General features: G+C 40.3%; 1 protein-coding gene and 1 long non-coding RNA gene across 2 annotated transcripts; one reads left to right on the top strand and one right to left on the bottom strand.

Moving 5' to 3' along the window:
• Nucleotides 1-6456: 6456 nt before the first annotated feature.
• TMEM232 (transmembrane protein 232) lies at nucleotides 6457-116352 on the top strand. The gene is made up of 13 exons (XM_067568937.1): nucleotides 6457-6939; nucleotides 15865-15976; nucleotides 25319-25424; nucleotides 29162-29319; nucleotides 34667-34766; nucleotides 36460-36611; nucleotides 42552-42730; nucleotides 51495-51618; nucleotides 52022-52247; nucleotides 65090-65268; nucleotides 79080-79327; nucleotides 108784-108877; nucleotides 114348-116352. Exons 1-13 carry the CDS (start codon nucleotides 6806-6808, stop codon nucleotides 114534-114536), a joined length of 2001 nt encoding a protein of 666 aa, XP_067425038.1. The 5' UTR covers nucleotides 6457-6805; the 3' UTR covers nucleotides 114537-116352.
• On the bottom strand, nucleotides 93394-101791 carry LOC137166999 (uncharacterized). The gene is made up of 3 exons (XR_010923916.1): nucleotides 101733-101791; nucleotides 98190-98327; nucleotides 93394-95003 (listed from the first exon to the last, which is right to left on the bottom strand). It is a non-coding gene; the product is annotated as an uncharacterized lncRNA (long non-coding RNA).
• Nucleotides 116353-144179: the final 27827 nt, after the last annotated feature.

Raw genomic sequence — 144179 nt, forward strand, 5'->3', positions numbered from 1 at the left:
GATTGGATGAGTTCTAATTTACCATTTTTGGTACTTTGTGCTCTAGTGATAGGTGGTATAGAAAAACTTAAGGTAGACACCATTCAATTATCCATCTTACCTTTGATATATCCTGGATAGTTATACTGGGCCTGGTTTTCTCCTTGGAATTTAAGAGATGGACCTCTACTTGCCTGCTGTCCAGGATCTTCAGAGGAGGGTCCAAGCCCCCATCAAAAAACCAAGGTCTTCAGCAGAGGGCTTCTGGAAGCAGCATATTCACAGGGAGCTTTCTAGTGGCAGAATCTTCATGGGAAGTCTCTAGTAGATCTCACTTTCCAGCAGAAAGATCTTGTTCGGGAACTGTTCAATGGGTATATTTTCTAGTATATCATAAAAATACATTAAAGTTACTGTTAAAAGTGATGCCATGAGCTGCATATTTCAAAAAGTAGTTCCATTTTCATCCCAAAGGTTTAAATTTTCCTTTCTTTCAGTACCTGGCGCTATGCCATTATGGTTTTATAACCCAAAATGCAAACTCTACTTCTGTACACACATCATTGAAAATAAATTACTTCTATTGAACAGAAACCTTTCTAAGAGCTTGGTCCCTTGGCTATAACAAGCACTTAATTATTGGTATGGTATGTGACTGAACGGCATAAACACATTGCTCTGTGGGAGTGGGATTTTAATTACAGCCTGCAGGATAGAGCAGGAAAAAATTGTGGCAGCAGAAATGCTTTTTCATCTAACCTGGTGAGAGAGGTTCAAGTTAAAATAGCAATGAGAACAAATTTGAAATATAAACTCATACATTACATGGTGCTAGATAACTTCCCTCTGTAACATTTCTTTACATGTAGTGAGGCTGTTTCCGTTTCCAGTCTTTCTGAATGCTGATATAGAAGTCTGTTAAAAAGATCACAGATTTGTAAATGCCACTACAGTCTAAGACTATCCTCGATGGAAAATATATTAAAAGAAAAAAAATCACGAAAATCTGAGAATACAAGGAATCATGGACAGTAAACAGCATGGGATTAGACAGAATTAAAGAATGCATTTTGCAACCCAAACTTGATTTTTTTAAACAGGATGACAACAAATTAATAGACGGGAGGAAAGTGGTAAACATGGATTTTAATAAAACATTTCCCACTCTGTCTATTCCCCAAAATACTGTACATAGATTATTATCACAACTTCTGCAGCCAAAGGATCCTTTAAAAATACTTAGCAATTCTACAGCACCTTCTAGCCAAGGATCTCAAAATGCTTAACACATATTAATGAAATTAGCTCACAACGCCCTGTGTTAGATAAGGTAAGTTGGCTTGTAGGAAGAAACATGGTGCCTTGTTATTAGAAGGGAAATACTACCATTGAAGCAGAAGTATGGTATATCATGGCTGTGAACAGGATTTGAAAAATGTACTCTATGCTTACTAGTCTAGGGACTAAAGGCTCAATCCAATACCCATTGAAGTCAATGAGAGTCTTTCCATTCATTTCTAGGAACACACGATCAGGCCTTGGGCTTCCTAGCCAGGCTGAATAATAACTATGCTTCTCTGACCCCAGCACCTGCAATTTAAACAAACAAAACAGTTGTGTGCCATTTATTGTACACTGTGTTTAATTGCAATATATTATCAGTCAACTTTCTATTTAATAAGTTTATAATATGTAAATTACTACAAGGATTGGTTGAACAGCTGAAACAAATATTCACTGAACATATTTAGTTAATTTCACTGGTTTTCATCTAATATTTTCACCAAATACTATTTGACCAGTTATAAATCAGGTTGAAAACAGCAAATAAAGTATTTTATATTATTCGATCAATACTGATAAAATTCATTCAATAATGTATTCATTGAGAACCATTAGACCATTACTACATCTCTCTTGCTTTTTTTTAAAAAAATATTTCTTTTCATAACTGGCTTCACTACATTTTATGTTGCCTACCCTAAATCATAGTGTTTTTCCCCTGAGTTATATTAGTGCCCATTTCTTATCCTTTTTCTCTTCCTCCATCCCCATATTTCTTTCCCTACCTTGTGTTCTCTGTCTTTTCCTGTATATTTTGTCTTTTTTCTCTTCACCAGTTTCTCTTCTCAAAATTACTCTTAATGTTGTTGTACTTAATTATATTTATACACCCACTTTACGGCTTCTATACACAGCATAAAGTTGCTTTAGAGTTATGAGAATCAGGTCTGAATTATTTATTTAATTCAAGCTGGTTGGATTCTGGACCTGATCCAATGCCCATTGTAGTAATATATTTATAGATTTTAAGGCCATAAGGGACAATTAAATAATTTAGTCTGACTTCCTGGATAACATAGGCCATAGAATTTCACCCAGTTACCTCTGCATTGACCCAGTTTTGACTAAAGCATATCTATTTTATATCAGCATTTTATTTGATTGGACCCAGCTCACCAGGCGATTCAGTATTGCTCTGTATGACTGCCATGTCCTCATCATTATTCACCAATCTGCCAATCTTTTTCTTGTCCACAAATTTTATCACCAGTGACTTTTATGTTGACTTCCAGATCATTGATAAAAGTGCTGAGTAATGCTGGACCTAGTACTGATCCCAATGGAACGTCAGTAAAAACTTGCTCAATTCAAAGATGATTTCCCATTGACAATGGATTTTTGAGATCTGTCAATTAGCCAGTTCTTAATCCACTGAACATTGATATTGCATAAAGCTAATTTTTTAATCTAAATATCATGCAAACACTTTACAAAAGTCTAAGTATATTACATCTATGTAGTTACCTTTATCACCCAAACTTATCTCATCCAAAAATATTAAATCAGGTGTGCTCGACAAGACCTCTCTTTCATAAAACCATGTTGATTGACATTATTTATATTCCAACCCTTTAATTCTTTATTGATTGAATCCTGTATCAGCTTTTCCAGAGTTCAGCCTGGGATTGAAATCAGGCTAACCAGCCTATAATTATCCAAAGAATCCAGCTTGTCCTTTTTGAATATTAGCATGACATTAGAACTCTTCTAGTCTTCTGGAATGTCTCCAATATTTCAAGATTTATTAAAAATTAACAGTGACAGAAATCTCTTCTAGGATTATTTGGTGCAAGCTATCCTGGCCTGCTGATTTAAAAATGTTCCCTCAGCCATAGAAATTAGTCCTTTTGAAGTACCAAATATATGTGTCACTGGTTGGGACAGTCCTCTGTTTGCCCATCCTGAATATAATCAGGTAATGATCACTGTTCTCTATGCAACCATCAAATTGCAGTGGAGTGATCAATTCATTTTTATTCTTCATAATGAGGTTCAATATAGATATATCTCATGTGGGTGCAATACCTTATGCTAGAAAATTATCACCTATAATTTTTAGAAACTTTCTATTGACCGCAGTGGGTGTTCAACTGGGCCTTCTTTTTATCCTGTGCTAGAGGACCTGGGATCAAGTCTTCTCTCAGCTGGCGCAATAGTCAGAAGAAAAACGGCCTGTGCATCCTTTGCCCTAGAAATCCTGTTGGTGTAAGACAGGATTCCAGAAGAAAAGCTGGTGCTGCCCACTGTGGGGTGCACTTTGATGCATCTCTGAGGTAGATTATACATGCATGCCCGCCATCTGCTAGCTAACCTTCACTGGGATGACTAAAGACACCTCTGCAAACCACAGATCTATTCCTGCTTGGGACATGATGAAGATGCGGGCTCTTCCTCCCAGGACTCTCCTAAAGATGTAGCTTGCCTGACAGCTTGTGCAAGGACAAAAGGCTCTCTACTACACTCTTTTTCCCACAGCTAGTCACCACTGCAATAGCAAGCAGGCTTTAGCCCCATATAGTTCATGTTGTAGCCTCTTAACAAAATGGAGAAAAGCTGGGGTGCTGTAGTAAACTTAACATTTCTGGGACATTTTTTTGAGTTTTTTTAAACTCTTCATGACTAGTTAGTTTGTAGGAGATCTTTGAAGAGCAAAATCCCTGTATGATTGAGAAAGATTATTTATTTTACGTGCTATTTTTGTTTCATTCTCTCCCTTTTAAAAAATGTTGATGTTAGTACATCTTGCACTGACAGCATTTTGATATTGTAATGAGTTGCCTTGACATTGTTTGCCATTATAATTTGCCATAATAAGTGGTCTCAGCAGACTTGAATTGAGAAATGCTCCATGTTCTTGGCATTGTAATGCAGTATCAGACAAGTACTTTAAGAATATTTCATGAGGTAAAGGCTGTTAAGTCCTTGGAGGGGGAGGAGGAAAGGTGGAGGCTGTGCAGTTGCAAAATGTGTCTCTAAACTTAAAACTCTAAGTCATTGTCAAAAAGAAGGTTCATACCAAAGTTCTTTCTAAATAATTGGTATTTAAGTTACTTTTTTTAAAAGCTCTAGATTAAAAAAAAAGGTTTGAAATTTAATCCAAAATGCCTTTTTTGTATTGAAAAAGCATAGCTTTTCAAGGAGAAATCTGCATTCTAGTTGAAGGTTCTGTGCCAAGTTTCTGCTCAATGCCATACAATTAGGCAGATGACTATTATCAAGAGTTTATCATTTTAATACAATCTCAGTTAAATTCTTCTGAATAAGTGAGGAGATGATGGATGAAAGATAAATTACATAATTTATTTTAATTTGTAATTTTCTTTTTAGCCAATGGCTTTTTTATGGCAAAACATTCTAAAATTTGTGTGTATGTTATAAACATTTTCTGTACTTTAGAATTTTGTATATTGAATATGTTATGTTGATTAAGCACTGCTATTAAACAATATTGTTGTTGTTTTAACAAATACAAAAAAACCCAAACCAAAACAAAAAAAACCCCAAAAAACCCCAACCAACATATAGCTGGCAGTCTTCAAATCAGCAGTCTTTAGTTAAAAATCATGATTTTTTTCTTTATTTCTTGATACTTATAAACAGGAGAAGTTGTTAGTTAGAGGTGAGTACATCTTAAATGGAAATTCAGTAGCTGGCCAACCAAACTAAAAACCAAATACTATCTATGTAAATACCCTTGCACTTATGAGAAAGTTTCAGCAGCAACTCAAGCAGTGGAATTTACATTATACTGCTTCCTGTCCAAAGAGAGAGGAATCTGTGTTTGCAGATCCGGCTGTGAATAAGTATTTTTACATCTGTGTTTCTTTCAAACATGAACAGGGCATTCTTTGTCAATATATAATATCACTGCAAAAGACATGGGCCAGAAGAGGGCTGTATTTCTCCTTGTTTTACTCCAAAATTTCACCATGCTTGATCATCACAAGATTTTAGGGTTTCTGTTTTTAGCTGCTGTCTTAATTCCCACCTCCACTTATCACTTGTGAATCATTTTCTGGCTTGTCCTTCTCCAGAGACACAGTCCCAGCTCTGAGCTGTAATCTGTTACCAGCTATGGATGGTATCTAGCTCCTGGCTACAGAATGTATCTCTTCTGCTTCCAAGCACAACTTGTAACTCATTAGTTGCCTGCTCTTCCTGATTGTGTTAAGGTGTCTTTCTGAAATTTGGGCTAGGTTGTTTGTGGCTATTCATTGCATACATATCTTTAAAATGAACAAAACAAAATTCATTGAGACAAAAAACTGTATTAGAATTAATTGTCTGACTTAAAGTGACAAAGCCATACAAAAATTCAGTGTTAAATGTATGGATAGATTGCAGGTGGTTCTCCGTCATAGGGATGACCTGGCTAGTCGATGCTATTTTATAGCATGGACATGATTTGGTAAAAAGTGTGCTTCCAAAGTCTTGCATTTTACAGAAGTCAGAAATCACATTTTTGCTGAATCAGGCCCCCAATTGATCTGAGTACTTCAGATACAGCAGAGATCTGACTGAACACATTTTTATGTCAGAGTTTCATACTTAATTCTTGAAATTTCTGTCTTCCATTGATTCAGTACAGATCCATTGATTGAATAGTTTAGTAGGATTAGCAAATGACACTTCTATATTATCTTTATTAGTCTTTATGATGTGTACCCACACATTACTATGGCTGTAATCCAATAGGTAGCTGTGTTCTATGCGTATGGATAGATCTCTATGGCCACAATTTCAAAAACAGCCTCTTCGCTTGCATCTTTGTTTGTCTAGGTATAATAATTTGCAGTCACAAAGTATAGAAGTTATGTATGCAAATGACATTTGCCAGATTTGCATGCACACATTTTGTCTCTTTGAGTCCAAATGATTCTGTGTACTAAATTTTGGGTACAAGTTTAGAGATCAGAACAAGGCTCATTTGCAAATTTGGTCTTTAAAGTCATATTAACCTACAATAAAGTTCCTTTGTTTGTACAAATAGATGTAAGTAGATGTTATTATCTAGCTACCTCCAGGATCCTATTTTGATTCCTCTCCCCATTTATAGCATCATACTTTGTACTTACTCTGGATAGCACTTTCCATCCAAGAGTCTCAAATAATTAATTATTATAGCTAACAGTTCCCTCCTTTGAATGACCCCCTTCCCCATCTGTGAAGGAGGCAAATGCTGTTAATCTCATTTTACAGATGAGGAAGCTATGGGACTAAAACAACTTGCCCAAAGTCATACATGACCATCTTGTTATGGTATCTCTTAGAAAGTGTAACTATCAGCTTCTATGAGCATGTTGATATTCTGCTGAGAAGAGACAGTGGCAGCAATATGACAGAACACATGTATCTTCACATATAGATTGTGAATAGCAGTTTCTCTCACTAGTGGGGAAACAATCAGAAATCCCAATTCAGTGGATTGTAACATATTCTGTATTTGTTTTGTCTGATTTTAGATTGATTATAGCATGAGAAGATGCCAGTTATTAAAGTGCCAGTGATACACAGATTTGGAATATTATCCAATACACAACATAAAGAACTTCAAAAGAAACTTTTGAGAAAATGTTTGCCAAATCATTCATACAAAATCAACAGTGAAAAGCCCGTGTAAGTGCAATTTAACTATAAACCCTAAGATCACTTTACAGTAGAATAGCATGTGGTCAAAGGTTTCTAAGTTTCAGTTTCTATGGATCATTAACTTCCTGTATAGAGTTCTTGAGTTGACTAACACCTTATCTATATAGCCATTCAACTTTGGAAGTCCATATGACTTGAAAAAAAATGTTCATTTCCAGTTAGAACAGCAAAATAAGGATATCTGTCAGGTATGCCATAGAGGGATATCATGGAAAGCTTGTTCCCAGTCATCCCTTCCTCCTCATCCAAATGCTTGGGGAATTTGAATATCAGTTAGATAGCTAACTGGTATCTAACTCAGAGTCAACACATTTTATTATTCATTTGAAGACACCAGATCTGATTTGCATATGTGTCTGTAATGCCAGTGACGGACTGGGACTAAAAATCGGCTCTGGCATTTAAAGCACACCGCTGGGCCCACATGGTGGGAGGAGGGCAGGAGAAAGGGGCGGGGCTAGGAGGGGGAGCGGCTGCTGCACTCTGGTCAAGGCGCCACTGGGCCCATAAAGTGGAAGAGGGGCGGGGCCAGGAGGAGAGCGGAGCGGAGCGGCTGCCACACTCCAGTCAGGGTGCTGCTGGGCCAATGTGGTGGGAGAGGCACGGAGGAAGGGGTGGGGCCAGGAAGGGGGAGTGGCTGCTGCGCTCGACCAGGCCTAGCTGGAGGGCCTGACGAAAGACTTCCGCAGCGGGCCAACTGGCCCACCAGCCCTTGAGTGCACTGGAGTGCATTTGCCAGAACTGCCAGTGGCCAGTCCGCCCATGTGTAATGCAGATGGCTTGCTTCCACATGAAGCACCTTCAGTAGATTGAAGTCTAAGGTCCAGATCCCCAGCTATTGTGACTCACTGTAGCTCTATGGAAAATTGGTCACATGAATGCAGTTTGATAAGTTCTAACTGGTTTGAGATCACGTAAGACCAGATCTTTAGCTGATAATAATTGGCATAGCACCCTTGAAAATTATCCAAGGTTTTACCAATCTCAGAAGATCTGCAATCAAACATTCATAGATTCCAAGGCCAGAATCATTATGATTATCTAATCTGATCTCCTGTATAACACAGGCCATAGAATTTCCCCAAAACAATTCAGTGTGAACTCAAACATATCTTTTAAAAACATCCAGTCTTGATTTGAAAATTGCCAGTGATGGAGAAACCACCATGACCCCTTGATAAATTGTTCCAGTAGTTGATTACCTTCACTGTTAAAAATGTATGCCTTATTTTCAGTCTGACTTTGTTTAGCTTCAACTTCCAGCCATTGGATCCTATTATACTTATATCTGCTAGACTGAAGACCCCATTATCAAATATTTGATCCCCAAGAGGTACTTCTATACTGTGACTGTCACCCCTTAACCTTTCCTTTGTTAGACTCAAGGAGTTCAATCTATTTAGTTTATCACTATAAGGGGTGTATGCTAATCCTTGAATCATTCTCATGGCTCTTCTCTGAACTCTCTCCAACTTATTAACATCTTATTGAATTGTGGACACCAAAACTGGACACAGTATTCATGGTAGGCCCTTGCTTATGGAGACAGTTTTTTGTTTTCTTCTGCTGGATATGGCCACAGCACAACACCTAAAATTTCAAAAAATACCTAAGTTGGTCACACAGAACTATACTCTTCTCCATTTTGATGTGGACTTTCTTACAGTTTCTCTTTATTCTAGTGAAATTTTCAGAAAATTAGGATCTCAGATGAGATATGTAAATTCAGTTTACAATAAAAACGGAAACCTCTTAAAAAGGGCATAATTCTAAATCAGAGATCTACAATACAATAGAAAGTTGAACAACTAGATATATTCACGTGTACCCTTAAAAAAAACTAATTGAAACCTTTTACATCTGTCAGGTCCATTGATCTGCAACTTGTACTTTTTGTGAATATGTGTATAATTTCTGTAATACAGTGGGTGAATGATAGTGATCAAAAGCAAATTTGCTTTACAAAAAATTGATATTTGTGTCAGATGTTTTTGCTTTTCCAAGAAGCAGATTTGTAACCACAGTAAGGGTCTCCATGGTGATACTCTATCAGGAATGAACAAATCAGTAACTTATCTGCTTGGGAACATATTGACCAGACAGCAGGCTACTGCCTGTAGTTCCCTTACTGCCAGTAGGACAACTGGTTCTGGCAGTTAACTCAGAAATGAAATAATACAACATGTCTGCAGAAAAATGCTATGCCTGGGGTGATATCAATTTCACTCTTCAGCTGGATCTGTGTGCAAAGTATTTTGTGCAGAGATAAGACACTAAAGCCCATCTCCTAGGTAAACGACCCACTGCAATATCCTAATCAGGAAATGGTCACCCTGGCTCCCCACAACTGATGTTGAAAATGTTATAGCTGCAGCATTCAGCATGGGACAAAAAGTTTATAACATCTTTTCAGAAAGAATGACTGAAGCCTTCTGGAACTTGCCTTAATATTATTCCATAATGGATGGTATTCATCCAGGAGTTTTGAAGAAACTTATGAATGAATTGGCTGAATTTTAAAAAAAACTAAGTAATCTTTCAGAAAAATTAGAAGAAAGGTACCAGAAGACTAGAGAGTAGCAAATATTGTACCTATCATTTTAAAAACTTCTAAGAGTGAGATCTGGGAATTTTAGACCAGTAAGCCATGCCTTCAGTACCAGGTAAACTGGCTGAAACAATAATTAAAGAAAATTGTGAAATATCTAAATGAATATGAATTATAGAAACAAATCAGTCCTTTCACTTTAAAGGATAGTTGTACCACTCTAGTCTAATAGAATTGGAGTAGATCACCAAAATAGTACATAAAACAGAATCAGCACATGTAATTTATTTGTACTTTCAAAAAGTTTTTCACAAAAGTCTCTCATAATAGGCTGTTATGGAAATCAAATATTTATGTAGTGAGAGATAACGTATTTTCATGGGTCAGAAACTGACTAAGTTACAAAAAATAAAGAGTAATGGTCAAGGTCATATTGAGTTACACTAGGATTGGTAATGTTTAATATATTCATTAATCATTGGGAGAAGATCAATGAACAGTGAGGTGGCAACATTTGCTGATAATACAAAATACTGCAGGATAGCCAAGACAAGAGAAAAACCATCAGGTGCTCCAGAAAGACCTAGTAAAGTTAGGAGAATGGAAAGCACTATGACAGATGAAGCTCATTGTTGGCAAATGTAAATTAATAATGTTGGAAGGAATAATTTGAAGTACACATTAGAGCTTTAAAAAAACTGGTAAATAAATTTGCAACATTTTTGTCAGATACATTTTAGACATTTATGTGAACATCCACAGTTTCATCATTTGGAATCAAATATATACATAAGGCATGCAAACTGGCATGCCTCAGAGCTGTGATGTTCCCCTGGTGCAATCTGGACTGGTGTGTTGTTGCGTCTCCCCAATCCCCCACTCCTGGAGCCCATCTTACTCTGCCCTCCTGTGAGAACCTCCACTCCTGGGCTGTTCATGCACAACTTCCAGTATGTAAGCTGCTTCCAATTTAGTGAGTGAGTGTTTTTACCCAGCCATTCTTTGGATTATGCAACAGAATGACCCCAGCTAGTACCCCGAGTCCCAGATGCAACCCTAGGTACCTGCATTTTACAGTGTTCAGTTATGCCCACTGAACAATGTAAGATCATATAAATTTGTCAATTTAACAAAGAAATTGATATGCATCAGCCTTGTTATCCAAGTGGAGTCTCCAATACACTTCAAACCAAATGCACTGCTTTAGGTAAAAGAAACAAACAAATTTATTAACTACAGAAGGATTTTAAGTGATTATAAATCAAAGCATAACAAGTCAGATTTGGTCGAGAGAAACAAAACCAAAAAGTATTCTAAACTAAGCTTACCACTTTCAGCAACCTTACAAATTTAGGTGATTCTCACCACAGGCTGGCTGGTTTCCCTCAGCCAGGCTCTCCCCTTTGGTCAGCACTTCGGTTGCTTGGTAGTGTTTGCAGCTGGAGGTGGAAGAGAAAGAGCATGGCAAATGTCTCCCTTTTTTATAATATTCGTTCTCCTCTCTGGTGCTTCCCCTCCCACCCCTCAGGGTCAGGTGACAAACAATGTCCATGTATAGATTCATACATGTCCTGAGTCAGTGAGCATTACCTCATCATGGTTCCAAGCTGGCCAAGGGAAGGGAGGTTACTCACTGGAGAGTCCAACTGATCTTCTGTTGATGTCCAGGCCAGTCCTTTGTTTCTGGAAGGCTGAGCTGGGTTTGTCCTATACACACCTTGATGAGGTATGAACTGCCCCTCTGCTCCTGGAGAGTTTTGCCTGGATATGTTTCAAGCCATGAGGGCACAGTCTCATAACTATATACACGAACTTGCAACCAACATACTACTATAACAGTAATGACCAGTACATCATGAGCATTCCAAAGACATCTAACGTGACATGCTTTGCAATAGATAATACACAGTTGCACTATAAGGGTGAACATGGGGGTGCAGGGTGCCACAAGGGCATAAACCTATCACTAACTGGTTGGGATTAGAAAAAATATCCCTTATGGGTGGGTTATTTCCTAATTGTCAGCTTTGGGATTCTTGCACTTTCTTCTGAAGCATGTTGTGCAGGTTGCTATTGGAGACAGGATACTGGAGCAGATGTACTGATGATCTGGTGTAGCAATTCCTATGTTCAAAAAGGATTTGTCACATTTTCGCTAGCTGTTAAACCATTTTTAACACTAGCTGAGGTGAGTGGCAGGGAATTTGTGGCTGACAACCATTTTTTAGCCACTGGTTGTTTTCTCAATATAGATGGACCGGTGTTTTATTCATGTTGCTGATACTACTACTACTAGCTTGATCTTAGAAAAAGAGAGGAAAAGAACATAACAGAGAGCTAAATAATGCCTGTGTTACTCACTTGAACTGTTCTATTGACTTCAGTGGGACTGCGCAAGTGCGTGAGGGGACCAAGATTTGACCCAGGAATGAAGAAGGTGGAGTGTGAGGAAAAAGAGAGAGTAACAAATGCAGATAAAGATGAATAGCAAAGAGCAGTAGATATACTGGATAGAAAAAACACAGACACAAAGAAGGAAGGAAGGAACAAAACACAGAGAAAGAGGGATGGGGAGAGACAATACTGGTTATCCTAACTTTGGTAACTGTATACTTTTTCCTTTAAGAATTATGTGGACAAACAATATGTAGATATTTGGTAAACCACAGGAGCAGCAGGAAATAAATATATATTTTTTCATCACCAATGTTTCTCAATCTAAGCACTGCTATTTATGTAGCGTTTTGGTAGCATTATATTCTTCTAGTTGGCCCTTACACTGATTGAAGAACAGAAGTGATTAGTAATGTTTTGGAGCTGACAGTTTTTGCTTGCTAGTTTTTTTTTCTTTGTAATGCTCTGTCACTAGATCCTAATGCCTATATTTATAAAGACTAGCACCAGTCAGCTATTGGTTAAAAATAGCTACATTACTTTGCCATTAAATATTCATTAAGATGAGCTGCGGCAGACTGTAAGAAGGATCTAATTAAGCAGTTCAACTTCTACACATAAGGCTACAAATGAGCAGTCTTCTTTCTTTTCAGTAATAAATCACAGACTGCAGTTATCTTTAAAATAATTGATAAGGCATAACTTATTTGTAAAATACATACTAGAAATAGAATAGTAGATCAGAAAGGATGATTTTGCCTTGGGACCTTCCTGTGACTTGGGTAAAATGTAATATACTTTGATTCCATTTTTCCACTGCCTGAGGAAAGCTGAAATGCCATATCTAATCTTACCATATTTTCTATTTCTGATGTGTATTCTGTATAACAGAATCATATAAATCAGAGATGGAAAAACATGTTACAGTAGAACCTTAAAGTTATGAACACCTCGGGAATGGAGGCTGTTCATAACTCTGAAACATGGGTAGCATATGAACCCTCCGTCCAGGGAGGCTAGCCCATAGGCATGCTCCTTCCACCTGAGGCCATGCCTCGTCCATCCCCTCTCTCACCGAAGCCCAAAGTCCCCTACCGTGGCTGGAGGAGCCCCACTCCAGCCAGCTGGCTTGCCAAAGGCAGCCTGAGTCTAGGCCCGCCAGCCAACCTGAGCCACTGGTCCCAGCCCACCCCAGACCCTAGCCATCAGCTCTGGCCCGCCCCAGCCCTGGGCCAGCCAGCTCACCCATTCCAGCCCCAGGAGGCTGAAATCCTGGCCCACCAACTGGCCTGAGCTGCCAGCCTCAGCCAGTCCCACCAGCCTTGGCCTGCCCTAGCCCTGGGGAACCTGAGTGCAGGGCAGCCCCAGCCCCGGAGTCTCAGCCAGGAGGCCCCAGCACTGGGCAGCCCAAGTGCCGGCCCCAGCTGCCCCAAGTCCCAGACCACTGGCTGGCCCACCCTAGCCCCAACCCCCAACCGCTTTGGAGGAGAGACTGACTGAGCAAGGGCGGAAAGAACGAGCAGTGCTGCGCCAGCCTGGGCTGGGCCCATGGAGAAAGAGCAGGACGCAGCTGGAGGGGGTGTGGCCTTGGAGTGGTGCATGGGCGGGCCATGCCTGGCTGTTTGGGGAGGCTTAGCCTCCCCTGGCCTATGATACCTGCTGACCATGCTCTGAAATGTTCGTAACTGAACAAAAATGTTATAGTTGTTCTTTCAAAAGTTTACAACTGAATATTAACTTAATACAGCTTTGAAACTTTACTATGCAGAAGAAAAATGCTGCTTTCCCTTTTTTTTAGTAGTTTATGTTTCACACAGTATTGTACAGTATTTGCCTTTTTTTTTCTTTTTTTGTCTCCGGTGCTGCCTGATTGCTCACTTCCAGTTCTAAATGAGGTCTGTGGTTGACCAGGTAGATCTGAACTCTGATATTTGTAACTCTGAGGTTCTACTGTAGTTTTTATTCATCCCCCCAACCTATGTAAGACTGTAACTATGGGCTTGATCCAATGGAAAGACTCCATGGGCTTTAGGTCAGCTCTATATCTTTTTTTGTAGCCAACACACTGATCCAGCCTGAGTTTGTTTCTATATTATAAATTAGCTTGTATAACACTAAATCACCAGAAGTAAAAAAAAAAAACCTGATGGATCCCATTTCTCTGGTTTGGCCAAGCTGAACTCAGCACAGGACAAGAAATATGGAGTGAGGCGGGGAAGGTGATTTTGTGCCACCACTGTGTTCCCTACATCCTGGGGATGACTAATCTGGGCCATCATGTAAATTACTGTAATCTGAAGGCATGTGATATGCTTCTTTCTAGTAGATTAGTATTGAAATTACTGTTTTATATATGTCTCACCCTTCTGCCATCCACGGATTAATTATTGCCTGCCTTAACTTTACGATAGATGCAGAGTTATAGTAGCCATGAAGAAGAACTCTTTGTAATCATGAAACTGGTCTCTTTTGCCAACAGAAGTTGGTCCAGTAAAAGATATTACCTTGTCTCTGTTGATGTTCATTTTAATTCTCCATTTTGCTTAATTGCTCATGCCAACTCACTATTTCTAAGCATACCTACTGCTGATTGCCAGGCCCTGTGTACTCTGCACATGCTGAACCTAAATTCTGCGGCACACTGAAAATTGTACAGCAGTTTCATTTAAATTAAAAATGGATGCTGTAATTGACTTAAACTTTTTAAAAAAGAATACCGTACTGGATGTAGTATTCCTTGTGTTATTTCATGGGAGATTAAATTTCAATTTCTTTTTCTGTCCCTACATTTAAAATATTTATTGTCATACAGAATTGTGTGTTGATGATGTATAGCTGTATTGTAGAAGTTGTCAGGGGACAAAACTTTGGGTTGTGGCAGCTGGGCAGAGGACAACTGTGTCTTCTGAAACATCACAATGCATAGGAGACAGTCGGAGATTATGGAAGGGGTCTGTCAGCGGATGCTTGGTAAACTGATCAGCAAAGAAGAAGTTTATAATGCTGTCATTTAAATTGTCATTGGTACGTTGCAATATCAAAACCCTAGCGAAATGAAAGGGACAGTTCACATCTCTCTCAGAGCTATTGTTTTGGACTGTCTGCAGTCTGGAGAAGATGGCACTTTGCACTACACTGCTAGTGTAACATGACCATCAATCAATTTAACCAGCCCAAAAGGAATTATCCCAGTATAAGGGTATGTCTACACTGGAACCGGGAGATATAATTCCCAGCCTGTGTAGAAGAACACGGACTAGCTCTGCTCAAGTTAGCTCACCAAAAATAAGTGTGGCCATAGTGGCATGGGCAACAGTTTGGGCTAGCCATCTAAGTGCAATCTTGTCCAAGGTCTTATGTATGCACTCAGGTGGCTAGCCCACGCTGCTCCCCATGTCACTGTAGCCATACTGCTATTCTTAGTGTGCTACCCCAAGCAGAGTTAGTCCTTGTATGTCTTCCTGAGCTGGGAATTACACCTCTCAGCTGCAGTGTAGATACATATTAAGGGTGATCCTGCACTAGTGAATAGCCAGTGTAGAGGCTCTCATGCCACTGACCTCCCTACTCCCAGCATAATAGTGGAAAAAGGGTGAATGCAATCCTAGCCATACTGAAGTCAATAGCAAAACTCCCGTTATAGGGCCAGTGTGACTACCAAAGTGAGTGCCTGGCTGGGACAACCTTGTACAATGCTGATCCTTAGCTGGATTTTCAGCACCCCCTGTGCCTGTAAAATCCAGCATAAATTAGAGCAGCCTCCAGGCAAACTATACAGTAACTATTTTATTATAAAAACAATTTACCATGCCACCTTTACTTTTTTTTAATCTGTCTTTTTTTAAAAAGTAACACAAAAGTAATTCTTTCTTTGGACACTTTTATAGCACTTTGAACCTTATTATTTAGGAAGTGAAACAACTGCTACATTTTTTTGGATATTTCTTTAGAAACCCCTTGGAAATCACAGACAAATTCATTCAGAAGTTCAATGAGGCAACAAATCCACAAGATAAAGAAGATTTACTAGAACTAGCTAAGAAAATGCTTGCCAGATGCAAGGTTTGTGTACACAATAAGGGACAATTTGTATTATTATTTTGGCACTTGCATGCTCCCTTTCCTTTATAAAAAACCAATGCTATTACTTTTGTTGGGAGAAAGCACTGTGAGGGATGAGAGGAACAACTAGAAAGTATAAGTGAAATGTAATAGTTAATATGCTGTCAGAGTGTATTGTAATATATATAAAGTTAACCAATATAAGGACTTGTATATAGTATCTCTCTTGACCAGGTATCCTATGTCTCAATCTTGGTGCTTAATATTTGAAAAAAAAAATATCAGGATAATTTTATACAGATTTTTCACTAGGTTATAGCTGAATGGACCTTTTTAAGTTTCTTCAAGAGAAATTTTAGCAATATGTAGTGATTAACTGTTTAGCTGGAAAGCTGTTCTGATGTGATTTCATGTTTCATTTTATTTTGTCCATTAAAATGTATGCAACTGTTTTGAAAAGTAAAAACAGTAAACAGAACACTTTAAGACCCCAAATGATTCCTTATGGGTTTACTAAGCCAAAAATAGATAATATGCAGAAACAGAGTGGCTATTCAAATTTGAAAGATATTAAAAAAGCAATCTAATTGGCATTTAATAAGCCTTAAAGAGAAGGCTGTGGTGCTAATATAATATCTGCTACCATCCAAATTAAAATTTTATACGTTATGAAGCACACTTAGGCCCTATTTGCAAGTCATGGACTTTCAGTATGATTATTTTTTTGTAAATGAACCTTCTATTTGGCAGGAAAGGTGTATTGACTAACAGTGTTCCAAAAAAACCGTTGTTTAACTGGCACCCTCGTAAAGGCATGTTAGTGAGATTTGGCTGATTTTGTGCTGGAGTGCAGATTTCCATTTTGATCAGATTAATTCAGGATTTTTCTCAATGCTGGAAGAATACTTACCCTGACATTCAGTGATAAAGATGCATTCTCCTTTAGCACTAGTGAGCAGGAAGGTAGTGTTGGAAAACTGCCTCAGCTTAGTGGATTTACAAATGGTGTTAATTCTGTCACCTCCAGTGCTCAAAAGCTCTTGCCTTCCCATTTTTACTGTTATGCCAGTGAACAATTTGGGTGAGATGAGAAGCCAATTTTAATGGCCAAAATAATGGAATTACTCATACAGAAAGCCAATACTTTCCAGAATACAATTACCAGAATACTGCCAGTTGCAATCAGTTGCTAGAATGTAGAAGGGAATCTAAGGGAAAGAATGTTCAAATAAAAATGGGTTTCTTCTTCGAGTAGTGTCCCTGTGGGTGCTCCAAGGTAGGTGTGTCTGTATCCCTGAGCTGCTAATTGGAGAACTTTGGTAGCAGTATCTGTTGGGACCACACATGTGCTCTCTGTCTTCGTGCTGTGCCACAAGGCTAGCTAGTGTGCATGGGCTAACCATCCACAGTTCCTTCTCAACTGCCCCTGGCTAAAGACAGAGCCTTTAGCTATCTGATAGTGAGTCGTTAATTCTCCTTTTCATCTGTTAATCTTTAGCTTTAGAAACATTTTAGTTTTCTTCTAACTCTTTATTTGGCTGTGCCTAAAAAAGAAATGAAATCAAAAAGAAGAAAGAAAAGACATTTCTTGTGTCGACCCCAGGACCAGGAGATACCTGGCTCTCTGGGCTTCAAGAAGCATCATGCTTACAGTGAGGTGATCCAGGTTACGACAAGCACAGTGTGCATTCATTGCCTCGGGAAGGGCCACATCCAACAAAAGTGTTCCCTCTGCTACCAGCTCCGACTGAGATCCTTCAAGGACAGAGCTCCGCCAGAAAATCATTTTCATGGAGGCAGCTCTCCAACCTCAACTCTCTGGCAGGCATGAGTCTTCCCCTCAACCTTTGACTTCAAAGGACTATGGGTTGAAGAAACGGTCCAGGGACTCCACTCAAAGGTGAAAAAGAGAGCAGGAAGTCCCCTAAGTGAGCTCAGGGATAACCAAAAGCAACTGAAACTTGCTCCATGTCCTTGGCACCGCCGGCACCAAGATCATCTGGCATCCACACCTCACAGCAACTGGCGGTGTCCAATACCATTGATAGGCCCGCAGACCCTTTGGGCATGGGCACCAAATCTTCAGTACAGAGAGATAAGGGCAAATGCCCTAAGAAGCCCTTGGTATATGAGATGATGTCGGTACCGTCAGCAGTAATGGCCCATCCAGCACCGGAGAGATTGGTATGGGCGAGGTCTCCAACCCCGCCCCGGCACCGCCACTGATGCCAGGGCACTCAGTACTGGCTGAATTCCATCAGGCTGGGGACCCGGCTGTGCTGGAAGCACCTGACTCTCCACCCCTCGGTACTGAAATCACCATATCAAGCCATGGCCGATGAAGGAGTATTTCCCTGCAATCATGCCATGCCCTTCTTATGTCAAGTGAAGGATCAGACAGAGATCCAAAAGGAGTTTCTCAGTACTCTTCCCATGCTCCAAATGGGATCCAATATCAACAGAGTTTGGGAATGTACCATCAGTGTGCCCTGGTTGGCAAGAAGGCCAATGGCATATTGGGCTGCATTAGGAGGGGCATTGCTAGCAGGTCACGGGAAGTGATTATTCCCCTCTATTCGGCATTGGTGAGGCCGCATTTAGAATATTGTGTCCAGTTTTGGGCCCCCCAATACAAAAAGGATGTGGACAAGTTGGAGAGAGTCCAGCGGAGGGCAACAAAAATGATTAGGGGGCTGGAGCACAGGACTTATGAGGAGAGGCTGAGGGAACTGGGCTTGTTTAGTCTGCAAAAGAGAAGAGTGAGGGGGGATTTGATAGCGGCCTTTAACTACCTGAAAGGGGGTTCTAGGGAGGATGGGGCTAGGCTGTTCTCGGTGGTGGCAGATGACAGAACAAGGAGCAACGGTCTCAAGTTGCAGGGAGGGAGGTCTAGGTTGGACATTAGGAAAAAGTTTTTTACTAGGAGGGTGGTGAAGCACTGGAATGGGTTACCTAGGGAGGTGGTGGAATCTCCATCCTTAGAGGTTTTTAAGCTGAGGCTTGACAAAGCCCTGGTTGGGATGATATAGCTGAGGTTAGTCCTGCTTTGAGCAGGGGGTTGGACTAGATGACCTCCTGAGGTCCCTTCCAACTCTAATATTCTATGATTCTAAGATGGCACTGCCACCATCTTGGTACAGCCATCTGTGGGCACCTCCATCAGGCCCTATTCATTGCAGTGTCCATACTGGGACCCCTGGGAAATGCACAAACAGCCTGTCTCAGGGGCACCAAGCATTGCCTGGGAACCTTCCAGGCATGCTCCCTTGGCCACAGCATTGTGGGCCTCAGAACCTCACAAAATAGAGGAACAGCAGGTAGATACAGAGAAGGAGGCAACACCCAAACCCATGTCCTCTTCTTCGCCGGATGAAGCGGTCATGCCGTCATCTCCTTCCATGGTGGATGACTTCCACTTGTTCCAAAAGCTGGCAAAAAGAGTGGCTGACACTCTCCACATACCATTGGAGGAGGTTAAAGATACATACCACTAGCTCATCGATATCTGTGCTTCATCTGCTTCCAATATCACCTTCCTGATTAATGAGGCCCTCCTAGACCCAGCTAAGATAGTGTGGCAAACCTTGGCTTTGGTGGCCTTGACATGCAAGCAGGCAGACAAAAATATTATGTCCCCATGAAGGAATCAGAGGTCCTGTTCACTCACCTGCCATGCTATTCCATCATGATGGATGCTGTGAACTCTCGTGGCCAATACCACCGCTCTAAGACCACATTTTATGACAGAAAGTGGAAGCGCCTTGATCTCTTTGGTAGGAGAGTGTACTCCTTGGCCACCTTACAGTTTCGAATTGCCAACTACCAGGCGCTCACGGCAAAGTACAACTACATGAATTACAATGAATTACATAACTTTACTGATAAACTGCCAGAGAGCTCTAGGGACTCTTCAAGGCAATCATCCAAAAAGGGCAGCTGGTAGCAAAAATATCTTTGCAATTGGCCCTTGATGTCATTGATATAGCTGCCAGGACCATCTCAATACCTGTAGTGATGAGATGGGTGTCATGGCTTCACCTCTCGGGATTCCTGAAAGAGGTGCAGACCACAGTGCTTTGAAGGTGTCAAGCTCTTCACTGAGAATACTGATGCCTCCCTTCACTCCTTAAAGGATTCCAAGGCCACTCAGGTCACTGGGAATCTACACACTGGGACAAAAGAGACGTTTTTGCCCTCAGTACCAACAGAGAACTTATTTGTCCCAATTCCCATCACAATGGCACAATGAGCCCCAAAGGAATAAAGAGAAGTTCCCAAAATGGAGGCCTTTTGGCTCCAAGTCCTCAACTGCCTTGCCCCTAAGCACAACTTTTGACGGGCAGGTCGAGGTGCCACAAGACCTCTCCCTACTACTACCTGTGCCCATGCACCCATTTGGCCACCATTTGTCAGCATTCTGCAGTGCCTGGGAGTGCATAACGTTGGACAGATGGGTCCTAGAGATCATCATATCTGGTTATTCCATCCACTTCACCTCCCTACCCCCTCCACAACACCCTTCCTGTCCCTCTTCAGGAATCATTCTCACGAGAGTCTACTACAGCAGGCGATAGATCGCCTCCTTCAGTTAGGAGCCATAGATCCAGTACCACAACATCTACAAGGTAAGGGGTTCTACTCTTGTTACTTCCTAAAACCCAAAAGAAAGGGAGGTTGGAGACCCATCCTGGACCTCAGAGCTCTCAAGTTCATCAAAGCTCAGATGCTCAAGATAGTCCCCTTATCATCAATGATCTTTCCATCATTAAAACAGGGAGACTGGTTTTTGGCCCTTGACCTACATGATGCCTACTTTCACATTTTAATACTGCCAGCTCACAGATGTTTTCTCAGGTTCACTCTGGGACACGACCACTATCAAGACAGAGTTCTTCTCTTCAGACTTTCATTGGCCCCAAGACAAGTTAAATAAGTATGGGTTGGATGAATGGACTATAAAATGGATAGAGAATTGGCTAGAGCATAGGGCTTAATGAGTAGTGATCAATGGCTCCATGTCTAGCTGGCAACCGGTCACAAGCGGAGTGCCCCAGGGGTCAGTCCTGGGGCCGGTTTTGTTCAACATCTTCATTAATGATCTGGAAGATGGGGTAGATTGCACCCTCAGCAAGTTTGCGGATGACACTAAGCTGGGGGGAGTGGTAGATATCCTGGAAGGTAGGGATAGGATACAGAAGGACCTAAACAAACTGGAGGATTGGGCCAAAAGAAATCTAATGAGGTTCAACAAAGAAAAGTGCAGAGTCCTCCACTTAGGAAGGAAGAATCCCATACACAGCTATAGACTGGGGACTGACGAGCTAGGCAGCAGTTCTGCAGAAAAGGACCTGGGGGTAACAGTGGATAAAAATCTGGATATGAGTCACCAGTGTGCCCTGGTCAAGAAGGCTAATAGCATATTGGGCTGCATTAGGAGGAGCATTGCCAGCAGGTCACGGGAAGTGATTATTCCCCTCTATTCGACATTGGTAAGGCCGCATTTGGAGTATTGTGTCCAGTTTTGGGCCCTCCACTACAAAAAGGATGTGGACAAGTTGGAGAGAGTCCAGTGGAGGGCAACAAAAATGATTAGGGGGCTGGAGCACAAGATTTATGAGGAGAGGCTAAGGGAACTGGGCTTGTTTAGTCTGCAAAAGAGAAGAATGAGGGGGGATTTGATAGCAGCCTTTAACTACCTGAAAGGGGGTTCCAGGGAGGATGGGGCTAGGCTGTTCTCAGTGGTGGCAGATGACAGAACAAGGAGCAACGGTCTCAAGTTGCAGTTGGGGAGGTCTAGGTTGGACATTAGGAAAAAGTTTTTTACTAGGAGGGTGGTGAAGAACTGGAATGGGTTACCTAGGGAGGTGGTGGAATCTCCATCTTTCGAGGTTTTTATGCTGAGGCTTGACAAAGCCCTGGCTGGGATGATATAGCTGAGGTTAGTCCTGCTTTGAGCAGGGGGTTGGACTAGATGACCTCTGAGGTCCCTTCCAACTCTAATATTCTATGATTCTACTTTCCGAAGTACTCTCAGTGGTCGCTGCCCATTTGCTATTACAAGGGATAATGATCTACCCTTACCTGGACGATTGTCTCTTCTGAGCCTGGTCACTTCAGGAGGCTTATCGAGCCACCACGGACATGATACGCTTGTTCACTGAACTAGGCCTACAGATCAATTCCCAGAAGTCAACCAGTGTAACATTTAGAATTCATAGGGGCTGATCTAGATATGTTATAGGCCAAAGTCTTCCTACATCAAGACACAACTCAATGCAGCCCTCAAGTGTCAGCCAGAATCTGCCTCCAGCTCCTGGGGCAATGGCGGCAAGTACAGTGGTGATTCTGCATGCCAGACTTCACATATGAAGCCTGCAGCTGTGATTCAGTACAAACTGAATAGAGAAAGTCTAGAACCCCTGTCACTGCCCACCAGGATCAAGATCTCCCTGGACTGGTGGAAGAATCCAGCCAATGCATGCAAAGGGACCCCCCTTTTTTCAGGCGCTACCTTCATTTTTCCTTACCAATGATACATCACTCATTGGATGGGGTGCACATTTAAAAGGTTTCACAATGGAAGGCAAATGGTCAGCTGCGGAAATATCACTCCACGTTAATCTCTTCGAACTGAGAGTGGTCAGGAATGCCTACACCCATTTTCTCCCACTGATAACAGGATCACATATGAAAATCCTAACAGACAACATAGCCTGCATGTATTATATCAACCACCAGGGAGGAGCCAGATCACCCTCCCAATGCTCAGAGGCGATGAAATTATGGAACTGGTGCATCTCTCACAACATCATCTTGTCCGTGACTTATCTCCTAGACACACAAAACTTGATAGCAGACCAGCTCAATCACAAATTCCAGCACAGTCATGAGTGGGAGATGCACCTGTCAGTACTTCATGACTTGTTCATACAATGGGGAACACTGTCCACAGATCTTTTCACCACTTACCAGAACAAGAAGAGTCTGTGATACTGTTCCAGCACGGGGATTGATCAGCATTCTGTGGGTGATGCTTTCCTCCTCCTGTGGGACAAGGACCTTCTTTATGCTTCCCTCTGTTTCCTCTTCTCCTGAAGGTCCTGCTAAAGTTAAAGAGGGACAGAGCTTATGTAATTTTGATTGCTCCCATGTGGCTGAGTCAGACCTGGTACCCTTACCTGACTACTCGTGATGTGTCCACTTGATTGCCCTTTCAGCCACTCCATACCTTCTTTTTCAGAACAAGGGCCGTACCATATATCTTAACTCGGGGACCCTCCACCTCACAGCATGGCTCCTACATGGTTCCAGCACCTAGAAAGCTCATGTTCAAAGGAAGTGCAAGAGGTTCTACTACACAGAAAGTCCTCTACATGATGCACTTACCTGCAGAAATAGTCCAGGTTCCAGATTTGGTGCACATTCCAACAAATCCCTCCAGTGTCAGCCACTCCTTCACATATTTTGGAATGTGCCCTGACCCTTAAAAAAAAAAAAAAAAAAAATCAGGATTATCTCTGAATTCTATCAGGATCCACCAAGCAGCTATTACAGCATTTCACCAACCCACTGAGAGGTACTCAGTACTATTGCACCCAACCACTAAGAGGCTCCTTAAGGAAATAACAAACCTCTTTCTTCAACCTCAACTTCCTACCCCCTCGTGGGACCTAAACCTAGTGCTGAAAAGGCTGAGTAGGCCGCATTTTGCATCTATGGCCAGCTGTAGCATACCTGTCAATGAAAATGGTCTTTCTGATTGTGATTACCTCGGTTAGAATATGGGGAATAGCAGCTCTGATGATGCATTCCCCCATACACAGTGTTTTTCCCAGATAAGGTTGCACTCAGGTTGCATCCAAGGTTCATCCCTAAAGTGAATCATGTCTACTCACCTTCTATAAGCCTCACTGAGACAATATGGAGGCTATACTTCACACTTTAGACATCAGGAGAGCCCTGGCATTCTACCTCGATAGAACAAAAGTTTTCAGGAAGTCCCCTATTATTCCTTTCCATTATGGAAAGAGCTAAGGGCTCAGCGATATCAGCCCAAGGACTCTCTAAGTGGGTCTCAAATTGCATCAAACAGTGCTACCAAATTCATAACAAGACCCCTCTGGACACAATCCGTACACATTGCAAGAGATCGATCTCCTAATCTATCACCTTCTTTAAGGATGTTCCCATTTTAGAGATCTGCAGAGTGGTGACGTGGGTGTCAGTTCACACCTTCGCAGAACATTATGCGATCACCTGGAATTCTGCCTCTGATGCCATCTTTGGCTCCACAGTACTATTATCTGTGACTAACCTGACTCCAAAGTCCCAGCCCTCCAAAAGGGGTACTGCTTGCTAGTCACCTACAGTGGAGCACCCATAGGGACACTACTTGAAGAAGAAGTCGTTATTCACCTTGTGCAGTAACAATAGTTCTTTGAGATGGGTGTCCCCCATGGATGCTCTACTACTCGCCCTCCTCCCCTCTACTTCGGAGTTCTTGCTATGACTCTGCAGTAGAGAAGGAATTGAGAACCGTTAGCTGCGTGCACTAGCTAGCCTCATGGCTCAGCACGAGGAGAGACAGTGCATGTGCAGGCCCAACAGACACTGCTACTGAAGTTCTCCGATCAGCAGCACAGGGACGCAGACACACCTACAGTGGAACACCCATAGGGACACACATCTTGAAGAACCACGCTACTGCACAAGTTGAGTAACTTCTTCTTCCACTTTTCATCCCAAGAGCTAAATGCATGCAAAACGTTGTGAAAATCAGATGTAATGTACTGTATGTTTTCTCTGTTTAACCAAAAGAGGTGAACAAGAATGTCCTGACATTTTGGCTATGAAATCCTCCATAAAAAGGACCTCTGTTGAAAAGATTGTTTTGATCTAAAAAGAGTGGAAATTGCAAAAAAGCTTAAGTTTCAGAGATGTGTATTGTCAGGATAGCATATTGTTGAGTCCCTATCAATTTCAGTCCTACAGAGATAGTAATGTAGTACACTTTTACTAAGTTGGCTGGTGTCACTACTGTGATTCAGAGATGGTAATTAATTGTTTTTGATGCAAGGTACTTAAAATGGGTAATAATTCTGTAATTATAATTAAGTATTCCTATTCTTATTTAAGTGTTAACCCCAGGGATTAAGCATTGCTGCCTCATTAGTTCCTGCTATTGTGTTTTCATCAGCAAACTCTTACTAATGATGCCTTTAAAATAATCACTTGTATTCCAAATAAATTGACTTGAGAAAAAAAGTTTTATGGTAAGCTAAATGTAAGCAAAAAACTTTTGGCTTTTTTTCTTTAACCTCTTACTCTTTTCCTTCCAAACAGAGAAGAGCAGGACTTAGCACATTAGGTTCTGGGAAGCATGTGGATCTTCCAGTAGCATGGGCAGAAGCAATTATATTGGCTCAATGCAAAGGTGAAATCCAGGAAGGTACAGTTTTCTTGAATTGTATTTCTGTTGATTACTTTAAGATTTTTCTAATGAAGCAGTGAAAGCAAATTTTGCTTACTCCTAACAATGAAAACTTGGAATACAAGATTTAGATTTTATTTTCCACTTGCAGAAAGAAACTTTACAAATATATACAGATACTGTAAGTGTAGTAATAACAGAGACCTCTGTTTTTATGCTTAATTTCTTAAATTGAAAAATCATTATCATTTAAGCACCTCTACATGACATTACCATCTACTCTGTCTCTGAAATCAGTAACTAATTAAGTGTAATTTAAAATGACATTTAATGATCTCAAAGTAAAGTGCTTTAAATAACCTTGTTTTCACCTTTCCTAATTATGCCCACTAATAAAATTGTAGAATATTGAGTTAGTTCTGAAGACTTTTTAAATAAAAATGTTAACTGTTGTTTCAATCTAAAATGTTCTTAATTGTGGTAGCCCTTCCTTGGTAAAGTCAGGTAAAGAGAGACTCCTATACAGACTCTTGCGTGGACACTAAGGTATTTTCACTTTTTTACTGACAGATAGCATTTTAGCTAGAATAAGATTTATGAAAATAATATCCTGGCAAGTAGGTTAAAATACATAATCATCACACATACCTTAGCTTTTCTGGCCAGGCTAGAGAGCAAGTGCAATAGAGCGGCAAAAGAGAGGATCATGCAATCCTGTATATATGAAATAGAAATGATGAATGGCACATGTGCAACATCTATGATCTACAGTGTACATAGTTGATGTGTAGGACAAAGCAAAGTCACTTCATTCCTATTTTGTAGACGCTGTGGTACTCATGTTCTTTTTTTATATGTATGAGGTCATTCCAAAAGTAAAATGAGACCTCATTCAAATAAATCTGCTAGTAGAATGATATTGCCTGTCAAAACCTTGGGATGTGGTGAGGGAATATGTGCAAACGTTCTCTGCATTTGCTGCATCATCAGATCATGATCAGAAGGTCTTTAGTTGTAGGTGTTGAATTTTTCAGGGTACTTTGAGCTAGTAATTGCACTCATGTGAAAAAGGAAATCTACCAGGAAAAAGAAAAAATTAAATAGTGTGACTGTGAAAGCAATATCCAGAGTACTATATAATCTTATGTTGCTTTTATTAAGCTGGGTATTCTTGGGGGTTTGTGGATATTGTACTATCAATAAAAGTACTCTAATGGGGGAATAAATCAAAACAGATGGGTGTGCAGAGTTCTATTCCTGTTTTTTTTTTTTCTTGTGTAGTGATTTAGGGCTGACCCTGCAAATTATGAGGGAAATAATTTATAGATTTGAGTAAGATGCTGAAGCTTAAGGCACTTGATTGAAAAGTGCCTTTTTTCCCTCCATACTCTTTTATCTCTAAAAATGAAAATAGTACATTTGAATTAGATGATGATGACTAGACTGTCTTAAGACGATAATATTCACAAAGTTATGGAGTTGTTTACACTCAGTAATCAAATAAATAGCGAGTGAGCCAGATTCACCATGATGTAACCCAGTTAAAGTCAATGGAAGCCTGGGATGAATTTATCTCTATATGCTTTGCAAAAGATTATCTCTTCCAGAAATTAGACTCTTAAGAAGGTAGTATACAAAATATTATCACTGACTTGAAAAAAAATGTTGAGAGCTGTAAAATTTATGGGGGAGAAACAAAGAACTGAGTGGTCACTTGATCAAAGATCATGTTGTTAAAAATGAGTGATAATTTGGAATACAAGCTGAATGTCAAAAATATCAGAATTCTACTGTAGATTCTACTGTGCATTCTACTGTAGCATTGGGAGACTTACAAAAAATTTTTTGGTGGATGGTTTGATAAGGTTGTGAAACAGGTTTTTATGATTGCTCTGAAAGGTCTCTCTTTCAAAGAGCGATTAGAGGTGGGAAGGATTACTGTGTTGATAATATGTGGATACCTTTTTCTTCTGGAGGGCCAAGAATCCTTTTTAGTTCAGATTACTTCTTAGGAACAGTCTACCTGCCAACAGTGAACTGTTGATTATTTAAAAAGTAATAATAATACAGTAGCTGCACTACTTAATGGTAAATCTCTATTTTGGTCAACTGATAAACTATGTGTCTGAATACTATTGTTTGTCTGTTTAGGCCACAAATCATGCAACAGGATTCACAACCACAGACCCTCATGGAGTTCCTTGAGGCAGGGACCTAAGTTTTGTGCAGGCATGAGCATGCTTTTGTCATTCAATAAATAAAATAATATTGTTTTAACTGGTTGCATGGAGGAAAGGCTTTAGCATAATTAATAAATCAAAGATTTATCTATTTCCATACTAATATTTTGGAGAGGAAAAGGACTTTTAAGAATTTCGCACAGCAGCTGGCCAACTAGGATGGAGCTAGTATATATATATATATATATATATATATATATATATATATATATATATATATATATATATATATATATATAAATATAAATGTGATTGTAAGCTCATTGGGACAAGGATTATGATTTACTAAAGTTCGTACAGTTCCTAGCACAATATATTACCAACCTGGTTGAGACCTATAGGTGTTACTGTACCATCAATAATAAAATAAAATAATAATAATAATACTCTTATATTTTTGGACAAATGGAGGAGGCTGAAAAATTTGTTGGATGAGGACCGATCCTTTAATCATACAACATGTGGTTGATCAGGATGGCGAATAGGATGTGTTGAACTTGGAAGATTTGTTTGGGACTGTGGTTTCACTCTTGCCTGCAGGATTTGAGGGGGTGTTTTTTTCCTACAGACTTTAAAAGTTGGCAGACAAAACAGGGGATTTTAAGTTGAAATTGAGGCACAGTGACAGACATGTTTGAGGAAATTTGCGTAGTGACTGCCTGACCTAAATTTTACCTATGAGACCTATAAATCTGTCACTTTCACGAGCATCAGAATCACACAAATCATTAACCAAAATTGAACAAAGCCATAATGTAATTTTAAAAAAAAGTTAATAGCTGAAAAAGCAATTTAACTAACTTTTCAATCCTAAAAAGCAATCCTATGTTTTCCACCATAGTTTTGTAAAGTAATTTTAATTGATCTCACACAAAAAAAGATCAGTGCAACTTGCAAACAATGACAGAAAAGTTGACATTGTAAGAACTTTCTTGGGATATGTCACACTTCAGAAACAGCTTACATAACACTTCTTGGTAATTAGTTTAACATTATTAATTCAGACACTTTTATACCGTATATTTCCATATGTATTTTAACATAGAAAATTTCAGTAGCTGTTGAATACAGATTATTAGACAGTTGAGCTTTGTTTTATCCTCAAAATAATATTCACATAAGGCAAACAAACTGAATAAACTGTGAAAGTAAAGCTTGTTTTATATACAGTATACAATCAGAAGGAACTGAGCGTTAGAGCAATAAAATGACTTGGGCACCTAACTCCCTTTGAGGGTGGAACTTAGGCTATACAGCTTCTCTTTGGCATTTTCTATTGGCTAGTTTACGTAGCTCCCTAATCAGCTTGCTGGCTTCTATGGATCCCATTGTTATGTGTCTGACTTTCCCCATGCATTGTATAGGGAGCCTGAGTACTTAACTTGAGGGTGTTGATTCCACTGGGTGACCAAGCACCTAAAAGCTAGATGCTGCAATGCCTAAATCCCTTTGTAAATTGAGCCCTAAAGATTGAACTCTGTATTGCATTTATTCTCCATTTTGTTTTCACTTTAGAAGCTTTGGACATCCTTTTAATTTCTTTGGATCATGCTCCCATGAATCCAGAACATGTCCCTGTTTTATTTTTCATCGCCGAATCCATTTTGTATAGGATCTGTTGTGATGCGGCACAGAAATCTTATTTATACTCAAGTGAAATCAAGTTATCAAAGGTTTGTTGTACTTTTTAAAGTAGTTTTTAGTGTTTTCTTGATGTCTGTGTATATATATATTTTCACCTACTTCATTTATGTTGTATATTGACACTATTAAATTTATGAAGTTACTCTGGATTTATACCACTGTAAATGAGAGCAGAATCTGATTGAATTTGTCACAAGGCCTAAAATGTTTTAGTGTTTTCTAATATTATTTTCTGTATGCTTGTGCTATAATTTGGTTTGATATTAACCTTCTTTATCTCTTAATACCTGATTTCTGGGAAATCCAAAAAGAGAGAGATTAGGAAAATGCAGTTACATTTTTTGCAGAGTATGTAATGAAAGAGTATAAAATACAGATGAAAGTCTCTACTTTTTGTTTATAATGCATATTGTTATCTTGGATTTTCTCATAATATTAGTAATATTCCTGCAGAATGTGTGGCTATCTTGCTAATTTATGCACTCTTTATTCTTCCATCTGGATTATAATGAATGAACTATAGCATGTCAGGTCACATAGTCTTAGTGCAGCAGCATGAGAGTTTATGCAGCTGAGGCTTGGTCTACGCTACAGAGTTAGCTCGATGTAAGGCCGTTTATGTCAATCTACCTCTGCAAGTGTCTACACTAAAATGTAGCTCCCACTGATGTAACTCACCCACTACACTAATTTAACTCCACCCCTCCGCGAAAGGCATAGTGCTTAGGTCGGATGTACTTACGTCGATGCAGTGTCGGTGTGGACAGTGCATTACTTACATTGACTGTTGCTGCCTTTCAGAAGCCATTCCACAATGCCCCACACTGACAGTTAAATTGGTGCAAGCGCTCTTGGTGCGGATGCACACTGCCAACACAAGGACCATAGTGTCCATCCAAAAGCGATGTAATTACTGCGATGGCTGTACGTCAACGTAATTTAGGGTTGACTTAATTTTGTAATGTAGACTTGCCCTAAGAAAAAGGATGAAATTGAGGCAACCCAAATGGGAATGATCCGAATGAGTAAATAACAGAGTAAACAGTCTAAACTTGTTGTATAATTTAAGACTTATCTGATATATCACTATTTAATGGTCTAATTTTGAGCATCAGTACTATACGTCTTTCCTTTTTACCTCTGAGAAACCACTTCCAAATGTTACTGATGAGGTAACTACTTATTATACAACAAGAGAAGGATATCAGCTAGTCACAAACCAGAAACATAAAATGTTACTCTCATAAAAACGGAAATCCTTAATGGCACTGTACAATATGGATGAAATTAAGGACTAGAGCTGTGTGAAATTTTTTTACTGCAATTTTTTTTATGTTTGGCAAAAAATGCAAATTCGGGTTGACCAAAAAACAGTGTGTGAATTTATGTCAAATTCACTGAATGGTTTTGGTAAAAAAAAAAAAAAACAAAAAAACCCCCCAAAACCCTAAGAAAAAAAGAAGTTTAATTTTTGATGTTTTTCAAATGAATATTTTGATTTTCCTATTCAAAATGACTTTTTGTACTGAAAATTTTCTTCAATTTCATCAAGAAAATGTTTTAAAAAATTATAAAAAGCTTGAAATGTAAACAACTTCTATTTACCAAAAATTTTGAAAATTTTCATTTTGGGTCAACCTGAAACAATTTTTATTTTTTTGGAATTGCCAGCAAACCAAAAAAATCATTTATTCGCACAGCTCTGTTAGGAACATGACAACACACAGTATGCCTGTGGAGTATTGGTCAGTAAATACTGTTCTCTATTAGCACTTTTTCTACTGCTCTATGTCCCTACTGTTTCTGCAACTTAAATCTTTCTTTCACACTCACCTGACCAAAATAGTTACACAACAGAAGGGTATGTTTTACTGCCTCTTTTCCCATACAATTCTTCTATAACAAGGACAAATAACATAGCCTGTACCTGTTTTGAAGGCAGAGTGAACAGTTAGAAAATGCTCCCCACTCTCAAAACCTGATATATCATTGATGCCAATAAGTTGCAGGACTCTGGCAATAAACCCCTTCTTGCAATGGCTTATAACTTCTGAAACTCTCCATATTTATAGTTTAAACTAAATTGTTAATTATTTTGGAAAGTTTAAGCAGAATTGATTCTGCCATCTTTTAGTTACATGAGCAGGCAAAGAGATTAAAACTCGACACAAATTTTAAAAGTTTCTATGTTCAACCATGTCTGAGCTATCTACTTGGAGGAATAAAGCGTGGCAAAGACAATAAAACATACAACATGTAAGCATATGTTATTCCATCACATATGTCAAATCAGATTTAACAGTTTTTAGCTAAAACTTTTAAAAACAACCATTTTCCAGCTTTGTTCAAGCATGGAAAATTTCAGCCCCACAGAACATTTTATTTGGAAAATGGACAGCTTCAACTGAAGCCGTTTTGTATCCTTTGCAATAGCCTCATGTTCTCTGCGACTTTTGGGACCTAAATTATGCAGGAAGCTTTGTGGAATTTTCCACACCAGGACAATTCAGAATTGTGGTAAATTTACTATTTCAGGACAAAATATTTCTAAAACTTCCAGTGGTGTGGGAATTCACCAACCACTACAGAAGGATAAGCCATTTCCAAGGATGAGCAAGAATTCTTCTTAGCATTGTGCTTTGCTTTCCCTGTGGATCTTTGAGAGCTCTATATTTGCAGAATGCACTTCTTGCCATTCCCTAAGGTCTCAGATCCCTTCCTTTTAGGGTACATGCAGTGCTGCAAGATGAGCCTTGTAGAATTTCAATAGTAGTTTCCTCCTTCTCCTAGGTTTTTCTGTAAGAGTGGAACATTAGGGCCAGTATTTGTTTGATTTAAACACACTCTTCCTCCCATTAAATTATTTTCCAATAAAAGGCTCCCACCAGGGATGCTGCAGAAAATTTACCTTCTTGTAAGGAAGGTAAATTTTGGGCTCTAAACAAGCTGACAGGGTCTCTTTTTAGTATTTGTTATGAAGTAAACAATGAGCATACTAACTGAGCTAATTTAAAGTTGAAATTCCTAGGATGTTTTCTTGTTTTTAGTAATGTACATTTTAAGTAGCTCCCTTGGAAACTGGGAGATATTCTCACCCTCCCATTTTCTATGCAAAGCAGGATCTCCCATTCATTTAATGAGATTCTTTGTGTGACTGCCAGGATTCTGGTTGAACAGCAGCAAAAAAACCACTAAGGGCCCAATCCTGCTCCAATTCAAGTCAGAGTTTTATCATTGACTTGAATGGACGCAGAACTGGCCTTAACAGTTATGGAGGATCTCAGCATTCAGTGGTGCATGATTCTGATCTTACTTTTTCTGGTGTAAATCAGGAGTGTCTCTTGGGAAGTTGATAGAATTACGTGGATGACAAACTGGTATGAGAGAAATCAATCTCTAAGGGTCTGATCCTGCAGTCTGTTTACCATCTGCATAGGGCCTGCAAGGTTAGGCCATTTATAGCTTCAGCATCTGAGCAAAGTCTTACTCATCCAGATCTGCAATGCTTTTTACCTTTAGGGGTTGTCTGGTTACAAAAACTAAAAGCCCCTACACACACACACACAACACTCAAAATCAGTTATCTTCAGTTAAGCTACGTAATCAAAAGTAAAAACTTAAATCAGAAGAAAATACCGAGAAGTCTGGGAGGAGTCAGTCCCAATGAAACTTCCTGATTGTCACTCTGGCTTTCTCCCTTGATATGCAGTACTGCCAAATACTGACCCTGCTCAAACAAAAATTCCCTATAAAGACAGAGAAATACAGGAGCATCCTGTATTGTCTTAGTATACTTGTAGAATCTCTTACTTGCAACACTTTGTGCTGATTCAGTGTTCCAAAATACATGTTTTCTTCTTAGTGTCTGTGTGGGAGTTCAGCCAGGAGAAGGATAGCTGCTTCAAACATTTTTCTTATGTAAACAAATTCTCTCATTTTTGCCTGTCTTCATAGACTTAGATCTGGGAAGAACAAAACTTTCAAGGTTTCTTAAATAGAACACATCTATTATTTTTCTAGGTACTGCCAGAATTCTCTCTTTGTCACATACACCTGCAAGAGTAAATATGATTGCTCTCTCTGCATCTTGCTCAGGGGTCTTAAATTGAGCCTTTATTTTGATTCTATATGCTCTTTCGATGTAGTCTTTTTGGATTTTTAGCTAAATCCAACTGCAGTACATTCAGAACTTACTGTTCCAAAAAAAAAAAAAAACACCCGCAATATGATTATTTGCTCCAGCTGCTCCAGGGAGTCCAATTATTCTGACATTTTAAATGCTGAATGATTTTCCAAGATTTCCAATCTGTTGTTTAACATTTTATTTTCTGTAATGATGGCTGTATGGAGGCTGTTAGCGTTCTCATTTCTTTTCACATGTTTTGTTGGCTTTTTCTGCTTCTGTTAGCTCGGCAGGTATTTTATCAAAGCCACCATCTAAACCTATAAGCTGTCAAATGTAGCTCTATAATTGCCAGGGGCAAGTCCAGAAATTTAACTTTGCCTCATTTTGGAGGGACACACTTTGTGTCCTCCCTCCCAACCTGGAGGAGGAGCTCACTCTTCCCTCCTCAGCCCCGGCAGGAGCTCACTCTTCCCTTCTCCGACCCAGCCCCTGCAGAAGCTTGCTCTCCCTCCACCCCTGTTGCCCTGCAGCTGGTGGAGTTCTATGACCCCTATGATTATTGGGGGGCCTGGGCCCCTGCTTGCCTCACCCCCCATGCATGCCCCTGACAGTTGCAGAATGGACATGACAAACATCCACACATTTCACATGAGATCTCCTTGATGGACAGTCTTTGCCCTAACACCCCATAGCAGGGCCTGGTCTATGTTGTACTGTGTACAAAGATGAAGATTCCATGGTTCTCCTGATTGGCATTGCAACCATAGACTCATCATACTGAATTGAGTTCTCTGTTTTTGAATGTCATTTTCCCTATTTCTGTTTCCTCAAACAAACCTGTCCTCAGTAGTTGTGGGGTTTTAGTTCATTAAAATGTGTTTGTTCTCTTATCCTCAAAGTTTTCTTGGTGTATGTATCTTCTCTCACCAACCCCTCCCACTGAAAAGAACATTCTATACAAAGTGCCAAAGTATTATTATTAATTTACTATGTATCATTAATATACACTGATTACAAAACACAATACAGAGTTTTTATTCATCATTGCACCACATGTGTGAAATCTGAAGATATGACCTGATTTAGCACTATCTTACTCCAGTTTCATGCTGGTGTAACTCAGTGGAGTTAATCACTGTACAAGTAGAGGAAGACAGTGATGAATAAAACCCATAATCCAAAGATGGTATTTATACATCTATTGTGAGTGGTATGATAAAAAACAATATTTATTGTACTTCTTTTAACAGGTTGGATTTTTGGTCTTTTTAAGGCTCCTTGTTTTTCACCTGTGTGGTCACTTGGAGTCTTCTGGAGAACATACATATAGACTTCACATAGATTTAAAAGGTATAACATTGTATATTTGCTATATAAGGAACATTTTAAAAATGACTTTTAACTACTAATTTGGGAAATGGAAGTGACCTAAGTGAGTATCTCAGGTTGTGCGGCACTCAAGAAACTACCATTTGATTCTTAGAATTACTGTCCACATGAATTGAGATTTCATATGCACCAGTAAGCATGCAAAGAAGTCATCACTTAGCCTTGTTAAATGAAGTAAAATAGAAAAGGTCAGGTCTGTAGGTGAAGGAGGAAGAAAAATCAAAGAAACTCTGCATCACTGATAATGTATGTAACTAGTCAATAAATATTCAGTACGTATGCCAAAAATGCATAACATACTGTGATTTTAGGACTATTGACTGATCTCAAATAAATACTTGCTTATAAGCAGGAATGCTGAGTATTTTTTTTTAAAAAATACATAAATCAAAATATCTTTTATAGCCTGTTTGGAAAGTGATTAATATTAATTACCTGTAATGTCCTTACCAAAAGCAATCTTATATAGTACCATATGTTTAGGTGATGAAAGAAAAAAAATGGCATTGCAAAAGCACTGTTTCCCCAAGGTATGGTATTAACATACATCCCAGTCCTGCAAGTTCTGAGTGCCTGCAACTGACACACACTACAATGGAAAGGGAGTGTACTCATATGACTAGCTACCTGTCACTTAATCATTATGCTGACATTGCTGGTAAATTAATCGAATGCCAGGTGTTCATATTCTGTTTCAGACTTTTCAGTGCGCATAACACTGTATTCAGTGAATCAGTAGGCTGCTGCTGTAGTAAGACTGCAGAGGTATTGCAGTCTTGCTACTATCAGTCGCTTGTGTATTACTTGTGGCCATGACAAAATGAAGAACAAAGAATCAGATGATGTAAAAAAAATGATTTCCCATGTTTTTCCTGACACCTTTTGTTTTACAAGCTTTGTCCACAACCAGTCAATTATAGAGAAAACATAAATATAATAGACTCTCGCAACAGAACTTCCTGTATCTGCCAATACTTAAATTGATATTTAGTGAGCAATATTTTGGCTTACAGGCAATCAAAGCTGCATTCACACAAACACTGGGGTGATGGTTATACATCCACTCAAAAACCCTTTTATTTAATGCAGCTGAATTCAGATAGCTTGATACTTCATCTCTTCAATGCCAAGTGTTACTGAGAGGAATCAAATTCCATTTGTAGTACAGATATCAGCACATGAACGCTAAACCTGGAGCTTCAAATTTTATCAAAGGATATACATTTTTTTTTAGGGGGGAAAGCTCCATGTTAGTTTAGGAAAGTTGAGTCTGATTTGCACTCAGTCAAAAATAAATGCAGTCACTGAATGACGGGCATGAAGAGAGATTTTACATTGTGATTCATTGTTAGCTGAGAGCCTCCTCGCCTTGTTCAGAGTTAGCCTTAGTTAATTACAAATTCAGTCATCATGGGAGACTTCAGGTATATGTAGCTCATGGGTTACATAAGCTATTATTTATGAATCATACTTGTAATACTGTGTTATACCACAAGAGGTCACACAACATTTATAAATCTACCCCGTGGAAAATTTGCTAATGATTCCATCAGCAAAGTAGTGAAGTTAAATAGCACATAATAAATAAAAGGCAAAACAAAATAAATTGTAAAACAGCAAGACAATTTTCACAGAATTATTTTTCATGCTATAGCACTTTCAGCTTGTGAGGTCTGCTACCATCCATATCCAAACATCCTTTCAGCTGTGCATTTCATGCTGAAGGCTGGAGAAACCATATGTGGTGCTGTGGTACTTTCTGATGTAAGCTTGGAAGAAAGACAGAAGCAGAGTCCTCTTGGCATGGTGGGTAACATAATCGGATGATATATGATGCATCAGAAAGGATTACTGTGATCAAATAAGCATGCTTGGTAATTCAGTGAAAATAATTAAAGCTGAGCTGAGCTAGACAAACTACCTGTAATCCAGGGACAGAAACAGAATAGACACTCATCTGTAGTGACTGCAGCCTGGATTTGTGACAGATCATTTCAGGAATATACTATCCATGTTTCTTTAACACAGTTAATTATCAATGTGATACTATAGTGACCAGTACATAGTAGCTAGGGTGGTGTCAGTGTCCCTATTGAAATTCTGTTTTCATGACAGCATTTACTCCTGCTCTATAGCATCTGCATCTTTCAACGTGTGTGTGGAAGTGTGGGGGATGGATGAGTGTTGGCGAACTAATGCACAGCCCTTCCCTAGCAAAACAGCACTTGATTGAGCCATGCTGCCATGGGGGTAGGGGAAGGACAGATGTGGAAAGCAGCATAGAGTAGCTGGCTTTTTGAGGGCTGCAGATTTCCTGTAAATATTGGGGTATTTGCATGGTCGAATGGATGGCCGTGTCCCTTGCTCTCTTTGTGCAGCCCCAGATCTCTTCCCCTGGGGGAGATGATGCATCAAAAACTCTGTGCAGTGGACCATGGAAAATTTTTCTGAGTAAGTTTTCTCCTCTGACTGCTTTTCTGTGCCAAGGGATGATAGGACCCATAATTATGTGATGCACAATATCCTATCATTTATATGATTAAAAACTGCCTAATTATGTGTCTAGCTCTCAGGCTGTAATGACATCAAAAGAGATGCTGCAGTCTCTCTCGGGTAAACAATAATTCTTGCTCTTTTCTCTTTACTGTATTATGTATTTACCTGAGGGAGTGTTAGGCTGTGTGAGAATGGACCAACATTGTTTTTGTTTTTCTTTTCCTAGACTAAGTAAATACAAAGAATATTTATATTATTAATAATTCTTAGATCTTAAAGAACAGTTTTCATCTAAGGATCTCAAAGTGCTTTCAAAGGTGGGCCAGTATCATTATCTCAGTTCATTGAGGGAGAAACTAAGCCACAGAGAGGTGAAGGCCCAAATTTTCACCAAAAGCAAAGTACCCAGCATAACAAGCCATTTTTGAAAGTGTGTCCATAAATGCTTTGTCCAGCGCCACAGAGTTGGGCCTGATTGCCCTGTCACTTACACTGGCACTCATGCTATGTCTACACTGACGGCAGCAAAGTTGCCACCATCAGATTGACTTATCTGGATCGACTGAGCGGTCAGTGAAATCCCACTCAGTCAATCCAGAAGTCAACGTACTAAAACCACCTCCTCAAGTGGTGTAGCATCGCGTTCCCTTCGGTGCAGTGCAGTGAAGTTGGTGTGCAGAAGAGAAGCACAGACATCGACAGGAGTTACGTAAGTTCTTTGCGTACTGTGGTATATGGCTGGCTTCCCTCTAGTGGGTCTCATGCTTTGCTCCCGTAGTGGGCCAGGAAGTTGCCCGTCACCCCATCTTCCCTGGGGGAGGGACCCAGGCCCACCCGCTCCTCCGGGTCCCAGCCAGGGGCCCTATGAACAACAGCTGTAGACTGCTGGCTCTGTATTTTGGAGCTGCAGCCTCTTCCCCTGGGCTACTTTCCCCCCCTCAGTCCTTCTGGCCTCTCAGGCCCTCTGTCCTTGCTGCCCCTTGGTAGGCTCAGTACCTCCTTTTGGGGTTCCTCCGCTCCGCACCGCACCGCACCGCACCTCTGCTTCCTCCAGCTTGTGCTCTGTGTGTTTGGGGCGGAGCCCTTTTATGGAGCACCTGGATGATCCTTAATTGGCCCCAGCTGCCCCTGGTTAGGCTGCAGGGAATAAAGCCCTGATCATTCTGGGGCTAATGTACCTCCTGTTGTGTACTCTCCTGCTGCCCTTGGTATATCACAGTACTTTGCGTAACTCCTATTGACTGCCACTGAATTGCCAAGTTAAGGGTAGACCAAGCCTCAGCGATTTTGTCTGTTGCTGAGCTATGAACACAGTACAGGTTTTGGGACATGGTTTGCTTCGCTCTCTTAAAAAAAGAGCAATGGATAGGCACCTTAAAGGGGAAAAACATTTATTAAAATGTTTAATAGGACCTACTCAAGGTTGTAGGCACTTGTACATACATTTCTTAAGGCAGAAGGATGGTCTTGTGGTTAAAAGACTTGACCCTGGGACTCAGGAAGTCTAGGTTCAGTAGCCACAGACTAAAATGGGAATAACAATACTTCCCTACTTCCCACAGATATTGTGAGGGCAAATTAATTAATGTTTGTGATATTCTGTGATACTATAGTGATGGGACTCTCATCGCTACATAGAAAGGAAGAAAAAGATAAACAAAAGGGCAAATAACCATATTAGAACATTTAACCATCCTCCTCAAAGCAGACTTCATCTCTCAAAATATAAATTTTCGCTGGCAATCCACCACGAAGAAACCCTATCAAACCCTCCTAACCATCTCAGCCCACTCAGAAAAGCTTGAGAGAAAAATATGAGCCTTGCAGCATACCGTGACAGTCCGTAAATCTGGGCTGTCTCACTCCAAGCGGGAAAGGAGGATAAAAAACCACCAGGGGAAGAGAAGGGTTTGTAGGAGCTCTTAAGAGTGAGGGGATGAGACAGATGGGAGACGGGAGTGAGCGGCACATCCTATAAGCCTTATGTTAGGAGACGCCTGTAAAAGGGGATTTTTAATAGCTTACTGTGAAGAACTTTAAAGACCAATAGGGCCAAGTTAAAGTCAATTGTCCACTCAATAGGAACCCAATATAAAGAACAAAGGGCAGCCGTAGTACGATTGTTACTGCTTGAAGCCTCAAGCAAACGTTCTGCTGAGTTTTGAACAATCTGCAAGCAATGGGAACACACTGGTGGAAGCCTTTGTAGAAGGGAATGGAAAATTGAGGTTTATGATCATGGTGGGTGGGTTGATGCGTATGGAAGGTCATCAAGTTATAAATAGGGGTATAGCATATGCAAACTGTGCAACTGGAGAAAAGACACAGGTGTGATTTTGTGTTGCATCTCTGGGAAGTGTGGTACAAAACTCTTAGTCCAAGATGGGTGAAGGTGGGTGGGCTAAGAAGCTGCAAGCCACCTTTTGTTCCCTTTTGCTTCTAGGCTGTGGCAGAGGCCAAAATGGGATGTAATTTAGATGGCCCTTAGGTATCACCTATGTTACAACAGCTCAAGCCAAACTGTGTATGGGCAGCAGCACTCTGTGGAATCATTATAATGGTGCCTGTTCTGATCCCTCTCTCAGCCCCATACTGGTGCACTCCTATATTGGAGTATGCAGAAGAGGCTTTGTAATTCCTGTCCTGGGGGAATTCTTTTGTGGCCAAACCCAGACTTTTTATGAGACTTGTATGCTGCTGCAGCATCAGGGAAAAATACCCCTTCTTACTTTCTTACCACATCCAACATTTGGAAAGGCTGCATTTGAAAATGATACCATGTTTTAATTAAGCTAATTAACTCTGACCATTAAAGTTTCCTCAATGAGTGGGAAGACAAAAGGAAAGAGAACCTGTTCATAATAATGACCTCTAGTCACCAATAAGAATGTCTTGAAGGCATGGCTCATTAGAGAAGGAAATCAAGGAGAAAGATTTCTTCTGTCAAATCCTTTCCTTCAGTCACAGCAAGATTGGGGATTTTGAAAGTATATACCCTGAAGTTTAGTATTCCTGTCTTTGCTGAAGGATGTAACAATTCCTAATAAAAATACTGAGCACTTAAAGGGATTGCTTCTGAAAACTAGCTGTGTCTAAGACTTTTGAATGCAGTTAATCCTCATAACAATGGTGCTAATAAATTATAGACGACACACACCTACACTTTTCAACAGCAGATTACAGCAGCTTCTTCCATGTCTGTTTTTATTTTCCTTATTTTAAGGTCTGCTATTCTTTGTCATAGCTTTGAAACCCTAAATATGTGTAACGGAGCAGAGAGGATTGTAGAAATTGTAGACAAGTTCAGAACAGACAGCTAAAACATATTGACAGTGATTCAATTACTATTAATGAAACCAAATTCCTATAGCATATTTAAGTGCACTATATAATAAAATTATCCTCCAAGGTTTACTGAATCAAGAAGTAGGGACCCTGCAGCATTCTCCAGCCAGTGCGGATGAATGACTACTCCCTCATGGGATCCCTCAGTAATTTAAAAAAACAATTTCAGTTCACATCCCAGACCTTGAGCTTGCTGAATCTTTCACAGATAGCCATGGAGGAGATTTTCTACAACCCTTGGGCTGCATTAACTCAAGCATTCCATGTTACCACCAGTGAAGAAATTCAAGGGCTTGAGAAATCAAGAACAGTAGCAATCAAGGAGCAGTCTGCTCATTTGCATGAATTCCTTACCCACTGGGCAGCTCTATAACTGTCCAATCATGAAGCAGGAATTTTGAGGGGAGAAATTTGAACAGGCTGACTTTATGAATGGGTCATCTGGCCCCAGAGCCAGCATTTGTGGACAAGCCCACAACTTATTTTGTTCTGGATCAGGGCCTTATTTATCTGTGGTCTGTGATTGCACCATTATAGTCTTGTGATGTATTCATACATGTTTAGTTCAAAATCATTTTCATAAAGAAAAAGGAGTGGACATTTAAATGGATATCAAGAATATCCAGAGTTATAATTAATTATACATTTGTGGAAGGGTTACTAAACTTCATGCTTCAGAATTAAACAAGTTTCTATCTATTACAGTGAAGGGTGAGATATAACATGAGGGGTAGATTACTACACAACTGCATACTGCCGAGGTCATACATCTTCCTCTGAAGCATCTAGTGCTGGCCATTGTCAGAGACATGATGAACCCTGGTCTGATCCACTATGCAGTTCCTGTGTTCCTATAATGTACATCATTTAGCCCACAGAGCAGTTAGTCACACAATAATATATATGAATTTAGTAATTTCTCAGAAGTACATTTTTCTCCCATTACTAGACTATAATAGCTTCTAAGTTGCTTAGGGGCTTAGCATTTGGTCATGTAAATTCCTCATGCGTTGATCATGTTAATTTGATCCAGTTTAATTAGTGAATTATTCCAAATCCTACATCAAGACTCATACTCATGTAGAGTCCCACGAAGTCTGGAGGGCCGCAGTGGCACAGGACTCGGCCCTAGCAGATCCTGATACATTTTGACGCTTGAAGTCAGTGTTAAAAATGCTGACATTTAAAAAAACTCTTCTTATTATATAGAGAAATCCAACTTGCAAACAAAATAATGTTGGTCCTGATCTTGCAAGCTGATAGTGCAGGTGGAGATTGACATTTACCACAGAGTCCTATTGTAGTCTGTGGGGCTCTGCATGAACACGGGGCTCTGACTACACAAATCAGATTGCAGAGTCAACGCCTTGGCCATTTAAATGTTTTCCATGATACCCAAAGTGTGCCAGTCCACATTATCGATGAATAACCTGCATTATTTAACCTCACAGACAGACTACAGCACTTCTACTTTTTGTAAATAGTTCCAGCAGACTGAGATTTTTTTTTCATAAAGCTAATTTCAGTCTGAAGTGAAATCTTAATAAAACTGGTTTACAGTGGTAATGCTGGTTCAAACACAAGCTTAACTGTAGCAGTAGAGAGAGGGCCACTACTTTTAATTACTTCAGGAGAGACAACTTAGGGTGATGAGAACTTTATAATACATAAAAGCCCCAGAGAAACAACACTAATACCTATTCTGTTGAGTGGATGCTGAGATTTTTTGGTCATGTTGTGTGAAAGATGTTAGATGTATTTGTAGCGTTGTATCTTGTATGAAAATAGAATGCTGAGCAAGTATTGTGCTGAGTAAAATTCTAAGGCAAGTAAGTGTAGAAAACCAAAGACTAACTTTCTGTTCAAGAGGTCTTATCCATGAATTTCACTTAATTTTTTCCTTAGTCCTTCTTGGATTCTGACCCATCAGTTCAATTGAAACTTGGACAAAAAGAAAATAAGATTCAGCACTTTCTTTGGCATAGTCTTGTTGTTTGGGTTTGTGTACACAACAACTCTTCTCGACTAGATGAAGTGCTCCAACATCTTCTGTTCTATAAGAAAGAGCTCCAGCAGAAAAACTGGTAAGGATAATCTTATAAACGTGATATAGTTCTTATGGAAACAACCTTAATGCTTAATTGTTAAATAACCTTTGTGCTTAAATATTAATCACACCTAAATTGCCTGTGAAAAAAGATTTATAATCTGATTGCTAGAAGCAGAAGCAATTTATGTACTTTGCATTACTTCATTTTATCAATAAATTGTTCCTACCTTTTTTGCTAGAAGCACATACAGATATTGTGCCAGTTTGTCTTTATTAAATTAGTTATTGATAGGAACTTCATTCCAGCATTTTAAGTTGCCTTAATTTTCCAAGTAGTTAAACATCAGAAATGAAGTGTACCATCCTTCAGGGAAATATACCAAGCTTCAATTTTTTTTGTATTCCTTACTTGTGAAGTGTAACCAAAACTAATCGTGAATGATTAAAATTAATTTTGCATGGGAATGTTTTCCTGAATGCTTCTGTACTTTAAGCATCAACAGGCAAAGTCAAGCTTTAAACTTGGGCTATGTTTAGCAGAGCTACAGTATGAAATAAGTGATTTTTAAGAAAAATTTTGAAGAAAAAAAAATAGAAACATCTGCAAAAGTGATTCAAGGCATGTGCTCATTCATAACAAAAAAAAAAAAAAAATCTAGTGAAAAACGTAATAGGAGATTGGCTTGAAAACCAGATTTACGCTTCCCAAAAGATTGGGAATGTTCCATCACAAGATTTTGGTATAGCTGCATAAACTCCACTGAAATGGGACAGTGAATATAACAGAAACCTCTCAACAAGCATGATGATTTCATTTGCTTTGTTCCTGAGCCTTAGTACATAGTTATAACAGAAGAAACAGAAGAAAGAAAGGTTTTACCTAAACATAGAGTCTGACTGAGGAAGGGGAACTCAGGCTATAATCCAGCTCCCTGACAACAGGATGTGAAGTTCTGCATCCTCAAAGCAAGATGGGGACTACAGGGGTGGCCCTTGTCCTCATCTTTTCCTCCCTCTGCTTACAAGGTAGCAATTTTTATAGTTTCTCTCATTCTCTCCAAGTGCCTGATGGGGTCTTCACTTTTCAGTCTACATTACTCCATTATAAAAATGGACTCAAACAGCAGGCATGTGGATTTGCAGATGTAGGGTCTGGGCACGAGCCCATCTCTACACAATAGTTAGACTTTGTATATAATGTAATGATGCTGCAAAGCAAATGGCCACATAATTTACCTTTTTGTCAATGTGATACACAAATCTGTGCACAGTATAAGTCCACAAAAATTATTTTTCCACTTCTAGCTCCTCATCTTTCCCATCTACCATTTTGTCACTAATTTCCAAATTTCTGTATCACTTTGCTTTCACTGCAAGGTAAAGGTCAGTGGCTTTCCTGAGCACTCTGGGAGGAAGATAGCAAGATCTCTCTAACATAGAGGACAGCACCAAGACTGAAAAAGGCCTTCATAATTACCTTTTCTCAGATGTAATGGGGAATAAGAGCTGAAGGTGGCCAACCAGAGCACCTAAGCCATAGAGGAAGGCAGCTGTCAGGCATCTCTATATAGTACAGCAGTAGAGCTGAGGCTACCTAAATTGCAATTACTTCTTCTTGCAAGCCTTCTCCTACGCCCCCAAGGCAGTGCTTCAAAGTCTCATGCCACTGCATGCTCCTTGTTCTTGGGGAACACCTAAGCCCTGCAGGAATGGCACTCTTTGTCTGCAGTGCAAGTTAACAACATGCATTGGATTTTTATTTGGGGTGATTTTTAGTATTTCAATAAAACCAAAGGTTACCAGCTGATTTAGTAATTAGTTAAAATCTCCCTCATAGGGTCCAGCAAGTCACCAGATTCAGTGCAACTCTGCTGCATAGATCAGGTGGCACAACTTCAGTCTAATATGCTACCTAGTACACAGAGTGTTGATAACAAGTACTGATAAAGCTGCTAAGACTCAGTAAAAAGTTGGGCCAGATCTTTGGCCCAGCCCAAGTCCCCTTTGTGTTGCTCCAGCTGTCCTAGGTCAACAGAGCAGTCCCCAGGAATGATTCCTGCCCAGTAAGTTAGAAATAGCTCTGTGTTGCTTTAACCTGCACAAAGACTGAACCAGCCCTTGCCCGACCCCAAGACTGTGTTATGGGGTGGAAAAGCGTTTTAACTGCAGCTCCACAGAGCCCTCTGTGTTTAGAGCATCTTGTCTCTATGGAACTTTTTGGTTCTTTTTATTGCTAGACCTGGCAGATGCAATGCAATATAATAGATTAACACACTGTAATACATGCCAGTGAAGTGCATAAGAATCACCTAAAAATAGTAATTTCCAAAGATGTGTAGCATCAGCATAAAAGTATGAGTGTATAGTGCTACAGAACTACAGAGCATTTATGTCTCATGTTATAAATTACTCCTTTTAAAGCCAATAATAAAAACAGGCCAAATTTATTGTTTCTAAAATTGAATCTATTAGCCGTTTATTCAGTCTTTGTACATGACCTCTGAAGGGTAAATTTCACCCTTAGGAGACTTCACTGCTATTTCTTTCTGTTATTTATTATTTGTTCATGGTAGTGCCCTATATGGACGAGGGTTAGGCACTGTCTAGATTTTCAAGAAAGAGCAGTCCATATAGTCTAAGGACAGACAAATGGTTATAGATTCCAAGGCTGCAAGGGATCACTGTGAGCATCTAGTCTGACCTTCTATATAACATAGGCCATAGAATTTCCCCAAAATAATTCCTAGAACATATTTTTTTCGAAAAGCATCCAATCTTGATTTAAACATTGTGAGTGATGGAGACTCCACCATTACTCTTGGTGCATTGTTCCAGTGACTAATTACCCTCACTGTTAAAATATTACACCTTATTTCCAGTCTGAATTTGTCTACCTTCAACTTCTAACAATTGGATCTTGTTATACCTTTCTCTGCAAGACTGAAGAGCTCATTATCTAATATTTTTTCCTCATGTGGATACTTATGGACTATAATCAAGTTACCTCTTAACTCCTGCTCTTCGGTAAACTAAATACATTAAGCTGCTTGAGGCTATTACTGTAAGGCATGTTTTCCAATCCTTTAATCCTTCTTGTGACTCTTCTCTGCAATTTATTAACCCTCTGCAATTTGTTAACATTCTTCTTAAATTGTCAGACACTAGAACTGGACACAGTATTCCAGCAGTGGTTGCACCAGTGCCAAAATCAGAGGTAAAATAACCTCTTTACTCCTACTTGAGATGCCACTATTTATACATCCCTGGGTTGTATTAGCCCTTTTTGCCACAGTGTTGCAGGGGAAGCAGAATAACAAACAGCATTTTTTTAATGTGTCAGCCAGTTCCACTAGAGGCAGCAATAAAATAGAATGAGTTTTGTTAAATAAGTGAAAAAAAAATGCTTCACAAATATAACTATTTCACTCCATGCTTTGGCTGTTTTTCATTTTTGGCTTTACTGTCTTTTAGTAAGCACTAGTTCCTTAAGGAAAGTGGTTGAGCCTGACTTGTTGCTTTTTTTTTTTTTCTGTCAAGTATAATAGCTTACATTTGTTTTACAGCTACTGCTGTGGTAAAGTTTGCTTTTAATATGAGCGTTATTCGAACCAAAACAGCTCTCCTGTGTTAATTTTGGTCTTAAGTTTTTAAGAATTACTGTAAATTAATACAGAATTTTAAGTGTTTGCATAGCAGAAACAATCCATTGAATTTTAGAGCAGAGATTCTCAACCAATTTCATAATGGAGACCACTTCTTAAGAGAGTGATTATGTTGTTTAGCACATCCCCTCCCAGTCATGATCCTATACCATCTCTATGGCACCTATAGGACTTGGTGAATTTGTATATATATTTAATAGTGTGGTCTTCAGCACCTCTTCTCTTAGTACTGGTTCTAATGATATCTTTGGTCCTGCTGGCAGTTCCTGGCTCCTCAACGGCGGGTGGGTATCGGCTTTTCTACTCTCCTCTTATGGTTGCAACATCAACTATTGGAGACTTGCTTGGCTTACTCTACTGCTGCTCATAAAGCATGAGGAAATGAGCACTCTGTTACCATCAAGTACTCAGCAGGCCATCTTAGGTCTACAAACCAGTTTGAGAACTTCTGTTTTAGATCATGCAGGCCAAAGTATAATCTCTAAAATCTCCATAAAGTATATTTTAAATAATGCTTTCTAGAACACATGGCATAGCCAGCACTAGGAGAGTGCAATAATCCATGCTAAAAGAGAGTGTAGGTCTTTGTTCTCCTCTAGTGACTGGTCTACATAAAGAGGTTAAATAAATCTGCTGCTGATGCCATCTTGGGATTAAGGCTGTGTCTACATGGAGGATAGTAATACTTTCTACATCCCCTTTAGGCTATCCTACTGATGCTCAGTGATGTTCGTCTGAGGCAGGTGACGAGAGGTTGAGAACAGTCCTATTCAAAAAGGCAAAGGGCAGACCAGCAAGATAGGCTGTGCAGTTATTCACCAGGATAGTTCCCCCAGAAGAGCTGTAAGAGTGGCAGGGCTTGCAAGCTATACCGGGGGCATGGGCATGCAACTATTCTTTATAATGTGCGAAACAAAACCAAGCAATTTCTTAGCCTACTCAACATGGAGTAAGTGCAGAGAAAAAAAGAGAGGGTTCTTGGCATGATTGCCAGCTCGAATGCATTTTACAGGGCATTTGTACATCAACGGGGAGCAGTATTGTTTGTGACTTGACCAGGCATGCGATGTGCAGTTTTATCTACTGTAAATTACAAGAACTAACTGAATTTCTTTTCCCATAAGCATTGTCTCAATGCACTGTTGAATTTTGCACAGATTAATGCTTTCATTGTTTGAATCTGCTGCAAGAGAGTGGGTGAAGAGGGGGAGGAGCACAAACTGTGACTGCACCATGCTGGTGGGTGCATTTTGAAACAGCAAAAGGCAGGGAGATGGAGGCAGGTGCTCTTAGCTCACATCTGCTAACAATAATAATAAATGATAAAGACAGGTACTTACATGCCAAAGTTTCCTTCAGAGAAATCTGACTCTTTTGGCCCCGGTGAGGGTTTCTTGCTGAGACTCAGGGTCAGCCAATGCAGGGAAGGAATTCAGGTCCATTGTAGCAGGCCAGGACTGGGCCTAGTTTTCCATCTGGCTGTTGCCAGGGTGTCAAGTAGGCAGGCCACTCATCAGGTGTTAAACTGGAGAGTCCTGCTGTTCTAGGGTTTGTCCCCCGTCCGGTGCTGAGACAAAACCAGATGTGGTTTGGTCTGATGTTGAATCAGAGACTCCCTTTTGAAGAGTGTGCAAGGTCTCTTCCAGCCACTCAGCCTGTCTTCCCAATGTCACCCAATCACAGCAGGTATAGTCTTGATTGACAGGGAATAGCACAGAAGCTGGCCAAGGAGAATGTTCGAGGTGGCCAAAAGAGAAAATATCTGGGACAATGGAATGAGTGGAGAAAGAACTCTGACCAACGAAAATAGGGAGGGAGCGGTGCTTTGCTAAAGCCCTGGACAATGAGTGCGAGGCAGTGTGGAACCAATAGTGTATTTTCGGGGTAATACCCAGTAGCAACGATGGCCAGTGGGTGACAGGTGCATGGTGGCTACATAGCGAGCAGTCGAACATGCAGTACCAAGGAGCTTTCAGCTAGAGGTGGAGGAAAACACGGATCAGGGATATGGAAGTGGGTAAGGGGTGCACTCTTAAAAATGGCATCACTCATGTGGTGTGATCTTGCACACAGCTTGCCTGCAAGGTCACACAGTAGAGGACATGTCCTACTGTCCCCTACTGTTGCTTAGCCTACTGTGGAATAGGGGACATGTTGCTCAGCCACTCTGTACCGAACATATATATTTAGGTCTTTTAATCTCTCTCAAAAGTCAGTTCCTCAGGCCCCTAATCATTTGTGATTCTTTTCTGAATTCCCACCAGTTTGTGAATATCTTTTGTAGTGAGTGAGGTGTCCAAAACTGAAAGCAATATTCCATGTGCACTTGTATCAAAAACATGTAGAAAGGATCTGTTTCCTCTCTGCTCCATAATGTGACGTGACTGTATGCAATTCACATTTTACCTAGCTTTTTTTGCTGCATATTGCATTGCAGAATCATAGAGGATTAGGCAGGACCTCAGGTCTATTTGCTGTCCACTATCATATTATGGAAAGTTATAATGCTGAAAGTGACCAAGTTTCTGCCTTGCATATCTGTGTTTCAGATTATTCTCCCTTCAATATATTTGCTTGCATTTTACAAGATGAATCATTTTGTTATTTTTCTGACCAAGTTACTAACTTCTGTGGATACCTTTGTATTCTGTATCAGTCCTTACTGAAATTTACTTCTTTTAGATCACTTAATGGAGATACTAAATAAAACTTGACATAAATATTGATTTTATGCAGCTCAACATCTCCCATAATTCTGAGACATGTGGGCAATTCTTCTCCTGTGTGCAACTTCTGAAGGTAGTTCAGAGCTGTAGCACTGCCCATGCTAGCCACACCCCTTTCTCTGGCCTGCTGCCAGGTCTTCTGCCTCCACACCAGCAAACTGGCAGTTCACTTCTCTTTGCCAGCTTATTATTTTATCTGTATTTTCAGACAGCAGGGAACAGCCTTTCTCCTCCTTCTCCTGGATTGGGTATGGAGTAGTTGGGTGGTCTGAGCCACCCAAAGCCAGCACTGCAACATCTTCCTGGTCAGACTCCTCTGCCCCTTTTCGGGCATGGCAGAGCTGTCTTGCAAGCACCAAAATAAAGCCAGGTGATGTTGTATCTGCAAGGAAGCTTTTATAGACTCTTCGGAGGGCAAATTGTGCCCTGCCTGTTCTCAGCCAACAGATCCTAATACTGCTGGGGAACAGGAATGTTGAGTTCACACCCCTTTCCCCAAGAAGCTGTGACTCCAAAACAGAAGGGTCTGATCTGGAGACACAAAGCAGAGTGGGGATTCAGAGACGCCAATGATAAGGAGGACTTCATCTGGCCCAGGACAGAGCAAGACCCAAGAAAAAACCCTTAAGGGGCTTCAAGTACCCCTCAAGTCCTAAGTGGGCCCTAAGTTTGCTAGGAAGAGAAACAGAGCTCACACTCAGCTGCCTTTTTCCCAAATCGAATCAGGGAACTCTGGCAATGAAACGCTATGCCCTGGGCACGGGGAGTGCGACTCTGAGAGGGAGGACATTGAGAGAGACGTATCCAGATTGCTTTATACAGTTCCTTGAGCTAACTGCAAAAGACCATGCCCTAGCAACAGCTGGATGGCAACCCTTAAAAAGTTGACTAAAAATGCGAAAAAAAAATCCAAAAAGAAAAAAAAAGTGTATGAAAATAAAACCTAGCAGGTATTCATCTTCTAATTCAAAACATCTCTTGTTCTGAGGCAAAGGACCTCTCAGAATCAGGCTCTGGGAAAAAGGGTTGCATCCACAATCCAGATCCAACCTGAGTAGTGCTAGAGGACAAGCCTAAAGGGATACCAGCCTTTTAAATCCTCTCCTGAGACAGCCATCCATTGAAGATGTGATCAGAGAGGAATGGGAAAACCCAAGTAAGGATAAACACATAAGTGAACTTTCTGTCCTCTGCAGAGGCCTTATTTGGCAGGAAGGTGCTGCAGGCAGTGACCCAGTAATAGCATTGCCATTTTGGACAATTAACTCAGGGTGGGGGAATCTCTTGATCTCATTCTGTTTTTTTTATCCCTCCCTGCCTCTATTCACTGCTCGCTGCTTCCCATACATATCATAATTGCTGCAGATACTGAGTTGCAGAATAGTAAATTTCTTACCTGATAATTTGCTTTCTGCAAGCAGCATCTCCCACAATTCTACCCTCCATAGATAGCTTCCTAGCCAAAGGAATTTAATTTTGATAGTTAAGCTTGTAGACTGTAGCCTACTGTGTATAATTAACTGGTTAGCATTGAAGTTATTGTTACTAATCATATTCTACACATTTTTACACAATTATGGAATGAATCATCTGGCAACAGGCCAAAGAAGGGGTCGTGACTTTCATGGGCTGTGCTGCAACTTTGAGCTGCCCCCAGAAACTGCAAACAGAAGGGGAATAGCCCATATGTCACAGAATTGTGGCAAACACCAATAGCAAAATGGTACATTTCTTTCCTGATAATTTCCTTTCTTGTATCTTACTAGAAACCTCCCTCCAATAGAATTCATTGTCAGATAACATTATCCTTTGTAATTCCTGCATCACTGGTAGGGCCAGCATGGGTTAGCAAGGAGTGGACTAGATATCCTAATAGAGCTTTGCTAACAGTAATTTCAAGGACTCTGAAAACATTTTATTTTTTCCATTAAACAAAGTGATATAAACCATTATCTAATGACTTGTTCCCCATCACTTGGGCAGAAACCTAGTACTTTTGAGATCTAGCAGTGAACTACTTGTTACCAGTACCAATATGCTGAATCCATGCATGACGTCAAGGTGTAATAGAACTAAGACACCATTAAGGCACAAAGCTAGATGATCTGCCTCTACTGTGGATCCAGAAAGAAATGTGATAAGTTTGGATAACTTTTCCAATGCACATGTATTGTCAGATCTTTACATTTAATTCTATAAATCTCCATAAAAACTGTGGCATATTTTTACTTGTTCTCTAGGCTTTGATGTTAACTAGCTCCAACAAATGTCTGCGTTTATTGACACTAATTGGTTCTAGCAAAATAGGACACTAATTGCCTCTGGCTAGCCAATAGTTTTTATATTTTAAAAATCCATTATTATTTTATTTTGTATTAAAGTTTGTTTTTTTCTGTCCTGAAATATCTAGGTTGGATTCTGTATTAGGTTTGTTGGTCCTTGGAGAGGCTGCCAAATTAAACTTGTCCTGCTTGAAGGTTTTAATGGACCTAGTGAGAGATTTTATTTCAAGCTCTATGTCTCTTCAGAAGCAGGTAACAACAGTGCTAATTTAGATGTAGCAGGAAAATGTGTTTGTTGCAAACGCTAAATTGGATAAAGCAAAGCATTTATTTTCTTTACTATTTAAAACTGAAAGTTATGTTGGTCTTAGTATTTTGAGATGGAAATAGAATAAGCAGACCAATTATTTCAATAGAATAAACACCTGGAAGCGTGACTCTCTTATAGTTTAACCACCATGTATGTCTGCAGAATGATTATTTCCTCTGCTATGTTACCCACTCACTTCTGGGGCATTAACGTGACTAACTATGACATTAGATTATACTACACGACTCTGCTCCTATTGTATATTATACAGTTCATTTGTTAGAACTTTGATTTTGTCATAGACTTTCTAGACATTTGATGGAAGTTTTATATTTCTACTAACAGGAAGACAGCTGCATGAAAAATATATCATCCTGGCACTGGGAAATAGGCTACATTTATACCACTATGCTCAGAGACATTTGTTTAAGTGGTATTACCTCAGATTTACAAAAGACAGCTTTTCTTGGATTCTGTGATTGTACAAAACCACCTAAGCATCCAGAAGAATTAAGTGGAGCAAGTTTTTTTGACCTTTTGCAATATAGTCCTTCACATGGTCCACATGACTGTAAGTACCAAACAAGCAAATAAACTCAATTCCTGCCAATTTTACACATATGGTAGGCACATGAAAAAAGTTCACCTACAGAAAACTCAGTTTGGTGGCGTGTCTTCACTTCCCTAAAAATCTAAGGATAATTTGCTACAAAGCTTCAAAAGGTTTTGTGAATTCTCTAATCAATTTATTTTCATGGTAACTTCTGAATATTCCCATTTGTTTTTAATGGCAATTATTAACCCACTTTATATTTTCAGATTGTATTCTGAAGAAGATTACATTACCAAACTACAATTTGGATGATTAGATTTTCTTATAGATTGTAATATAAGAAGCACTTATGCCACACATATGAATGATTAAAGTAATACATTCTGTTGTTCTTTGGAACATCAAGGAGTCATATTATTTGTATATTTTTATTGCCATGAGTATCAGTTCTCAGAATTGGCACATTTATTATGGTTCCAGTTAATTTTCTGAAACTATCTAATCAATATGTCACTTTTATAAATTACAAAAACATTTGATTTAGGCATTTAGCATTGATATTATTTGGCTTTACTTTTAAAGTACAATTTTAATGTAGCAATCAGAAAGTAAATACTGAATAGTGGCAGCAGTTTTGAGATTGGTTTTATTTTTATTTCTCCAGTAGTATTTACCATATTCTAAAAATAGGATATACAAGACTTTCAAGGATGGGTTGAGTTGCACAAGAACAAAGATCTTGCTTCATTTATTACTTGCTGCTTAATTTAGCTAAAGATACTCCAGTTACTGTTTATTCCAGAACCAAACTTTTGCACAAAAGGCTTTATCTAGTACCTATTGAAGCAAATGGACTCCAATAGATATTGAATCAGGCCCATACTGCATCCCAATTGTTTAGTACATCAACAGAACCTATCCAAATTCAGTCCTAATATAAAATTTTGTTTTTCCACATCAGAACTAGAAATGATATAAGAAAAAAAATTGGTCACATTTTGTTATAAAGGTACTGTTATTACAGTGTAGTTACTTTGTAATTAAAGTGCAATTACACCAGAATTTTGCTTTATAGATTGCAATTACAACTAACTAATAGAGGCAGTTAATCACATGATTGATTTAATTATTAGCCCTACTATGTTCTTAATATAGGTAATATAAAAATCCAGGTGTATTAACTATATTGTATTTACATTGTAATTATTCTGAGTCATGTATTTTTAAATGAATACGTGGTAATTACAGGTAGTTATCAAAGAGCAAAAGCAAAGCACAACTGCACTGTAATGTCAGTGTAACTACACTGACAATTACAGAATGCAGTGTACAGTTCTATTCCCAGCTCTTCCAATGGCCTGCTGCATGACCTTGGGCAAGTTACTTCAATTCCCTTGCCTCAGTTTCCCCATCTGTAAAACATGGGTAATAATACTGACCTCCGCAAGTGCTTGGAGATCTACTGATGAAAAGTGCTCCATATAAAAGAGCCATTTATTTATTCTCATAAACTGTGATCAAGAAATTAAATGAATAATGAATGAGAAATTAGAAACAGAAGCGCCTATTGTTCTGTGTAAACTCTCAAAATTACCATTGGTAAGAAATGGCCAAAATTCTTTAACACCTTTAATTTATTTTCACTGAAAACATGGTACAAAGTGCAGAAAAGATTAAAATATAGTAAAACCTCTCTTTCTACTAAGATGGGTTTTATAATCTGGACATCTAAACATCTTGACACATTTGACTCATGTGCACACAAATGATTGCACATGACTGTGTTTGCAAATACCATGTTTGCATACACAGTTATACTATAGTTACGTGCAAACTGGTTAAAGATAGAAATGGCCAGTCACCTAATTAGCCTTGGAATGTGCAATTGCAGGAGCAGTGCCTGCAAATGGAGGACTTGCACACACTGTCATGGAAGCATTGTTGCATATAGCGCAAATATGTGCACATATTTGCGCTAAATACTTTAGTTTTTAGCTTAGTACATATGGTAAATTAGAGTATTTACATGCTTTTCAAGGAAATAAAGTACAGTTGTATAGAAAAATACAGAATGAAACTTATTTAAGGGATAGCACTGCACAATATTTTATTCATGGACCAAAAATCATATTTAAGTATTACACTGACACCTCTTTGCATGATTATTGCTTGAAAACATGCTTTTTATCTTATCAGATGCTTCTTAGTAGTTCTTCTGAATGTGCACTTAGTCAGATAACATTTTAACTACCCAGAGAATACTATGTCCATGACAGATGCCAATGAAAACTGAATGTGTATACATTTTAATTAATTTTCAACTCTTCAGTAGTTTCAAAATGAAAATTAATCTCCTTCATTCCTCCTATCACCACTTTTCTGTCACTACTGTACTACTCCATTAATACCTTATGTACAGTATACATATGTGCATTTATTGCAGGTAAATGATCATCTCTGTCTTTTTAACCCTGTTTATAAATTACTTGCATAGCTCACTGCTAAGATGCATCAAAAGGTTTTGTATGTCTCTTTTTGTATCTCCTCCTAGGAAAGGCAGTAGTCTTATAACTCCTTCTGTCATGGGTTTCAGGATCCATCCTCCTTTTCTTTCTGTCAGATATGCTTAAGGAAAAAATGCATTACACAAAAAGTCTATTATTAACCACAGTATTTCTCTAATAGTCCTATGCATCCTAAATGATCTTCCCACATAGCAAAGTCAGTGACATCTGTCATAAAAAATAAAGCCAAATATATGTATTTTTCATTTTGGAGACATTCTAAAAAGCTTCATGACCTCTACTTGTCAGGCTTCAAGAAAACGTTATAAATATCAACTTCTTAACAGCACATCTGAACTGAATACATAAAACTACTGTTTAAAAAAACAAAAACAAAAAAAAAAACAGTGATTTCCTTTTGAGGCTATAAGAAACACATTGAACACATGGGGTTGAGGAAACCTCTGCCTCTCTAATGCCATTCTGGTATGTTGCGGTGTATCATCATGAAACACCAATCAGTGCTGGTACCATTAAGGAACTTCCATGTATGTTTCATTCCAGGGTACATTTTATAGCTCTGATAGGGAAGCCCCAGAGCTGGATGAGATTTGGAATTAGGAATCAGTCTGAGTTCCGCAAAGACACAGGAGATCAAAAAATGAGGGGGGAGTCAGGGTCAAGGCTTGCATTGGAAAGGCATGAGTAACTAGTCTGGACTGGAGATGCGATGCAGTGTTGGGATTCAATTTGGTGGGAAACTATAGGTTTCGATTTTTGGAAAGCTATATCCGATTAGGTGAATGAGTGGGGAGAAGTTTAAGTTAGTTTAACTAAGCAAATCATTCAAAGCATTCAGATATGCCAGTGAATGGTATGATAAGGATGCCTAGGTAGATAGATTTTAAAAAGTTCAGGAACAGTGTTGTGGTTTGAACCACTTTTTATTTGATAAGAACCAACTGATCCATCTGTAGTGCTCACTTCCCACAATAAAAATACATAAAAATGGACATTAAGGGACTGAGAAACCTGAGGACTAGTTGACCAAACCCATTTATCTGGAAACAGGCAGATGGACTCTAAGCTAATAATTAGATGCTTAAGAAAAGTGCCATGGACTTAATACAATGTTAGAATAAGAGTTTTACATCTCTTCCAAAAAAGAACAAAAACAAAAACGACACACACACTACTCACCATAGCACCTTACCAATAATCAGACAATGCTAGGGCATTGTTTCAGTATTCATTCAGAGCAAAGAGTGATATGTCTAACAGCTTTGGGTTTTTCCCTAGAGGCCTCTTATCAAACTAATGACCACCTCTGGCCCTGCTTAGCTAGTTAGATCTGATGAGATGATACCCTGTGGCTCTCCATATAAGTACAGTATATATGTAGTTTTATTGTTTACCATGGGACTGAGATACCAGGCCTGTCAGAGTTCCCAACATAAGACAAGCATTGTGGCCAACCACTTAGTTGAAAAGCTGAGATTTCACATTTTTCCTGAGCTGGCATGGAGCAATGTTATCTGGGTTTGAACACCCTTTGGTAGATCACAAAATAACTGAAGATGACAGGTCTCCCATCCATCATCACAGCCTCATCAATCATAGCAACAATTGCAGAGCTCTCGTGAAGTGGTTATTAAACTCTAGCGTGAAGAGCCTATTCTCTGCATTTACACCAGGATCTTTATACAGAGACTCTTGAAAGGCTAAAATCATGATCAAGGGAAGATGTAGAAACCAGAGAAAAAGTATCACATTGATTTCTGAAGGTAAAAGAGAAGAGCTTTTGTAAAGTTACACATTCCTACCTCTTTTTTATCCCCAAAAGAAATTAACATTGGGGAATAAGCATGGCAAAATCAAATCTAAACTTTTTTTACAATAAAAATATTGGACACTTAACGGAAAACATTGTGATTAGTTTTTTTTTTTCTTCTCTTGTTATAAAATGGGTTGATATTTTAAATGCAAAGTTTGCATTTTTAGGACTATAATGTGTGTAACACATACACACATTTTAATACAAAATTAAGGTAGAATATTAAAATGTATCTTAAACCAGTGTAAATCTTCAAAACATACTGCTGTGTTCCTTCAGAGAAGACAGATCCCCAGGACAAGATACACACAGCAGTGATGAGACAAGACAAGCTAAAAAACACACATCTCATGTTAATACACATAAAATAACCCTAGAACAGTTTGATACAGAAACTTATTACTGTATATACAGGCTACTTGTATTTTAAGAAAAACATTACATATACAGGAATCTTGAAAGTGAGGGTGATATCAACTCCCTTGAAACCTGTTGGGTTGTGATCTGCAATATGAGAATCTCTGATCGAAGGCCAAATTCTGAAACCCTTACTCAGTTTTCATTTAAGTCTTACTTGGACAAATTCCTATTTAAGTCAGTGATAAGTCTCTTTCTATATCCAGTCCAGTATTCCTTATGCTTCTGGGAAATCCCACAACTGGTTACCATCAAGGCGGCAGCTCTTTTCAAGCCCAATTCTGAGCTTGTGTAAGGTAAAAGGATGCCTCAACACACTGGCTTCATTGCAGCAGCTGTCTCTTTATCGCCTCCCTTCTTCAAGTCGTAGCTAGCCAGTCTTCTACTAAGTTATGTTGGAACTCTTCTCTTGTCTCCTCCTCTCTCCTGCTTCATCCTTCAGAAGCAGCAAGACCTCTGCTAAGCAATCTCTCCCTCCAGCTGGGGCACTCTGTTGCCATTCTAATGAATGTGGCTTGCATAGTCTGCTCCCACACTATGCATGCAGTTGTCTCCTATATCTCATACTGCTCATGGCCTGGTCTCAAACCACTCTGTCCAGGAAGGACCCACTGAATGAGACTGCCAAGATACCCAACAAAGATGGAGTCAAGTGGGCTCTGTTCCTCCTTTTTCCATGTTCCCAGTATGTTCCTTGGCCTTACTTTTGGCAGCCGCCTAGAAGATTTCATTGGAACAGCTAGTAACGCTTATAGCCAGAAAATGTATGTTACTACTCTGTTGTTCTGAGACTAAGTACTGAAATTTATATGGGCATCATTTCAAACTTCTCAATTCCAACTAAGGTTTGCAGTCAGTCCAGCGGTATGTAATTTGGTTTAGCCAGCACATGCCTGTTTTATAAATATTCTTAACTGCTGATTGTGTGAGGACAGGTATATGAATTCAGTCATAAATCTTGGACTTGAGTTCAACTGCCCAATTATAAATAGTCTTCTGAGCCAACTTGTCTTCCTCGCAAATCACAGGTGTCCACAAATGAAGAAACAGATCAACCGAATCAAAATACATAGAGAAAAATAGGAAGTGGGCCAACCCAGTCACTTGTCTGCTCTTGAGTGCCTAGCATGCTCACCCCACCACAACAAAATTTTGTTTGTGGATCAGTTTGTGAAATAATTTGTTTGGAAAGTGGCAATTCCAGGAGAATTTTTTTATACTTAAGAAGTATGTAGTCTATAAAATGCAGCTGCCCTTAAAATCCATATGGCTGCATTTTTCCTTTCAGGAATGGTGTCAGAATTAAACAATTAATCTAGGAAAATATTGATCTCAGTGTTGCAACATTGAGTTTCACTGCCTATATCACAGCTCTTTGCTATCTTTCCTGTACAGTTCAAACATTTGCTAAAACTATTTATTGTTGTATATAATTAGGTAGTGTCAGTACTCTGCTAGGTGCTTTATGGAAGTGTGGGAAGACAAAATCCCTGCCCCAAAAGTTTACATTCAGGATAGGCAATATATAGTTGTAGGGGGGTTAGGATAGAATTTAACAAAAACTTATATTTAACCAGCAAAGTATAGAACACATCAGGTCAGTTTCTGATATATATGGATTGATCTCTGCAGGGTGGAGTGGAGATTACAGGCCATTTGATAGTGTAAACTGTTGCCAAGTTGTTAAAAATTGGGTGCGTAAAGTTAGGCTTCCAAATCCATATTTAAGTGCCTAAAAAAGTGGCCTGATTTTCAGAAGTGCTGTTTGGGGAGTTTAAGTAGGCCTGTGCTGTTCCTCTATACAGAGGTGCATTTCACTGTAATTAACTCACCTAAGATCATACAGTGAGTTAGTTCCTGAGCCAGGATAAAATCCACAGCTCCTGCTTCACTCCCTGTTGCCTAATCTCCTGAACCATTCCATTTCTTTTTCTAATTGCATATTAAGATTTTTTTTCTGTAATGTTTAAGTAAAAGTACCTCTAGAAAGTTTTAAGTGACAGACAAAGTTAACACCTGCTGAAGCTAGTACTGCTGCCTTTCAGGAAGGCAAAGAGAAAAATCAATTGCCATTTTGCCTATGTACCATGCTATATCAGAAGGTAGCAGAATTTATAAACACTGGTTAAGACCTCAGCCTTTCTCAGAGGTCAGAGTGTGGAAAAATGTGTCTCATTTTAAAATTACTTGATATAGTAATTGTCTTGACTCTTGCGTTTGAATTGCATTGGGGTGATGCAGCTGTTGCTGAATTACTGCTGACATTTTTGTTTTCAGTGCATGCTAAATTAACAATAAACTAAAAGTCCAGCTAAATGGAATAACCTGAAAACTCAGAATGGTTCTTTTCAGGTCTCTTGAATGGCTAATGATCTTTCTTTCTTTCTTATTAGGGACTTCTGTTGCTAGGGCTTTATACATTTTTGCCGAATATTCACTTGGTTAGCTGTCAGGACCAGATTTCCTTTCAATATATTTAAAGCAACATTTTTGATAGCTGCCACTAGGTCACCCAAAGCAAAACAGAAGAGTGCTTGTGATGCTGCAGGGGACCTGGATGAGTAGTTTTATAACAGTCAGGTTTCCCAACAAATGTCTAGACATGATTATTAGATTGCAGTCCACTTTTTATGACAGTTCTAACATACTGCCATCTGTCTTTATAAGCAGAACTTTATATATATATATATATATATATATATATATATATATATATATTTTTGCATTAGCTGTGTGTCATTTGGGTGCAATAGTTTCTCCTCACAAATATTCTTCTTTGGGAAGATTGTAGCAGAGTTTAAATCAACAAGAGAAGAGCCATATGGCTCACTTGTTAAATCATCAATGGCTTTTAAAAAGGAATTGTGACTTGCTGGAGTACAGCTGGCTGGATGTTTTTATTATTTGTAATTTATCTTCTGGATTTTAGAGCAAACTATATTCAGATTGATGGTTCTTCTGTTGTGCTGGTAATATATTGTTCCTCATTGAACAAAGATTTAGAGCATGTAAAGAGAGATGGTTTGTGCAAAACACTTATCTTTTATAAAAGTGAGATATGTTGATAGTGCATGTTACACAATGGCCATATTTTTACTATGGTATTTTGCTATTAATTATTATCATTATGATAGCACCCGGAGTATGCCAAACACTTTGCACGCACTCAGGAAGTCCCAACCTCAGCCCCAAAGAGCTCATAATCTAATCCTCCAGTCCTGCAAATTGATTTGGAGGGCAGGAGGAACGAAGAAGTCTTCTGCCCCTTGAATATTCCCATTAACTTTAAGGTATACATAGACTCATAGACTTTAAGGTCAGAAGGGATCATTGGGATCATCTAGTTTGACCTCCTGCACATTGCAGGCCACAAATCCTCTGAAATAGACCCCTAACCTCTGGCTGACTTACTGAAGTCCTCAAAACATGATTTAAAGACTTCAACTTACAGAGAATTCACCATTTACATGACTTTAAAACTGCAAGTGACCCGTGCCCTACTAGGATCAGAGTAGCCCTGTCCTGTTCCACTTTGAATTCATCTCTCTTAAACATGGGAGATCAGAACTGCACACAATATTCCAGATGAGGTCTCACCAGTGCCTTGTATAATGGTACTCCCTGTCTCTACTGGAAACATCCCCTCTGATGCATCCTAGGACTGCATTAGCTTTTTTCACAGCCACATCATATTGGCAGCTCAATCATCCTGTGAGCAACCAATACACAGAGGTATTTCTCCTCCTCTGTTTCCAACTGATAAGTCCTCAGCTTATGGCATAAATTTGTGTTGTTAGTCACGAGATGCATGACTTTGCAGTATTAAATTTCATCCTATTTCTATGATTCCAGTTTACAAGGTCATCCAGACCTTTTTATGATATTCTGGTCTTCCTCCATATGGCAATACCTCCTATCATCTGCAAATTTTATTAGCAAACTCTCACTTTTTGTGCCAAGGTCAGTAATAAAAATGATAAATAAGATTGGCCCCAAGACCAGTCCCTGTGGAACTCCACTGGTCATCTCCCTCCAGCCTGACAGTTCACCTTTCAGCATTATCGGTTGTGGTCTCCCCTTTAACCAGTTCCTTATCCACCTTTCAATTCTCATATTAATCCCCATCTGCTCCAATTTAATAATTTCCCATGTGTAACTGTGTCTAAAGGTAGATTAGATCTACTGCATTTTCTTTGTCTAAAATATCACTTATCTTCTCAAAGAAGAAGATCAAGTAGGTCTGGCACAATCTACCTTTTGTAGAGCCATGTTGTATTTTATTTCAATTACTGTTTGCCTCTAGGTCTTTAATTACTTTTTCAAAATTTGTTCCAAGACCTTGCATACAATTGAGGTTAAAATAACAGGCCTGTAGTTTCCTGGATAATGTTTTCCCTTTCTTAAAAATAGGAATTATATTAGCAATTCTCTAGTCATAGGGCACAACCCTAACATTTACAGAGTCATTTAAAATCCTTGCTATTTGGCTTGCAATTTCATGTGCCAGTTTCTTTAATATTCTAGGATGGAAATTATCCAGGCCCCCTGATTTAATCCCATTAAGATGTTTGAGTTTGACTTCCACCTCAGATGTGGTAATTTCTACCACCATATCCTCATTGCCATTAGCCACCCTGCCAGTACTCTTAAACTCTTCATTAGCCTCATTAAAACTGAGGTAAAGTATTTGTTTAGATGTTGGGCCATGCCTAGATAATCTTTAAACTCCACTTCATCTTCAGTGTTTAGCAGTCCCACTTCTTCTTTCCTTGTTTTCTACACTGCTGGCCAGGGACCCCAAGCACTCCCAGGGTGGTTAGGGAAGGTGGGAGGGAGACGCAGGCCCACCCGACTCCACCGCATCCCAGCCCAGGGCCCTATCAGTGGCAAAGCAGTTTGCTACTGAGTCAGCAGGGCTCCAGCTGCAACACACTGACGGGGGTTTCACCCCTGACTCAGCCACTTGCTATGTCTGTCCCTGGGCTACTTCCTCCCACCCAATCCCTGGATACCTGAAGCTCCCTCCAGGTCACTGGGGGAGGCAGTGAGTGGGTGTCTGGTGAATCCCTCACCATTGACCGGTGGCAGGTCCAGAAACTCCTCAGGTCATCTGCAGAAGGTAGCTCCCACCAGGTCACAGGGCCCCAGGGGCTCTTCTGGTCCACAAGATTCAGTCCACACTAGTGGGTCCTCCATGCCAGGCAGCTCCTCCAGGTCAGGGCTGGCCTCAGGGGGTTTCTCCCACCCATCAGGCTTGGGTAGCTGCTTCCAACTACTAGGGCCCAGCAGCCCACTCCAGTCACTCGGGCCTGGCAATTCGGGCAGGCTTTGGAGGCTCCAGTTGGCAGGGCAGTTGCACCAAACAGCCACAGGGTCTGGGTCAAGCCACAGCCTCTGGGAAGATACATCTGCCTCCAGTGACTCCCCTGACTGAACTGCTGGGCCTGCCTTTTATACTTCCTACCCTGGCCCTGGCTCCACCCCTCTGCTTCCAGATGGCTTGGCCTGCAGGGCCTGGTTCTGTCCAGCGGGGGCAGAGCGACCCTTCCTCGGGCCCAGGCTCCGAGGAAGGTCACAGCGCCTTGCTACAGTATATAAATCCATAGCCAATGTACCCAAACTACTGAACTTTGTCCCTTATGGCAAACCCATCCTCTCATCTATGCTTTTTTTTTTATAGATACTTTTAAAGATGTTGTTGAATCATGTTCAAAAGCTACAGTTTATATTCTCATGGAGTAGCCTCCATCAATTTGGAGAGAACTGCCAAGTAGTCCACTGTCTCCCATTCATTTCAGGATTCCATTAAAAAATGTATCTCCTTAATTTTAAAAGCTTCCATGAAGTTGATCCAGCCTTTTCATCGACCTTTTTGTTTTCAAGTTCCTGCTCCACACCATCTTTAAATCTTGTACTTGACCTCCTGTCTGTTCCTTCATGCAATCTGCCTACTATGGGCAAGCAAGCCTCCTCTACAATTCCTGCCATCTGGAACAACCTTCCTCTATCTCTCTGCTCAATGCTATTCCCTCTGTTTGAAAATCTTATGTAAACACACATACTGCCTCTTCCATTGCCTATATTTCTTAATTTCCCTCAAGCCTCTGTGTTCATTTATTAATTTTAACATGGCAACAATCTGTAAAGCATTTTGGGATATAGTTTGTATGAAAGACTCTCAACAAAACACAATTGGATTGTTTGCAGGTGTCATTAATTCATTCTTATGGTTTGCATGATCTCTTTCTCATCTAATTAATTTTCCAGTGTTTGTTTTGTGCTCTCTCCCTATAATTGTCAGCCAGACTATAGTTTTTGGTTTTCTGTATATCTTATATTCACTTTGATGTAATATTATTTACACCTTCACTTCATAATTCCTGGTTGAAAGAACAGATTCAGTGAATACTTTCTTTACATGGCACTGGCTACTATATGACCCCAACATCTTTCGTTTCAGGTCCACTTTTGAAGGTCTTCAGTGCAACAACGTAAGGTCTTACTGGACTTGAGGAATTCAGACAATATGGATTAGTGTGTCTCCTCACTGTTTTTGAAGTGCATTAGTCATACCTCAGCCCCTTCCATTTTGTGTTTCAAGTCTCTGGGCCAAGTACTGTTCTTAGTTACAGTGACTCACTGTTTTGTGCATACTGTTATTCATGCTGACTTATCAGTTACCAGAATCTTTTAAATCAGGTTCATACCATTTGTGCTAGTTTTAATTTCTCTCAGGCTGGCCTTCAAATTGCAGATCTCCATGACAGTAACAGAACTGTCCCCCAGCAATCGGTAATCCTCAAACTGCAAACAACTTATGGCTTGCTTTTGGGAAATGTGCTTGATCACAAGTATACGTGAAGGGAAATAGTGCTCAAAACCAACGATTACTGTAAAAAACAGGAAACAATGTTTGCTGGAGCTACTCAATGGTTTAATAATGCTATTTACATATACATACATTCATTCTTGTAACTTTATTTTGTGTGTTGGTAGACCTAAATGTTTTGTGATCTAGTGTCCAAAAGGTCAAGAATGATACTTGTATTTCCAATAGCTTCAAGCTATGCATATTTTATGTTTGTAAGACACAGATTATAATAGTTTGGGGTTGTTCCAAAGTTCATGCTAAATTAATCTAAATTCTAACAATAGCAACTAAATCTTATATTTAATATTTATAATTCTGAATATTTTGTGCATGGATCCCTTAAAAATACTCCAGTCCTCTTCTTCATTAAGTTCACCATGAATACAGTGGCCTCTGTAAAAAACTGTCTAAACTCTTGATACAGCAAGGTGCTCAGCACCTCCTGCAGGTTGCTAAGCCTTCTGAGCTCTTGTTGGCTTCAGAGGGAATTAAACATGCTGTCGAGCACGTTTCAGGAGGCACTCAGCATACTGCAGGTCCAGGCTATTGGATACCAAAAGAACATTACCTCATTATTGAAATGTTCCTTAGACTAATTATAAGGGAGAGTAGGGCACATTACAACTACTGAAATAGTGTTATTTAAGACAACATTGGAAAGGTTTTAAGGGCAACCACTGTAACTGAACTTGTTTGGTTCTTTTGAAACTTAAATGCTCTTATGCTTATCTGAAGTCTTCCACATTCTGTTTTGAACAGAGAAGGGAACTGCTGTATTTTTTCAAAAGAGCCAAACAATAGTGTACTGAGATCAAATCATTTTGTAAGTCTGGAATAGTGTAATGGAGACTTATTTTCATTAAGAGGCTTAGGCATTTTAGCTTGACACTCTTCTAATCCCTCACACTCCATTTTCCCATCTTCTCCCAGACCCGTATACACACACAGTTTTCTTGGTCACACTCACTTATATAGTAGCATATGTCAACAAAATCCACAACCTAAGAGATTTGATTATTCTGTTTCAAAATTAAGTATCCCCAGTAGGATGTCTGAATTCACTAATCCAACCTCTGTGCAACACTTCCCACCAAAAACCTAAAGCATACTTTGCTGTATTATATTAACTCTGCATTTAATAAAGGGTTTTTGTTTCTTTGTCTCTTCCTAAAATATATTAATCTGATACCAAAATTGTTACATGTACCACAGACTAAAATATAATTATTTGCAGGTGAAGAACTATTCTGGGTTATTCGCTATGGTGTTGTTTACAATCTGGTTGTGATGTGCAATGATCTCTGTGGGGATGTGAGTCGAGAAGGCTTAAGGAATATAGTGTGGAAAGCTTTACAGAAACAAAAGAACAATGAAAAGGACAGTCGAGTTCTGGAAGCTGTAAGAGTAGCTGAGGTATGTATAAAATCGAGTAACTGAAATATACCATCACTCCAGCAGGTTCACCAATGTAAAATAATCTGAACATTTATTTTTAGAGTGAAAAAATGAGAGTGCTTTTAATTAAAGAAACACTCTCTGAGCCATGACTAGTGGCAGGTGCATTGGTTTGTGGTATTGGTCCCCACAGCCTACTTTGATATTTGTCACACGTGGAGGTACTTTAATTCAAAATCAGTTTTAAGGGTTATTGTTTAGGTAAAATTGACTTATTTTAAGTTAAGATACAGCAAAGAATATACTTTGGCTTCGAAATCCCATAATATTTCAATTGAGGTTTTTATATAGCCTTCATGTTATTCAAATACACCTAAAATAGTGAATCAGTTTCTCTTTCTGGTTTACAGGTCAGCAGTTAACTATTATTACTTTTACTGTCCTGCCGATATTGATGATGCCTGATGTTATACAGGAATAAGAGACTGCTATGCTAGCTTTTGTTCAGATGAAAACAAAAGACTAAAAAGAATCACTGTGTTTTCTAAGAAACAATCCAGCTCCCATGGCAATCAGTGTTAAAACTGTCATTGACTTCAATAGTGCAGGATTATTTATTATGTGAATTACAGTATTGCCTAGAGGCCTGCGTTGAGATCAGGACCCCATTGTGCTAGGTACCATACAAACATATAATAAGAGACAGTCCCTACCTCAAAGAGTTTGCACATCAAGTAGGCAAGAGAAACAAAGGGTGGGAGAAAGGGAGAAGTATCCCCATTTTACAGATGTGGAACAGAGATACCGAGACATAAAGTGACTTGCCCAAGGTCACACAGGATGGTCTGTGGGAGGGTCAGGAATTGAACCCAGGACCATGAGTCCCAATCAAATGCTTTTATCACAAGACTGTACTTTTTTTAATCCCAGACATCCATGTTTACTAGACAATATCTGAGTTGTGTAACATTTCAAGTGGTACCGGGCAGCGTTACCTCCTATAGGCATTGTTAACTCTGTCCACTGAACCTTTGAAAGTAGCTTTTTAGAGTTAATGAAAGAAGGGAATCAGGGAACCTGACAGGATTCAAGGAGCAAAAATCTCTCCTATATGCCGATGTTGATATTTTATTGAACTTAATGAAAACAAATGCTTTCATTCTGTAACTTCTTAAACTATCAGATATATCTCAGAGCAGAAAATTAAACTGAAAACAAAGTCTGTCAATATCTAGTGGGTCTAGCCAGCCACATTTCTCCATAGAATAGAAGTGAATAAAAGGGTAACATCACTAGAACTTAAGAATTTGGCAATTATTTTTTCCAAGTGTGTTTTAGAGGATGAGTTCTTTGAATGTAGACTCCATTCTTCATAAAATAGAAACATAATTACAGAAATGGGATACGTTACAGTTAAGACAGCTAAGGAAGATAAATTTGCTGAAAACGGTGCCTGCAGAAAGTTAAATTATGTATTAAATTCTCTGCCCAATCCTATTAGTTTAGGAAATTAGATAAGAAAGTCTGATTTATTTAACTGAGATGGAAATAGGCCTAGGAGATTAAGTATTGAAATCTTTGATAGTCTAGAGAACACAGGGGGATTTGTCCCTAGATATTCTTGGACATTTGCCTTTGCCCAACAGAATTAAGGCATGCTCTTTACCTTGTCCTGCACAAGTGCATATGGGGGGAAGAAAGGGGAGAGGATGTTCAGACTAGCACTCCTTGAATACTGAGGGTAGCTAGTCTCACACCCAGCAGCAATCCACAATGATAAGAAGAATGACAAACCGGGCTTGAGGCATGGCCAGGGCCCCTCCCACTTCACATGCATGCTAGCATCTAGCAGCAGGTGCTGGGAGGAAGTAGTGGTGTGTGGGAGGGAGTATATAATATACCTTTCACCAGCAGGAATAAGGAGCATTATTCAGCAGCATGCTTCCCCCATTGCTCTGAGAGTGTTGTCTCAGCAAAAGCTACAGAGCACTTCCATTCAGCTGCTGCAGGTACACATTCACACAGCACTCTCCATGGCATCAAGGCTATGGCATGGGTTTGAAGCTGACTAGCACCTCAGCACGAATAGAGATCAAAAAGGTAAATTTGGCCTCCTTCTCTACCTTAGTTTCAGTGAACCAGATTACAAAATAATTTCTAATCTCATTAGTTTGAATGGCTGTAGCAGGGCACTGTGGCCTCCTTGGAGCCCGTGCCCGAAGAAGGGTCACGATACCTCTGGCTGGACCATGCCACCAGCCTACACATTGTGGAGAATGCAGGCAGCTACCCCCTGACGAAAGGGGACTGCCCACTTAGACGATCCATTGGTAGCCAGACGCTGGTGGCGTATTGGACCATGGATCTCGGCAAGCTCCTGAAGTGGTGGACCGACCACCACCACCAACAGCTGCTACAAGCGCTGGGTGCCCAACAGCAGCAACTGATCCAGGACCTGGGGGCCCAGCAGCAGGAGCTGCAGCAGCAGCATATGCAGCAGCTGGGTGCCTTGCTGCCCAGAGCGGCCAGGCAGACAAACCCTGGCGGGTCAGCCCCACACTCATCATTGTGGGTTAGCCGACCCTGCCAGACCCAGCAGCCAGGACGCAGCCAGCTCCAAGTCCGGACAGTCCGTGGACCCCCCGGAGCGCCAAACCCCGACTGGGAGGACCAGCCCCAGGAGACCCCGGAGAGCGTGGAGCCATGTGTTCCATGCATCCAGATGGAACTCCTGCGACGCCAGCACCCGACAATTGAATGCCCCTTTGGCCTGGTCTACGCTGGGGAAGGACGAGCCCGGGGCCTGACTACTCCGAAAGCCATGATCACCGTCGGCATAGCGGGAAGGCCCCTGGAGGCCCTGGTCGACTCGGGGTGTGGCCAGACCCTCATTCTGAGGTCTGACAATTACGAGGTCCGACAACCAGACCGGCGGAAGAAGAAGCAAACCTATCATATCAACCTGTTGAAACCTTGGCATGAGCGGGCAGGTCTACTCATCAACCCTCGCCCCCCAGACCTGGACCTGGGCCCACAGATCCCCGGCAAAGAAGACCCCGGCGAACCCCAGATGGGGGTTGACCTATCTGGGACCCAGAGGCAACAAGCAAAACACCTGTTGGAATCATTCACCATGACTTTTACTGGGACCCCCGGGAGGACTACCCAGGTATACCACACCATTGAGACTTGCCCCGGCGAGGTGGTACGCACTGGCACAAGATCACCCCCCTGCCACCTGCAGGCTGCTGTGGAGGAAGAGGTCCAAGTTATGCTGAGGCTAGGGTGATAGAGCCCTCGACCAGTGGGTGGCACCGCCCATTGTGTTGGTGCCAAAACTCGATGGGTTGCGCCGATTTTATATAGACTTCTGGCAGATTAACATCATATCCAGGTTTGATGCCTACCCCATGTCATGCATCGATGAGTTGCTCGATCAACTCGGTGAGGCTCATTATTTTACAACACTCGACCTCACCAAGGGGTACTGGCAAATCCCCCCTGAAGCCAGCTCCAAGGAAAAGACCGCGTTTGCAACCCCCAGTGGGCTATACCAGTTTGAACGAATGCCCTTCGAAATACATGGGGCACTGGTAATGTTCCAGAGACTGATGGACCAACTCCTAGGGCCACACATGAACTATCCCACAGTGTACTTGGACGGCATTGTGGTATACAGCTGCCACTGGAATGACCATCTGAATCAGGTGGCAGCAGTTCTGAGAACTCTGTGGGATGTGGGGCTAATCACCAATCCCCGAAAATGTCATATAGGGTGGCAGGAAACCACCTACCTTGGATACACTTTGGGTCGGGGAATCCTGTGACCCCTGATTGGGAAGGTACAAGCCCTGCAAGAGTACCCCTGACCAACCACCAAGGAGCAGGTGTGGCAGTTTCTGGGCTTGGTCGGCTACTACCAACGGTTTGTCCCCAACTTTGCCACCCTTGCCGTGCCACTCATGGACCTCCTAAGAAAGGATCAACTGCTCTGCATCTGGTGGACCCCAGACAGCAACAGGGCATTTACCTACCTCAAAGATGCATTATGCCATGAGCCGGTCTTGTACAGTCCTGATTTTAACTTCCCCTTCATGGTGCAGTCCGATGACTCGGCTGTCGGACTGCGGGCCATGCTCGCCCAGAACTTTGACAGGGAAGAACACCTCAGCCTACATATTAGTCGCAAGCTGTTTCCCCAAGAACAAAGGTATGCGACCATCGAAAAAGAGGCGTTGGCTGTGAAGTTGGCGCTGGAGGCCCTAAGGTATTATCTCCTAGGCAGCCCCTTTACCGTGATTACCAACCATGCACCCCTCAGCTGGCTCCACCAAATGAAGGAAACCAACGCCCAGGTGATGCGTTGGTACCTCGCCCTGCAACCCTTTGCCTTTAATGTCCAACACCGGGCAGGTAGGGACTATGCTAACGCTGATGCCCTGTCCTGCATAGAAGGAGGAGAGCAGGCCAGCCCCCGAGACCGGGAGCTGGACTTGCGGGGGGATTTGTGTAGCAAGGCGCTGTGGCCTTCCACGGAGCCTGGGCCTGAGGAAGGGTTACGACATCCCTGCTGGACAGAACAAGGCCCTGCAGGCCAAACAACCCCAGAGAAAAGGGGCAGAGCCAGGACAGGAAGAGCCAGTATAAAAGGCTGGCCTAGCAGCTCAGTCAGGGGGAAGCTGTCGCCACAGGCAGATGTGTCTTCCCAGAGACTGCGATCTAGGCATGACCCAGGCCCTGCGGCTGTCTTCAGCAACCGCCCCACCGACCGGAGCCTCCAAAGCCTGCCTGGATTGCCGGATCCAAGTGACTGGGTAGGGCTGCCGGGCCCGAGTGACTGGGAGCAGCTACCCAAGCCCACAGGGTGGGAGAAACCCCGAGGCCAACCCTGCCCTGGAGGAGCTGCCTAACGTAGGAGACCCACAGGAGTGGACTGAGCCTCGTGAACCGGAGGAACATCTGGGACCCTGGGACCTGGAGGAGCTGCCCTCCACTGACAACCTTGAGGAGTTTCTGGACCTGCCATTGGTTGATGGCGAGGGACTCGCAGGATGTCTGCTCGCCGTCTACCCCAACGACCCGGAGGGAGATACCTGGATACAGGTACCCAGGGACTAGGTGGAAGTGGCCCAGGGACAGCCGACTATCAGGTGGCTGAGGCAGGGGCTAAACTCCATCAGCGTGTTGCGGCTGGAGTCCCGCTGACTCGGTGGTAAACTGCTTTGCCACTGATAGGGCCTTGGGCTGGGACGCAGTGGAGTTGGGTGGGCCTGCGTCTCCCTTCCCCCTTCCTTATCTCCCCGGGGAGTGCTTGGCTTCCTCTGAGTGCCCAGAGGCGGCCGAGCTTTACCAGCCCCGCCTGCCAATAAGGTCAGGGGCTTTAGACTATTTTGCCTGCCCCGCTCGCTTGAGGGCCGGGGGCTATTGACTGCTTCTCCTGCCCCGCCCTGCCTGAGGGCAATAGACTGCTGGCCTGCCCCATCTGTTGGAAGGCGGGGGTCATGGACTCCTTACCAGCCCTGCCTACGTGAGGACCAGGGGCTACAGACTGCCATAGAAGCCCGCCCCAAAGACTAGTAACCCGTGAGCTTATCCCCCTAGACCCAGGCGCTGTGGTCTCCCACGGAGCATGGGCCCGAGGAAGAGTCCCGACACCTATGGCTGGACCATGCCACTAGCTTACAATGGCCTACTTGCATGTATACAGAAGATCTCCTGAGGATAGTGATTAGAGATGTGGCACATGACCATCTTTGCCTAGAGATGAATACATTCTTTATGGATTAAATTCAGATACAATGTGAGCAGGTGCTATGCCTGTTGAAGTCAATAGGCAATATTCCTGCTTACACTAAATTTTTGTCTTTATAAGGAAAATAGTTTCTTTAGGAATAATATTTTCCAGCCTTGCCAGGAATTCCAATAAGATTTCAGTTAGAAATTTTGAAAATGGAAACAGTTCCTCCCAGTAATACATATACTGATATAAAATATATACAGATTGTACCATTGCAGTGAAATGGATTAATATGTGTGCTTTAAGGTGATTGCAAAATAAGGAAAAATTTAACTTTCTAAAACAAAGTAGCTGTCTGTAGTCCATTCAAAGAGTGTTTTCTTAAACTTATGACCTCCCCACCCTTAAGCAGATATCACTAGCAGCTTTTAAGATACTCGAGTTGCTTCCAGGATACATTGCAATTGCTTTTAAAATTGTGATAGATGCCATACAAGCCCACATTATGAGAATTGCAAAATTCTTTTGCAACGCCACCAATGCTAACAGGAAGGCAGCCACAAGCTCTTCTAAATAGGTCAGTTAGAGGCATTAAAACTTCTGGGAGAGGATTAGCAAGAGGAGAAAGGAGAAGCAAACAGCTCACAACTTCCTGCTACTAAAGGGCACATCTCTTGGATTAAAATAAGAACTCCCTGAACTTTCCTTCAACCCACAAACCAATTCCAAACAGTCTTTAGATTTCCAAACCATTTAGTTAAGGGGTCCTCACCCCTACACCTGCCCTCAGTCCCAACACAGGGCTTTCCCATTTCTTACATGTCCTCTCAAGGGCCTGCCATCTCCCCCAAATACACATGCACTTATTATCAGAGTCTCAGATTACGTAGATTCTATACCCTTTGGGGTGGTGATCGTGACTTCTTACTCTTTGTAAAGTGACTAACTCACTGCTGGCAAAATAAGTAATAATTTAGGGAGAAGCAAGCAAACTGCCTCCCCGTTCGGTATACAGTCTCTCCAGCTGAATCTGCTCACCACTCCAGCTTCCAGTCCCTTAGGAAGTGATCTGCTAAGTCTGCTCTCCCAGGTCCACTCAGGGTCTTCTGCTGGGGGGTAGGGTTGAGTAACTGAGCCCCCAGCCCCATTCGGGCAGTGGAATACTCTGGTTTTGCTGATGGCTCCTTATAGTTTAAACAGCAGAGTTAATGCCTCAGAGTGCACTGTGGTATTGTAAAATTCCCCAACCTAACAGGGTTCTCTTTGGAAAGAAAGACAGGAGAAAGACTGTGAATTTCATGAATTTTGAGCCATAAATTCCATAGTGCTTTTGGACAGAGCACCAGATTAGGATTCAAGAGAACCAGGTTCTCTTCTCAGATTCTACCACTGGCCTGATGGGTGATGTCACGTCATTGCTCTGTGCCTCAGTTTCCCCTGTCTAAAAATAATGAAGTGCTTTGAGATCTATTGATGAGAAGTGCTATATAAGAGCGAGGCATTATTATGATTTAAAAGAGGCAGTTTAGTAGACTGCTGCTCAGCAGGTACATGATCCTGCTGTGTCATAGAAAAGTAGCAGGTGACTAGTAATATGCAGAAGCTAATATTGCACTGAATTGGTATAAAGGAAATGTGCCAGACTATTGTTCTAAGAGAATGGATACACTAGGAAAGAGAAAAACAGGACCATTGTTCAAAGCTCAGTATTGGAATTTCTTGGATGCTTTATTTCATTTGTTAGCATTGTGTAGTTTGTTCCGTTACCATTTTATGCATATTACATGTGATGATTTCACTGATTTTTTTAAATGTTTTCATTTGCTGCTTTTTGCCACATGAAAATATTAAATAGGTTTCCAAAAAAGTGTTTTCAAAGAAAATAGGTTTTCTAAACCTAAATTAAGGCTTAAACTGTGTCTACACTATCACTTATATCAATATATTTTATGTTGCTCAGAGATGTAAATAAGCCATCCCTCTGAGTGACATAAGTTACACCAACCTAAGTGCCAGTGTAGCCAGTGCTACAGATGCAACTACTGCCATTCACTGAGGGTGGATTAATCAAGTCGATGGAAGAACTCTCTCCTGTTGGCTTGGAGTGGCTACACTAGAGAGCTTACAGTGGCATAGCTGCATTGGTGCCATCCCTCCCCCCACCATAGGATAATTTCTCACAGGGGAACAATCTCTGTGAAGGAATGTTCATAGAATTCAGGAAGGGGTGATCTGGGCCCAAATGCCTACATACACAGTTGCTGTCCTTAGGTGCAATGGTGAGAGGGTTTTCTTTTCTCAAAACAGTACCCTGTTCAAGCTGGCAAAATAAATGAAGTTGGTTAGAGAGGCAAAAGCAATTTCACAAGTTCATGGAAGCAGAAAGAGCTGAACACACAACTACTTAACTTAGTGCACCAAATGCACTTCCTGTTTGCTCCTGAACTTCTACTCAGCATGGGTGTGTTCAATAGCTTTAATGGATTCTTTCCTCTCAGCATACTGCAGAATACATCTTTAGGAGACATCTCAGCATTAAAACAACTTTTCAATGGTCTGTTCACCACAACCATGTTCAAAAGGCTGAAATCTGCTCTGTATAATTTTAAAAGCTAGGAGAGACAGTAGGCACTGAAATTACGTTACCCCCAAGTAATTAGATTTTGCAGATATTAAGTTGTGATAATATAATATTTCAGTGTTACTTTGATTAATGTGGCAGAAGTTTTTTTTCAGATAACTCTGGTGTTCCATCTTATACCATTTTCCCCCTCTCTCTCTTGCAGCTGATGCTTCTGATTTCTTTCTATCTTAAACAGCAGCCTAAAGAGTATATTGAGTAGTACTATAGTCTCCCACACATCTAGAGAACTGTGAGAGAAGGTGCGGGGGGAGGAATCTCCCACTGATAGGAATAAACCATCAGTTCTTAAGAGAATAACAAAGTTGTTCTCTTCAAGGACTGTCTTCTACCCTTCAGGCTAGGTTTGTGCAACCCTTACTCACGCTGTGAGTGCTTATTCACATGAGTAGTGCCTCAAAATAGTGACATAGGGAACAGCGACCCTGGGATGCTATCCAAGTTCGCAAAACAATTAGATCCACAGAGCACTTTCTAGACAGATGCTCTGGAGTGCAGTAGTCCTCACTGTATAAAGCATGCCCAGAGAGGTTAAGGATGAAGGAGGAATACAAAGACAACAGCAAGTATCTCAGAGGGATAGTACAAGGAACTCCATGGCAGCTAGAAAATCGTTCTGTCAATTGCAGTGAGGCAAATCCATTCCCTCAAGCATCTTACATCTCAAAGTGTAGCTCACTCTGACTGTCATATCAGACATGCATACGGATACTGTCCTCAATATGACAAATGCCGTTGTTCATACTCCAGCTGTAGGTTTTACTATTCCTACCATTCCAACAATGGATGGAAGTGATCCAGCAGGTATAGACCAGGGTGTTGTGCTTGAGGCAGTTTTGGCCAATGTGATGTGACCCTTTTGAACCTTCATTTATTTACAATTCCATGCAGGATAGACTGGGGGAAGGCAATGCAGGAAGGATCCTGCCTTCTCATCAGTGGAAGTGTGGTGTATGCTCTCTGGAAGTGGGGGAATAGGGTGGGGAATTGTATAGTCATCATCCTTATTTCTTGCTGAGATGTTCTCTCACCATTTAACTGTCCCAGTGATCTTACTCTGACTGTACCCTTGCTGATCCCAGTGGTGTCCCTCAAACAATGATGACCCTGCTGCCCACAAGTAAGCATAGCACCAGGCCATGGTCAGTGACGTACTTAAATAGTTCAATAAGCAGACCTGCAATTTCCCCCCCTTAACCTGTAGCATTGCTAATGCTATGCCAAACAAACAAACTGCTGCCAAGTGGCTTGCAGTGGGTGTGCACATGCACTCTGATTAACATGGCTGATCATAATAAAGCAGCTGGTATGAAGCAGTCACTTCTGGTAGTCACTCCCAGCTGCAGTTTCTGTTGTACACTGCTGGGGCTGCACTAGGCATTTGGGACGCAGTGATCCCTTTGAAAATTATTTGGCGGATACATTTCCAAAGCCACACTCCTATTATCTCCTTTTGGCAGATGCAACCCACTAGTGTCTGAGTTGCCTGTTATTACTAGTGGAAGTGGCTGATTTAGCAATGCAAACCATTTGAAAATTCATATCCCAGTAAGGTGAACACTAGGTTACAGATCTGGGCACATCAAATGTCTCCAACTTTAGCACTGCCTCTCATAAGCTCCCAGATTCATGCCAGCGAGATTGGTATTATCCTATGGACATCCATTTGCTAACAAGACTCAAGCATGTGCATTGGTACCAACAGCCCAAAAACAATAAATACAGATATTTACAATGAGGAAACAAACAGGGCCCTAAACTCTGAGCCCTTCATCTGGCAAATCAATAATCCAGACTAAATTGTGACCCTAATGTATAAGGGGAAAATAGAAAATTGCCACATACACACACTAGCATAATAAGCAAATGTTAATTGATGTGCTTTGATTGTGATAGTTCCTGGGAGATTTCCAATGAGCAAGGCTTTATTGTATGGGCAATTCTGCAGCATATGCTGGCACATCTAGGAAGAGTCATCGTGTCTAAGTACTTTTTACCATCTGCTAGAAAAATTGAAATATTGAGAGGTTTTTTTCCTCTCTCTGACTCCTGATATAGGCAACTGACTTCATTCTTGACATTTATGACCCATTAATATTTTGAGTAGTCCTCTTTTTTATAAAAGTTTGTCTTTTATATATTTTGTGCTACTGAATTACATTATAGCAGGGGTTCTCAAACTGGGGGGTCGCGACCCCTCAGGAGGTCGCAAGATTATTATGGAGGGGGTCACGAGCTGTCAGTTCCCACGCATGCTATGGCTGAAGCTGTCAGCCCTATGCACGGCTTTCAGATAATGGTGGCTGGAAAGCAGTGGCTGCTGGCCAGGTGCTCTGAAGGCAGTGCCACCCCCAGCAGCAGTGCAGAAGTAAGGGTACTGTGCCATAGGGGTGTGGGTGGCATGGCCTGCGGGGGCTGTTACTTTTTTGGGGGGGTTCATAACAGCCTGAAATATTTTCAAAGGGGGTCCCAGAAAAAAAAGTTTGAGAACCCCTGCATTATAGTAATGGGTACAGAAAGAACAAAAGATAAATAACTTTCCAGACTGCAGCCTCATGGATTCATTGCCTTACATCCACATTTTGTGCTATAGTTCAAGGATAGAAATTGCTGTTTACTGAAAAAGATGTCAATCATTTTCACTTTTAGGCTGTCTCACAGAGTCAGAGGCCTCCATCCTTAGCTGTGCCTAAAAACTACTGGGCTCAGCTTTGAGCAGGGCATTTGTGGGTTCCCTCCTCACTCCTCTTGCCACCTGGGGGCAATTGGATCCCTGGCATAAATCAGGAAAGGCCCAAGGCTGCTCTAGACTACCCACAGCTTGCAGTGGCTACAAAGGGCCGTCCACCAACTGAGAATCAATGGAGAACAGCTGTATTCCAGTCATGCCCCATTTCCCCCTCCAACCCAATAACCACCCCAGTTCCCCTTTGCTGGGATCTGCTGGGAGGATGGCACAGAAAGTGGCTACACCACTGTGGACATCCAAAAAACTCCAGGTGCTTTCTAGTTCCTTCACACCACAGGAATGGCACAAAGGAACTGGCTTGGAGCTCAGGGTTATGGCCAGACACTTAGTTCTGAACTGGCTTACAACACTTTTTCGCAACCCCCTTTAGTCATCACAAAGTACAGCATTGATGGATTCTAAGGAGAGTTAAGTCTAGGTCTCCTATGCCAGAAGGAAGGTTGTTGTAGTTTAGTAGGGGCTCCGTGAAGGACTTGGAAAAACTACCAAGGTGAACAAAAATATTTGTTTTGTTTTAAAAACTGAAGAACAGCAGATTACAATGTATCTTGTCATGTAGAAATCACCTTCAGGGAAAGGGTGAGTCACTGTCAGAGAGACTAACATAATACGTTGGCCCTAAAACAAGAGGTTGCATACTAGTTCCTCTGTGAACATGGGGGAAATCTAAAGTGGCTTGGTTTACACAGGCTTGAATCTATAGGAAGCTCTTTTTAATATACCCAAAAGAAACAAAAGGTGTGACTGACCGTGAACGTATTCTCTATTCAAAGGGGAAAGCAAATTTCTGTGTAATTGTTCCATGTTCTTCTATGCAGTTCTTCTACTGAGGAGAGACAAGGGTTCCATAAAGCGTAAAAAAAAAAAAAAAAAAACCCACCAAAATACACAACACATTGAAGTGCTATAGTATTTTCCCCTCTTTCTATATTAAAAATGGCCAAAATAATTTTAATGACATTTGTAACAGACAAATCTGATGAGAAATTGTATGTTGAACTTCAGCACAGAATGAATTTTTACAACTCAGTTATAAATGCTTGGGGGGAAAACAAAACAAAACAGGATTTATAATGGAAATACTGATGCAGCCATAACTGTATACTGACACTAGCAGAAGCTGCTATAAAAAAAATTAAAAGGAACTGAAGTAAAATGTAGGAACAAGTTGTATAGTTACTAAGTTTCCTAACTGAGCAAATGTACCTACATAATGACATTAATAATCATGTTACCCAAATATCAGACATCAGAAATGCTCAGGAGTATGATTGACATTGACACAAAAAAAGCTTTCTTTATTCAATCTGTTTACCATTACAAGCTTGAGAGGCATATAACAAGAAGTCTGACTGATAAAGGACTGCATAAAGAGTCCTAACATTCAGTATATAGTTTGTCATTGGTATTTTAAAATAGAATAGACAGGATGAGAAATCCTATTTACTTTCAAGAAAGAGCAATTATGTTATGAACATAAAAAAGTGACTGATTATAACATTGTGTAATATTTTGAAGCTAATAGCTTCAATTGTTATAAGCAGATTCTGATGAAGAAAAATATGGCTTATGAGCATCTCTGGGGATGTTTTAAACTTAGAGAAGAAAAGTAATTAAAAAGAGTCAAAGACATCACCAAAACAAGATAGCAGGAACAGAAACATGATACTAATGGGTTTAGGTTTTTATTATTAAAATATAAAAAACTAAGAAGAAACAAAACAATTGTCTCCTTCCCCAATGTGAAGTTTGTATGCAGTATTGTTGTAGCCATATCAGTCCCAGGATGAGAGGGATAAGGTGGGTGAGGTAATATCTTTTATTCGACCAACTTCTGTTGGTAAAAGAGACAAGATGGGCCCAGAAAAGGTATTACCTCATCCACCCTGTCTGTCCAGAGTTTGTAATTTATCTCTTGTATAGCTAATATCCTTCTGGATTGGGGGACTGTTTCAGACATTCAATCAAAACAGTAATGTGTGTGCATATGTATACTGGCACATACAATATCCCATTTAAATGGGAGGGACAAATTTCAAACCAGCTTCTGAAAATGAGCGCACATATTTTTCATGTGCCTCTATTTGCATATATAAAACTAAATTAACAGTCATTGCAAATAAACATTTTACACAGGCACGTCATATACTAAAAATTCTGTTATCCTGTTTGTGCACAAAACTGCCTGTTTTCATGCTTTCTGGGGTGGGCATGTAAAACTGAATATGCAATTTGAGGCCCCATTTCAAAATGTGTCTCTAAAAGTTTACAGAATACATGTTGGTAAGATTGGAGAGTTATTCAAAATGTCGTCACAAGGCTCTATAAAAAGGTTTTTTAATCACAAAAAAATAGGTCAGATTTAAATTGGTATAAAAAGTATTAGCTTATTAAAGCTGAAATGTGCCTATTAATGTTTTCAAAGAGGAAAAAATGCAGTAGTTTTTATTTTCATCATTTTGTCCTATAAATGTAAGCAAATAATCTAGAGTGCACCTTTTCTTTCTCTTACCTGACCCTGATATACTGACTCAAAGGAGAAGCACTGAATCAAAGCGAGCCATGGAAAACAGAAAAACACTATGTGCCTTATTTGCAATTCTTTCTGTAGATGGATTATATCCCAGAGCATTTTTGCCATTACCTTGTTTCAAGCAGTTTATTGTGGTATGTTTAATTTTGTTTTTCTTTTCATTCAACAGGCTGAGGCAAATGGTCCAGCAAATCCTTTTATGAGTTCAAGTGCAAATGCTCCATCATCTCCCAGGACCTTAACCTCCTGCCAATATGTGGGCTGGAGAGTTGCCAGTGTACTTTCCCAGGTCTACTTACCACCCATTGGTCCCAACATCCCTCTGTCAAGCAAACCTAAACAGAAGCTCTCTCCTATGCAAGGTCACTACTCAGAGCAGTGTGATGTGGAAAAAAGAACTTCGCGTCCTTCTCTAAGGTATTTGTTTCCTACATATAAAACTCTGCCCCTGCCCCTTCTCACACTCCATTTATTCTTTATAAGGGAAAGATAGATCCCAAGCTAATGACATTTATATTTAATATTTTTACAACACTCCTATTTCCCAAAATTCAGCTGAAAAGGTTCGGCAAAATATATTTGGAGTAAAATTAGTCTGGACCAGGTCTAATTTTTATTCTGAAAGAATTGTATGCTTTGCATGTAGATGCTTGTCTGTATGTCATCTCATCCTGGTGCATCAAGTGCAAGAACTAGCTCTTTAAAAAAAAGGAAACATCTTGTATACCAAAGTCGTAAGATTAAGGACTTTCTGAATTTATTTGGAGTCAGGTGATACAGCAATCCAGTTTTCAAGAAGGTAACCAGTAATCAAAGTAAAACAAGATCACTCAGGACTGTACACTGGTTTAAATGAAGTCTTTATGGCCAGTCCTGTAGTCCTGCCACATATGAAAGTAACTCCAAGGATCTCAATTATATTACTAAACATACATTTTATTCCAGGAGGGCTAGTACGTGTGGAAACGGAGAGAAAAACTCTCAGATAGGTTCGGTTTGGGATACGGGGGATCGACGAGACAGTGATGATTCTAGGAGTTTGCTTAATCAATAAACCCTTTATTTTACAATAAACAATTCTATCCTTATAATAAACAGTTCTATTCCTATAATAAACAGTTCCACAGCAAGCAATTGCACAGCAAACAGTGATAGCAAAGGGCAGGAGAACTCAGTGCGCGAAAGGACAAAATGCGCCACCCAAGACTTCAGCGTTTCGTGATCTCTCTGGATCAACACATGACTGCCAGTGTGTGACACTAGGGTGCCCGGTTTTGGAGTTCCCCAAAGAAGTTACAAGACAAACACAACAGAAAACAGTTAATCCATACTCACAAACATTATATACAGGTATACCATGTTGGCCAAATTCAGTTGCCGTTTGCTTTAGATACTGCAGATGGCAGAGAGTCGCTTTGAGTGATCAGTTTGCAGCGAAGCGGGCTGGGGAAGATGCGTCAGCCCGCCGAACCGACATGACCAGGAGATACGCGGGGTGCCGAGTAGATTCAATTCCTCTCTGCCCTCTGCTACCTGGGTTTGAACTTTAATAGTTTCCCGCGGTTGCTATTTGCTGCATGACCTTCTAAGGTCATGGCTTGGAGTTTAGCCAACCAGGTGCTCATAATTTCCCGGGCAGGTATGGACCAGCCAACCAGGTGATTACAATTTTCTCGGGCAGTTGCTGACCACACTCCAGCAGGTGAGGTCGCTTCATCCCCTTATAAGGAGACAGGTACGTGCGACTCATGCTGCTGAGTCAACCCTCCCTAGGCTGCCTCTTTATCTGCCTGGGGGGGAGGGGAGGGCAGTGCACGTGGCGCTGCAGACGCCACTATGTGCTTTTGTCTCCACAGTAGGAAGTTGGAAGTTTCCCCCACAAATCAAAAAGATGTGATGCATGGGCAAAATACCAATAATTTTACTACTAATCTTGGTATAAGAAAAGAGTTACACTACTGTGTATACAACGGAGATGTTTGATGTTATTTTTGTATTTGAAAGGACTTCAGGATTGGGCCCTAAAGACTTCAGTTAAGCCTTGTGTGCAATAAGGCCTTTTTGGTCTTGCATGCAATTTGGTTCTTAATTCCTCTCCTCCCCCAGAAATGTGATTCTCAGTGCACATGTGCACTGAGTAGATATGTATGAGATTACCAGATCTCTGCACAATTCCAAGCATAAATGGCAAAACGGGGGGCAGGGGAGAGAACATAACCTGTTTAGAGGTCAGTTTGAAGATTTGACCTGATATGATCAGTGTCTATGTCATCATAATTTTCCTTTCATAAAGGGAGGGGGAAAATAATCACATGCTGACTTGAGTGAAGGTGAAATTTTAACCAGTTATGATGACTTACTTGTTTGTGCTGCACAGATTTTTTCTGTACCATACTCCATTTCTCATTTTATCTTTGATTGCTATAAGTGTATTAGGTTAGTTAATATTTGTATAGCTCCTTGAAGGTGAAAGACATTTATATAATTGCTATTATTATGTAATTAAGAAGACACTTTCACTTAGTACAATCTAGCGTTAAAATAGAAAGCATGTCCAAGGTCAGAATGAAACATCACTTTCTGACTTGAAGTAATTAAATATCTATACAACTTTACTTCAAACCAGCATGGTAAAGGTCATATTCTAATATGACTAAAGGATGTTTAAAAAACAATGTTATTTTGGCTACAAAGAATCCTGACAAGCTATGCTTTTTGAAGAATGGTAAGTTCTTAGAAACCAATGCATAGTAATGGGGGGAAATATCCTCAGATGAGACAGCTACATATAAACATGCAACAGCTTCTGGTAATAATAAGGCATTACTTTTTCCACATGTTTCAAAGGCAAAATGTGTCAGATCTGAAATAGAAATACTGTCTGTTGCCTAAACAAGGAAGAATATAATCCAGAAATTCTTGATGCTAGTTTTTGAAGTCATGCACTGCTTTTTCAAGATCCAGAAAATAATTTATGAATACTATAATTCATGTCCTGAAAGTGATACATAGCCTGGTAGGCTCACTAAACAGACACAGAGTTGTGGAAATGGATTTTCAGACCCTCGTGACCTTGATTTGGGGCATTCTGAAAGCCAAGAATATCCTAGTAATGCATGAACCTTCTCTACAAAACCTAAAATGGTGTGATGCTCAACATGTGAAAATTAAAATTAGGCCTCCATCACCTCTCGCCTATAGGCCTCTTCGGCTCCTCAATAATCGGCTCATTTTGGCTGGCAGCCTCAGTCACCACCCTTCTTGACTCAAACAAATGGGCCTCAGAGCTGCTTTAAGTTGTGTCTGTCTGCAACATCACTCCCTCCCTCAGGGTACTTTTCAGGCACTCAGGGATCGTTGGAGCACAGTGATGCTCTGGCCATGCCCCTTTTCCCTCAGACATGCTCTGACATATCTCCTCCATCTGGCACCAGGCTTTGGGGTGGCCATCTGGATATTCCCCTTACACTGAGAGAATTCCCATTGGATCCAGTGATGCTGGAGCAGCGTAAAGGAGCTGGGAGTGAGAAGGGGGACAAGAGAAGCCAGTGGAACTATTCCAGTTTACATCAGCTGAGGATCTGGTCCAGTATTCTTACTGTAACAGGAACTCCAAGTCCAACTCAATACAACTAACAATCAGATTTAAAAATATTCTTCATTTCAGCTGTTTCAAAACACCATGCAGAGAACCCAAGGGAAAGGAAATTGCTTTTATGAAATGAGATGGGATTGCAGCACTTCATGGTCGGTGACCTGCCTCTCGGTGAAGTGAAAGGCATATTAGTTACTGATTTAAAACAAACAAGCAAACAAAAAACCACACTGGGTCATGCCACAGTCTAGATACACAGCAGCAGGGCTCTGCCGAAAAGAGAGAGTGTTATAAACTAAGATACATCCCACATACTGCAAAATGCAAGAAACATAATTGCCAAGACACTACATACTTGATTTTCCATTATATCTGAGAACCAGTTGGGGCTCCCTCCCTGATACTTGATCATCCAGCTCTGGTGTAAGATAGCAGCAGGTTAACTAATCCACCACACCCCTACTTCCTTGCCATCCTGGCCCTTCCCCAAACCAATATATTGCTTCCCTCTTCTTATACTGGAACCACATCCACTAGCTTCCCACCAATGGGGAGTTCTTCTGTGCAGAAATAAATCTACATTAGCTATCTCTAGCCACTTTGCCTGGCTTACACAGCATACGTACCCTGACATTAGCAGACCAGAGAATGCAGGCCCATGGTTATTTTCACTTTCTTATACCTGCCCAATGTCTACTCTATGTATAAAGGAGGGTGAGGGAATATAATCTATCCTGGTTATTCATCAGAGTGTTTTTCTGGATTTTTCCAATGTGGTTTGCAGTCTTCTTAATCATTCTGGCTCTTTCACTGCTTTTAGATTCTCAGGTGGCAGCTGTACAATGTAAATGCTATTTTCATCTATGGTTATCCTCATATACTGCTGTTCCTCCTCAACATAGACCTTCTCACCGAGGTCTATGCCTTTGTAACCTCAAGGCTAGATTACTACCATGCACTCTGCTTAAAGCAACCCTTGAAAACTTACACAGCTACTCCCCTCTTGAATGTAGCAAACATTTAAGGGCATAATACCAGCTCTCAGTGATCTGCACTGGGTAGTCATTAGTAGGTTGAGTTGTCAGTTAAAACCCAGAATGGCCTGTGACCCAGTTATCTGAGAGATCTTCTCTTCCCCAATATCCTGCTCTGGGAGTAAGGATTTTCCTGATCATTCACAGCCATTTCCAGTCAAAGCATTTTCAGAGACCTTCTCAGGCTGGCAGTCCATCAGAACCTGTGTTTGGCAAGCATCAGAACACAGCACAAGCTCTGTTTATCCAGGCTTTTCATTAAACTTTATAATAAGGAATGGGGTTTGTTAACAAGCAGGGATGCTGTTAGTCTGTTGATTTGATATCGAGTGCTTTTACTGATGTATAGCACCTAGCTGCTTTAGAGACAGGTGACACTATATATTTCTAAACAAATAAATAAGTATGCTGAATAGCTGCTCTGAGCCTTTAGTTCCAGTCAAAGGTTATTTATTGCATAACACTCGTCTCAGTTACCATGCTGGCCTGCGTTAGCTGTGATAAGGAAACTCATTCAGAATGTAAAAGCCAAAGAGAGGCACATGGTAGTCAAAGAGGAACACCTTGAGGCCCATAGTTATAGTTTAAATATTGCTTGTATTACTATGAGCCAAAACAATCTCTCATTGAAGTCACTGGCAAAACTCCTGTGTTCTGCAAATAGTTCAGCTTCTTGTCCCATAGAACCAGAAGGATTCACATGTCAGTGACTTAACTGTGATTGCATGCATGCAAGTGTAAGCACAGTTTGGTACACTCTATATATTCCAGTTTAACATCCTTAACTTTTCTGTTAGCTGCTTGCTGAGTTCTCTGCTTGTTCTTCCTAATAAATTGAATTAAAATAACAATATGGACAAAATACCTTTACTTTCTTTCTCACCTTCAAACTATAATATCACTTTATGTAGTCATTGCTGCAGCATGCCCTCTTTGTCTATTTCCAGGTGAAATGCACTGTATATTACAGCTCTCTGCCTTCATTCCAACCCCAATTGCTTGTCTCCCTTTTTCAGTCTCTCCTTACAGTGATTCAGGGGATCCTCTTCTCATCCACGACTTGTTCCTTAAAAGAGTAAAGCTGCATCAAGTTCCAACCATGCATCTTTAATAAATTGTCATTCATTTATCTTCTTGAGCAGCTTTCACTTTCCTTTCCAGCTGTGCCACTGCAATTTAAGATTAGTAATTCTTAAACATCCATCATATGTAAAATGAATTGTCTCTACATACTTAACTGTTAACCAGAGCACAGTAGCCAAAGCCTTTCATTTTCCACCCCTTTTCTTTTTGTTCAGATAAAAAAAAAGTTCAAGCAAAGGGGCAAACCCATTGCTAACACTAAGATACCCCACACATAGACCAAAACAAACTAGAGAGATAAGGAGAATTCCTCCCACATAAGTGATTTTATTGGCCTTATGTAGTGATAAACTCTATATAGTCTCATTTTTCTCAGCTGCCTATTTCTAGGCAGGAATATTTCCTTGTTGTCCCCGAGTTTCCAAGTAAAATATTCTAAGCAGTCATCCAGTTCAACAAATTATCCATTAGCCATTCTAATGTCAAGAATATAGAGGCAAACTCAGTGAAAAACATATCACACAGACAAATGTGTCATCTGTGGAATTGTTTTCCAACATATCCTCCTTTTCTCTGTCTTTTCATCGGATCTTCTTATAAACAACACATTCAGCTTCATAGAGTAACCGTGACACAATCATCCTAACAGTATGTCACTTCAAAGAAAACCAGAAAAACAAACAAACAAACAAAAAACTAGAAAAGCAGCACTCCTTGATTGTTGCCAAGCCAAAGAGAAACCTGTTTGTAATATCCTATTTTTGTTTCCTCTGATCCGTTAAATATGGTTTTTCAGATGCTGAAAAGTGTTTCTTAGATGCATGACACTACAAAACCCTTACTTTTGCTGAGTAGCACTTACTCATTTGGGTAACTCAACTGGGACTATACACATGACTGAGTGCTACTTGTTGGGAAGTAAGGGTTGCACAATTGGGTCCATAGAGTTTATCTACTTATTTTAGTGGGAGCAGGATTGGGTCCAAGTGTAAAAGAGTAATGTTTCAAGAATTACTGTTATGAAGCTTGCAACTGCTTAGAGAGGAGATAAGCCAGGAGACTATTCTTCTAATAGAGCCATTATTTTATTCATTGCATAGGAGTTCCATTTTGTTTATCCCCAATGTGGTGAAGACAATGGAAGCCAAATCATATTGCAGATAATGTATTATTAGCACAGTGCTGTTCTGCTCACCTGAAGCCAGATTATGCAGCCCTTACTTACAATGAGTAGCACCTTTCAGCAGGACTAGTCATCTTAAACTCAGTGAGGGTTCCTCACACAGCAAGTTACAATTTTGTATTAGTAATGGTGGCAAAATCTGGCCCCTAGAAATTAGCCAGGTCTCCTTGAAAGCATTTTTGTCAGTGTTGTGTGTGTGAATAGTGAGAGGAAGTTATAACAGGAGAAGGATAAGTAGTATTGTCAACTCTTCCATTTTATTCTGATCACCAACAGGCCAACCATTTTGAGCATTTTATATTAGTTTGTTGCACCTTGTTATATTTTAACATTTGTTTGTTGTAGCTTGTTATATTTTAACAAGACTAGTTGTCATTTTAATTGGTGGCAAGAGCCATGTAACAGTACTTAGTGTAAAAAAGGGTAAATCAATAACGGAGCATTTCAGTGAGGAAAGAGACTGAATAAAAAGTCAGGATGGATATGAGAGATGTAGTCAAATAAACACACATAGTAGGTTTGCAGCTCACATGCAGTGTGCCAAATTATCTCCTCACTTTTACAATTTTAATAGTTTAGCCCACTATGTGTCTCAGTTTCTGCCATAAGCCCTTCAATATTAGGTTTAGTATTTGCTGCAGATTGAAACCTGGCATACAGAACTAAAAGTGTGAGGGAAGGCGCTTTCTGTATTTTCATTTTAGCACACTTTCACACTAGAAACAACGAGAGTTCTGTGGCACTTTAAAGACTAACAAATTTAATATTTGCAGACATAAGCTTTCGAGAGACTTCAGCTCTCTTCTTCAGATGCAGTAATACAGAAAAGAGTGTGACTCAAAAACAACCAAACGAGTTTAAGAGTGCATACACATTAGAAGTAACTGGAGATTATTACTACTTTGTTGTTTGCTCCTCTATTATGTCAATAACAGCTTAGTAATAGATATTTCATCAATTTCATTTCATCAATAGATATTTCATATAGTGCACAAATATACCTGTTTACACGAGTTAATGTTTCCTTTGCCATTCATCTTTTATAAAGTGATGAAATTTTTTAAATAGACATATAATAAAAACAGCTTAGTTGTTTTAAAAAACAGAATGTTGTAAGAATTCAGCAGATAATCAAAAGGTAGCTCTTGTACAATTTTGAAGATATTTGTTCATTTTAACCAAGATATTTGTTAAATTGTAGCAGTGGAACATTACTTGGGAGACGAGTGGTGCAGGAAGTGGCATGGATTATTCAGTAGATGTCACTCTAGTAAGTCAGCACTGCACCAGTGCTCCAGTGTGTTGTCTTTCAGATGACATAAAACCAAGGACCCTGACCATCTATGATCATTAAGATCCTATGGCACTTTTTATGAGTCAGAGCACTGGAATCTGGCTAACACATCAGGGCCAATTAGAGATGGGAGAATCCAAGGATGTTTTGTGTTACATGAAAGTTTTTAGCTTTGGCAAATTATTTTCCGTTTAATTTTAACAATTCTTCATGTAAGAGTTTAAAAACTATCCAGAGAATGCTCAGATTGCATCTCCCCAGTCAGATGCAGGGGTCATAACCTGGTCAGACAGCTAGTGCTCTGCAACACCACACTTTCTAGCTGCTTGGATTTCCACCAGGGTTTTGTCCTGGCATGCTTCTTAAAGGCTCCAGCTTTCATGTCAGACTTGGATAGGGGTTTCTGACAAAGCTGGAGCCAAACCCTTGTCTTCTGGCTGCTGTTGAGGAGGGGGAAGAAGAGGTAGAGAGTAAGAAGTGAGTTCTCACACCTCTTCTCCTAGCTGCTAAAACTACTTAGGCTACGTCTACACTGACGGCAGCAAAGTCGCTGCCGTCAGATCGACTTCTCTGGATTGACTGAGCGGACAGTGAAGACCCATTGTCAATCCAGAAATTGATGTATTAAGACCACCTTCTCAAGTGGGGTAGCACTGCATTGACGGGAACGCGGTTCCCGTCGGCACAGTGCTGTGAAGACGGCGCGGCGAACAGGAGCAGAAAAGTTTATGGGAGTTACACAGGTTTTTTTGTGTAGCTTGCATAACTCCGGTCGACTGCTGCCTAATCTCCGAGGTAAGTGTAGACAAGCCCTTAGATACCCTAGTAAGGGTTGTGGTTTAAAATACTTGGTAGATGGGGAGCAGATAAACTGTCTTTCCCTCTTGTCTCCTGGAAGGAATGGCAAATTCTCTGCCTTCCCCAGGCTAGTGAGGGAAGGCAGAGAACTTCCCTTCCAATTTTAGGAGGTTCTGCATCTTCCTTCCTGGTCCATCTTCCCAGATCCTCTTGTGCCAATAGGGAGGGACACCTCATCAAGAGATTAAGACCTACGTTAACAAGAAGTAAAGAGTGGATCAGGATATTGATAAGATTTTCCAATGGTTGGAACAGAGGCTTAGGCCTCAAATTCTCAGAGAGGAAGTAATGCTTTTCTGTTCTTCAGCTCAAACCCCACAGGGATATTAAGGCATTATGCTGGGGTCCTTCATTCGACAACACATCATTAGTCCTTGTCCTGGAAACATTACTAGCACAATGACTGACAGAGCACACAATCCCATCCACATAAGTAAACTGTGTACCCAGTGTGGCTTCCATCCAGACTTTCCCTTTGTGAATTTCAAGGAGAAGTTCACTCAGAGAATGCATGACCAGATGCTTGTAGCAATTTGCTAAGGAGGAATATACATGAATGCAGCACAAACCTCTCTCTCAGGGAAAGCAGAGAGGACCAGACTGTAGAGTTGACTTTTTAATGACTGGGAGGTCAGTTAAAATGGTTAAAAACTTGGTTATTTTTGAGTCTGTCAGTCTTGACAGTTTCATTTGAGGACAGACTCTTGAATGTGTTTGATGATTGGATTTTGCTGTAGCTAGATGTATTTGATTTACATGACAAGGGGAGGAAATCGTTAAGACAAATGGGGCAGAACCAGGAGTAGCTGTTCTATGCAAGCTGCTCCCCTCTAAGCCCTGGCAGGTTTATGAATGGAAATCCATGCAGTAGTTAATGGCTCCTTTAGCAGAATTAAAGACTGTTGTGGTTCTTATCCTCCTCAGCAGGAGACTTAATTTGTGACACCAACCCTGTGGGAGCCCAATGTGTTAAGTTGTTAAACAGGTACTAACGGAAGATTGGAAACCAGTTTCCAGCTGGGAGTTTGGGTTGCTGAAATCAGCAGTAGGTTCAGAGTGTCCATCCAAACTAAAGACATCGACCTCTGTACTCGCTTTCCAAGTTAAGAGCCACTAGAATGGAAAGTGTCTGAAATCTCTTAAATTGGCTGGAGTACCATAGATGGGTACAGAGGAACTGTTGGGTTGGTGAATCAATCCAGAAGGTAAGCGGGTTCCATCCCCACAGATCCTTGGTCATCCATGAGGGAGGACTGTCCCTCCACATGGCCATCTGGTTTCTCCACTAGCAGCACAGTCTCTCCATACTCTCTTACTCCCATGGCATCTGACTACTTCCTTCAGAGGAGGGTAAGAGCCAGCAGGAGCGCTAATTAAAGGAGACATTATCTATTGCAATGATTGCCGTTCATAAGCCTGCCAGTGCTTAGAGGTGAGCAAGTTGCATAGGCAGCTACTCCCTGGTTTGGCCCCCATCTGCCTAAGTTAGTGGTTCCCAAACTGTGGTACGCATACTACTGGTGATACGCAGGCCACCTCTCAATAGTACGCATCCACCTGCTTCTGGGGGGCCCACCATGGAGCCTCCAGTAGTGTTCGGCCCTGCAGGGGAAGAGCACAGCAGCCCCCAGTACCCAGGGCGGCCCAGCGGTTCTGTTCCCCTCCCCCCAGACATACAGCGGCTGGCCAGGAGCTGCTCCGGTGCTGGCCCCGCTCCCAAGCAGCGTGGATCCACATCCGCAGCAATCATTTTACCGTTTACTGCCCTCTATCTGCATCAGCTGATCGTCGTGCAGGAGAGCCCTATGGAACAGCTGATTCCACAGGGCTCCCCTTGCCAGCCATCGATCAGCTGTTCAGCGGGGGCTCCCCTGCCAGCCAGCAGGGCTCCCCTGCTGGCTGGCAGAGAAGCGCCATGGAACAGCTGATTGGTGGTCAGCAGGGGATCCTCCCGAACACCTGATCAGCAGCCAGCAGGGGAGCCCTGTGGAATGGAGCTGTCCAGTTGGGCTTCCCTCCTGGCCACCAATCAGCTGTTCCGCTGGGCTTCCACTGCTAACTGCTGATCAGCTGTTCTGCAGGTCTCCCCTGCTGGCCAGAGAGCCCAGCAGAACAGCTGATCAGAGGACAGGTCCCACTCCTGCTCTCAAAAGTGGGGAAGCAGCCTCAAAGGCTGTGAGCTGCTTCCCTGCCTTTGAGATCCACATCCGCTCCACTATCTGCCAAAAAATGATCTGCAGATATCCTCATCCATGTCCACGGATGCACATATCCGCGGATATAAAGCGGATATCTGCAGATTTGCAGGGCTTTACCACTCCCCCCTTCCGGCCCTACTCCTTTCCCCCCACATGCGCCCAGCGCCCTGATGGTAGTAGTACTACAGGTGGTGGCGTTTTATGTTGGTGGTACACAACGTGGTAGAGTTTGGGAACCACTGGTCTAAATGATTTCCTCCCCTAGACTGCCGAGCCCCAGCTGCATAGCATTAGTGAAGAGGAACATTGGGCACCTAGAGAGGAGAATGCTACAGACCCTCTCTTCTCGCCCTCCTACCCTGCTTCTTTCAGGGTGTTGCCAACCATTTCCCTCTGTTTGCTCTGCAGCATGAATGTTTAATGCTATATTTCATGCCATAGTGAAGAATGTTTCTCCCTATGTGAGCTTTCAGACAGTTATTCTGAATGACACACTTACAGCTCAAGAAACAGCTCGAGAGCTTGTCTCTCACCAACAGAAGTTGCTCTAATAAAAGATGTTACCTCACCCACCTTGTCTTTAATATCCTGGGACCAACATGGCTACAACACCCCTGCATACAACGATTACAACTCCTTCTTTAAAATTGTTTGTGTGGAGATGTGTGACATGAAATATTTATATAAGAGGATATGGTGATGAGCCCGATGGGACTGAGGGGTCCCTTGTTAGAATTCTGCACACAAACTGAAGGCAATTATCCTAGCCTATGCTGCAGCTCACCTCCTCTCTGGCTAAGCATTCCTGGGGCTCATAAAAATCTTTATGAGCAGCAATACTTTGCTTTTGGAATGGACCAAGTTGCACAGATTTGCAATAACATATGTTTAGACCTAGATCTTCCCAGCCCCCCCACAAGGTCATCACACTACTCAGCCCTTCTTGCACAAGATTTGAACATGGGGCTACAGTTATCTATGATTTTTAAACCACTCCCCATCATCAGTGTCTGAGCACCTTCTATGTAAAAAAAACCCCAACAGCAATAGCTAAATCTCTAGCGAACTCCACGGAGTCACTGGTATTTCTCTTTTTCTGGGGTTAAAAGTTCTGCTTGGGGTTAGGTTTCGTTTAAAGTTAAAAAAAGCAAAAAGCAAAAGCCCTTCCCTTGCATACTTATAATTTTGTACTAAGGAATATGCAATGCCACATGAACCTTTCCTGGACATTTTATAACTTTGTTGGGGAAATGGTTGTTGGCAGCTTCCTTAGCTGCTGTGAGGCAGTATTTTTGTTTTAACAGTTCAGAACCCCAGATCTGTGCCCTTCCTTCCTGCAGTCATTTACACACTGCTACATGACTCAGGGGACACATGGCTATGGGAGCCCCATAGTACATCCCTGAAGGACAAATATTACAGAGCATGGTACATCAGACTTACTAAAGTGGATCAGATTTCAGCCTGGATTTGTGCATCTGCACAAATGCACTGATTTCAATGAAAGGTTGCTAGGTGGAACTGAGAATAAAATTTGGCTCATTACATGAAACACCTAGGGCCTAATGTTCAAAGTGAAAGGCAGTTATGGCCATGTGCCAAAATCCCTGTATACTTGTGTGTCTAATTTGCATACTGAATTAAATTTGGACTATATTGCTTTTGTGGTATTTTTATAGGATCTAGTAAAGGAGTAGAGAATGGTCCGTAAATAAATATTTAAATTCTAGTACATAGTTAGAAGAGGTAAGTTCCTCAAAGAATCCCAAAACAATATATATAATTATTTGAACCTTTATCTAGGAGTTATTTCCTTTCAATTGAATTATGTATGTTCTCAGGATATTCCAAGCTGCACCAGCCTTTGCTTAGGCAGAGGGTACTATTGCCAGTATGAGGAATATTATCTCATTAAAAAAAAAAACTATGTGCCACAAGATGGCAGCCTAAAATCAATCTTCCATAGAAGTGACACTATCCATCTTGAGTTCTTAAAAATGTTTTCCAATTACTTCCGTTAAGCCTGTGCTTTGAAAACGTATCAATCATTGTTATGAAATAATCAGGCCAATGTTTGCAAATCGTGATCTCTACCTGATGATATTTTGAGTAGTATCAAGGAGTCAAAATTTTAGCTATTACAAAAAAGGTAGCATTCATCTGATATTTAGTGTTGAAAATGGGGGGAGAGTAGAGAGCCTTAAAATAATCTATTGACTACTGCTAAATAGTGTTAAGAAAGCAAACTACAAAATCTTTTAGTGCGACTTCTTGGTTCTAATTATCAACAATGTTTATAATTTGAATATTCTGGGGACTGATGTCTAAATTTTAAATGTGAGGCTTGAATTCCGTAAGGAACATTTTGCAGTTTGCTACCAATTAAGTCAGCTTTAGAACTAGTGCAAATCCCCTATTAATGCAACCAAATCTGACATTTTGCCTGCGTAGTACAGTTTCACTTAATTTCAATAACAGACTATGATTATTGTATCTGATGTTGTTTCCACTATGCTCTGCATATTTAAAGTATGTTAAGGTTCTATCAGAAGAATGCAAAGAACAATAAAATGTATAACAGTTATTTGAACTATCATCTATCTATGCTGTGCATTTCTAATGCACTCATGGTAGGAAAGCACCACTATTACTTAGCGTCACATTTCAAAGCATTGTGCATTGATTAACTAATTAAGATAGTAGGTGAATAACTCAAAAATGCCTGTAAATATCAACTGAAAATATATTGGATTCTTTATTCCTGTGTTTGTTCCCTTTGTGTGTTCCTTTCTGCAGTGGTTTAACAAGTGCTTGGCTGCAGCAGTGCTTGAGGAAACAATGAATTGTATGCAAGTATTAGAGAATAAATCAAAGAAGGTGAATTTTGAACACAATTGCGTATTCACACTAGAAATCCAATTCTGAGAGTTATGCTCACCCTGTTAGGGAGAAAAAACAAATCTTACGATCTTTATACCCAGTCATAGCTACCAACAGCTAAAGTTTTATTTTGAATTCTAAATGCTCCTAAACTGTTTGAATAGAGCTGGGCAAAGTTTTTCATACAAACACCTCTCCATCCACCGCTGAAAGAGTGCATATTCAGGTTTACCAAAACAATTAATGAATTTAGGTTGATTTTTTTTTTTTTTTTTTTAAAGTGACAAGAGGATTCATTTTGGCATTTTCAAAATGAAAAGTTTCAACTTTATTTCACAAAGGTTTTTCCATTTTGGATTTTCTCTCAGTTTTGTAGAAAAAGACTGAAAACATTTTCAAAACCTTAACATTGAAATTAGACATTTTGATTGATACAAAGTGAAGCTAATGTTTCAGTTCACTGAAATTTTGAAATTTCAATTCACTCATTTTGAAACATTTTGATTTTTTGAACCTGCACCCAAACCAAATATACAATTATTCACAGCCCTATTTATGTCTGTATACCTAGGTTTATTTGCAGAAGTTTTGCAGGATAATTTTGCACACCTGATATATTTCACAAGATTGGGAACAGTCAATTTGAACAGAAAACAAGATCCAATTCTTTGTATAAATTATTCACTACAAGTCATTTGCTCAGCTCTACTAATTAATTCTTACAATATTCCTGTGTGCTAGGTGGATGGGATTATAATCCCAATTTGCAAAAGAGGGAGAGCAAATAAAGTGAAATTGAATTATTTTTTCAAGGTCAGAATGAGTCACTGACAGAGCTGGGATTAGAACTCAGAAGTTGCTACTCTCGTTATCAATCTAGCATCATTTTTATTCTCTGCTCATTACCTTGGTCTCTGAATGCTACCTCCGTTCTGCCTTCCAGTATATATTGTCAGTATACAATATTTGTTACGTACTATTATATATTTTCACAAATTAACTGATAACTGCAAAAGTAAAGGTCTCATGACCAAGTTATCATTGCAAATTAAATTCAGTTTACCGCTAAACTGTACTATAATTAGAGAGACTTGAAAATTCTTTTCAGGTCCTGTGCCCTGTCCCCAGTATTGGTTGGTTTTTTTTCCCCTTTTAGGTGTGTTGTGCTCTGGAGAGCTGAGCCAGACAAAGCTAAAAGTGTCCCGACTTGTACTTTGTATTCTCATAACAACCTGTTTTGAAACTTCTGACAACTAATCAAATAGCTCTCTTTTCTAGATAATTTTGTTAAGAATATATTGTGATATATTAATGTGTATAAAACGCACACATTTTTCCTAAATCATAATATTCAAGTATCAGTCTCCAACAGAGTTAATGTCACACATCCTAGACTCTTAAGAAATCCACATGATTTAAAGCCAAATTGTAGCTACCCAGCCAGGGTGCAGTGGAGGGGGTAGAGGTTGCAGGGATCATATTCCACCCACTCAAGAAGCAGCCATACACTTAAATGATGGTTCTCCAATGCTGAAATGTGTGTCAATGCAGTGGCAAGGCCTCAGGCACCACTTAGACCCAGAATGCAGGGTTTTAGTGGAACTCAAGTCAAATATAAGGTTGTTGTATCGATTTCAACACTGAAGTGCAAGTGGGAGGGGGAAAAGAAAGTCAGCCAATACTGCCAGCAGCACTGCAGGCCCAAAGGGGGCCTTGTTTGTATGGGGAAGGGACATAACCATTTCCCTGCCCTTTCTGCACACCAACCTGAGTGTGAGCATGCAGTCCACAACTAACATAAAAGTAATGGTGTCTGGCAGTTAATGCAACCTCAGAGGCATTATGCCTCCTCTCATCTTCACACAGGTTTGGTGCCTCCAGCTTCCCATGCTGAAGCATGGTCTCTTTCCCTTGCCCAATGCAGCGTTGATTCTTGGAGCCACAAGAGAGCCTTCAGTGATTAGGCTTCTAGGGGAAAAAGCACATAATTAATTGCTATGATTCTGCAAGCTACATTTCCTAAGCCTAGTGGAAGGTGATTGCAATGCAATGCAATCACCTTCTCAAAAAAAGAGATCTGAAGATATGCATCAACTCGTTTTTGTAGTTTCTGATGTCCACAATTTAAAAACAGCTGCCTAAAATAATGAACCATTCATTAGTAATTGCAGGATAACAGACACCAGGTGCATATTGAATAGCTACCTAAGAAGCAAAATGATACAGTAGTTAAGATTAAAATGTACAAAAAAGGCTCCAAGAATTGTTTGTTTAAATAATGCAAACTCGTTACTAAAATCCTAACAATGACCAATGTATGCAGCATGAGAGAGTACTGCAGCTTCATATCTCCTTTTCTTAAATCTTCCTTTTCCATTTTCACTATAAATACATACTGATTGGGCGGTATGTGAAGACATCTGTCACAATGTGTATTTGATTACATCTACCTGTCTGAGTTTAATCTGGAATAAGTTATGTATATCTTTACCAATACCGTAACCTGTATTTTCCAAAAGTAGCAACTGACTTTGGTTGCTTCAGGTTGGTGTTTCCAACATGAGAAACCCTAAAAGGAGCTAATGTTTCAAGTGTGCTGAGTACCTACCCTCCTAAAAGGCCCCTTTTAAGGGTGTCTCAGGTTGGGAGCACAAGAACTGAGGCACAGATTCACTAGTCCTTTCTAAAAATGTAGGTCCTTTCAAGGCAATACATTGAGTACTCACCAATCTTAAAGTTAAGCACGTGCTTAAATGTATTGCTGGACCGGGGCTACAGTGTCTATGGGTCAAATTCCTTTATGCAGCTTGGGACCTAAGTGCCAGTTCTAGGCACCACTGCAATCCACAAAACCTATGCTAGACTGTCATCTAACTCTGTAGTTGCTTATATGTTTCTGGATATGCTTAATGCTTCCTCACTATAGGCTCCTAGACACCTATTGCCCATCTAAGGCCCAACACAATCCACAAGCCATGAAAAAATAAGCTTTAGCCTGGGGAACTGCTTGGTAAGTGACCTCTGAACAGAGGGGAGAATTGAACTCAGGTGTCCTGCATCTCAGGTTAACAGTCTATCCACTGGGCTAAATGTTACATGAGCACCACCATCGCTATGTGGAGCAAGGCAGGTGCCTAACTCACTCTTTCAAGAAGCAGTTTATGTGCTTAAGCCACCTAACCAGGAGAGGGGCTCTTGACTGTGAATCAGAAAAAGAGATAGGCATCCCCCTGCAGCCCTAAGTTAGCCACTAAACTCAGAGGGAAGGGACTTAGGAACCACTCCTCTCATCAACTTCTCCCCATTGTCTAGCTTAGATGGCTCCTCTCCCCCGGCATTCTGGCTTTTATGGATTCCATTCTTAGGCACACCTTTCCCATGCATTGTATTGAGAGGCTAGGCATCTAACTCAAGTTTTGTGGATTCCATTGTTGTTCCACTAATTTTCTAGATGCGTAAGAGTTAAACATTGTGACGCCCAAGTCCCTTTGGGGATCTGGGTCTATGTTCTAATAGGTCTTTTCCATCTAACTTTTATGAAACTTTGGAAAAGGAAAAATCTTGGAGCCAGAATGGATGCCCGTATTGGAAATGGTCTGGAGTTACAGTGCTCCACTGGGAGCTCCAGGAGATATTGTCCTTCAGATGGGCATGAAGGTTTTTAGAGCTCTTGGGGACCAGTCACTGCACTTCCCATTAAGAGGGTGCTGTGTGCACTCTCCTCTGTGGCTGGCCAGGGCTGCTCTGCCAGCTGCTACAGGCTGGTCCAGTGACTCTGCTTCCTCACTTCTTCAGATGGTTCTCCCAGGAATGTTTACACCAGTGTTCAGAGAAGCTTGGAGGCCAAGTGTGTCTGACCTCTGTACCAAAAGGAACATCTTTCACTGTCCCCTTCTCCCAACCTTGCACACACACAAAAGGGTCAGCTACTGCGTCACTTTATTTATATCACCATGCTCCTATAGGGGAGCCTAATATACCTGTGACAAACTGTACCACTAATAGAATTAGTATAGAGTTGCTCTTCAGAAACTGCCTCCTTCATCCTATACATTCAAACAGTACAATTCACAGCATTTTTGAAAGCTAAGGATGGTCACGCACATGGCTTCCTTTGACTCTGCTATTAGTTATGCGTCTCTGTTTAAAAGAGACCTACACTTCTATATTACGTGTAAAATTTTCCCTTTAAGCTAATTTTACAAGAATTCTGGCCTTTAAATGTTAGTATTTACAATGTGAAAGTCATTTTGCATGATGGAAGCTGCCTATAATTAAACTTTAAACCCAGGCTTAAATTAGGGAAAATGTATTTAGAGTTAGTGCCCAGGGTTGTCAACCTTGCATTTTAGTTTTTACTGACATGAAGATCTGAAGTTGATTTTTTTTACTGACACAGTAAACTTTTTACTGATATCACTAAATATACCATAAACAATACAAAAATGTCACAGAAGTGTGTACTCGCTCACAATATTCTGTACACAGGAATTTGGAATTACGCAATTTTTTTAGCTGCAGTTAATTGATCAATTGGGTTCTTTGGGCGTGTGTAATAAATAGAAAACAGTGTAATAATAGAAAACAGGAAATACTGTAATGGAAAATACAAGAAATACTATAATGTGGCTATTTTTAACTGAGCCCAGTTTGGTCAATAGTCTCTATATTCTCATGTCTCCAAGTTTGTAGCTACATTTTAAGCTGTTCTCAAAACATTGAATTTTGACTTGCTTCGGAAAATGGAATGCAAAATTTGACACTTTCTTGTGCAGCTGACCCTTTTTAGTACACATCAGTAGGGGAATTCACCCTTCTTTTAGTAAAAAAACAGAAAGTTTGCATTCAAATTGTCTGCTTCAGAATAGCCTGAATTTCAATTGGATCAATTAAGAAAAGATCTATGTTTCAGGATTGGTTATTTAAACATATGTATGGTGCTTGGAGCCAGTGGAGTGCTATGATGCCAGCCTTCTTCACCTACTTGTTACATTTTCAAACAGTCTTTGAATTTCCTTCCATGCTTTCCCCTGAGCCTTGGGAGGAACTTGCTATAAACATCCACAAAGCTACCTCATTATCCACCTTCAACTCCCTCCTCTCTCCTTTCACATGATGCCTACAAAAAATAAAACAAAAACAAAAAAAGCTTGCCAGTAGTTAGGCTGTGGTCTCAGCATGTTGTGCTACTTTCCTTGTACTCTTGTTTGTAAACGCCTGTTGCCTCTTGTCTTGTACTTAGATTGTAAGTCCTTCGGGGCAGGGACTGTTCGTTCGGTGTTTGTACAGTACCTATCAATGGGGCAGAGGAAAGTAGAGATCAAATAGGGAACACTTTCAGGTTTTGGAAAAATTAGCTGCCTGTGCACTTACGTGGTACATGTAATTTTGTTTCTAGAGAGATAGGTATTTATATTATATACAGATTCACTCCTGGTTTGACAGCCCTTTTGTGCTCATCCACTAGTTCAAAAGGGCTAACAATGCAGTGGCTCTGCCTAAAGAGTTCTTGTGGCATAAGCGAGTCTCTAAACGGCATTCGGCTGGTGAAGCTGCCCCCTCTGCTACTTCCTTTGCTGTTTCAAGAGTAATGGGTGGTGGTACAGGGAGTGCGCCCTCTTTGCACAGTGCAGAGCCCTGGTTCATATAAGCCCTTTGCATGTGAGTAAGGTAGTCTTCTAGACACCCTTCTGGAATTTCTCTCTGAAACCTTACTGAAGTGGTATGCAATGTCTCCAGAATAGCATGGCTCATGCAGAAAATGCAAGCTTAGTTATTATATTGAACCGTTATTTATTATCCCTGTCCACCAAAGCTGAAAATAAGCAAGTGCTTCTACTTATCACATATTAGTCCATGAATCAGATTACTCAAAATGAAGTCTGTGTCAGCTAATCATAATTTTGAATGGACCACTATTCACTTTAAAATGTTGTTTTTAATTCTAGTGAGTCTGAAACCTGCTTATTCATGAGAGTACAATATTCACTTTGTAATTCATTTGAATGATATTGGTATTATAGACTTTTTGCTTTACTGAGCTTTTTAGAAGCCAACTCATGTTTTGCTTCTGGAAGCACAGTGCAGCTTTTTATTGCTAGACATGAGGTTGGTTTGTTAGACAGACAAGTGATGTAAAGTAATTACATTTTGCTTGGCTAGTGAAGTGAGGCTGGGTGTTTTGCATGTGAAGCATTATGGAAGTAGGAGAAGTGTTTTGTTTAGTTGTAAAGCATTAGGTGGGGCACCAGAGTTGTTTCTGCCTTGTTTGTGCTTTGACTGCTAGATAGCATGGCAGTGAATGCAATACTCAGCTTAGATGTTTTATTTGGGTCGGTTAACAAGAAGGCCAGTGAGGTCTGAGTCCCTGGCTCAGAAGCTGTAGGGAGACCCAGTCTTTTTTTTTTTTTTAAATGGGGAACTATGCCATCACATGTTAGATGTCGTATTGTGACGTTCCTGGAACACAGGGTCTCTGACAGCACTTAGTCACAGTCCAGTGTACAGTATTTGTATATTTTCCTCTCTCTCTCAGAAAACTAGCTCTCTTTAGTTTTGAAAAGGTATATATATTTATACATCTCTTTTCAAAATTACAAATACCTAGTTTTCCCTGACTATTTATTTAATGGTATATTTTAAAAAGTTATGAGTGAGGCATGGCTGGATATTAAAAATCAAGTCTGGATGCTCCTTGAGTTTTCCAGAAAAGAGAATTAAGGTGAGTCAGATAACTCAAAGGAAGTTATTTTTGCCAGAACGGTATGCAACAGTTTAATTTGCCAACTGTGCCAGAATAAAATAAGATACAATATGATTGCTTGCTGCTGCTGCATCAAAGTATTATATGATTTGACTTTAGGAGGGAGGAATCCTCAGTTAGAAGTCAGTTTGTACCAACACAGGAAAAGTTATAAGCATGTTTTTACTGATGACATATCAATATAGCTGGTCAGTAAGTTTATGAAAATAATCCATAATGTTATAAACACCTTAATACTGGTATAAGTGGGTTGAACAATTTAACTATCTAGATTTCTAAACAGATATTGTTAAGTCAGTACAAACCCCCTGCTCTGAAAACACACGTGTGTTTAGATCAGCTCTAGAACTTTGCTACAACTGTACATTCACATACTTAGCTGCTGCCACCAGAGTCAGGCAGTTTAATTTGAAGTCAGTCCTTGATTAACCACACTAATGGTTTTAAACATATTTGCATAAAAGCTATATACCCACACACAATGACTTTTTTAGTCAAAAGTTGAAGAGGATCTGCACACAAACCACCCTTATTTTGGTTTTAAAAAAAAATCTAATACCAAAGGTTCTGGAACAGTGGTTCTCAACCTATTTGCCATTGTGGTCTGCATATGCAGCTCTGTGTGTTGTGTGGACCACATCCACAAAATATATATACTACCTGTATAGCCCTAAGGATGCCACATGGGCCACAGCTGTGTGCTGATTGGATCGCAAGCAGGCTGCAGGTTGAGAAACATGGTCCTAGACTAACTAAATGTGAAGCACATCATACAGAAAGATTATGAAACAGATATCCCTGCACTTTTCAGAAAAGCTAAATATCCATGAGTTTCAAGGTAGAAAATTTTAATATTTTTACAGAAAACATGAGGAAAATTCCTGATAAGGACAGTCTTGTAAGTGGGTCTCAGACCTCTGGAATTCATTGTCTCATTCTATAGCTAGATGGCTATTCTGATACTCAAGTGAATTATATGGAAGCACAAAATGTGGCATTTTGTCCACAAGAAAGTTATTGTTCTGTGAAATGCAAACTGAGGAGATAAAATGTGTTATTTTCAAAGTTAGATTTTGAAATATTTTGAAACATGCTAGCCAAAAATGATCTTAATCTTAGTTTAGAGTGTAAGACTTCAGACCAAATATGGAATAGCTGTGTGCATAAAACAGCCATTTTAGGTAACTGATTATGAGAAACTGGGTCCTAAACAATGAGAGATTATTAAGACAGTTTCTAAATGCCTTACAGTGACATTACAACAAAAACAATAGCAAGTACCTTGCACTGACAATGAGCAGAAACTTTATACTGTAGCACACTGTGGTATGAAGGAAACCTTTGACTTATCTGAGTCTTATAACAAGAAGGCAGCAACCAGGGAACGATTGAACCTACAATTAAGGCAAATGCAGACATGGCAAGCAATGCTGATCTCAAGTAATAAGACCCAAATGAAATTTCCCACTAGTACACTGTGTTGGAAATTGCAGATAAAAATTGGAGATGCTTCAGTTATTACCTTTTTTTTAAACCCAGGGTTTATTAACAGAGTTCCATGTCTTGAAACTACATAGTTGTTTCTGGCCACTTTTAGTAAAATGTAAAAAAACCCAAAAGCATCTAAGGTATGCATCATTTTTCAATATGTCATGTCAGGTTTCATCATCCTATATAATTTGATGTACATTAGCCCAATGCCATGTGTGGATAACATTCTATTACAGATTTAAGGGGCTACTATCTAATGTTTTCAGCAGAAATAAATGGAGTGCAATCACCAAAAGAACAGAGAGTCAGTATGAAGCCCTTCCTTGAAATTAAAAAAAAAAAAAATGTGAGCACATCCATAGTTTAAAAGATAATGATTTTCATGCAGTGGGCTTCAGCTACAATAACTTAGCAAAGAGAAGATTGAGGACAAGATAACTTACAGGCAGAAGTCCAGCTGAAACAATCCGGCACCCAAAACGAGAAGAATCTCGAAGAAAACCTGTAAGCATAGGAAACACTAATTCAGAGTTTAGAGTAAGCGAAGTGTAACTAATGCCATTAGAGAGACTGTTAGAATGAAAGTAAAACAAATACAGAAGAATAAATAAAAGTCAAATAAATCTGAGAAAACTAATGTAGCAGCCAGCCAGAAATGGAGCAAGAGGAAATTGCATAGGTCACTACAAACTATAGGGGGGATCATCACCTCCTAGATTTAACACACAAAATTTAATAGGAATATTGTCAAAATACTATTTATATAACCCATCAGCCTCAAAACACCCCCAAATTGATTTACAGATGATGAGCCAAATTCCCTCTTACATTACAGTATTGAGACCAGGTACCATCCCAGAGCACACTCCCTCCTGGTACAGCATGGTTCTGTAAGCACCCACAGTTCCCTCTTGCTTCCCCAAATAAGCCCAAAATGCATGATCATATTCCCTTTCAGTTATTAAGTCTTCAAAAAGATACAGTTTTCACCCTTAGTGCAGGGTTTCAGGTTCCCTGATTCTTCTCCAGCTATATCTGAGTCAGTTACCTCTGAGCCATCAGTTCTACTACAGCCCCGCATCTCTCTAGAGAGTTCTCCCCCTCTCCCCTGTCCTGGACCCCAGACTGTCAAGTCCAGCTTTCTTCTAGGTGAGGTATTCCACAGCCCTCCTGGTCTGTGCTGGAAGTCAGGCAGGATTCTTCCTACCAGCCTTTTCTCCAAGTCTAACTTGCTACCTCCCTTAGCACTCACTCTGCAGACGTAGGTTTTATTTCCTCCCCAGATGGCCTAATTTAGCCACATGACTTACCTGTCATGCGACTTTGCTTATGTTCTCCACCTGGGGAGGCCAGCAAACTGTCAGGGGTGGGGACTAGACCTCTAATCCCTTCAAGGATATGTCACCCTGTGACATGCCTCTTCATACCACTCTGCTGGCTAAAAAGAGTTGTAAAGCCAGTGGATCCAGCCTCCAGAGAATACACCTGGAGCAAAGGGAGTACTTGCATGACACAGCGCCACTTTAATGGCTCTGTGTGACCTTGTGCAAAGGGCATGAGCTGGGGGCAGGAGATGGGGTTGGCGTGCTACTGCTGGAATGGTCCCTGAGGCCATTAGATAGCAAAATGTAAGTTAAAGCAACCTTGAGGCTTCTCTGACTTCGTGCTAGAAGCCAAATATGCCAGCCTGCTGGCTTGAAAATGGGGAAATTTTAACCTGTTGTCCTTTAAAAAATATACAGGTACTCAGGAAAGAGGCTCACTATGTCAGCTGCAAATGAAACAAAGAAGTTTTCATTAAAAATTGAAAAAATAAATAGCAGTGGTGTTTTACAACACAATTCAGGAAAGATAGCTCCTTTCCTTAGTTGCATGTGAGGAGAGCACAGTATAATTTAGGAAGGGGGACCAAAAGACGTTGTCATGGCATCTGGGGATCACTAGGTGCCGGGACACCTCTGCCATGTCCCTTCCTTCCTAGCTTCTCCCTGTGCTGGACAAATCAGGAGATGTAATGCAATCTCTGTACCACTGGAGAATCCTCAGACACAGGGGAAGCCTTGGTGCACTCAGCTATGCTGGCTTCAGGGCCGCTTTGCATTGGTGGAGCAGAACAAGGTGAGTGTAATACAACTGAGGATGGATGCCAATATGTAAATGAAAGGTACTGATAACTGCTATACTAATTTCTTTGTGTGCTTTCAGATAATCCTTTTGTTCCATTTAATAAAACAAAAGACTCTGACTTTGGAAATATAATAGTTCTGCATTTAAATCTCCATCTTCCACTGAGGGCAATTTATAAACCTTTGCTATGGAGTATGGAGGTGTTTTGATATTTGAAAGAAACCTTCCTTTTACAGTATGAGAATGTTGAAGCGGCACTATGCGGATAATTATCTCAATTCATTAGCATAGTTGAAAGCTTAAGAGTGAAAGTTTTATCACACAGATTTATAAGTAAAGTTAACACAGACAATATTAACACTTATCTTTTATTCAACATTAAAGATTTTATTGTTATAAATGTAATGTCTATAGATGATACATTGACAATGTGAAAAAAATTAAGGATGTGGTGTTTTTATCCAGAGTTAAATACTATGATGTTATTCACTATGATGGTGGCAGCTTCATTTTTAGTAAGAAATTGACATAGATTTCAATAAAGCAGTTCAAGCTTGTTAGCTAAGTGAATATCAAATTCACTGAACAAGGTATTTTGGTCTCATGTGAAGTTAAAGTGGTTTCACATTAGAGAATACCTGCTGCTTGTACAGTTGGTTCATACACAGACATCTGTCAGGTAATTTGGGGATTCAAATACTATGGTTGCACAAGTGCACTCAGGTACTGTATCAGGCTGCTTTCAGTGCTGCACAAGTCCTGCAGTCCGCTTTTCTTCCTCTGTTTAAAATGTATGAATAGTGGTAGTAGAAAATAAAGCAGAAGAAAAATATCGTACAGAATAGCATAGTGGAAATGGCAAAAACCCATTAAAACGTCAGCTTTCAACCCTCTTAGGTGAGTCTATTGATGCTGTTCCTCTCTGCTAGAGGGCTTGTGACTATACAGAATACAGTGAACTGGTGGGAATGGCTCTGTTTTCTTGAAAGTCATTTGGTAAAGTGTAGGTCATGATTTTTTCCCCTTTAAAATCTCACAGCCCTGAGCAAAAGTTTAAAGATTATCAGTTTCAAGTTATAGCCCCAGAACAGAATCTGCAAAGAAGAATTTAATCAGTAAGACAACATATATTTTCTGTTTCATTGGAAAAATCATGATTTGCATTTCTCTTTTTCTACTGTGGGTCCAGGCCCTCAATTGATCTTCACTGACCAGGTTAATCTTAAATCAGTTCAGTTATTTAGTGTGCACACTGAGAAACTATCACTTGTACTTCAGATGTTACAAAATCAGTTCCAAGGAAATGTATGCAATTCAGATACTTTCTCCAGATGAAATTGAACTGTGTTGTACTGCACAAAATTGAGAGGGAGCTGATGTGGAACTAAGAAGCTGAAAGAGTTTAACCAACCAGGTAGTCAAAAATGGCACAGATTGGCAAGAGTACATGACATATATGGTATAATAGTCAATTGTGTGTCAGCTTTAATTGTACAGTTTGTCCATCTGTGAGCTACTGTCTTACTTGATAGCTGAAGCGAATCAGAAAAAGTTGACACAGTTGAGAAACATTTTATGGGGTTGTGGTTTTTTTTTAAAGTTCACATACTATTCTAGTTCTCCTTTAATTGTAGGCTATTGTTGTTATAACAAGTTCCAGTATCACTACTGTACTTCAGGTATCATCAGTCTTTCTACCATAAAGCAAATCCTTCTTCTCAATATTTTCCAACTGGCCTATAGAAATTCAAACTTGGTTGGGTTTTATCCTATAAGATCAGCAGTCTGATAGAAATTGTCTAGGTCTATATGGCAAAGTAATTACTATATGTATATAGTTTGTAAAGGTTTCAGGAGCCTTTCAGATGAAAAATGTTATCTTATGTTTGATATTATTTACATCACTCCATGCAGAAGGTGTGCCTGGTGGTTCATAGGTAAGTTAAAAACGATAGATCTCTGCCCCAGTTTTTTATGCTTTGCTATTAATAAAAAGGTGTTTCTTCATTTTAAAGAAAAAACATTTTATTTGCTTCTCTTTGAGCATAAAGAAATATGGATTAATCATTTTCACACATGGAGGGAAAATATTTTGAAATTGCTAAGCTTTTTAACTTCAGAATTCCTTTAGTGTACATGTGTGGCATATTTTAGTCACAAAGTTATATAAAGTGCTTTACAATTATAATTATTACCTGAATTTATATTAGTTTTACAATTAGACAGAATTACATAATTACATAAATAAATATGCAATAGTCAACTAAAATGCTTTTGGGGAAAAACAATTGAATATGCAAAACAAGATCTATGATAAAAAAAATGTGTAGATTGTCAGGGAAACCCCGGGAAAAAGGAATTCAGAGAAGGGGAGAATGCATCCAACATCATGGAATATGTAAGTGATACAGATGGCCAGGCCACATTAAAACCTGAAGTCCTTCACTCTCCTGTTCTCCCACTTAGTTTCTTTTTTAAATCTTTTTTATGAGTTTTCAGTTTCCTGTGTAGTCTGATTTTGTGTGCTCTAAGTCCATACATCACCCACATTTGGGGTGGCTACAAATGAGGGGGAAGCATGATACAGAGGCTAAGGTACAGGACTGGGAGCTAGGAGATCTGGGGTCTAGTCTTTGCATAACAGGGATAATACTTCCCTGTCTAACAGGTGATTTGGGTAAGGCTGAATTAATGTTTTGTGCCTTGAGATTTTTAGATAGTAGGCACTATAATATGTGCAATATATTATGCTGATTCTTTATCAAGATGATAGTACAACTTACATTTTCAGAAACTACTTTTTTTCATTTCGTTCCTGCCTTTTGCACTGTGCAGTGCAGATCAGGTAGGGAAGAAAAGCAACTTCACACAACGTCCCTTTTCTTCCAGGCTGCCTGGCAGGACTTTGCCCTTGTCCTTTTATTTGGGGTCTCACCGTATGTGTTTGATTGGCAAGGCTATATCTACATTAGTACATTTTGTAGCTGTAATTCACCACTTGTGCAGCTCCATCTGGGGTAGTAACCGTGGAAGCTGTAATCTACACAGGGCTAATGTGTTTTTACCATCATGTTATATAATCCTGCTCAGAGTTGCAGAGGTAATAATAGATGCAAAATGTCTACACTGCAGCTGTTACAGATGGATCTGCACTGGTAACGAATTACAGTTATGGAGCTTGATAGTGTAGACAAAGGCCAAGAGAAGCCATATTCACTCACTTTAAACAGTCTGCTAGCTTGTTTCCAAAAGCAGACTCTTGGATGATTGTGTATCGTAGCTGTTATTGCTCAAGAGCAACTAGATCAGCTGCATAGTGTTGGAGCATTGCCCACTCCCTGACCCTTACTGTAAAAGGAAAACAGAGAGGAAAAAGAGTCAGTTGTCCAATAGGATAATTGCTTTTAAAAACTGATACCTTTTGGGGAGGAAGGGATGAGAGAAGGGGCTTAGAGACCTATGGGAGCCCCCAACCTGCTGTATCTCAGAAGGAAACCCCTGATCTCCCCAAAGAGTCACTCGTGCATCAGAAGGAGAGTAGGTAGCATGAAGTATCCCAGCAGCACCCTACTAAGTACAGGAGGCATGGGAAGCCTCTCTAGGGCCCCCTGTGGTTGGTGAGAATGGTGGGGACAGGACCAGTGACATACCTGCATTATATACCCCACAAATACCTGTATTAATAGGGAAGGGGGGCACAAAAGGGACCAGCAACTCTCCCGAAGAAATACTCGTAATAGGACAACAGGCGAAAGCAGGTACTCCCTGAAATATAAGCATGGGGAGCAATAATATTCTCTGTTCACACTTCCCCATTCCTTGCATCAGGGTTGTCCTCTGAATTATCATAGGAAGGGGGAAATGGGGACCTGGCTGTCTAGATTCCCTGTTAAGGGGTGGAGGAACAAATTCTCCACGCTATGAGGGAGACCGAAGGCCCTTGACCCTGCGTTTTCTTTTAGTGTGGGCCTGCTCCAAAGCCCACTGAAGTCAATAGAAAGACTCCATGACTTCACTAGGCTTTGGATTAGAGTCCATATGAAGTAGCCCTTTTGACCACTTTGAAAGCAAGCAGGGCAGCTTCATTGCTTTTCTTCTTGAGCTCACTATCTGATAACATAGCCTTCATTTAGTCTTTTTGCCTGGAGTCCACAGTGATTATGATCATGGGTAGTTAGAATACTGTTGCCCCTCTGCTGAGCAGTAGCAGAAGTCAGCATCTTGTAGGTCAGTTTCCCATTTGAGGAGAAATCAGTGACACAGACTTTTGGTATTTTATTAGTATAACTTGTTGATTTACACTATGTACACCAGCCCTGGGATAGGAGGAGTCAGACAACACTCAACCCAAATACTAATGTCTGGTTCCCAGGAAGCAACTTTGCACCAAGAACTAACCCTAGAGGAAGAGTCTTAGGCAGACAGCAACTTCCCTGTGTTTGCATCAGCTCCCTCTGGAGATCTGCCATCACAAAAAAGTAAAAAACACAGCATTTTCTCAGAGATGACACTGCTCAGTCTCAGTAAAAGTTGTAAGACTAACAGCACCCTCCCATGACTGCTGCAATAAAAATACTTATTAACAGGCTTTAGATGCTACTGAGACAAGGTAGGTGAGGTAATATATCTTTTGTTTGACCAACTTCTGTTTGTGTAAGGTACACATTTTTGAGCTTCACACAGCTCTTCTTCAGGTTTAGGGGAGGAAACCAGAGTATCTGAGTTAATAATTCACAGTTGTTTGCTTAACAATCTGTCCCAACTTGTATTTAACTCAGACACTCTGGTTTCTTTCCGCAGTCTTGAGGAAGAGCTCTGTGAAGCTCAAAAGCTTGTATCTTCCACCAACAAAAGTTGGTAATATCTTTTATTTGACCTCACCTACCTTGTCTCTCTCATATCCTGGGAACAACATGGCTACAAACAATACTGCAAACAATTGTAGATACTGCAGTGATCAGTGTTATAGGTTACCCTATGGTAAGTAGATAGTTGAAACAATCATACTGCAAGTGCAGAGGTGGCCTTTTTGTGTTACTGCAATATTTATGGTATTCCTTATAGTTTTGCACAGAACAGGGAATACTACAGAAACAGCATTACTTGCAGCTGTGACCATTTCAGTATTGATCATTACTCAGGGCGGGGCTGGATGACAGAAAATTCCTGAGCTCTCTTTAGGCTAGCACTTCCACTGTTGTTTCCACTGATGGAAATGCACCGGTTGAAGATTTCCCGCAAAAGACTAGCATAGACACAGGCATAGCATGTTCAATAGCATTTCATAACACTAAGTGCTTCCAAAAAGATTTCAGAAAAGGGAATGTTGATATGTAACAATGTTGGGTTTTTCTCTTTTTACTAAAGGGAGGAACTTTTGCAAGCAAGAATACCAATTTATCCATATCCAGATATCCTTACCCGGACTGATAGAGAGCTAAAGAGGATAATTGAGGATCAGGTAAGATCCTTATTTCCTTTTTTTGTTTGACAGGTAGCATTGTTTATAAAAAAATCAACAAAACAAAACAAAAACAAAAAGCTGTTTGAGCAAGGACAAGCAGACCTGGAAAAAATATGCATTCACATAAATTGAATACCGAGCATTACAAAATTCAGCCCTTGCCAAACTTTATTACCTTTTAACTCAGCTACAAGTTCACCTTATTTGCTTCCTTAAGTTATGAAACACATTGCCTTCTGTTATTATTATCTGTTAAATAATAACTTAATCCTAGTGTCCTGAGTTAGCTCTGACTTCTGAGTACAGAGCACTAATTTTTTCTGATATGTGTTCCTAACAATTGAACCCAAACCCTTTGACTCGGTTTTCTGGTGACCATCCTTCACCCTTGACAGATCAAAAAGAGTTTTTAATCACTTTGTTCTTATAGGATTTAAATGAGCTGTGGAGACAGGAGGCTAGTCTATTAAAGCAAAACATTAATCCACTGCACTGCATTCAGGCGGCAACTTCTGGGTCTAAAAATACATCATTACATTCCGCTTTTATTTATTTAGAAAGATATATTCGATTTGACCTTGTTGCTTAAACTTAACTTGATAGACATGAGAACACTACAGAGGTAATTTTTCACTATAGCTCATTGAGACTTAGTAATGGACTGCTGTTAGCAATTCATGGTTGGCAACAGACACTAGTAACTTTGGAGTGTGTCAGGTGGCTAAATTGCGAGGCACTGTGCTGATAATGTGTGTCATAACAGTTAGCTACATATTATTCTTTTTGTAATTTTTTGAGAACTACTATATTATTATTATTTTATTTGCATTACCATAGTGTCTAGGACCCCCAGTCACGGACCAGAACCTCATTGTGCTAGCTGCTGTACACAGAACAAAACAACAGTCCCTGCCCCAAAGAGACAACAGATGGATACAGAGAGACCAACATAGGAGTGCCAGGAAACAATGAGACTGTATTGTTCAGCATGATAGACAGTGGTCTCAGCCCTCCAGCCACGTAACTTGTCAAGTTTTTTGAAGGCTTCATAAGAGGCAGCATGGGAGAAAACACTGCCTGTTGCAGTGATCTGGCTGGAGCTAAATAGTTTTGATTGGAACAATACTAGGCTGGGCAACACATTAGCAGGTGCTTCCGGAAGTGGTATAATGAAGTAAATGGCTTGGATTCAAGTAGATTTCTAGCATCTTGATCCTGCTCCCATTAAAGCAAATAGGAGTTTTGTAGTTCAGAGACTTTAACAGTAGCAAGATCAGGCCTTGTCATTACTATGCCAATATCCTAGTGGGGAGGTGGAGGAGTACTTTACTGATACAGTAGATACCATCTTTTGCATGAGGTATAAAAGGATTTGACCACTTGTGGGTTCTTATTCAGTTACATTTATGTTTTGACTTCATTTGGGTTTCATGGGTATAACTAAGAGCAAAATTTGATTCATAATCACTGATGCAATGGCCCTTTTCACCACTGATGGGATGTTATCAGCCGTGTCCATGTCAAATTTAAAGTACAGTATTTTTATAACACCATTTACCAGACTCAAGAGGAGAACCACTTGCAATTTCTAGTCACCATGCCTGCTGAGACCTTTCTAGCATGGTTGGTAGTGTTTAAGTATTTCTGCAAGGGAGCAACTGTCAATCCTCCTCAACCACCAGCTTTGGTAGTAACACTGAGGGAACCCCATTGAAACATCATACAATTTTTGGAAGTTGTTGGAAACTAGATTTCATATAAATATTGTTACCCCTTTTTGATTTGAGTGGCTAGTCAAATTTCACGCCCTGGGCTTATTCCAGTTGGGAGTAGAGATTGATGATGGAGTATGGTATTTTCTTGTTTATTTACAAGGAAGGTACAAAGTCCTACTTCTGCGAACACAAGAAGAACCAAGAACAAAAGGAGAAGGTTCTTTGTTTAGAGCCTGAGCTTCTTTCAGCCAGCATCCTGACCCAGAACCTTTCTCTAAACTTCTCCCAGGATCATCCTGCTTATAGGCTGCTACTTCGCTTTTTTTCTCTGCTCACCACCTCTCTGTCTTTTGTCTTCCCCCCGTCTTGTCTCTCTCTCTCTCTCTCTCTCTCTCTCACACACACACACACACACACACACACACACACGGTCAGATCCATGCCCATTCAAACCCACAGCACACATGTTGCTGATTTCTGGACAGACTCTATTAGGCCATGTTGTAGGTGTGGCCCCTTAACTGTCTCATAGACTTTAAGGCCAGAAGGGACCATCATGATCATCTAGTTCAGAAGACCCCAAACAATGGGGCACGTCCCCCTAGGGGGGCATGGAGAAACGTTGGGGGGGCGTGGCAGGACCCAGACCAGCTCCCATGGGAAGCGGGGAGGGAGTGCCGCTTTGCCCTGAGCTCTATTTCAGTTGTGCCCCCCAGCTATGGCTCCAGCCCTGCCTCCTGACTCCAGCAGCTGGCTGCAGTCCTCAGCCCCGCTTCCAGCCTCGGCCACTAGGGCATCACTCCTGGCTGCAGCCTTGGCCCCGGAAGCCCCCTCCCAGCCATAGCTCCTGGCCCTGACCGTGGCCCTGCTCCCCACTCCAGCTGGAGGGAGTGCAGGGCACGGACGGGGGTAATGGGGGGTGCGACCTAAAAAGTTTGGGGACCAATGAGCTAGTCTGACTTCCTGCACGTCACAGGCCACAGAACCTCACCCATCCACTCCTGTAATAGACCCATAACCTCTGGCTGAGTTACTGAAGTCCTCAGATCATGATTTAAAGATTTCAAGTTACAGAGAAGCCACCATTTACCCTAGTTTAAACCTACAAGTGACCCATATCCCGTGCTGCAGTGAAGGTGAAAAAACTCTAGGGTCTCTTTCAATCTGACCCAGGGGAAAATTCCTTCTCCACTCCAAATATGGCAAGGAGCAACCTTATGCGAAGGGCACATTCACACATCAGTTTCAATGGGGTTTTAATTCAACACATAAAAATATATTCTGTTGTTAAGAGTGATTCATTTAATTCTTTGATACCTTTAATTATGGACTCAACACTAAGACATGCCAAACTATCTCACAGTATTGTCCAAATCCATCTCTACAAGGATCATGAGTGTTTGCACATCCAAATGTGGTGACATTTTTTTAAAGGACTGTTATATGCTGTTTTACTTATTTGTGAGCCTCCACTACTTGGGCCTTGAATCATCTGGTTGCCAAAATTGATGGACTCTCCATTTGAACTTTTGGAAGAGTGCTTTGTATGTCCCTCAAGACTATTCCTAGCTGCAATAAGATCAGCCAGGCTAATAAGTGAGATTCACGTTGACTGATCTTATACATTTCTTAAAGACAAGGGGTACTATGCCCATATCCTAATTCCTACCTAAGGGCTAGATTCTGACAAGTATACAGGAGAGTGAGGGCACATGGAGCTTCTCCCTATCTTTTGCATCCTTGGGTAGCCGCTGGTTCAAATCCTGTTAGAAAGATCAATGCCTGATTCTTGGTTAGTGCCACTGTGGATGTTGTTTGTCTGATTTTATGCATGTGTTTAAATGTTTTAGAACCCACTTCACTGTACCCTGTTCAGCAAGTCTCAAGTACCCTGTTCAGCAAGTCTTAGTAAGATATGCAAGCCTGCTACCTGGAGCTATAGTCATATCTCTACTCAGTATTACTCTCTCTATTGACCTGGCAGCTAGGTCTGATGCCCAATTCAGCAGAGCAGGCTGTAGTCTTTAATTAACTGGTTCTCCTCAAAGCCACCTCCTTCTGACATACTATAAGGAGAACAAAAGGTTATTTATTCATAGATTTTGAGTAGATTGTCATCAAGAGTCACACATTTCTTTGCCCACTTTCTCCACCGTCTTCAGTATAGCGTTTGCTTAAACTGAAAATACCATGAGGGGTTGGGACCATACTTCTTAGATAACATCAGGTGTGAATGTTTGGTTCTGTGAAGGAGCATGCATGTGACCCCAAAGGCCAATGCTTTCAAGAGGGTTCAAATTCAATGCCAGGAATGTATGTACTCCCAAGAGTGAGTATTTTTTTCCAGGCTTCACAAAGAACAATAATAAGTAAATAACTTTTCTTTGTTATGTTAACCAGAAGTGCTGTTTTGGTTTTTGGACTTGCTTTTGCCATCACAGTTCTCATATGAATCTCCTCTAAGAAATCTCAAGACTTCCTTCTTCTCTACATGCGATCATATATAGAATATTAGAGTTGGAAGGGACCTCAAGAGATCAAGTCCAACCCCCTACTCAGAGCAGGATAAACTAGAGGTGCTGGGGATTGAACCCAGGGCCTCATACATACAAAGTATGCACTCAAACCACTGAGCTGATTCACCTTTCTTTGCTCACTTCATTATTGCTGATTTTATAAAGCCAGGTCTGGGAACAAAAGAAATGTATTATGTGGCTATGTTAAACAGCTTTTAGATTTAATTTTCCACTGAGTTGTCACTGTATAGACAGCAAAAATACCAAGTGTACTGAAATCTTTTTGATAATTCAGATCACTTCTCTCAGCTGACAGTCACTGTAACCATGGACAACATGCCCACGAGCTACTGGTTTGTTTCAGGGTGGGGGAGGTTTTTAGAAAAAGACGCCTTCTTTTTAGAATTGATTGTCCCATAAGACATCAGTGGCCTCACAATATTCCAGGCAGCTTCCCAAAACATGAAAAAATTTACATTTCAGCCCAGAATTTATCATACTGGTCCTGTACTTTGAGACTGTGGTTTCTCCCTTCTTCCCACACTTTATTCTTCTCGTGGAACCTAAAAACAAAAAAACAAAAAAACCCTGCAAAACACCTGACACATTTTTATTGCTATGCTACTCAGACTTGGATTTTCTGTATTTAAGAGTCTGTAGCTGCAGGGCCTCCATTAATGCAGTAATAACATTGTCATTGAGGAACAAAAGGAGAGACATTAACTTCTGCTTCTTGATTGCAGCACTGTAATACTTTCAGTCTTTTTCAGCAAAACGTTTTTACTTCTGGCACTGTCTATACTCCCTATGAAGGCTTAAATAAGCAAATACATTTCTTACTTGATTTTTTTTCAATTTGTCAGTGTTGAGAATGTCTGTAAGGAAAACCATGAGACAGACTGGAAATATAAATACCAATTGTATTATGTTTAAATTAGAGCTGAGCAGGGCAGTTCACAAATGAATGATGTTTTCCACTGAATGAGGCTTCCTCCATGAAAAGTCATACTCTTCTGTGTTAGCAGCAATAAGGCAAGCTATGACATCTAGCCACCGCCCCCAACCTTTGCATACAGCCACAAGACTACCAGAAGGCCTCTCCCTAAATATCTGTCCTTAAATTATCATTAGCTCATGCTAATTTTTTGTTCAGGTTAAGCCCACGTATGCCAACTTGTGTTTTTTCCTACGTAGACACCATGCACCAAAATGAAATCACTCTCTTTTTTGCAACAGTGGCAGAAAGAGCTGCAGATCAGACTTAAGGAAGAGGAGGAACTCCTGGAGAAAGAACTTCAGGAAAAACAAAGGAAAGAGGAAGAGCACTTCAGAGAAATTATGAAAAGACGAGAAGAAAAGCTGCACAAGAAAACCAAGCCTTATGAGCTTACTGTTAAACACAAAGATGAGGATTTAATACAGTGAATCAACAAGAAGCAACTGTCAGTATTTCAACAACCAGCACAAACATGGGTCTGAGTTTCTAATTTAAATTTAAATACTTGAAATTAAAGTTTTTTAAGAAGTTAGAAAAAAACAAGAAGTGTGTAAAAATCACCTACCGTGCTAGATCAGCAGCTCTGTGACACCTGGTGAATCCATTCCCCAGAGGATTTCAACAGCCTAGGGAAAATCCCCTGGTGTTGCTAAGATGCTGAAGCAGCTATTTGCCAATCACTCTCTGAGTCCTCAGCATAAGGGATGTATCTTGGATAAGAAGATGTAGCTGGAGCACACAGCGCACAGTCATCCCCAGATGCTGGAATAGCATTTTTAGGTCAAGGGCAGCCAGGTTTAATTTAGAGTAGTCCTGAGGCTGCCTTTTGTTACATGGAGGACTTGGATGGGCTCAATATCGGGAAGCCTCTGTCCCTCAAATGCCCTGAGTCGATCTTAGCTGCAGCTAAGGCTCTAGCCCATTAGTCCTAGAAGTGTGCAAAAATGATCCATTTCAGTACATGGGTTTTGGGAAAACCTTTTTGATACCTTTGGCTTTGATACCTGAGGTTCATTTGGAGTTTCCACTTCCAACATATCCAGAAATTATGCCGAAGCGTCCAAATTTTACCTGATTTCAGGTCAAAATTATGCGAAATCAGAGAGATTTTTCATGGTCTCCCCTCAGAACTATCAGATGGCCAAGTAGCATCTCACATTTGCCACAGGACTAGCAAACCTTTGTGAACTTGGCCTAAGTTTGGGGGCTTTTAAACAAAACTAGTTAAATTTTCCTGTATTCAGGTTTCATTAAGAAAGTTTCAGAAAGCTCCAGTTATTTCCTAAATGCAAGAACTTTTATGCCATCACTTTTTGCTACAGGGTTTTGATATAAGGTATATTTGAAAAGTGGTCATTACACCTGCAGTAACTAAGCATCCCATTTGAGTGCAATTTTTCCAGTTATATTTTTTCCAATAGGGTAATTAGCATTTCTTCCTATTAATTCTTGACTTATGATCACACAGCATATTTTATCATTTATAAACAGAAGTAGTTGGTGTTCATTACTAAACAATTAAATATGAATTAGTTGTAAATAATTGATAAGCAGCATTTATGAATCATCTCTGAAAAAGAATGAGCATCAGGTGGGTTTTGCCTATGTGAGAAAATCTTAGAATAAAACTTGCTATAAGCTTGTCATAATGCTGTAGAAATGAATTGAAACAAATTCTTCTTGAAAGTTTCTTATTTTTAAAAAGCCCTAAGAAATCAGTAAGAGTGGGTAGAATTATATGACACTTGAAATACAGCAGCTCTCCCGCTCATGGCAATGGGCCCCTTGTGCATGCGGTTATCTGATTTGAATGCACAGTTGTATGGCTTGCATTTGCTAATTAGGCATGTGATAGCACACTAAAGTTATTTGAAAATCTGACCCTCAAAGTGTTATTATTAGGCTTCAAAGCTAAAACAGCTGTGATGAATGGGAGAGTTCATGCTTCTTTGAGCAGGCGTTTCAGGTGCCCTAAACCAATGTTACATTAATTCATGTGTGGAGGTTGTTTTTGAAGACCTATGAAATGCAAAGACATCTCAAGACCAGCGTAGAAATCCTACAGATCTCAGTATCCCCAAAAAAGCCCAGTGTCTCTGAATTGTTTTCCAAGCTTTCCCTGCCATCCCTCTGACAATGTATCTGAAAGGAGTGATTTGGTCCTGCACGCCTGCCTATCAGCTGTCCTGAGCCCCCTTCCCAAACACGGGGGAGTTCCTCTGTGCCTAAAATGAACCCACAGGAGTTTATGCTGATTGGTTCATCACTGTATCCCATGAGAAAATCTCTGTGGGATTAGAGATGAAATGCCATGGAAGATGGTCATTGCACTGATTCTGCACCTCTCACCAGCAGCATTTCACTTCCACGGCTATAGTAGCCTGACCCTATGGAGTAGAAGCAGAGGGGCTTCTGCGGGATTGGTGGACCATGTCCCACAACTCATGCTTCCCCCATGTATCCAAACCAGTATTCCTCAGCTTTCGCTCTCCTCCAAACATAGGGAAGGGAGGGTGGGGGCGGGGAGGATATATGTCCCAAACTATAGAGCATATATGGTCATTTTACACCATATTTTAACTGCACTCACTTTGGTGGGTTTATTACTGATTTGCACTAGTATCAGAGGAGAATCCTGATAACAAATGGTCTTCAAACTGAGTTGGTACCATCTCCCTTCTTTCAATGTCAAATGAAACTAAACCAGAGCACAGGAAGCATATTAAAAATTAGCCATTCATGAGCATGTCTCCAGCTGTTAAGAACAGTGAGAGCTATGCTTACAAAACTTTAAATATTTTATAGCTGAATGCTGCCATAGCATGGAGACATTTTATCACAGCTGCTTTTTGGGAGAAAAGTGAAGGGGGAGACTTTTCTTTGGCTGCCAATGAGTGTTCACACCCCTAGTGGTGGTGAAGATTTTTTGGATGGATTCAGCTGCCATTCAGCCTATAAGTCATAGGTTGGCCGTCTGAAATTTAAAGCATTTGGAAGACTCATTATAGTAATTCTAACAGTCATCCCTGACATGTCATGTGCATTTGGAATCTTATGTATAAACAAAGCTAACTTTGAAATATCAAATTCTCTAACACAAAAGTATTTACATAGTTTGACAAATTCGATTGACGATTCTGTTGCTTTTGAATAATAGGCATTTTTCATAGTAACATACCAAGCTGAAGGATAATTTACCTTTAATATTATTCACATGCTCTTTCTTAGGCCTAGCTGATGACTAATTTCCATAATAGCTGCTGCCATGCTACTTCCTTATTCCCGCTTCATAGTTCAGAGAAAAACAAAAAAACTCAATCAGTTAAAAAAATAAAAGGTAAAAATGTTCTCCAAGAAAGGAGATGTGCTTCCTGACTACAGCCAGGACTCGACTGTGGCTGCAAGGGGCTGCAGAGGCACTCAGTCCTCACTGGGGACATTGGACCTGATTCTCATTTACACTAAGGCCATTTTACACCCTCCTGCCCTAGCGTTTAAGGGCTTGGTTTCATGTGCAACGTTGCAGCTGCGCCACTGGAGGACTACTTTAGTGAGGACACTACTATGCCGATGGGAGAGATGCTCCCAAACCGCCTCCCTGAGAAGTGGTAGCGATGTCACGGGAGAAGCTCGCCCATTGACATAGTGCTGGCTGCGCAGGGCGTTAGGTTGGTATAGCTATGTTGCTCGGGGTGTGGATTTTTCACACCCCTGAGGGACCTATTTATACCAATATAGGTTGTTAGTGTAGACCCGGCCTAAGTATTATTTACACCCATGTTAAGGGCCCTTTGCAGTGCCAGAGTGATATAATGGGGCCCTTGTGTGAATGAGAAACAGGGCCATTGGGACAGTGAGGCACAATGTCTCTGGGAACACCAGTAGATCATAGACCAGAACTGCCTGGCATGAATCACTTTCAAGGGTGAAGCATGTGCTCCCTCAGCCCCAGATAAGGCCAATTATTTTGGCCACTGTGGAGGAGGAATGGAGCTATGCACCTTCTTGTCCTTCCCTGCCTCCTTTGGGAAGTTAGTACCACTGTATTGTTATTATTTGTATTAGAGTAGTGCCTAGGGGCCAAGACTCTACTGAAAAGAGAATGGAGAAGTTCAAGTCTTGTTCCTCTTTGTTCTTTAATGGGAAATTATGTTGTTTGTAGCCAATGTAAAGAAAAACTATCAATCGACACGTCAATCTGCCTAGAGCTCTCATCTCATCCCAGAGTATTGGCTGAGTGCAGCATGTTATTCTGTCCTCTAGTATTTTGTTGTATAGGATTTCTATTGGCGTCCCTATTGCTATTGAGCAACTGGTATCGTATAAACCTCAGCACTGACAGCTCCTTCTTTTGAGCACTGAATTTGAAACTGTTTCCCATTCTCTGTACCAGAGGAGACAACTGCTACAGCCTCTGCATATGCCATTACCAAGGGCATGCGGCTTCCTGATGAACTAAGGGCTCTATTAGACATGCTATATTCAATCCTTGTCTCCCAAATGCAGAAAGCCTTAAACAATTTTTATTCAGACTTGACTCAGAAAAAACTCCCATTGGAGTCAATTAGGCTTGACTGAATAAAGGGCTCCAGGATTAGACCAGTTAATTAAAATGGAAGTTTTGTTTCAGTAAGGAGGAATGACTACAGCACTTATAAAATCAGGGAGCGAGTTGTATAAACAGCAAGACATTGAGCTAAATTACAGTTTAACATATTTCTTTAAAGTTTTATTTTCTGTCTTGTTTATATTTTCTACCAAACCATTCCAACACGCTCTGAGCAGTACGCAGGGCTGCATTTCCTAGGCTTTCACGAATATCAAGCTAAATAGCTGAGGATAGTGGTTGGACCATTGGCTGCTTAAAACATGACTGGAGAGCTATATTGGCATAGGGCGCCACAGGAAAGGCCTTCTTAACCTTATTCGGTCCCTAAAGGCACCTAAAGCAGTGTCTGAAGTACACATCCTGAGGCATAAATGATTCTATTGCCCAGAGTGCTGAGCACTCAACACAGTCCCCCGCCCTGGAGGCAGGGGGCAGCGCATCTTTCAGTACAAGCTATAGGTTGCAGCAGCCTGCTGTGTCTTCTGTTGAAGTCAGTAGCAGCTGCTGGGGTCTCAGCACTTTTGAAAATCGGGCCACTTATTTCAGAGCATAAGAATGGATTTAGGAACTTAAATATAGGCACCTCGTTTTAAAAATCTGGCCTATATTATAGTTCCACATTGTCTTCAAACCATTAGAGAGATAGGCAAGAATAATGTGTTCTTTACATTAAACAAAACAAAAGGAAGACAGTGATTGCTCCATTATACACCACTATGTACCACTATGCAATATTGATTTCACTAATGTCGGGCCAAATTCATCCTTGATGTAACTCTACTGCCTTCAGTGGAATTGTGGCAGGGATGAATTTTGTCCCTTTTGTTTATTGTTGCTGCTATGAGCTTCTGCAGAACAAGAGATCTGTATTCTCTGGCATTTTTTCCTCATCAAGCTTCAATTCATTCCTGTAGGATTGACATTAGAGGAAAAATGAAAGTTCATACCACTGTCACAGGCGGAAGCAGCAAATGCAGCACTGGGGTGTGGGAAAAAATCTGTTTGCTCTGGTAGTTTGTTTCAATCATTTGCAAATTATTCATTATGTTAAAAAGTAGTCTAGATTGCCTTCTGTGCTGATTTGTACAGCACAGGGAGACATGGCTATTTGCTGCCATGGGACATTGTGTTTATAATTCCACAATCATGGAGCTTGCCTGTTCTTAAGGACAGGTTCACACTTAAAATGCCGCACCGCTGCAACTGCACGCCACTGTAGTGCTTCAGTGAAGACACTACTTTGCCAACAGGACAGCTTGTCCCATTGGTGTAGTTAATCCACCTCTATGAGAGGCAGCAGCTATATCGATGGGGGAAGCCCTCCCAGTGACATAGCGCTGTCTACACTGGAAATTAGATTGGTACAACTGCATTGCTCAGGGGGGTGTGGATTTTTCACATCCGTGAACAATGAAGTTATACAGCTGTTAGTTTATAGTGTAGACTTGGCCTAAGTAAATATGGAATTGCTACGGCTGGGAGTAAACACTCAGTGTGTAGGCATATGACAGCACTTTCCTTGGTAGAAGAGGAGGTTGCATAAGTGTTTACAATGCCACATTCTCATTCGGAAGATTATTGGGGAGAAACAAACACAAGTTTATTTTTGTCATTGTTTTGTGAACATAGCAACTGCTCCATAATGCAAAGTGTATATTTGCTTTCTAAGCACTGCTAACCATTACACTGTATTTTGCCAATATGAATTAGCAGTATATACAAAAAATACAAGCTTAAACTTAACATTACAATGACTTCTTGAGGAAGCGGATGATATCAATGGAAGAAACGCAGTATTTACAAGCTGGGTGTGGTGTCCATGGTAACTGAGACTTTCTTGAACTAGTGTCCTAAAAAAATGTGTTAAAGTAAATAACTGTCAGATATACTGAGCATGTCTGGTCTGGGTAGGCATCTACACAGCATTGACTAGAACTCACAAAGTTGTGTCAGACTCAATCTGCACTGGGTTTCTGTAATGGCGTGTGTTCCATCCCTAGCCTCTAATGCCTCAGTAATCTCTCAGACTATGTTCAATATGCGGCAGCTTCATGTGAATGTATTTATGTTCCCAACACCAATATAGTCTCATTTAGCAAAGTATTTACGGTGTTTTTTGGCCTTTAGCCCTTTCCCATAGGTCCATGGAGGAAAAGAAGTCTCCCTTCCTTGAGATCTCAGCACATACTGGGCTCAGGTAGCCCACCTCTTTCTTCCTCATTTTCTTCTTGTGTCTTCATTTACACCCCTCATCTGATAGCTAATTGGTTAATCAGCCCTCCTAGCATGATCAGCTTATTAGCTACATATTCCCAATCAGCCAGGGGAACTTACTAGTGCCTAAGTGATCAGAGTGTTGGTTCACCTGCTAGCTTCCAGCCCTATCTCCCTATCATCTGTCACATATCCCCCCCTCAAGTCGAACACTGAGGTTCCTTTTTCCTCACACCCTCTCTTCTTTAGGAGAGGCACCAGGTACCTTTTTCCCTGCACTTATTCTCAGGGTGGTTATCCTGCTTCTACCCACAGCAGCACATTTTATGGGTGGGGGACATTCCCATAATTCTATTTCAGCCCACTGGTCTTCAGGGGCTATTTGAGGATCTAATCTCCTACCCCTCTTTATTTCAGGGCAGGGCATGTCCTATCCCTTCATCACCTTTTTCCTCTATGGCCTCACGGTCTCCTAGTCCTACCAGTGTATCTCTGTTTTTTTCCTCTTGAGACCTTGGTACCAAACATTCTGTGGACAGCTCATTTCCCTTCCATGCTTTTGGGTTTCCTTTTTCCCCTAATGCCTGTTTGGCCAATTCTTTCTTTTCTGCTCAGGAACATTCATTTCTCTCTTTCACCTGCTGTCTTGTATCCTGCTGCCTAGGATTCTCTTGTTCCCCTACTTCCCAAAATGCAGGCAGGCACTTACTATGCATGCAATCCCTTCATTCTCACATACAAAATGCAAGTGGGCACACAATTACCCATTTAGCAAGCACAAATGCAAATTTGCATACGCAAAAATTAACTTTATTTTTTCCTTTTGGTAGTTGTCAACTTGACCTAGTAATGTCCAAAGCTATGCTTGAATGCATGGTGGGTGCCTAATGGCTGTTTACATAGCAGCTCTGCTACCAGTAACTCAGGGTTTTTTAAGCACTTTGACATGTCTTGAGTATGAAAGGCTTAATATAAAACCAAATTCAATTCAGTTTAATTTTTAATACATCTGTATAATTCCCTCTGAGTTCCTATTATTATTCTCCCTTCCAGCACAAATAATTCCCCTCTTGAATTCCGTTTTCAGCAAAGTTACAAAGTCACAGATTCTAAATACTATCTTATGATACCCTTTAAAAATCTCTTGCGTAACTGATTGCTCCTATATCCCAACTGCAAAGTTGTCTTTGTAGATGCTGACAGGTCATTGATAGATGAACTTGTACAGATCAAAACACAAACATGGAGCATTTCGAGTTAGCCTGCAAAATCCCCATAAAAGATTTTCTATATCTGGAGGCACAGTTATGGATTATTAGGTTTTTAGCTAGCAGAGCAGAGTTAAAGAGGGAAAATTATATTGGGAAAACTTGACATTTAGCTTAAAACCTAGATCTATTTCCCTAATTATCAAAGGAATTTGTTGGTTAAGCAAGAGTTTTCTCTGGTGTTGGACTCATGTGACCTCTGCATGCTGGTAGCTAAGAAGGAACCCAGTACCTCAATCACAGGAGGTCAAAGTAAATGAAAGGTGACACCCTTCATGGTAGGAATGCTATTAATTCAGCATCTTGTATACACAAACATTCACTTAAAATGTTCAGTGATTTAAGATCTTCAAATGAAAAATGCCAAGTATTATTATGTATTCATATTAGGTTTTTTTTCTTCTTTTCTTTACACCACACTATCAACCAAATCCTACACTGATGTAAATCTGCATAGCTTCTCTGAAGTCAGCGATGTCTGTGTAAGGCTTGAGACTGTTTTCAGCTAACAAGTTGTACATTAAAACTCATGTAAATGGCTAGTGCAAACATCCAATGATTCAGGAAGCCAGATGTCCTCTTAGTGATTCTAATTCCAATGAGAACAGCACATATGCTTTTAGAAATTCCTGTCTGCCACCTATCTGTAAGGATCCCCCCCCTTCTTCCTCCACCCTACCCCCCACCGAGTGTAACCCTAGCATCCTTGATGTAAGTAAAGTGATTAAAAGTGTCTCTGCATGTACGTAATGACCATTATCACTGTTGTTCTCTCTGGATGGGACAATGTCTGTATTTGTAAGTGAATAGATAAAGAATTTAAAACGTACTATGTAATCAATAAGAAAGGGTGTATAATTGACCACTGTAACATCATGAAGTTGAAGCTGATTTATCAGACTTCCCGGTATCGTGAATACCTCTCCAGTATTGTCTGTGCTGCCTGACTCTTGGAGAAAGAATCCTTCATGCTTTACATCTGGATCCAGGTTGTTGTCACTGTATTCCTCTCTAGAAAGTGGAAATCTCATGAGTGCATAAAGTGCATGGGAAACTGAATTGAGGCCCCTTAAATTTGGAGCCAAATTATTTTCTAGCTCATAGAAGTCAATGGAGCTGCCTAATTTATTCCAGAAGAGAAACTGGCCCTTAATTTCAAAGGATAATTGAGTGAGTTTCCTCCAATAACCACACTGAAAACCTGAATCAGGGAAAAAACAAAGGTAAGCTGATTTGTCAGAACTTCTTAGGATGGTTGGATTGTTTGACTGGATATGTCTGATAATCAGTCATGATGGAAAATCATGGAAAGTCTAATATAAAATCAATATTTACTTTGGAGTACTTTATCACCCTCTTGGCCTGTATAATACTGAAAAAACCATTCCCTATAATAAATGGGATATGTGAGCAGGAAAGGACACCTCTCAAAAAGGAGTGTTAGAGGAAAATAGTTTCCATTTTATAAACAGCTGCTGTCTGAGATGTTCTTAAGTACTAGGGATTCTATTGGGGTCATTTATAGTTAAGGATTGTGACTGCCTTCAATAACGTTTTTCCTTTTTATAACTAAGCTTATAAAATAACTTCACTAAATGTTTTGAGGACCTTGAGTGATGTCATTAAAGTCTAACAATTTAATTTCTGCTTGTTTTCTCTTCCATAATGTACTGAAGAATAACATCCTAGCTTGTTTAGAAAACCAAAAACCATTTTTGTCCTTATTTTATTTTGGGACAAGATGCTGTCTGATACTTTGTTAGAGAACAATGCCTCTGTCTTCCTTCCATAAGGCAGAGAAAGCTGACAGCAAATAATTGCTTAGTAACTAGCCCTGGGTAAGAAGAGAAGATGAGATCTCCATTCACACAAGCCACCATTAGAAACTAAAGTGCAGAAAGGCACGGAGCAGCAACACAGTCTGAAACTAACAAGTGCTGTTACAATATAAATTTAGATTCAGAATATTGCATTTTTAATCCTGTTTAATTTTCTATCCTGTTACTGCACATGACATGAACAGCAGTCCAATCTTGGATGCTTCTAGTACAAGCTAGGACCCAGAGAGACATAAGGTAGACATCAATGTTTAGATTCATTAGTCAGACTACAGTCATTTTGTACAGGTAGTTACAGAATATGTCAGTTGCATTCATTCCCAACAGCAACAACAAAAACTGGACAGTTTTCCTATTGCAGTATGTGTTTTCCTAATGCAGTGGTGAGTGATTCTACCCACATTACTATTATTAACAGCATATGGATTATGCAAAGGAAAGCAATAGGATATAATGAATGCCCAAAGTACTGTTCCTGCTCATCAGCCCTCTATCAATACATGTGAATTTCCTAGGTGCTGCACTATATGGCTACTTGCCAAGTCTCTCCTTGCAGGATTTCTTTTAAAGACAGCAATGTTAACATTGTAATTTAATTTCAGAACCTAAAGGTGCCCATGTACTACAGATATTTTCTCCCTTGGAGAAGCACACTAACAAATTACCACTAGTATTTGTATCTGACATCCAGTGAATTGTTTCATGTTCATCTACTATGCTGTATACAAACAATACTTCAAACAATTTTAAATGTGGAGTATTATATATAAAAACAAATAGAGAAATACAGTAGTTAATGTAATTACCATTTTCACCCAGAGAAATCCCACCATTCAAAAATTCTTAAACCCTGGATCTCCTCCTCCCCCCAAAATATAAAGAAATCCAGAAAAAGTTCTTTTAAAAAAAACATGAATAAAGCATAGCTCTGTACATTTCAGCATGGTTCTCCCTGTTCATTGGAAAGAAGGCAGGTTGCTTGAAAATTGGTGACATATCAAACTGAACACCTTCCATCATGCCCAATGTGTCTGGGGTAAGAACCAGATAAATTTAAGTATCAGATTGCTCCATGAACCCCAGAGTTACCTCTGGTGACATTAATTCAAGATCTGGAAACATGAGATGTCAAGCAGTGACAGCAATTTTATTTCACTCAGGGACAAAGTTTCCTTGTTCCATCATCCAAATTTGCACTCAGCATTTTCTGCTCATGAATGTTTTGGGATTTACAAATCTAAATCCTACATGCCTCAAAGCATAGATTTGCATGTGCACTTGTATGGGAATTTTCTCCCTCAGTACGGATTGGACAAAACTTGCTTGTTTCACTGAACATCAGAGATTATTATTCTTCCCCATAAATATTGACTTCACTTTCCCCTTATTCAGTATTAACCATGGGGACAATAAATATTGACATGCACCTCAACAGAAGTCAACATCTTCTTGGTACTATACTTTTTTGCTGGTGACATAATTATCAGAAGTCTTTTTGTCAGTATGGAAAACAAGAAGGTTATGGCTGTTCATAGAGCAATAAAAGTTATTTTTATTTCCTACTCTATTTTACAATGACTGCTGCTCAGAAATTTCCAGTTATAATGCATGCAATAAAAAAGGACAAATCTTTATTGCAGGTCTGGTAACCTTTGTTTAAAATGCCTCAGAACAGCTACGCATAGGTTTAAAGTAAGAGGGGGAAGGACGTGACAGGAAGAAAGCTCAGTCTCAAAGCTTCACTCTTAATAACAGCTCAAAAATTAACCCTTTGTTTACAAGACACAATATCTAGTTTTTAGTATTTTGAACATGCAGCCGTACTTACATGGAGGTAGGAGGAAGACCAGTCTAGACTAAAATGAAATGCAGTAGTATAATCTGGGGGAGGGGTGTTGGGAGATGGGGATGTATGAATTGGTGTTTTCAAATACTCAGTAATTAACCACAGATGCAATCTAATTTTATTTCTTATATGATTCAAAGAATTTCTAGTTATAGACTATGCTTGATACTTGAAAGATAAACTAAAATCAAAGATAAGCCAAGACTCTTAACAGATATTGAAAGAGCAAACATCACCCTATTTAAGGAAACTACAACAGGACTGGTGAAATCCAGAAAAATTTCAAGTCTGATTAAATTGCTTCATTTTTAGCAGGGTTTAACTTAAGGAAGTATCTCTTCATCAAAATGCATAGTGCAATGGCATCCTCACAGACATGTACATACTCTACAGGGTTGTGCACAGATGTACACGTGCTCAGCTATGTGCCATTACTTATTGTACCTTTAGAGATCAGCAGCATCTGCTTACACTGAACCTCAATAAGTAGGAAAGGAAATATCTATCTGAAACACCTTTCCTATTTCTGTAAAGGCTATTCAGTAATAGTATTAGACTTTTAGCTGGCTTTACTTTTCAGCATCCAGAAATGGATCTCTTGCCAATGTTTGGGACGTCTTACTGCATCCTACTTGCTACTTATCTCCCTTACACTATTGTTTTTAAGGAACTGATCAAAGAGGATTCTTTCCACTGACTTCAGTGGACATAATGCACACTTTATGTGGCAGTGTATCTTGATTTCTTTGGATCAACAATGTTTTTAGGACATAATTCCTTCAGCCTCCAGCGGGCTGTAACTACCCTGCTACTTCACTGTCAATATACCCAATGAGGTTAGATGTACTTGGGTCCAACTGCAGCAAGAGTTTCATGCTTTTGGAGTTGTTGTTTAAACAATTGCTTCCTATTATGACAGGCAGTAACCTGCACTCCAGGAAAAATACACATCGTCATACAGTAGCTGGGAAGTTACCATGAGTCACTGTCAGCTCTGGATCTATGACAAAAACTAAGCTAAACAAAACAAAACAAAACCAAACAATAATTTTTACTTTAGTGCAAAGAAAAAAGGTCACGAAGAAAACTCATTCAGATAAATGGTTGGTTTAAAACGCAGAGAACAAATTGATGTATAAATTGGCTATGATAAATGCTTGTGTTAAATGTGGTTATTTATTATATGTTCCATTACATAAATTGGTTGCAGAATTATAACAAATGCTCTTTATTAATCTTACCTTCCCTGTGGCTGAAGAATGACTTGAGGCAATTATCTGCAGTGTGGAGCTCAATTCTATTATTGTTGATAGGCAAAATAGACCAGACATCCTCCTAATACTGTACAGACAGCTGAAATTCTCAGGCACCTGCTTGTCTAAGTCCTGCTTCTAACCATTCTTTTCATCCTGACATGGTGTGTCACGTCATTGTTTCCCAACAACTTTAGCTCTAGCCTCAAGGAATTCTTGAGTATTTAGTTCTAGGTACAGGAAATATTAAGCTTATTGATTTAATACTATACTCTCCCTATTCTTCTTACTTGAAATAGATGTAGTTATATAAAACAAAGCAAATTGGGTTTGATCTGAGCAGTAAGGATATTCACCTCACATAGGGCAAAGTTAAACTTTCTGCTTTCATTGTTATAGTATCTTTCACTGTAAATACCCTTCAAAATGTAGGGGATCTGGATTAGTGGGAGAACAATATGTTCCATCTTATCTATTTATGACACTGAGGGGTTGCAGGGACTGCCTCCCCCCAGCACCCAAGAGCCTGTTGGAGCGGGCCTCTAAACACTTTTGTCTCTTTGTAACAATGGTTACCATCAGCCTTCTTTTCTGTTCCCGGTTTGTGTCTGAAACGATTTCTGTGGGGTGAGCCAGGTGGAATGATCAGTGAGAGAGCTGGGCACTTGGACCGAGAGTTAAAGAGGCGGTGGTCTGGCGAAATCTTAAAAAGAAAAGAAAAAGTAACTAAAAGCAAACATACCTTTTCCATGTTGGCTAAATGCTGTTTCTCTGTTATTCTTTGTCCATTTCATCTATTTAGATTGCAAGCTTTTCAGTGGAAGGATCACAGCATCCTCCGTTTATACAGTGCCTAGCCCAATGGGCTCCCAATCCTGTCAAAGATCTCTGAGTGATAGCACAAGACAAATAACAATCCATAACAACACATAACAACAACAGGCTCTGCACACAGCCAGGCAATCAAGGGTTTAAAATGTGTAGCTAAGGGCCCCACCACTGGTTCAGACAGCTTGGGGCTTATAGCCTGATCTATAAATAGGAATTGATTTTATCTGCCTCCAGGTCAGCTACAGTAGTGAAGTTGTCATGAAATTGGGGACCTGATGGAGCAAACAGGAAACAATCCACTACATGTTCTCTGATTACCAATGTTATACCTTTTGTTAGCAAAACAAACAAAATCACAAACACAGTAATATAGCAAAGGAGATAGAGCCCATCCAGCACATCCAGCACTTGCATTACTCACATCATCCCTTGCAGGGAACTCTGCAGTAGGGAAGGTGATTCACACATAGTGATCAGGTTAGCGTTTCCCAGTATGTCCCATCACCCAGAGGCTGGGTACTAATTTTTATAAGGGGTTATGCTAACTCTCACTGTATCTTATACATATTAACGATGATTTCAGCCCTTTTTTCCTTCTCTGTATTTCCACACCTGAAAAATATTGGGTTCCTACTTCCTCTAGGCCAATTAGCCATTTATGATAGCCTCATTAACATTTATGTCAGTTATTTGTCATGGTATACTTGCAGTTAGTACATGTAAGTTTCGGTTAAACCTGTCATTCATTAAACTTTTCCTAAACTTCCGAAAGCATATCTCTGCGGTCCTCACGTTACTTTCTCTCAGCACATAACACTATTGTTTATTATAATAATACCTAACTTTTAACTTACCATCACTCATCAGTTAGTTCCTTATTCCAAGGTGGATCTTAGTTATTCTAAGCTAACTGTCATACAGGCCTGGATGTTCTTGCATTACAGCCTTAAAATAAGTATGCCTGACCTATATAACCTATATATGACTCTGATGCCGATGGCAGGCTACAGGCCCCATACCTACAAGCAATTAGGCTTTTCACCATCCCCCTCAGGAAAACTATACTGCAGTATCAGGAGTATTGACAACAGGCAGCAGTATTCCCATAGGGTGAGGTTTCTGTAGTAATTATAATACTTAGGACTCCTAGAATCCCAGCAGGCTCAGGATTAGTTTATTACTGCTGAGATTTTGAGACCAAGAACATACTCCTCAACAGAGTGTGAACAGTAGGAATGTCTAGATTTTTTGTTTCTGAGTGGACCATGCATCCATAAGCCTTCATTTTTGGTTGACAGATGAAGTGACCTGTATAGATTCCTTTTCCTCACAGTGCAGCCCAGTGCCACACCAGCTGGCCATTTCCCATCCCAGGAGGACAATCAGTCATCATCCAAAAATGCACTGTCATGTGTGTCTTATTGCTATTCTGAGATGAAGTTCATATGCAAAATGACCAGCTGGTGTACCGTGACCGCTGCTTATTCCACTGTTCATAGCTGTGTCATTGTTCTCTTGCATTTCCCACCCCCATCTCTTTGTTGTATCTACCTGTTGTCTCTTGTCTTAAACTTAGATTGTAAGCTTTTTCAGGCAGTGACCATCTGCTGTTGTGTGTGACCAGTGTCTAGTACAGTGGAGTGCTGGCCTCAAGGTGTTAACACAAGGCAAATAATTAATAATAATAACAACATAAGGAAAGCAATTAGGCCTATGCATTTACTTACACGTGGGTAAAACATCATCTTCAGCCAGTTGGAAAATACAATTTTTGTCCAGAGAATTCCAAAGACATTTCATACTAATTTTTTACAGTTAAGAGCTACACAGAAATTTCTAGAAAGTGTATTGAGAAGTTGAAAACAAAATTTAACAGAAAAATTTCAAAACCTAACTGCAAGGACTGCATACTGTTTGGTTAGTCATACCCACATCTGACTCATTTCCTAACTTTCTATTTATACATTTCATAGAGTATTAACAATCAGTTAGACAATTTTTTCAAGTGGTCTAAGTCATGTTGTTTCTAGCCTGCTGCCATAGAGTATGCTCAAAGACCTGCTATAGTTGCCCAGAAATATACTGCTTAGCCTGTGATACTGGCATTGTTCTTTAACACTGGGTTATCATAGATTTATTGCAAGGAGCTAGCACAAGAACTTGAGTGTCAAGATAACCATCCAAACTCTTTTCTACATTAGCACATCTTCCTATTTCAGATGTTTGCAGTTAATATCCTGAAATTCTGAATAGTTACCAGAGCAGCCACTTCTCTCTGCTCTCCCACACATACTCTATAGCATTTGTGTTACACAGAGTTATAAAATGACAAGGCTTGGTAAACAACCAATATGTGTATAAAAGTCAGTGAATGGGCGGCGGTTAGGTGGGAAGCAGAGTCTCTACACTTTTTCAGAAAAATCAGACATTTACCTTCATTTAATCTTTTACATCAAAATATGGAATGTATGCAAGGCAGTGGGGGAAGTGTATTGCTGTTATTGGGAAGATGAGGCCAGTTTTCCAGTTTCAACAAATATCAGCTGTTATGCACCCCTCAATTTCATTTGAATTACCTTTGCTTTGGACTGGATCTGCTCATCAAAAAGCTTTCCTTTGACCATCCATAATCCCTAACACACATATTCATTGCTGCCTTTCCATTTTAGCTAGAGGCAAGAAAAATAATACTAGGAGTGTTAAAAAGGTGAAATGACAGGCATGAAATATATCATTTCATATAACTGTGCCGCATGATTACACTGCCTTAAGATTTACCGTTTGGGAAAGTGGCTATCAGCCAAACAGCAGTTCAGTAATACCCCTGCACACCATCTCCAAAACATCAGACCTAGCACTGAACGTGTATTAAAGGCAAAAAGCCACCATAGGACTTCTTTTTCTGAACTAAGATGCAAGTCCTGCAATGAGCACCACATGTACTTGCACAGCACTTCAGTGGGGTTTGTAGAGGCCCTGGTACCTGCCCAGTTGGAGCTCATTAAATGATTGGGGTTGCATGTCGTGTTTGGCAGGAGAGCTATGGATAGAATGGATTCTAGCAGTGTGCCCATCCTAACAAAACTTGAATCAGAAAGGCGATAAGGGGCCAACTCCATCCCTAGTGTAATTACACTGACTTGCAAAACAGTTACACCAGTGATGAATTTGACTCTCACTCTAGATAGAGGTTCCTACTTCTTGACAGTTCATGTACAATTAAAGGTAAATAGAGAGGGAGATGATCACAGCCACAAATAGCAGTTCAGTGCCTAATTACCGCTGAGAAACTCATAATTCCTATTACTATAGAGTTAGAGAGTTGTCTAGAGCTTGGAAAGGTAGAAGAGAGGTCCTGGAGGACAAATTTAGTCTGCTAGGTAGGAGATTAAAGTCTGGGACCTCTACAGTAGCATTCTCTGAAATGCCTCCACTTCCACATTCAGGGCCAGTTAGACAGGCAGAACTCCAGGGTTTCAAAGTGTGGATGAGGCTATGGTGTTTGGAGGAGAGATTAAGATTCATTAGGAACTGGGGAACTTTTAGGGAGAGGAGGGGCTTAAACAGGAAATATAGGCTCCACCTAAACCAAATGGAACCAGGTAGCTAGCATACAAAATTAAAAAGATTGTAGAGGCGTTTTTAAAGTAAGGGCTGGGAGAAAGCCAACAGGACTGGAGGAGCACACCGTTCGCACAGAGTCATCCCTTAGGGGAGGATTTATTAAATGGGATACTCTATATCCTAGTAAGATAGAGGTTGATAAAAGAACAGACAAGAACTGAAGAGAAACAGTAAAACCAAAACAATTACATCACAAAGAGGCAGACAGCTAATATTGACAAATTTTATAAGAGCTTGTATACAGATGCTAGAAATCTAACTACTAAGATGGGTGAACTTGACTACCTGGTATTAAATGAGGATATTGATATAATAAACAGACACAGTAACACCAGGGTACAAAATGTATAGGAATGACAGAATAGGTCACATTGGTGGGGAGTGGCATCATATGTGAAATAAAGCAGAGAGTCAAATATAGTAAAAATCCTAATGAATCAAAGTCTACCATAGAATCTCTATGGTTAGAAATTCCATGCTTGAATAATAAGAGTACAGCAGTAGAAATATACCACTGACCACTTGACCAAAACAGTAATGGTGATTGTGAAAAGCTCAGGGAGATTAGAAAGGCTACAAAAACAGCAAACCCAATAATAATGGGAGATTTTAATTATCCCCATATTGACTAGGTACATTTCACCACAGGATGGGATGCAGAGAGAAAATCTCTAGACCCCATTAAGGACTGCTCCTTGGAGCAGCTAGTCCTAGAATCCACAAGAGGAGAGGCAATTCTTGATTTAATCCTAAATAGAGCACAGGATCTGCTCCAAGAGAGGAATATAGGTAATTACATGTAAAATCCTTGAGGAGGGTAAAATATCAAATAAATCCACAACAGTAGCATTTAACTTCAAAAAGGGGAACTACACAAAAATGAGGAAGATAGTTAAATGGAAATTAAAAGGAGCAGTCACAAGAGTGAAATACCTGCAAGCTGCATGGAAGCTTTTTTAAAACACCATAATAAAGATTCATACTAAATATACACCTCAAATAATAATAATTTTTTTAACAAGTGAGAGAACAAAAACAAACAAACAAAAAAGCCACAATGGCCACACAACAGAGTAGAACGGGGACCTACAGGCAAAAAGACATCCTTTAAAAATTGGAAGTCAAATCCTACTGAGGAAAACATAAAGGAGTATATACTCTGGCAAGTCAAGTGTAAAAGTACAGCAACTAACAAAAGACAAAAACTAATAGCAATTTTTTGTAAGAACATTAAAAGCAAGAAGCCTACCAAAAAATCAGTGGGAAGAGTGGATGTTGGAGGTGCTACAAGAGCATTGAAGGAAGACAAGGCCGTTGCAGAGAGCTAAATGAATTCTTTGCATTGGTTTTCACTGAAGATGATGTGAAGGAGATTCCCACACATGAGCCATTCTTTTTAGGTGAGAAATCTGAGGAACTGTCCTAGACTGAGATGTCAGTGGAGGTGGTTTTGGAAAAATTGATAAATTAAACAATAAGAAGTCATCAGAACCAAATGACATTCACCCAAGAATTGTGAAGGAACTTAAATACAAAATTGTAGAACTACTGTCATATGTAACCTATCACTTAAATCAGATTCTGAACCTGATGATTGGAGGACAATTAATGTAACACAGATTTTTTTAAAAGGCCCCAGAGGCAATCTGGCAATTACAAGCCAGTAAGCCTAACTTTAGAACTGCACCAGGCAAATTGGTTGAAACTATAGTAAAAACTAAAATTATTGGACACATGGATGAACACATTATGTTGGGGAAGAGTCAACACTGTTTTTGTAAAGAGAAATTATGCCTCACCAACCTATTAGAATTCTCTGAGGAGCTCAACAAGCATGTGGAAAAGGGGGATCCAGTGGATAAAGTGTACTTGGGACTCTCAGAAAGCCTTTGACTGGGTCCCACACTAAAGGCTCTTAAGCAGAGTAAGGAGTCATCAGATAAGAGGGGAAGTCTTCTCATGCACTAGAGATGGTTAAAACATAGGAAACAAAGGGTAGGAATAAATGGTCAGTTTTCACAGTGGAAAGAGGTAGATAGAAGGGTCCTCGAAGCTCTGTAATGGGACTAATGCTGTTCAACATATTCATAGATGTTGTGGAAAAGGGAATAAATAGTGAGGGGGCAAGTTTTCGGCTGGTACAAAATTATTCAAGAGAGTTAAGTCCAAAGCTGATTGTGAAAAGATACAAAGGGTGACAAAAAACTGGATGACTGGGCAAGAAAATGGCAGATGAAATTCAGTGTTGATAAGTGGAAAGTAATGCATAATGGAAAACATAATCCCAAGTATACATAAAAAATGAGATCTGTATTAGCTGTCACCACTCAAGAAAGATCTTGGAGCCATTGCAGATAGCTCTCAGACAACAATGTGCTCAATGTGTAGCAGCAGTCAAAAAAGCTAACAGAATGTTAGGAACATTCTGGAAAGGCATAGATAGTAAGACAGAAAATATCATAATGCCAGCGTATAAATCCATTGTATGCTCATACCATGAATACTACCTTCAGTTCTGGTCACCCCCATCTCAAAAAAGATATATTAGAAATAGAAAAAGTACAGAAAAGGGCAAAAAAAATGATTGGGGTATGGAACAGCTTCCATTCTAGGAAAGATTAAAAAGACTGGGACTATTCAGCTTAGAAACTGAAGGGGGAGATGATAGAGCTCTGTAAAATCATGAATTGAGTGGAGAAAGTGAATAAAGAAGTGATATTTATCCCTTCACATAACACGAGAACCAGGGAGTCACCCAATGAAGTTAAGAGGCATCATGTTTAAAACAAACATATTGAAGTACTTCTTCGCACAATGCACAGTCAAACCTGTGGAATTTATTGCCAGGGAAAGTTTTGAAGACCAAAGGTATAACTGGGTTTAAAAAAAAATAGAAAAGTTCATGGAGGATACGTCTATCACTGGATATTAGCTAAGATGGTCAGGGATGCAACCCAATGCGCTGGGTGTCCTTAAATCTCAGAATTCCAGAAGCTGAGACTGGATGACATGGGATTGATTACTTGAACATTGCCCTCTGAGGGCTCTGGGATTGGCCATTGTCGGAAGACAGAATACTGGGCTAGATAGATCATTGGTCTGACCCAGTATGGCTGTTCTTATGTTCTTATATATGTATTTTTATTACAAGAGTTAGACCCTTTATTTATGTTTAACCAGGTTATCCCACTTGGTCCATTTTCCCTCAAATATTTGGGGTTTTTTTAGCTAATCCATGGCATTTCCTTTCATTTTAGATACCTAGCAACTACATTTTTAAAGTGGGCATTTGTTTTTGCAACCATTGGACCTGATCCTCCAAGCAGATGCACATGTACTGTCTCTTATTCCCATGTAACATCTCACTGAAATCAATAATCACTCAATGAGAGTCTATGCAGGAATAAGGAACTGTGCATCTAGATTAGGACACTTCTCCAATGCCATGATAACAGGAGTTTAGGGGGTATATTCCTGAAATAATTCTTGCCTCAATTTTCTATCAGTCCATAAATCAGACAGTTTGAGACATTCCCAGAAAATATAGGGCCTGATTCTCTTTTACGTCATTTCTTCACTTGGACAGAAAGAGTTGAGGCAATGGTGGCTTTCCATCACCTTTGTGGTCTCTGTATTGAGAGACCATGTAGGGCCCTACCTGATCTCCATTGTAAGTTAAGCAGGCACAGGGCCACTGTTGCTTATGTTTTGCTTTCCATGGTCCCTAACAGGACCTGGGAAGCTGGGAATAACTATAGTGCAGTGCCACCCAGCCACACACCCCAGTATACCCCAAACAGTCCCTTACACCATGAGCTGGAAGTAGGGCTGCTATAGAGCCCTTATTCCAGATCTGTGCTAGATGGGGTGAGGGCCCTTGGGTGAATGATAACCTCAAGGGGCATTTCTGTCTATTTTATGGCTCCTTTAGACTGTTAGAGTGGCATCCAAGGGCCTTTGTATAACTGTTAATCAGGGGGCCATTAAGATGATTGCTAATACCGTAATATTCCCTCCAGCGTGTTGATGTTAATTTTGCATCTGTTCCACAAGACTGGCATGCAAAAATATCATATAAAGAGCTATTTATTCTCTGAAATTCACACCCTACACGAAGGAATGACAATCAGGGTTCAGACACCCCAAAGAGAGAAAAGAAGGTTTAAACCTCAGAACTAAGCCGTTAAATCAACTAGTTATATACAATGTTATTGTTACTATAAAATATATTGAGTAAGGTCTTTTATGAAAGCTGGTAATGTTCTGAATTTGATAGCTATTATGTGAACTGTGTATACAGGTGATGGTTATAAATGTACGTACATACGTGTGTGTGTGTGTGTGTGTAAAATTGTAACTGTGGTGCAATTTCAGCATCACCTCACCTCACGGTAGTGAAGCAATCAGGCAAGGAGGGGCTTACCTCCCCAACCAGAAAAGACCAGCTTCAAGTACCCATACATTGTCCAGCACAGTCCATTGCCCAATCCCATATTTTAGCTGGAAAAATTTTGATCAGCTCGAAAATTTGTGAGGTGCTCACAAGTATGGGGCCATATAAGTAGATAGATGGCTCTTAGTAACTGCTATGCTTCTTCCCAGATTCCAATGCTATGTAAAAACAAACTGTGGGGTCACATAGGCACAACATATGCCCAAGTGTCATTAGAAATCAAAGACATACTGTATTCCAAAGGCACACTCTTTCAATCCCCACGCTAGAATGTGTGGGGATTATGTCTAAGATGTTTACTGCCATGGTATCATTTCCACCTGTAGAAAATTGATTCTTTGTATGGTGTCTGATGTGTAAGCCTCCCACTGTGCAACTTAACACTTGTTCAGTGTGTTAGTTTTTATGATCACCACAGGTTGCAAAGGATTTCCTTATTAGACCTCATTCACCCTTTGCAGGTAGACAGCTAGGGGACAAAAAGAATGACCTTCCTTGTCCTCTAGAGTCCCAAAATCCAATTTTGGCTGAAGCTTAACTAATTTTCATATGTATGAGGTCTCTGCCCAGTTCTTAGGATGCCCACACTGTGCCTAGATTAGATAAGAAAAGGAAGTTATTTTTACATGACTGTGTGCATATTTGCCTTTTACCGTCTCTGGTTCCTTATTCAGGTCAATTTTCATTACAGATTGTTTTACTGCAGTTGGGTGTGGGGGAAAATTAATTCTTGCTGCAGCTAGAGTGTGTGTTGTCTGTGTCCTGATATGAAGTAAAGCATTCCTCACTTCATTTATTAGTAAGTCAGTCTTTCAAATTCATCAGGACTAAAGTCACAACTCTTTTTAAACTAAGCAGAAAGTATGAACAGCAGCCTTGATGAATACTTTACTGCCAGTGTTTGGGCCAATTTTGGATCAATTTGTACTTGTGAAAGCGAGACTGATTAGCAGTTGTCAGAACCAGGCACAGGTAAATAACAGGTGAGGAGTGGGCAGGCAAGGAGGGAGATGGGTGCTTAGGCAGTATTCTGTACAATTATACACTCCCCTTGTTCCTGCTTCTCAGCTTAACTCTTTGCTGACGCACAGGCTAGAGTTCTGTTTTTTCCAAAAAGTATTACACACCCTTAAACTTCAGCATTCTTGTATGCAAAACCCTGATATGTGGATGTTAATAATTTCCAGTCAATTTAAAAGAGACCACCATACGCTTTCTTAGTAAAGCAAATCTGTAAGGCACACAAAACACGCTGTTACTAGTAGAAAAATATTACAAATGGAATTTGGAATAACTTTTAAACAAAAGCTATTAAACAATAAATCTACTGGTGTTCTAATATAGATTCTCCCATTTGTCTCTATTACAAATATTCAAACAGAGTATCAACATAACATTTTCTATAATTTAGCGCACACATCAAAACACATTCCCCTCTGATCTTCTCTCAGAGATGATGTCTCAGCCTTTATGGCATGACCCTAAGGTACATATGTCACCTGCACTCTTCAGAGCTTGAGAAATGTCAGCATCTCAAGTCCTTTCAAACACTTCAGAGGTCTGTCAGCAACAAATAGTCTGAGGAGTTCCACAGCTAACACCGTTCCAGTCCTTGGGTTAATAGCAGACTGCTCCTCTCAGTTGCTGATGAAATAGAAGTCTGTAGCCTGTGTCCAAAGTGGTACAATGATTGGACTCAGCATATAAAATATTCACTTCTTGCACTCTAGAGCACCATCTTCTCCCCACAAGTCCAGCTCAGTCAGGCATAAATTCACAAACCGTCACTTCAATAAGCACTGCCCCATTCTCCCTCTTTAACAGAGACAGAATCCAGTTTAGAGCAGGTTAGCTGATGGGTAAGTGCAAGTACCACGGGGCTGACAAATGCTCCCTTGCCTAACTCTCCCTCTAGCTCCATAAAATACAAGACTGTGGACCAAATGTTATCCTAATACAGGGCTTCCCTAGTCAATAAAACTGGAATAGCACTGATCCGTATCCAAAGTTGTACAGGAATTGGGACCCAGACTCACAGCAGATATATATATCTCTTGATCTTGCATGGATCACCACAGAGCTGTCTTAACGCCTGTATTTATAAGCTTTCCCTCTTGCGCTCGATTGATTTCAATCTCAGATGATGACTGGAGTATGACCAAGCAAGTGAGTTGCCAACACTACAGCCTCAGAACAGTTTCAGAGCATGCCTGTAACAAGGCAATCTGCCCTGTTAATAGCCCTGGTGGGGGAAAAGGGAGCTTCCCCCAGAGAGAAGCCCAGTAGGCAGATGCTGAGTATCAACTGATGAGCACCTCATGATTGGACCACTCTCTAAGCCAGACAATATGAAGAAGAACTCAGCTTCATGAATGAGGAGGAAACCAGGTGAGAGAAAGGACCTGCTCTGATAACCAGAGCAGACAGGCCAGCCCTGCAAAGACTCTCCCCCTGCCCCATCCCCTTTGGGTTGGAAAGAGCCCTACCCAGTAGCTATTGGAGACCAGAAGACCCCAGTCTGAATCCCTGACCAGAGTGTGTTTGTGTTATTGTCTTCACAAGGAAGGTGTGCAACAAACAGAGCTGTGGAGAAAGAGCCAACAAACTAACCTGAGGGTGGCTGACTGTCTATCCCCAGCTGATGACGAGGTCCACCAGCACACACTGCCACATTTGTTTTGGATGTTTCTGAGTCCTTCTAGCTGAGTTGCTCTGCAAGTGTTCAGAGACAGAATATGCAACAAAGATCCATGTTTCCTCTCCACTCCTCCTCTCCTTCCCAGGAGTAATAAAGTAAAATGCTGCAGTATAAAGCCTGTGGGTTACATGAGCATTGCATTAGCTCTCCTGCACAGCAAAGTAAATACAGGAACTCCTTCACCAACACCACCCCTGCTGTTGTAATCCTGGCTCTCACCTGAATATAGACAGCTTCCTGTTTTCATGCCACTGCAGCATTTTGGACTAGGCTGAAACCATCAAACTCAATAAACCAGATTCAAACCACATACATTAAAATTCTACCCATCCCCACTGGCTGAGGCATAATGGCAAAGTTTAAGTCTCAAGGCTGACATACAGGAGTCATGTCTGGTAAATAGAGAAGAAAGGAACTATAGACTAAGCACAACGACTTTATCTCGTAGGCTGGTCTTTGAGTATATGATTATCACCAGTTGATTTTCCTGTTTGTAATTTTAGCAATCAATAGTTCTGGAAACAAGAAATTTTTCACACCACTTTATTGAAATATAGTTTATCATTAGCCAAACTATATCAGGGTTAAAGAACTGCCAACAAAAATATACTACACCCAATAATTGCAGCAGTTTACAGAACAGCAGTATAGTTGCAATAGTTGATGGTTAAATGTTTGACATGATTAGTATTGTGAAACTGTCAATATAAAATACATAAGAGAAGACTTTCTACTGTATGTGTTGTTGGAAATTTCATTTGCTCTAAAATAAAACATCTTTTGGTAAAGACAGAGTTTTTTCTGCAAAAGAACATTAGGAGCACCAGGGATATTCCATACCACCTCTCAGATGCCACTCTTACTAAATCTATTTCAGAACCTTCTGTACACCTAATACAAATTTGTCAGACAAAGTGCTCATTGCGAACAAACAACCTAGTTAGCTGACTCTTGCTCCCTGTGTTGGGATGGGCTGGGAGTGCTTTGGAAACAGAATGCTTAGTACTTGGAGGAGAAGAACCTTCCACCACAATACAGTAACCCCTCTTCCTAGCTCAGGAGATCCAGCCCTACTCATTTGCTAGGACATTTTCCATAGCATGGAGCCTTTGATGATAGGGCAGCAATGAGGAAATGAAAGATCCTAGCTGTTCACAGAAAGAAGAAGAGGTGGTAAGGGGGGAGGAAAACACACAAAAAAACCCAACTGCATTTTAGAAGTGATAAAGCTGAAGACAAAGATGACCTGAAAATGGCTCAGACATGCAAAGTCGCATGCTTTCTTGTGAAGTTACACTCTTGTGAAGACAAAATAAGCAGAATGGGGTGAATTAAGGCTGGACAGTCACCCTTCACTTTGTATTTCAGGCTATCATATTTTTCCTTTATGTTCCAACCTTAACGTTGGATACAGATGCACTTTAGTATTCAGTTTCCTCATTTAAAATGATAAATCCTTCCTATCAGCTATGCCCAGACACATTTCAGTAGATTTCAGAATGTTGTCAGACACACAGTATATGGCATTATCAGAAAGAGTGCTAAAAAGTCTGAGCGTTTGGAAGAAAAAATGAAGGATGGTCTTAACCAACTCTTTTGGGGCTCAATCCTGCAAGGTGCTGAGGATCATGGTCCAGATCCAGCGAAATTTTAAGCAGATCCTTAACTTTAGTCCAATTGAATTTAGCTGGCATGAAGCCATAGGTTTGAAAGACCTTATAGCTTCTACCAGTAGATCCAAGAAAAAGGCTCTGGTGTGTCTGTGGGGTATCTGCATATAGCTAGGTATTTTTAACATGCCATCACTGTGATATCTGAATACAGCATGCATGTGCTGAGAAGAAGGGGGTGTCTATGTGCAGGTATGTGTACTGGTGTGTGTCTCTGAATGAGTACATGTGTCTATGTGCATGTACAGCATACGGTTTTGCACACAAATGTGTTTTAAAACCCTTCCCCCCAAAGATATTCAGAAAGCTTACACAAAACTACTAGAATTCATTAAAATGAATATATATGTGTACAGTTTTTGTGATATCCAAAAATGTACGAAGTTTTCCCAACTCTGCTTTCTCTAAAGATATAAACAGTATGTACTAAAAAAACTGGCGACATCAAATAAGTTTGCCATTAGGCCACCTTTTAAAACCCCATGTACCTGACCAAACAGAATGGAAGATCCCCTGCCTTGCTGGAAGCATGGAAGACATTAGTGATGCAGCCAGCTTCAAGCAGATATTCATTTGCAGTTTTCAACCCTGAAGGAAAATTGCCAGCCAGATGCTGTATTTCTCTGAACAAGGGAATTGCTCATGTATATGGTAGCATCCAAATTTAAAGAAAAGAGAAGTAATTTTAATATTCAATACTCAATATCAACTTTAATTAAAATTGATACATATTTAAATTATTTAAATAAGGTAGCTCTTCTTTCATCATGAGCTCTTGTTTCCAAAGAGAGAAGAGTGCACATTCCAGCCCCGATGCCCTAATTAAAGGTGATAGCCTGAATTAGCATCCAGCTACTTACTATGTTGGTCACATCTCCGGCTAAAATCTTTCTCGTTAAAAACAGTTCTGTATTCTCACAAAACTAAAGAATAGCATCAGTGCTAAACTTGATTTTCTTTCTACTCCATGACAATAAGGGAAAAAGTGATACTGCAAATACAGAAAACTTTTGCAGCATAGGGATGGTTGTGATCATTTGTAAACAATGAATACTGGAGCTCCCACTCCACAGCAGCCAGCCACATTGTTATAAAGCACTTTAGTGGGAACTTTACTTAGCTGTCTCCAATGTCAGATCACTCTCCCAGATCTTAGTGATTCTTAAGGAAGTCTTCCCCCCCCCAAAAAAAAAAAAAAATCCGACTGGCTGCCCTCTGATCTACTGCCTTTTGAGGCAACTGTTCCCCAGACCTGCAAAAAGTCTAATGTGCAAGATGCCCCTACCTATCCCTTCATTACAGCAAGATGGAGAATATGTTCTTTGTCCTACTATGGACACCTTGGCTGTATCTACAGTGATTATTTTAGGTACATCTCCTGTCACTGTTTCAGCACCGATGCAGGTCCACTGGACTTGGCATTGGTGGGAGTGTTGGTGTAGACCAGCTGCCGACGTTGTTATCCTCATGCCACCCAACCCTAGAGTAGATTTAGATGACACGCTAGTAAAAATGCCAAGGGACAGTTTAACTTTACAACATTGTGATTCCAGAAATCTACTGACTTCCTTTTCAAAGCATATAGTTGTAAGGGCACTTAAGATACATTGATTGCCTCATTTATCCTATGGATGTATGCAGGGAGACTAAGCTACTCTCTCACAGCTAGATGTCATCCCTCCAGATCTAAGTTGAGACACATTGGCAGGGGAGGATGGATGAGTTTGAACTGCTAATAATTGTATCTACTGCACAAAGGACTTCAGCCTCCAACACTCTGGATCGGGCAAATAACATGAGTAATATCGTTACAAATGAAATTTGAAAAGAAATAGTGACAGTGTCCCAAATCTGAAAAAGCAAGTGTAAAGGAGATATTTCGCACATTGTCAGCTAATGAAAAGGAAAGATTGAAAGAACATATTTATGTTTGACCTTGAACCACTACTTGAGATAACCGGTGTGTTTTTTCATTCAGATGAGCTAAAGCAAAGAACTACAGTTTCAGAAAGAAGCCAGAAGATTTGTATCACTCTTTCCCGGTGTTAGATGTGAAAGAATGAATGTCATACTTTAGAAATCTTGCTGTTGTTTTCAGTTAAAACTGAGTTACGAAACTGGCACTGAAAATTCTTCTGGTTAATATCTAATCAATTAGTTAAAGAAAGCATGCTGCAGAATTAAAGTCACATTTGTGTGTGCTATATCTTCCTTCAAATAAAAAGCATCTTAATAAATAATGGAGTCACAGTTTTATTATAACAGCAAGTTCATTAGAAAACTTTTTTGTTTTTCAAATCTCTCTCAGAATGATGGGTTGAAAAGTTTTGGTTTTAGTTTCTTATTTGACTCAACATCAGCCTTACAGGACTGAAGGTTCAGGAAGTGACTCGAAATCGCACAATATATTTTTAATTTGTATTCTGTAAGAAGCCACTATAATACTGTAATGGACTGAATAATGTGTGTGTATATGTACACATAGGAATCAAAATAATGTGCCACAGGCTTCATAGTGTTAACAGCTAGTAGAGATTCTCCATTAGCTCAAGAGGTCATTGGATCAGGAAGATGCAAATTCCAGCCCCAATTTTGCCATGTATAACACAGTGGCAACCATGAAGCACTAGGTAGCGATATATTTGTTCAAGTACCTACCAAAAGTGTTGTCCTTGTACATGAGAAATAATTTCTTGTAGATTTAATTCTAGCTATTATTAAAAAAACAAAACAACCCAGGCCAATCCCTGTGATATACTGTAATCCACCTAAACCGTTGCAGCCCTTAATGAAATAAGGCAGGTCGTACAGGATGTATATGAGGACCGAAACCAGTTCCTTAGGTGGGAAGTTATGTAACATCTGGGGCTCTGGTTGTGGAGAAGTATGGAAATCTTACTGCATTATCTTTTAACTGTATTAATCAGTCTAAAAAAAAAACTCGTGACTGAGAACAGCACTAGAAAAGTCTGAGATGAACTTTAGCATGTGTCCCTGATAGGAAATCCATTATACTACACTGACAAAATTTCATCACACCATATTAATGTTAATTTTGCTGATCAAATTGCAAATATGACAAATCCGCAGTTGTATTAGCAATTTTTCATCCTATCATATTAGCATTAAATAAGAAAGCCACTGATGCAGCAAGACTTTAAAAATGTATTAGCAAAAAAAAAAAAAAAAAAAGACTAATTATAAAATTATATGATGAAAGATTGCTAATTCAATGCAGTGAGCTCATTCAGATGAAGTTTTGGCACACAGTCTCCCTCAACATTTCCCAAGGTAGTGTCCACCCTGATTGCTGTGCAGGAATTCATAAAGCTCACCATTACTAACAGATAAAGTGTCTAATTAGAAATTACTGGCGTGGATAGATCTTAGACAAACGGTATGCCATCTATGCACAAGAAGGAGGCCAAATTTCTGGATTTTGATTTATTGTCATTGGGATTCACCCCGTGGGGGTTAGCCAGTGCATAATTTGTAATGAAAGAGGTGCCAAGGCTCAGGCAATTAGCTGCCGGGGCTCAAGCAAAATTTTTTTTTTTACTTTCACAACTTTCACAGCAAGCGACAAAGGTGCCGGGACTATGAACTGTGAAGCCTAGAGGTGCCAGGATTCAGCCCTGGCAAGCCCTGGCACAAATTAAGCCCTGGGGTTAGTGCCAGGGGAGGGCTGCTTTAACCTGCAGACAAGGCTCCATAGGAGCTTTGCCATCAGAGGGAGCCCAAAGAGAGGCATTGCTGCTCAGTTCTGG

Source organism: Emydura macquarii, unplaced genomic scaffold, assembly GCF_026122565.2.
Source record: "Emydura macquarii macquarii isolate MOO-44397 ecotype Brisbane River unplaced genomic scaffold, CSIRO-AGI_Emac_v2 contig_2897, whole genome shotgun sequence".
NCBI lineage: Eukaryota > Metazoa > Chordata > Testudines > Chelidae > Emydura > Emydura macquarii.

What these genes read in the sequence shown, in the direction of transcription:
- TMEM232 (XM_067568937.1), top strand. Translation starts at nt 6,806, where the DNA reads ATGCCAGTTATTAAAGTGCCAGTGATACACAGATTTGGAATATTATCC. An exon ending in ACTTCACATAGATTTAAAAG is followed by an intron (nt 34,767 to 36,459) that starts GTATAACATTGT and finishes TTCATGCTATAG; the next exon opens with CACTTTCAGCTTGTGAGGTC. An exon ending in GAGCTCCAGCAGAAAAACTG is followed by an intron (nt 42,731 to 51,494) that starts GTAAGGATAATC and finishes TGAAATATCTAG; the next exon opens with GTTGGATTCTGTATTAGGTT.